Raw genomic sequence first — 112,500 nt, forward strand, 5'->3', positions numbered from 1 at the left:
TCGCCGCCCGGCGGAGCACTTTGGCCGGAAGAAGCTCCGGCCGCGGCGGGCTGCCTCTGCTGGCCGTCCGCTCGGCTCTCGGCTCCCCGCTTGGCCGCGGAAAAGTCGGCGGCTTTCCCGGGCGGCTCCGGGGCCACTTCCGGCTCCGACTCCCCGCCGGTGTCTTCGCTGGAGGACGGGTCCAGCATGGTCGACGTTCGGGGGAACTCACCGCGGAAATTGTGCTCGCTCGCCGGGGAAGTTTGGGTCGACGTGGCGTTAATGACGGGACTCCCGGTGCCTTTTTGGACGCGACCCCGGGAGGGGACGTGTGACTGCCGGGCAGAAGGTGGACTTAGTTCCCGGTCTCGTTTGGAGGTTCGGTCGGTGTGTGCGCGCTCCTCTCGAGCTGTGTTGGAATGGGGGGGCGCGTGCACGAGGAGTAGACGCGCCGACACACAGGTGAGCAACCTGTTACAGATGAGGCGTTCGAGAACGAGTCGCGTCTTTTGAACTAGAGATGTGACGTTCACGAACGAGGCGAATATTTTGAACGGAGAGTCGATTCCATCTATCCATCCATTTCCTACCGCTTGTCCCTTTCGCCCTTGCAAAAGCCGTAAGCACGGGAGCCGTTTTTATGACAGATACCCGACTGGCAACTGGACCAAACATGTCTTTATTTAAAATTATGTGTATTTAGTATTTATATAAACATTTTATTCTTACTTTGTGTATTTTTATCTGAATTATTAAAATGCCACAAAGTTATTTAGGCTAGGGAGAATTCAAAATGGAGGTTCGGTCGGTGTGCGCGCGCTCCTCAAGCTGTGTTGGAATGGGGGGGGGGGGGCGCGTGCACGAGGAGTAGACGCGCCGACAGACAGATGGGCAACCTGTTACAGATGTGGCGTTCGCGAACGAGTCGCGTCTTTTGAACTTGAAATGTGACGTTCACGAACGAACAAAATCTTATGAACTGTTCCTGTCACGGGAGCCGTTTTAATGACAGATACCCGACTGGCAACTAGACTAAAAATTAGGGATGTCCGATAATGGCTTTTTTGCCAATATCCGATATTCTGATATTGTCCAACTCTTTAATTACCGATACCGATATCAACCGATACCGCTATATATACAGTCGTGGAATTAACACATTATTATGCCTAATTTGGACAACCAGGTATGGTGAAGATAAGGTCCTTTTTTTTTAAATAAAATAAAATAAGATAAATAAATTAAACATTTTCTTGAATAAAAAAGAAAGTAAAACAATATAAAAACAGTTACATAGAAACTAGTAATTAATGAAAATGAGTCAAATTAACTGTTAAAGGTTAGTACTATTAGTGGAGCAGCAACACGCACAATCATGTGTGCTTACGGACTGTATCCCTTGCAGACTGTATTGATATATATTGATATATAATGTAGGAACCAGAATATTAATAACAGAAAGAAACAACCCTTTTGTGTGAATGAGTGTAAATGGGGGAGGGAGGTGTTTTGGGTTGGTGCACTAATTGTAAGTGTATCTTGTGTTTTTTATGTTGATTTAATAAAAAATTAAAATAAATAAACGATACAGATAATAAAAAGGCCAAATAAAATTATGTGGCCTGCCAGTTTAGTTATTTTGGCCCGCCACATAATTTTATGTTGCCCGTCAGTTAATTTTAATGTTGCCTGCCACATCACTTACGTGGCCCGCCACACTCTCACATCATTTTAATATGGCCCACCACAACAATTGCCTTGGCATACTCTGTCATCAAAAGTGGCCCGCTAGATCATTTAAGGTGGCCCGCCACGCTCTAACATATTTTTAACACAGCCTGCCACATCATTAATGTTGCCCGCGAAAGGCTGGAAATTCTAAAGCACTTTTCCGGCTAAATGAATTTGACACGCTTGCTCTACAACTTTTCTGTAGCTCTTGTCCTTGGGAGGGTCATGGGGGAGCTGGAGTCTATCCCAGTTGACTTTTGCTCAGAGGGAGGCCAATCACAGCACACGTATAAAAAAAAAATACTACCAAAAAAAAAAAACATTAAAAAGTGGAATAAAAGAACAAACAGGAAATGGAAGGAGAAAAAGTTGCAATGTTGACTCTAATAACACAAAGCTGCCATGCAGGCTGTTTTTTTTTTAACTTTAGAACTGTCATATAATAATATAAAATAATAATGAATCAAGTATCAAACATTCCACTTATAACATTTTTGGGAGAAGAATATTGAATATGTTGTGTGTTTGCCTTAAAAAACTAAGTTTTCTTTGACTAAAAGGGCATAAAACAAACAAAAAATAAAAAATACTTATAATCCATGGCTAGATCTTTAAAAAATATATAAAAATAAATAAATAAATAATTATTGACCTATTTAAGCCTCCAATTACTTCACATCAAATATTTCACTTTGATATTTCATATTTTCTGTGTTTGCCATAAAAAAAACTAAGTTTTCTTTAACAAAAGGACATAAAAAACAAACAAAAAAATTCTAAATAACAAAAACTTAAAATCAACGGATAGATCTGAAGTTGATCTAAAAAAATATATATTTATGACTTCTTTTTAACACTTTGAGTGGGACCCTCCTAATAATTTTAGTGCGATTAATTTTTAAAATGTCATTGCTCAAAGAATAATAATGAATTCCAATCAATGTTGTTATGAATTGTTCACCTATTTAAGGCTCCAATTACTTTACATAAATATTCCACTTTGACAGGGGGGAAAATATTTCATATTTGCCATAAAAAACAACGTTTTTTTTAAATAAAAGGGCACAAAAAAACAAAAACAAAAAACACCAAAAAAATAATAAAAACTTATAATCGACGGATAGATCTGAAGTTAACCTAAAGATTTAAGTGTTAAAAGTAAAAAAATATATATTTATGACTTATTTTTAACACTTTGAGTGGGACCCTATTTGGTCCCTAATAATTTTAGTGTGATTAATTTTTTTAATGTCATTGCTCAAAGAATAATAATGAATTAATATCAATGTTGTTATGAATTTTTGACCTATTTAAGGTTCCATTTACTGCACATTGAATATTCCACTTTGACAGGGGAAAATATTTCATATTTTGTGTGTCTGCCATAAAAAACAAAGGGTTTCTTTACCAAAAGGCATTAAAAAAAATTAAAAATTAACTTATAATGGACAGATAGATCTGAAGTTGATTTTGAGATTCAAGCAAAAGTAAAAAATATATATATTTATATATGCATGACTAATTTTAACACTTTGGATAATTTTAGTGGGATATTTTTTTTACTGTCATTGCTCAAAAAGTAATAATTAATCAAAGGCAATGTGGAGCAAAAAATGCACATTAAAAAAGAGGGTTGTTTTTGTTGTTGTTGTTTTTTTTTACAAAAAATGGCATAAAACATCAAACAATATATATATATATATATATATATATTGACAGACCTTAAGTTGATCAATTCCAGAGATTTAAGCGTTAAAGAACAATTTAAAAGAAAATACTGTAGGATTTATTTTTGTATTTCTTATGACTGAGACCCTACTGGGAGCCTAAGGCCAAACTTGAAGGTTAAAATATGAATATGTTGTTGTATTGTTTTGAAAACGAAATATATCAAAATGACCACCACATGAATTGATTTTTTCAGTGGAAAAAAGTCAGGACACCCCTGGTGGGGTGCAGGTGGTGTGTGTGAGCGCTCCTCACGGTGCCGTGGCGTTGCGAGGCGGCGCCCAGTCGGGGTAGGTGTCCAGGGAGAAGAGAGGGACGCCCCACGTGGTCACAGCCAATAGGACGGCGAGGAGGCCGATCACGTTGGTGCCGAGCCCCGCCTTCACCTGGAGCCGCAGGCCGGCGTGGAGGTGAGGATGAAAAGTGACATCATTCATGCGTGTCGCACCCACCATGTCCATCACGTCCAGGTGTCCGTAGGCGAAGACCACGGCGTTGGGCGGATTGGACACGGGCAGCAGGAAGGAGAAAGACGTGCACAGCGTGGCCGGGATGAGCACGTACAGAGGGTTGACCTGGATGGCTTCAGCCTGACCAACATTCAACAACGATATGATCAACTTATACTAGATCACAAGTATGATCAACTTATACTAGATCACATACTGATAGATCACTTATATGATCAACCTACAGGTATACCAGATCACATACTGATAGATTACTTATATGATAAACTTATACTAGATCACATACTGTATCACATCTAGGATCAACTTATACTAGATTGCATACTGTATCACATATATGATCAACTTATACTAGATCACATGCTGATAGATCACTTATATGGTCAACTTATACTAGATCACATACTGATAGATTACTTATATGATAAACTTATACTAGATCACATACTGCATCACATCTATGATCAACTTATACTAGATCGCATACTGTATCACATGTATGATCAACTTATACTAGATCACATGCTGATAGATCACTTATATTGTCAACTTATACTAGATCACATACTGATAGATCACTTATGATCAACCTATAGTAGATCACATACTGATAGATCACTTATATGATTAACTTATGCCAGATCACATACTGATAGATTACTTATATGATAAACTTATACTACTTCACATACTGTATCACATGTATGATCAACATATACTAGATCACATGTTGACAGATCACATGTATGATCAACTTATACTAGATCACATGCTGATAGATCACTTATATGATCAACCTATACAAAATCCTATATTGTATCACACATATGATCAATGTATACAATATCCTATAATGTATCACATGTATGATCAACTAATACTAGATCACATACTGTATCACATATACAGTTTGATCAACTTGTACTAGATCACATACTGTATCACATGTATGATCAACTTAAAATAAATTACATGCTGATGTATCACATGTATGATCAACCTATACTACATCACATGCATGATCAACTTATACTAGATCACATACTGATATACTGTATCACATACTGTATCACATGTATGATCAACTTACACTATATCACATAATGATATACTGTATCACATGTATGATCAACCTATACTAGATCACATACTGATCTATCACATGTATGATCAACGTATACTACATCACAAACTGTATAAAATGCATGAACAACTTCTACTAGATCACATACTGATAGATCGCTTATATGATTAACTTATACTAGATCACATGCTGTGTCACATGTATGATCAACTTATACTAGATCACAAGCTGATAGATTACATGTATGATCAATTTATACTAGATTCCATGCTGATAGATCACTTATATGATCAACTTATACTAAATCACATAGTGATATATAACTTATATGATCAATTTATACTAGATTACATACTGTATCACATCTATGATCAACTTATACTAGATCACATACTGATACATCACATGTATGATCACTTTAAACTAGATCACATACTGATAGATCACTTATATGATAAACTTATACCAGATCACATACTGATAGATTACGTATATGATAAACTTATACTAGACCACATACTGTATCACATGTATAATCCACTTATACTAGATCACGTGCTGATAGATCACATGTATGATCAACTTATACGGGATCACATGCTGATAGATCACATCTATGATCAACTTATACTAGAACACATGCTGCTAGATCACATGTATGATCACCTTATACTAGATCACATACTGATAGATCACATCTATGATCAACTTATACTAGAACACATGCTGCTAGATCACATGTATGATCACCTTATACTAGATCACATACTGATAGATCACTTATATGATCAACTTATACTAGATCACATATGTGATCAACTTGTACTAGATCACATACTGATAGATCACTTACATGATCAATTTATACTATATCACATACTGTATCATATGTATGATCAACTTATACTAGATCACATACTGATATGATCAACTTATACTAGATCACATACTGATATGATCAATTTATACTAGATCACATACTGATATGATCAACTTATACTAGATCAAATACTATATCACATGTATGATCAACTTATACTAGATCACATACTGATAGATCACTTATATGATCAAGTTATACCAGATCACATACTGATTGATCACTTATATGATCAACTTTTGGTAGATCACATACTGATAGATCTCATATATAGTAAACCTATACTAGATCACATACTGATAGATCACTTACTGTATATGATCAATTTGTACTAGATCACATACTGTATCACATGTATGATCAACTTATACTAGGTCACATACTGTATCACATGGAAATAGCAACAGTCTGTTCCAGGGTCAAACTGTGGCCACCATGAGACATTGTTGTAAGGCGTGTGTGTGTGTGTGTGTGTGTGTGTGTGTGTGTGTGTGTGTGTGTGTGTGTGTGTGTGTGTGTGTGTGTGTGTGTGTGTGTGTGTGTGTGTGTGTGTGTGTGTGTGTGTGTGTGTGTGTGTGTGTGTGTGTTTCAGAGCAGAGTACATCTCATGCATTACATTGTTGCCATTAAAGATAACAAATATCCTCAGGCTTGACTCAGTAATGTCATTTCTGTTGCCTGGTGACTGGAGGTCTTCAAAAGTGAGCAGCAGACAACACTATTAACGTGTGTGTGTGTGTGTGTGTGTGTGTGTGTGTGTGTGTGTGTGTGTGTGTGTGTGTGTGTGTGTGTGTGTGTGTGTGTGTGTGTGTGTGTGTGTGTGTGTGTGTGTGTGTGTGTGTGTGTGTGTGTGGCCCACCAGAGGCGAGAGGATGGGGAGGAAGATGGTGATAGTGGTGGCGTTGCTGGCCAGCTCCGTTACTGTGGTGACGATGATGCAAGCCACGGCGACGGTTGCCAACACGGGGAGGCTGCCCAGCGGCGAGAGCAGCTCGGCGACCCATCGAGACAATCCTGACTCCTGCACGCACGAGCACATCGAGCACGCCGTTGAAGCACACACTTCTACTGGACACTTCATTAGGTACACCATAATGTCCTTCTACTGGACACTTCATTAGGTACACCATAATGAACTTCTACTGGACACTTCATTAGGTACACCATAATGCCCTTCTACTGGACACTTCATTTGGTACACCATAATGCACTTCTACTGGACACTTTATTAGGTACACCATAATGCACTTTAACTTCTACTGGCTTGTACAGCCCTTTGAGACACTTGTGATTTAGGGCTATATAAATAAACATTGATTGATTGATTGATTGATTCATTAGGTACACCATAATGCACTTCTACTGGACACTTCATTAGGTACACCATAATGCCCCTCTAATGGACACTTCATTAGGTACACCATAACACACTTCTACTGGACACTTCATTAGGTACACCATAATGCACATCTACTGGACACTTCATTAGGTACACTGTAATGCACTGCTACTGGACACTTCATTAGGTACACCATAATGCACTCCTACTGGACACTTCATTAGGTACACCATCATGCACTTCTACTGGACACTTCATTAGGTACACCATAATGCACTACTGCTGGACACTTCATTAGGTACACCATAATGCACTTCTACTGGACACTTCATTAGGTACACCATAATGCACTTCTACTGGACACTTCATTAGGTACACCATAATGCCCCTCTAATGGACACTTCATTGGGTACACCATAACACACTTCTACTGGAAACTTCATTAGGTACACCATAATGCACATCTACTGGACACTTCATTAGGTACACCGTAATGCACTTCTACTGGACACTTCATTAGGTACACCATAATGCACTTCTACTGGACACTTCATTAGGTACACCATAATGCACTTCAACTGGACACTTCATTAGGTACACCATAATGCACTACTGCTGGACACTTCATTAGGTACACCATAATGCACTTCTACTGGACACTTCATTAGGTACACCATAATGCACTGCTACTGCACTCTTCATTAGGTACACCATAATGCCCTTCTACTGGACACTTCATTAGGTACACCATAATGCCCTTCTAATGGACACTTCATTAGGTACACCATACTGGACTTCTACTGGACACTTCATTAGGTACACCATAATGGCCCTCTAATGGACACTTCATTAGGTACACCATAATGCACTACTACTGGACACTTCATTAGGTACACCATAATGCACATCTACTGGACACTTCATTAGGTACACTGTAATGCACTCCTACTGGACACTTCATTAGGCTCACCATAATGCACTTCTACTGGACACTTCATTAGGTACACCATAATGCACTTCTACTGGACACTTCATTAGGTACACCATAATGCACTTCTACTGGACACTTCATTAGGCTCACCATAATGCACTTCTACTGGACACTTCATTAGGTACACCATAATGCACTTCTACTGGACACTTCATTAGGTACACCATAATGCACTTCTACTGGACACTTCATTAGGTACACTGTAATGCACTGCTACTGGACACTTCATTAGGCTCACCATAATGCACTTCTACTGGACACTTCATTAGGTACACCATAATGCACTTCTACTGGACACTTCATTAGGTACACCATAATGCACTGCTACTGGACACTTCATTAGGTACACCATAATGCCCTTCTAATGGACACTTCATTAGGTACACCATACTGGACTTCTACTGGACACTTCATTAGGTACACCATAATGGCCCTCTACTGGACACTTCATTAGGTACACTATAATGTACTTCTACTGGACTCTTCATCATCCATCCATCCATCTTATCCATCCGTCCTATCTCGGCTGCATTCAAGCGGTAGGCAGGGTACGCCCTGGACAAGTCGCCACCTCATCACAGGGCTAAGGTACACCATAATGCACTTCTACTGGACACTTCATTAGGTACACCATAATGCCCCGCTTATGGACACTTCATTAGGTACACCATAATGCACTTCTACTGGACACTTCATTAGGTACACCATAATGCACTTCTACTGGACACTTCATTATGTACACCAAATTACACTTCTACTGGACACTTCATTAGGTACACCAAATTACACTTCTACTGGACACTTCATTAGGTACACCATAAGGCACTTCTACTGGATACTTCATTAGGTACACCATAATGCACTTCTACTGGACGCTTCATTAGGTACACCATAATGCACTACTGCTGGACACTTCATTAGGTACACCATAATGCACTTCTACTGGACACTTCATTAGGTACACTGTAATGCACTCCTACTGGACACTTCATTAGGTACACCATAATGCACTTCTACTGGACACTTCATTAGGTACACTGTAATGCACTCCTACTGGACACTTCATTAGGTACACCATAATGCACTTTTACTGGACACTTCATTAGGTACACCATACTGCACTACTGCTGGACACTTCATTAGGTACACCATAATGCACTTCTACTGGACACTTCATTAGGTACACTGTAATGCACTCCTACTGGACACTTCATTAGGTACACCATAATGCACTCCTACTGGACACTTGAAGCCTGATTAAAAAATGCATTTTAAAAATAGTATGAGACATAAACATATATGTTTCATACTATTTATATATATATATATATATATATATATATATATATATATATATATATATATATATATATATATATATATATATATATATATATATATATATATATATATATATATATATATATATATATGTATATATATATATATATATGTATATATATATATATGTATGTTTATGTTTCATACTATCTTTAAAATGCATTTTCTAATCAGGCTTTTTACTGATCCTGTTAAACACTTCTTATGTTATTAATTTATTTTATTTTTTTTATTATGTTATTTTTGTTGGCCCTGCGATGAGGTGGCGACTTGTCCAGGATGTACCCCGCCTTCCGCCCGAATGCAGCTGAGATAGGCTCCAGCACCCCCCGCGACCCCGAAAGGGACAAACGGTAGAAAATGGATGGATGGATGTTATTTTAAATTTTATTTATACCAATTATTACTACTATTATTCTCTCAATGTTATGTTTTGATTAATGTATTATTTATATTCTTTATTTCTCTCACGTTTATTAAAAATCATGTCAAACTCTTCTTAGGTCTTCTCACCAGCCTTAATATTGCTACAGTTTGTATTTACTCTTTTGCATAAAATAAATTTTTATTGGATTGATTTTAAGCATCTTTAATGTCCAAAGTGTATCCAAGTAGCCTCCATCTTTTTTCACGTGGACGTCCCGAGCATTGCAGGGCATTAGTAGTTGTGCCTCATGGAGGCAAACATGCCTGCTTGACTGTTCCTTTCATGAATATTCAAATGAGGCTTAAGACGCTAAAACACGTCCAACAGGTTCTGGTGGACCGGGCAGGTTTGACGTGAATAAACGTCCTGCTCAGACGTGTGTGAGAACTTTGTCTCCCTCTAGTGCAGGAGTGTCAAACTGTTTTTTATTTGTTTTAACACTGCAGCCAATAATTGATGAAATTGCCCAATTCTTTTACTATTAGTCATATTTTTCAAGTAGACTGCAAAAAGAATAACTTTATTAAAATTTTAATTTAATTTAATTTAATTTAATTTAATTTAATTTATCCATCCATCCATCCATCCATCCATCCATCCATTTTCTACCACTTATTCCCTTCGGGGTCGCGGGGGTGCTGGAGCCCATCTCAGCTACAATCGGGCGGAAGGCGGTGTACACCCTTTAATTTAATTTAAATTTAATTTAATTGTATTTTAATTGTATTTTAATTGTATTTTAATTGTATTTTAATTTAATTGTAATTTAATTTAATAAATTAATTGGGGCGGTATAGCTTGGTTGGTAGAGCGGCCGTGCCAGCAACTTGAGGGTTGCAGGTTCGATCCCCGCTTCCGCCATCCTAGTCACTGCCGTTGTGTCCTTGGGCAAGACACTTTACCCACCTGCTCCCAGTGCCACCCACACTGGTTTGAATGTAACTTAGATATTGGGTTTCACTATGTAAAGCACTTTGAGTCACTTGAGAAAAAGCGCTATATAAATGTAATTCACTTCACTTCACTAATTCTAATTTTCTTTAATTTTAACTTCAACTTTAATTTTAATTGGATTTTAATGTTAAATTTAATTTTAATTAAAATGTAATTAAAATTTAATTTAATTTTAATTTTAATTTTAATTTTAATTTTAATTTTAATTTTAATTTTAATTTTAATTTTAATTTTAATTTTAATTTTAATTTAATTTCAATTTAATTTCAATTTATAATAAAACAACTGGCAAGTCCACTTTTTTTTTTATTCTGGCAACAAAGCTGCCAGTTTTTTGGTTGTTTTTTTTTTACCATAAAAAAGTGGTACCGATTTTCCATTTATACTAATACATCGTAACAACAACACCTTAGATTTTACTCCTAAAAAAAATGTTGCCGTAAAAAAAAGTGGTACAGTTTTTATTTTATTTACAGTGATATGGTGTAAAAAAAAACAACAATAATGTTTTACTGAATTGTACAATTTGATGGATAAGTTGCTTTGAATACATAAGTCAAGCAGATATTTACTTGTTTATTTTTATTTTAACAAACAAAAGTGTTTGGAAAGTATGATAATATATTATTTGCTGAAATATTGGATCACATTAAAGCTGTCATTTATCTATATTTATTATTATTATTTATTCATCCATTTTATTTTTGTATATTTGTTTTTTATTATCAAGGTATATTATTTCCAGGCCTTCGAGGGCCATGTAAAATAATGTGGCGGGCCAGATCTGGCCTCTGGGCCCTAAATTTGACACCTGTGATCTGGACCAGTGGCACCAAGTAGCACCTCAGAAAGCACCTGGCTCTCCAAGCACCATCATAAAGGCCGACATTAAAACACAGTAGCGTAGTAGGTCTAAGTATTCATTAAAAACAAGGCAGAGGTTTTATTTCACAAGTATATTTAATAATTTTGGCCACTGTAACATGACACACAGTGTCAGAAAAATTGTATGTAAATTATCAAAAAACTTTCCCTTCTCTGAGTTCCCAGTGAACAGACAAGAGGCTGTCTTTGTTGCACCAAGCCAAAGGCTTGGAAAATTCCGCTATGTACGATGGGAGGAGACGGGTGGGGTTATCTATTTTGATCCAAGACCTGCCCAAGCTCGATCCAGGACCAGTCCAGGCCCGAGGCATCTTTTTCTTTTGTGTTAATGTGACCGAAAACAATGGCTGTTTACATACCCCCCATTCCTTTAGAAACAGCTCTCGTTATGTAAACAGGGAAAGTCCAAATAAAAAGAGGTGGCGTACAATCTTTCGCCAGAGCGTGCTGGAGACTGTACAAGAGTACAGCCCAGACATTTCTCCTCAAATTGAGCCAAATTTAATTATTGCTTCTTGTCTCATTTAATATATGTCATCAGTGTTTGAACCTGACACACAGTTTGTACAGTAACACTGTGTTTGAATGTAAGGAAATAAAACACTGTACTTTAATCAAGTGATTATTCGGCATACCACTAGATGGAGCCTATGTACCAATATTTGTATTTTAATAGTATGTGAAAGTTCTACATTGTTTACTTTCGTGACGACCTACTTAAAGTTTTGTAATCAATCAAAAATTCTAAAATGCACCAAACATGGGTAAATGTGGAGAGAGTTTTGCATTTTCCCATCATGCATTGTAATGGATTTAAATGGGTGTTGTTGTTTTTTTTTTTTTTATAGTGTTTGGATGTGTTTTTTAATAATATCCTCAAAGTTAGTTGCATTTTTTTTTTGCACCATGACTAGGGAGGGTTGTTTGAAATTGTGTAATATAAGTAAATGTTGTGCTTTACTTTCAAAGCACCTTCATTGAGCTGATTTACTCACGTTGTCCACAAGATGGCAGCAAATATGTAGCATTCAGAGACCACCCGGCATTTAACACTATTTTGAATTAAATTAAATTGCAGTTTGGAGACCCGTGCTCTAGTAGAAGTACTAGACTTGTACACACCAAAGTGAACAAAAGGTAAACAAAGCATCTCACCTTCGTACCCTCAGCCAGAGCGAAGCCTCCACCCACCAGCAGGGCCACTTTCCAAGGCATGGAGGCCTGGAAGTCCTCCCAGGAGATCATGGTCTCTGCACGGAGACCAACATCGTTTCATGTCCTTCCTAAAAGAGCCGTGTCGTGCGTCACCATAGCTGCGCGAGGGTCCGTAGGCCGGCACCAGGAAGAAGACGAGTCCCAGGAGAAGCGCCACGGTGGCGTCGGTGATGTAGTCGGAATGACTTAATTGACGACAAAACGATAGAGTCCGTCAAGTGAAAGACGGAGATGTGATGCGCGCTAACTCACTGAGAGAAGAAAGAAGACCAGCCTGGAATGAAGCCTGGGGATCTGGTCAACCACAGCAGGACCATCAGCACAAAGACCACCACAGTGAACGCCTCCTGGTAGCTGCCAATCAACACCCGAACGATCACATGATGCATGCGAAGAAGAGATGCATGATTACATGAATGTACCAATCAGAACATGACCACATGAATGGATGAAAGTAAAGTGCCAAGTTTTGTGACCTACAAAATCAGCGAAAAAAGTTAGCATAATAAAGTTAGCATGCTAACAGTTAGCATGCGTCCAGTTGCAATTTATATGACTCTGGGGCAAAAGGCCACAGAATTAGCCCGAAAAAGTTAGCATTCTAACAGTTAGCACGTGTCCAGTAGCAATTAATTAAACTCTGAAAGGAACAGCCACATGATTAGCCCAAAAAGTTAGCATGCTAACAGTGAACATGTGTCCAGTAGCAATTTGTTGGCCACAAAATTTGACAAAAAAGTTGGCAATGCCAACAGTTAGCGTGTGTCCAGTAGCTTTTTATTTCACTCTGAGGTGAATGGCCACAAAAATAGCCAAACAAGTTTGCATGCTAACAGTTAGCATGTGTCCAGTAGCAATTCAGTCGACTCTAAGGTGAACGGCCACAAAATCAGTCAAAAAAGTTAGCATGCCAACAGTTAGCATGTGTCCAGTAGCATTATATTTGACTCTGAGATGAACGACCCAAAAATTTGCCGAAAAAGTTGGCATGCTAACAGTTAGCATGTGTCCAGTAGCAATTTAGTTCACTCTGAGGTGAACGGCCACAAAATTAGCTAATAAAGTTGGCATGCTAACAGTTAGCCTGTGTCCAGTAGCAATTTGTTTGACTCTGAGGGAGACGGCCACAAAATTAGCCAAAAAAGTTAGCATGCCTACAGTTAGCATGTGTCCAGTACTAATGTATATGACTCTGAGGTGAACTGCTACAAAATTAGCAAAAAAAGTTAGCATGTTCAAGTTAGGATCAAAACTGTTAGCATGTGTCCAGTAGCAATTTGTTTGACTCTAAGGTGGACGACCACAAAATTTGCTAAAAAAAAAAAAGTTAGAATGCTAACAGTTAGCATGTGTCCAGTAGCAATTAATTAAACTCTGAAAGGAACAACCACATGATTAGCCCAAAAAGTTAACATGCTAACAGTGAACATGTGTCCAGTAGCAATTTGTTGGCCACAAAATTTGACCAAAAAGTTGGCAATGCCAACAGTTAGCGTGTGTCCAGTAGCTTTTTATTTCACTCTGAGGTGAACGGCCACAAAAATAGCCAAACAAGTTTGCATGCTAACAGTTAGCATGTGTCCAGTAGCAATTCAGTCGACTCTAAGGTGAACGGCCACAAAATCAGTCAAAAAAGTTAGCATGCCAACAGTTAGCATGTGTCCAGTAGCATTATATTTGACTCTGAGATGAACGACCCAAAAATTTGCCGAAAAAGTTGGCATGCTAACAGTTAGCATGTGTCCAGTAGCAATTTAGTTCACTCTGAGGTGAACGGCCACAAAATTAGCTAATAAAGTTGGCATGCTAACAGTTAGCCTGTGTCCAGTAGCAATTTGTTTGACTCTGAGGGAAACGGCCACAAAATTAGCCAAAAAAGTTAGCATGCCTACAGTTAGCATGTGTCCAGTACTAATGTATATGACTCTGAGGTGAACTGCTACAAAATTAGCAAAAAAAGTTAGCATGTTCAAGTTAGGATCAAAACTGTTAGCATGTGTCCAGTAGCAATTTGTTTGACTCTAAGGTGGACGACCACAAAATTTGCTAAAAAAAAAAAAGTTAGAATGCTAACAGTTAGCATGTGTCCAGTAGCAATTAATTAAACTCTGAAAGGAACAACCACATGATTAGCCCAAAAAGTTAACATGCTAACAGTGAACATGTGTCCAGTAGCAATTTGTTGGCCACAAAATTTGACAAAAAAGTTGGCAATGCCAACAGTTAGCGTGTGTCCAGTAGCTTTTTATTTCACTCTGAGGTGAACGGCCACAAAAATAGCCAAACAAGTTTGCATGCTAACAGTTAGCATGTGTCCAGTAGCAATTCAGTCGACTTTAAGGTGAACGGCCACAAAATCAGTCAAAAAAGTAAGCATGCCAACAGTTAGCATGTGTCCAGTAGCATTATATTTGACTCTGAGATGAACGACCCAAAAATTTGCCGAAAAAGTTGGCATGCTAACAGTTAGCATGTGTCCAGTAGCAATTTAGTTCACTCTGAGGTGAACGGCCACAAAATTAGCTAATAAAGTTGGCATGCTAACAGTTAGCCTGTGTCCAGTAGCAATTTGTTTGACTCTGAGGGAAACGGCCACAAAATTAGCCAAAAAAGTAGCATGCCTACAGTTAGCATGTGTCCAGTACTAATGTATATGACTCTGAGGTGAACTGCTACAAAATTAGCAAAAAAAGTTAGCATGTTCAAGTTAGGATCAAAACTGTTAGCATGTGTCCAGTAGCAATTTGTTTGACTCTAAGGTGGACGACCACAAAATTTGCTAAAAAAAAAAAAAAAGTTAGCATGCTAACAGTTAGCATGTGTCCAGTAACAAGTTATATGACTCTGAATTGCACAGCTACAACATTTGCTAAAAAAAAGAAAGAAAAGAAGCTAGCATGCTAACATTAACGTGCTAACACTTAGCATGCGCCAACTACCAAGTTTTATGAATGTATGAATAATAACAAGAATGGATAAACAGTAACGATCACTACTATGAATAGAAAATACTCCTGGCATGAATGAATGAATGAATGAATGACTGACTGATTAAAGACACGCACAAACGTTTGCTTGATATATGAATGAAAAACTGATTAGATGAATGAATGAATGAACGATTGATATACTATATGTGTGAAAATATGACTGAATGTTCAAATGAATTGTTTAAAGTCGGTGATTTCTGATTGATGACATGAAGTGATGAATGTTTGATTGTCTTATAGATGGATGAATGATCAAACGAATATTAGGTGACGATGAATGAATGTATGAGGACATGAACAGATTTGTTTGATGATATGAATTGATAAATGAATAATTCATGGAATGAATGAATGAATGAATGACTGACTGATTAAAGACGCGCACAAACGTTTGCTTGATATATGAATGAAAAACTGATTAGATGAATGAATGAATGAACGATTGATATACTATATGTGCGAAAATATGACTGAATGTTCAAATGAATTGCTTAAAGTCGGTGATTTCTGATTGATGACATGAGCTGATGAATGTTTGATTGACTTATAGATGGATGAATGATCAAACGATTCATAGGTGACGATGGATGAATGTATGAGGACATGAAAAGATTTGTTTGATGATATGAATTGATAAATGAATAATTCATAGTGTGAATGTATGAACAATATATCGTACTGTATATGCGACTAGATGAATGAATGACTGATGACATGAACAGAATAACAGTCATTCAATCTTATAAAAATCATACAGAATATATATTTTAATGAATTAATTAATTATTGATTGATATGCTATATGTATGAATGAATAAATGAATGATTGACTAATTGCATAAAGGAATGAATAATCAATTGAATGGATTAATGATTGGTTGATGACGAATGAATAAATGTTTGACAACATGAACAGACAAATGATTTGTTGGTGTATGAATGAATGAATCCATCAATCACTCAAAGAGTACTTATTACTTACTGCAATGAAAAAATGATAACATGAATGGTTAAATGAATACATGAATAATGAATCAAGGAATGATCATATAAATTAACCATATTAGTGAATGAATGAATGAATGTTTTATTGATGGTATGAATGAATGAATGAATCAATCAATCAATCAATGATTGCTTATTACTTACTGCAATTTAAAAAATGATAACATGAATGGTTAAATGAATACATGAATAATTAATCAAGGACTGATCAAATAAATTAACCATATTAGTGATTGATTGAATGAATGAATGAATGTTTTACTGATGGTATGAATGAATGAATGAATGAATGAATCAAAGATTACTTATTACTTACTGCAATTAAAAAAATGATAACATGAATGGTTGAATGAATACATGAATAATAAATCAAGGAATGATTCCATAAATCAACCATATTAGTGAATGAATGTTTTATTGATATGATATATGTATGAATGAATAAATTAATGAATGACTAATTGCATTAAGGAATGACTGATCAATTGCATGGATTAATGATTGGTTGATGATGAATGAATAAATGTTTGACAACATGAACAGACAAATGATTTGTTGGTGCATGAATGAATGAATCCATCAATCACTCAAAGAGTACTTATTACTTACTGTAATGAAAAAAATGATAACATGGATGGTTAAATGAATACATGAATAATAAATCAAGGAATGATCAAATACATTAACCATATTAGTGATTGAATGAATGAATGTTTTACTGATGATATGAATGAATGAATCAATCAATCAAAGATTACTTATTACTTACTGCAATTAAAAAAATGATAACATGAATGGTTGAATGAATACATGAATAATAAATCAAGGAATGATTCCATAAATTAACCATATTAGTGAATGAATGTTTTGTTGATATGATATATGTATGAATGAATAAATTAATGAATGACTAATTGCATTAAGGAATGACTGATTAATTGAATGGATTAATGATTGGTTGATGATGAATGAATAAATGTTTGACAACATGAACAGACAAATGATTTGTTGGTGCATGAATGAATGAATCCATCAATCACTCAAAGAGTACTTATTACTTACTGTAATGAAAAAAATGATAACATGGATGGTTAAATGAATACATGAATAATAAATCAAGGAATGATCAAATACATTAACCATATTAGTGATTGAATGAATGAATGTTTTACTGATGATATGAAGAATGAATCAATCAATCAAAGATTACTTATTACTTACTGCAATTAAAAAAATGATAACATGAATGGTTGAATGAATACATGAATAATAAATCAAGGAATGATTCCATAAATTAACCATATTAGTGAATGAATGTTTTGTTGATATGCTATATGTATGAATGAATAAATTAATGAATGACTAATTGCATTAAGGAATGACTGATTAATTGAATGGATTAATGATTGGTTGATGATGAATGAATAAATGTTTGACAACATGAACAGACAAATGATTTGTTGGTGCATGAATGAATGAATCCATCAATCACTCAAAGAGTACTTATTACTTACTGTAATGAAAAAATGATAACATGAATGGTTAAATGAATACATGAATAATGAATCAAGGAATGATCATATAAATTAACCATATTAGTGAATGAATGAATGAATGTTTTATTGATGGTATGCATGAATGAATCAATCAATCAATCAATCAATCAATCAAAGATTGCTTATTACTTACTGCAATTAAAACAATGATAACATGAATGGTTAAATGAATACATGAATAATAAATCAAGCACTGATCAAATAAATTAACCATATTCGTGATTGAATGAATGAATGAATGTTTTACTGATGGTATGAATGAATGAATGAATCAATCAAAGATTACTTATTACTTACTGCAATTAAAAAAATGATAACATGAATGGTTAAATGAATACATGAATAATAAATCAAGGAATGATTCCATAAATTAACCATATTAGTGAATGAATGTTTTATTGATATGATATATGTATGAATGAATAAATTAATGAATGACTAATTGCATTAAGGAATGACTGATTAATTGAATGGATTAATGATTGGTTGATGATGAATGAATAAATGTTTGACAACATGAACAGACAAATTATTTGTTGGTGTATGAATGAATGAATCCATCAATCACTCAAAGAGTACTTATCACTTACTGTAATGAAAAAATGATAACATGAATGGTTAAATGAATACATGAATAATGAATCAAGGAATGATCATAAAAATTAGCCATATTAGTGAATGAATTAATTAATGTTTTATTGATGGTATGAATGAATGAATCAATCAATCAATCAAAGATTACTTATTACTTACTGCAATTAAAAAAATGATAACATGAATGGTTAAATGAATACATGAATAATAAATCAAAAAAAAGTTTATTATGATAAATTAACCATATTAGTGAATGAATGTTTTATTGATGGTATGAATGAATGAATGAATGAATCACGACATTAATGGTGAAATTAATGATTACTGGACGAACGAATTAAAGAAGAGTGAAAGGATGAAGGAGTGAGTCATCACCTCATAGGTCCGAGTGCTCGGTACTCGTCTTCGATGACTTTACTCGTCGCCTTTTCTCTCTCCGAGCGCTCGCCTCCGCGTCGCCATAGCGACCTCACGCTACGACACACGGCGGCCATGTTAAAACCAGGCATGACGGACGCCGGCGGCAAAGCCGGCGCGGCGGACATGTGACTCACTCGGAGCCAATGAACAGCCAGCAGAGCCACGCCCATGTGAGCAGCATCATGAGCAGGCTGACGGGCAGACACAGCAGCAGCCAGTTCCCGAAGTGGACGCAGTTGCATTCTGGGTAAGTCCTCCGTCGGGGGGAAAAAACGCAGCAAAGACACTTTTTAAACGTTCTGGGGCGCCCAAGGTGCGATTCACCACTTCACAACTCACTGATGAAGATACTCGGAGAAGATGAGGTTGGGCGACGTTCCCGGCAAGGTGGCGATGCCGCCGATGTTGGAGGCGTAGGCCACGCCGATGCACATGGCCTTGCAAATCATGCTGTCACGTGCACTCCTGCTGGCGGGTGCTGCCACCTGGTGGTCATCCTGCACAGGATAAAACATGGCTTACCAGAGTCTTTGCCCCCTAAGTACTAAACACCCCCTCAAGTACATCATGCCCTAGGTGCCTAAGTACAAAGTGGTCCCCTACTTGATCCAGCTGGTTCGGTCGATGGCTTTTTTCTACGAATCCTGGCCGTCTGTATGAGAGGCAAGTGTGCTGACCACTGGGCTAAAAGCCAGAGCTGGCAGCTGTTAGGAACGTACACCTGTACACTGGCTGACCCCTGCTACATAAGTACTAAGTACTAAGTACCCCCCAAGTATCTAAATACCAAGTACTGTCCTAGGTACGGGCAGCGCGGTGGCCCAGGGGTTAGTGCGTGTGCCTCACAATAAGAAAGTCCTGGGTTCGAACCCCGGGCTCGGGGTCTTTCTGTGTGGAGTTTGCATGTTCTCCCCGGGACTGCGTGGGTTCCCTCCGGATACTCTGGTTTCCTCCCACCTCCAAAGACCTGCACCTGGGGATAGGTCCCTCCAACCTCCAAAGTCATGCACCTGGGGATAGGCCCCTCCAACCTCCAAAGTCATGCACCTGGGGATAGGCCCCTCCAACCCCCAAAGTCATGCACCTGGGGATAGGCCCCTCCAACCTCCAAAGTCATGCACCTGGGGATAGGCCCCTCCAACCTCCAAAGTCATGCACCTGGGGATAGGCCCCTCCAACCCCCAAAGTCATGCACCTGGGGATAGGCCCCTCCAACCCCCAAAGTCATGCACCTGGGGATAGGCCCCTCCAACCCCCAAAGTCATGCACCTGGGGATAGGCCCCTCCAACCTCCAAAGTCATGCACCTGGGGATAGGTCCCTCCAACCTCCAAAGTCATGCACCTGGGGATAGGCCCCTCCAACCCCCAAAGTCATGCACCTGGGGATAGGCCCCTCCAACCCCCAAAGTCATGCACCTGGGGATAGGCCCCTCCAACCTCCAAAGTCATGCACCTGGGGATAGGTCCCTCCAACCTCCAAAGTCATGCACCTGGGGATAGGCCCCTCCAACCTCCAAAGTCATGCACCTGGGGATAGGCCCCTCCAACCCCCAAAGTCATGCACCTGGGGATAGGCTCCTCCCACCTCCAAAGTCAGTACCCCCTCAGCCCCCCCTTAGACAGGTTAGTTTTACCCTACTGATGATGTGATTTCTTCCTTGGCTCTTGGTGAAGGCGGTCATATTCCTCTCCCCTCCCTGTTTTCTCTCCGCTTGGCCTCACCACGTCACCCCAGGTGGGGTACTTAGGTACTCCCTACCTCTACATACCTAGATACACCATAAGTACCCCTAAGTAAGTACCCTCTAAGTACCCACGGACCTTCTAAGTACCCCCCAAGTATCTAAGTACTAAGTACTGTCCTAGGTACGGGCACCAGGGGTTAGTGCGTGTGCCTCACAATAAGAAGGTCCTGGGGTTCCGTGTGGAGTTTGCATGTTTTCCCCGTGACTGCGTGGGTTCCCTCCGGTGTCTCCGGCTTCCTCCCACCTCCAAAGTCATGCGCCTGGGGGTAGGCCTAAGTAAGTACCCTTAACATACACCATAAGTACCCCTAAGTAAGTGCCCTCTGAGTACCCACCTACCTTCTAAGTACCCCCCAAGTAACTAAATACTAAGTATTGTCCTAAGTACGGGGAACACGGTTGACCAGGGGTTAGTGTGTGTGCCTCGCAATAAGAAGGTCCCTGGGATTCTGTGTGGAGTTTGCATGTTCTCCCCGTGACTGCGTGGGGTTCCCTCCAGGTACTCCGGTTTCCTCCCACCGCCAAAGTCATGCTCCTGGGGATAGGCCTCTCCCACCTCCAAAGTCCTAGGTACTTAAGTAACAAGTACCCCCTTAGACCCCCCTGTGACAGGTTAGTTTTACCCTACTAATGATGTGATGTCTTCCTTGGCTCTTGGTGAAGGCGGTCACATTCCTCTTCCCTCGCTGTTTTCTCCCCGCATCACCCCACGTGAGGTACTTAGCCACCCCCTAATTAAGTACCTTCTACATACCTAAGTACACCATAAATACCCCTAAGTAAGTACCCTCTAAGTACCTACGTACCTTCTAGGTACCCCCTGAGTACTTAAGTACTCCCCTAAGTACTCCTAAATTCATGTCACGTGATCTCTACTGACAACCTTTTAGGAATGTCATGTGGAGTGTCACACCTGCGTTACGTCTGGAGATGATGATGATGATGATGATGATGATGATGATGATGATTCTTCCTCTAAAACCTTCTGTTCATCCCTGAAAAACAGGAATATTGTGTTCAAATGTTGCAGAAATTTCAAGAAGCCAAGATTTTGACAGGAATAAATTGTTCACACACCTCACACCTCCTTTCACCTGCTCAACGCGGACCTCTGCGGACACACACACACACACACACACACACACACACACACACACACACACACACACACACACACACACACACACACACACACACACACACACACGCACAAGAAGAAGTACGTCATGCCTGCGTACAACATCACAACAAATGGCAATCATATGGTCATTGTCAGTACTATCAGAAAACAAAGACAAAAACCAACTACAACCAACTAGCAATGGTTATCCATCCATCCATCCATCTTCTTCTGCTTATCCGAGGTCGGGTCGTGGGGGCAGCAGCCTAAGCAGGGAAGCCCAGACTTCCCTCTCCCCAGCCACTTGGTCCAGCTCTTCCCGGGGGATCCCGAGGCGTTCCCAGGCCAGCCGGGAGACATAGTCTTCCCAACGTGTCCTGGGTCTTCCCCGTGGCCTCCTACCGGTCGGACGTGCCCGAAACACCTCCCTAGGGAGGCGTTCGGGTGGCATCCGGACCAGATGCCCGAACCACCTCATTTGGCTCCTCTCGGTGTGGACGAGCAGCGGCTTTACTTTGAGCTCCCCCCGGATGACAGAGCTTCTCACCCTATCTCTAAGGGAGAGCCGCTTGTACCCGTGATCTTGTTCTTTCGGTCTTAACCCAAAGCTCATGACCATAGGTGAGGATGGGAACGTAGATCCACCGGTAAATGGAGAGCTTTGCCTTCCGGCTCAGCTCCTTCTTCACCACAACGAATCGATACGGCGTCCGCATTACTGAAGACGCCGCACCGATCCGCCTGTCGATCTCACGATCCACTCTTCCCTCACTCGTGAACAAGACTCCTAGGTACTTGAACTCCTCCACTTGGGGCAGGGTCTCTCCTCCCCAACCCGGAGATGGGACTCCACCCTTTTCCGGGCGAGAACCATGGACTCGGACTTGGAGGTGCTGATTCTGATTCCAGTAGCTTCACACTCGGCTGCGAACCGATCCAGTGAGAGCTGAAGATCCTGGCCAGATGAAGCCATCAGGACCACATCATCTGCAAAAAGCAGAGACCTAATCCTGCAGCCACCAAACCGCCTTGACTGCGCCTAGAAATTCTGTCCATAAAAGTTATGAACAGAATCGGTGACAAAGGGCAGCCTTGGCGGAGTCCAACCCTCACTGGAAACGTGTCCGACTTACTGCCGGCAATGCGGACCAAGCTCTGACACTGATCATACAGGGAGCGGACCGCCACAATCAGACAGTCCGATACCCCATACTCTCTGCGCACTCCCCACAGGACTTCTCGAGGGACACGGTTGAATGCCTTCTCCAAGTCCACAAAGCACATGTAGACTGGTTGGGCAAACTCCCATGCACCCTCAAGGACCCTGCCGAGAGTATAGAGCTGGTCCACAGTTCCACGACCAGGACGAAAACCGCACTGTTCCTCCTGGATCCGAGGTTTGACTATCCAGCGTAGCCTCCTCTCCAGTACACCTGAATAGACCTTACCGGGAAGGCTGAGGAGTGTGATCCCATGATAGTTGGAACACACCCTCCGGTTCCCCTTCTTAAAGAGAGGAACCACCACCCCGGTCTGCCAAGGGGGCAGTACCTCTGGATAGCAATGGTTATGCTGGTGAGCATGTTTAGCAGCCTAATGTAATCATGTTAGCATGTAGCTCACATAGCTATGCTAGTGTTCCTTATCTAACATGATGTTAAAATGTAATCATGTTAGCATGTAGCTCACATAGCTATGCTAGTGTTCCTTATCTAACATGATGTTAAAATGTAATCATGTTAGCATGTAGCTCACATAGCTATGCTAGTGTTCCTTATCTAACATGATGTTAAAATGTAATCATGTTAGCATGTAGCTCACATAGCTATGCTAGTGTTCCTTATCTAACATGATGTTAAAATGTAATCATGTTAGCATGTAGCTCACATAGCTATGCTAGTGTTCCTTATCTAACATGATGTTAAAATGTAATCATGTTAGCATGTAGCTCACATAGCTATGCTAGTGTTCCTTATCTAACATGATGTTAAAATGTAATCATGTTAGCATGTAGCTCACATAGATAGTATGCTAATATTGCTAAAGTTTGTGTGCTACACACTTACAGTGTATATGTCAATGGAACGTAAACAAGTCAGTGTTTACCCTCCAGTTGCAGACCGCGGTCGTCGTCCCCGCCCGCGCCCTCGCCGACCCTCAGGATCTGCTGCAGGACGGCTTCCACGACGGGCATCACCATGGTAACGGCGGAGGTGTTATGGACCCACATGGAGAGGAAGCCGCAGCCGCACATGAAGCCCAGCATCAACCTGCGGCGTGGGCGGCAGTCAGCAAACACACCATAACCCTCCCATGTTGGCCGGCGCCACGCTTTGCCCACCAGGCCGGGTTGACCCCCACAGCCGTCACCAGCCTCAGGGCGATCCTCCTGTGGAGACCCCACTTCTCGATGGATGTGGCCAGGCAGATGACGCCCACCAACAGGAAGTGGAAGTCCTTGAAGTAGGCCATCGCCACCTGGAAGTATGAGGAGCGGTCAGCATCCCGCAGCTTCGAGGTAGTTAGTCGGGGTGATTAACAACATTAGCATAGCTATGTGAGCTACATGCTAACATTACTTTTTAACAACATGCTAGGTTAGCAACACTAGCCTAGCTATGTGAGCTACAAGATAACATGACATGTTTTGCATTGTGCTAGGTTAGCAACACTAGCATAGCTAGTTGAGCTATATGCTAACATTACATTTTTGCATCATGCTATCTAAGCAACACTTGCATAGCTATGTGAGCTACAGGCTAACGTGACATTTTCGCATCATACTAGCTTAGCAACTTAAGTATAGTTATGTGAGCTACATGCTAACATGACATTTTTGTATCATGCTAGGTTAGCAACACTAGCATAGCTACGTGAGCTACATGGTCACATTACATTTTAACATCATGCTAGGTTAGCAACACTTGCATAGCTATGTGAGCTACAGGCTAACATGACATTTTCGTATCATGCTAACTTAGCAACTTAAGTATAGCTATGTGAGCTACATGGTAACATTACATTTTAACATCATACTGGGTTAGCAACACTATCATAGCTACGTGAGCTATATGCTAATATTATAATTTATCATTATGCTAGGTTAGCAACACTAGCATAGATACGTGAGCTACAAGCTAACAAGACATTTTTGCATCATGCTAGGTTAGCAACACTTGCATAGCTATGTGAGCTACATGCTAACATGACATTTTCGGATCATGCTAGGTTAGCAACACGAGCATAGCTATGTGAGCTACATGCTAACATGACATTTTCGCATCATGCTAGGTTAGCAACACTAGCATAGCTACATGAGCTACAAGCTAACATGACATTTTCGCATCATGCTAGGTTAGCAACACGACCATAGCTATGTGAGCTACATGCTAACATGACATTTTCGCATCATGCTAGGTTAGCAACCCTAGCATAGCTACGTGAGCTAAAAGCTAACATGACATTTTCGCATCATGCTAGGTTAGCAACACTTGCATTTCTATGTGCAATATATGCTAACATTACATTTTTGCATCATGTTAGGTTAGCAACACTAGCGTAGCTACGTGCGCTACATGCTAACAAGACATTTTCGCATCATGCTAGGTTAGCAACACTTGCATAGCTATGTGCAATACATGCTAACATTACATTTTCGCGTCACGTTAGGTTAGTAACACTAGCATGGCTAGGTGCAATACATGCTAACATGACATTTTCGCATCATGCTAGGTTAGCAACACTAGCGTAGCTACGTGAGCTACAAGCTAACATGACATTTTTGCATCATGCTAGGTTAGCAACACTTGCAAAGCTATGTGCAATACATGCTAACATTACATTTTCGCATCATGTTAGGTTAGCAACACTAGCGTAGCTACGTGAGCTACAAGCTAACATGACATTTTCGCATCATGTTAGGTTAGCAACACTTGCAAAGCTATGTGCAATATATGCTAACATTACATTTTCGCATCATGTTAGGTTAGCAACACTGGCGTAGCTACGTGCGCTACATGCTAACATTACATTTTCGCGTCACGTTAGGTTAGTAACACTAGCATAGCTAGGTGCAATACATGCTAACATGACATTTTCGCGTCATGCTAGGTTAGCAACACTAGCGTAGCTAGTTGAGCTACATGCTAACTTGAGAGACTCACGGTGGAGGAGTCCATGATGCCAAAGGCGGGGAAGAAGATGGCGGGCAACATGGCGGTGATGGCGAGGGGGACACACTCAGTCATCCAGAAGATGGTCATCAGCAGAAGCACGAAGGCACATTGGGCCTCCTGCAGGATGTGATGTCACAGGTGGTCGCCATGGAAACGGGGGCCCAAGACAAGAAGGTCAGAAAGAGGGTGGTGATGATGATGATGATGATGAGGTGGCACTCGCCTTGGTGCCGAGCAGCAGAGGAAGAGGAAGCAGCAGCGGCGGCGTGAGGAGGACGAGGATGAGGCGGCGATAGTTCCACACCGCACTCCTCAACTTCCTGCTCATGGCTTCCTCCGGGGGTCAGAGGTCATGCGTGTCTTCATCTGTGGTGTGAGGTCAGAAAGACAACACACCGGGAGAGAAGAAGACAACATAACTGCTTTACCTTCCTGCTTACCCTCCTCTTTACCTTCTTGCTTACCCTCCTCTTTACCTTCCTGTTTGCCTTCTTGTTTAACTCCTGTTTAACTTCTTGTTTAACTTCCTGTTTACCTTCTTGTTTAACTTCCTGTTTACCTTTCTTGCTTACCCTACTGTTTACCTTCTTGTTTTATGTTAAAGAGGTTCATTTAGCCTACTAATGTGTATTTATAAATAGTTGATTTATATAGGCTAGTAAGGTAAAGTTTTGTACCGGACAAGTTTCGGCTATCTTGCTTCTGCAGCCTTCCTCAGAGGTGTCACGTGATGTTAGTGTGACGTCATCTGTGTTTACCTTCTTGTTTGACTTCCTGTTTACCTTCTTGTTTAACTTCCTGTTGAACTTCTTGTTTACCTTCTTGCTTACCCTACTCTTTACCTTCTTGTTTAACTTCCTGTTTAACTTCTTGTTTAGGTGTTTACCTTCTTGTTTACCCTACTGTTCACCTTCTTGTTTAACTCCCTGTTTACCTTCTTGTTTACCTGTTTACCTTCTTGTTTACCTTCTTGTTTACATTACTCTTTACTCTCCTGTTTACCTTCTTGTTTACCTTCCTGTTTAACTTCTTGTTTACTTTTCTGTTTACCTTCTTGCTTACCTTCCTGTTTTGCCTCTTGTTTAATTTCTTAATTACATTATTTGCTTGCCTTATTCTTGGTTACTTTCATGCTTAACTTTCTGTTTAACTTCTTGTTTACCTTTTTTGATTACCTTCATGCTTAATTTCTTGTTCACCTTCTTGTTTGAATTCCAGTTTACTTCCATGCTGACCTTCTTTCTTACCTACTCGTTTACCTTCTTGGTTACTTCCATGCTTAACTTCCTGTTTAACTTCTATACCTCCAGACTTAACTTCTTGTTTACCTTCCCAAATACCTTATTTTATTACCTCCATGCTTAACTTCTTGTTTACCTTCTTGGTTACTTTCATGCTTAACTTCCTGTTTGACTTCTTTACCTCCATACTTAACTTCCTGTTTACCTTCTTGCTTACCTTCCCGTTTACTTTATTTTATTACCTTCATCCTTAACTTCTTGTTTACCTTCTTGGTTACTTTCGTGCTTAACTTCCTGTTTAACTTCCGGTTTACTTCCATGCTTACCTTCTTTCTTACCTACTTGCTTACCTTCCTGTTTAACTACTTGTTTACCTTCTTTTGATTACCTTCATGTTTAACTTCTTGTGTACCTGCTTGTTTAACTTCCGGTTTACGTCCAGGCTTACCTTCTTTCTTACCTACTTGCCTACCTTCCAGTTTACTTTCATGTTTACCTTCTTTATTACCTTCTGTTTTACTTTCTTTCTTACCTTGTTTCTTTCCTACTTGCTTACCTTCTTACCTAACTTCTTTTTTATCATCTTAATGGCCATTTTGCTTACCTACTTGCTTACCTTTTGGTTTTCCTTCTTGCTTACCCTTATTGTTTACCTTCTCTCCTACGTTCCTGCTTAGTGTCTTGCTTTTCTTCTTGACTACCATCTTAATGATCTTTTTTCTTACCTACTTAATTTACCTTCTGGTTTAACTTCTTGCTTACCCTATTGTTTTCCTTCTGTGACTTGTTTTGAGTTTTTTTGCTGTCTTCCTGTGTGCAGTGTTTTAGTTCTTGTCTTGCGCTCCTATTTTGGTGGCTTTTTCTCTCTTTTTTTGGTATTTTCCTGTAGCAGTTTCATGTCTTCCTTTAAGTGATATTCCCCACACCTGTTTAATTTTAGCAATCAAGACTATTTCAGTTGTTTTTAATCCTTCTTTGTGGGGACATTGTTGATTGTCATGTCATGTCATCATGTACATTGTGGACGCCATCTTTGCTCCACAGTAAGTCTTTGCTGTCGTCCAGCATTCTGTGTTTGTTTACTTTGTAGCCAGTTCAGTTTTAGTTTGGTTCTGCATAGCCTTCCCTAAGCTTCAATGCCTTTTCTTAGGGACACTCACCTTTTGTTTATTTTTGGTTAAAGCATTATACACCTTTTTACCTGCACCCTGCCTCCCGCTGTTTCCGACATCTACAAAGCAATTAGTTACCGGCTGCCTCCTACTGATATGGAAGAGTATTACATATATAGACAGCTCCGACACTCAACAACAACACATATTCTGCAGTCATAAAAAAAGTGTTTTTAAAAAGAGATAGTAGTGTGCGTCTTACCTGCGGTGCTGTGTCCGCCACATGCTGCAACGACACTGCAGGTGTCTTCTTATCTTGCAGTTAAACAGTGCCAGTTCTCCTCCTGACCTTTGACCTTTGAACTCCTGCCTCAATGTGGAACGACAAGACGGCACCTGAGGACGCGATGCACTTCCTGTCATGTTCCTTTAGGTTCTTACCCGTTGTTGGCAGCTTCTGTGGATTTAGGATCTGCACAAGTCCTGCAAATGTGAAATCAAACATGGAGGAGATATTTATAAAATAATCTTGCCCTCCTTCATACTTCCTCTGAACCTTGGAACTTGCTGGTTTTTTTTTTACACAACACCATAGTTGTTAGAAATACTCTAACAATTATTTGAGTCTTACATATATTGGTCTTACATGCATTAATCTTATATTCATTAGTCTTATATTCATAAGTCTTAGATACATTGATCTTAAATTCATTTATCTTACATACATTAGTCTAACATTCATTAGTCTTACATTCATTCATCTTACATTCATTCGTCTTACATACATTAGTATTACATTCATTTATCTTACATACATTAGTCTTACATTGAATAGTCTTATATTCATTAGTCTAACATTCATCAGTCTTACATACATTAATCTTACATTAATTAGTCTAATATTCATTGGTCTTACATACATTAGTCTTACATACATTAATCTAACATTCATTAGTCTTACATAGATTATACTTACATTCATTAGTCTTACATTCATTAGTCTTACATACATTAGCCTTACATACATTATACTTACATGAATTAGTCTTACATTCATTAGTCTTACATACATTAGTCTTACATACATTATACTTACATACATTAGTCTAACATTCATTAGCCTTACATACATTAGTTACATTCATTAGTCTTACAAACATGAGTCTTACATATATTAGTCTTACATTCATTAGTCCTACATACATTAGTCTTACATACATTATTCTTACATATTTTAGCCTTACATTCATTAGTCTAACATTCATTAGCCTTACATACATAAGTTACATTCATTAGTCTTACATACATGAGTCCTACATACATTAGTCTTACATTCATTAGTCCTACATACATTAATCTTACATACATTAGTCTTACATTCATTAGTCTTACATTCATTAGTCTTGCATACATTAGTCTTACATAATTATACTTATATTAATTAGTCTTACATTAATTAGTCTTACATACATTATATTTACATTCATTAGTCTTACATACATTAGTCTTACATACATTTGTCTAACATTCATTAGTCTTACATACATTAGTCTAACATTCATTAGTCTTACATACATTAGTCTAATATTCATTAGTCTTACATTCATTAATCTTACACACATTAGTCTTACAGTCATCAGTCTTACATACGTTAATCTTACATACATTAGTCCTACATTCATTAGTCTATATATTAATTACATTCATTAGTCTTACATACATTAGTCTTACATACATTAATCTTACATTTATTAGTCTAACATTCATTAGTCTTACATACATTAATCTTAAATTCATTAGTCTAACATTCATTAGTCTTACATACATTAATCTTACATTCATTAGTCTTATATTCATTAGTCTTACATACATTAGTCTTACATACATTAATCTTACATACATTAGTCTAACATTCATTAGTCTTACATACATTAGTCTTACATACATTAATCTTACATTCATTAGTCTAACATTCATTAGTCTTACATACATTAATCTTAGATTCATTAGTCTAATATTCATTAGTCTTACATACATTAGCCTTACATTCATTAGTCTTACATACATTAGTCTAATATTCATTAGTCTTACATTGATTAATCTTACATACATTAGTCTTACATACATTAATCTTACATACATTAGTCTAACATTCATTAGGCTTACATACATTAGTCTAACATTCATTAGACTTACATACATTAGTCTTACATTCATTAGTCTTATATACATTAGTCTTACATTCATTATTATTACATACATTAGTCTTACATTCATTAGTCTTACATACATTAGTCTAATATTCATTAGTCTTATATTCATTAATCTTACATACATTAGTCTACAATACATTAGTCTAACATACATTAGTCTAACATTCATTAGTCTTACATTCATTAATCTTACATACATTAGTCTTACATACATTAATCTTACATACACTAGTCCAGGGGTCACCAACGCGGTGCCCGCGGGCACCAGGTTGCCCGTAAGGACCAGATGAGTCGCCCGCGGGCCTGTTCTAAAAAAAGAAGAAAAAAAAAAAATTTAAATTTTTTTTTTTTTTTTTAAATTAAATCTACATAGAAAAAAAACACAAGATACACTTTCAATCAGTGCATCAACCCAAACAACCTCCCCCATGCACACTCATCCACACCCACTCACACAAAAGGGGTTATTTCTTTCTGCTACCAATATTCTGGTTCCCACAACATAGACAACACATCTGCAAGGGACACAGTCCCTGAAGCACACATGATTGTATAGGCTGCTGGTCCACTAACATTTTCCTTAATTACTATTTTTTATGTAATTATTTTTATATTGTTTTACTTTCTTTTTTATCCAAGAAAATGTTTTTTATTTATTTACCTTATTTTATTTTATTTTTTAAAAAAGGGCCTTATCTTCAACAGACCAGGTTGTCAATGAAATTAGATTTGTTTAAAGGGTTTTTTAAACCAGGCCCAGTCCAGATAATGTCCAAGTCGGACTCAGCAACACACACCTTCATTCATGTACACAGAAAAAAATTAGGGAACACAACAGATTGCATATAATTTATAAACAAAATTACATTTTCAAAATAAGCATTTATGTACAGTCCAGATTATGTCCAGGTCACTCAAATTAGGGAACACAACAACAGATATCATATAATCTATAAACATAATTATACTTTCAAAATAAGCCTTTGAGGACTTCTCATCTTTTTTTTAATGTTTTTTGGCATCATTATCGTTTTCAACCATGTAACTTTCTAAAATTAGAAAATACTGAATAAATGTTTTAAAGAAAGTAATACTAAGTGAATATCTGTTTTTGGCCTTAAAAATAAACATTTTACCGAGTACTATAATTAAATTGACTAAATCATGATTGTCAATGAACTCTCCTAAAATAACAGAAACCACATTAAGCTTCATAAACAAACCAATCCTTAAACACATGTTTTCAACTTCCACCCAAAACAAAGACACAATATGACAATACCAAAACAAATGCAGGGTGGATTCAGGCTCCTGACAACAAAATCGGCAATCATCTGACTCTGTCATATTCCATAATTTTAACATTTTCCCTGTGGGTAAGAAGTTATAAATAATTTTAATTTGAAAATAACGATTTTGCACATCGATAGTGGTTTTATAGATTAGTTTGAATATGGCATCCCATGGCAACGGGCAGTCAAAAAAGTCCTCCCATTTTCCATTTGTGTTGTATGAGGCAGCCTTCAAAGATTTCTTTATTAAATAAAAATTATATATTTTTCTATTTATTTTAGTTCCTTTTTGCCAACTAGAATTTCTTATTAGAGGTTTACAAACTAATAATTTAGTAGTTCCATAATTAATTATTTGTTTCCATCTTTTCCCAATTACTCCAGTTAGTTGATAAAATGAAAAGCTTGAGCAAGCATCACCATACATAGCTCTAAATTCCTCATACTTCATAATTTTACCATTCTCATTGATAATATCATTGACAAAAATGATTCCTCTTTCAAACATATTTTTCCAAAAGAAAGGCTTTACAATATTAGAGTTCATCCATATTAACTGCTGCAAAATATCGTCTCTTTTTTCTGGCACATAAAATTGAAAACACCACTATGAGTGGATTGTTTCCTTTATGAACCCCGCCATGTTTCCCAGCAGACTCTCTGGGAGGGGATCACTTGTAAAAAAGGATACAATTTATTTTGATACAGTACATGTTCTTTGTCCAACAGGACATTTGTGTACCACTCAATGTTTAAATACATCTTTGGAACAATTGATGCTTTTAAAGACAGACACATAGCTTCAAGGTTGAGAAGTTTCAGGCCCCCATATTCATACTCTTTGTACAAAACCTTTCTTTTAATCTTTTCTGGTTTGCCGTTCCAGACAAAATCGAAGACCCTCCGCTCATAAATCTTAAAAAAGTTTTGTGATGGAGCTGGTAATGACAAAAACAAATAAATAAATTGAGGAATAATTAACGAGTTGGCAATAGACATTTTACCATACAAGGTTAGGGATTTCCCTTTCCATAATTGCATAATTTTGTCCAGCTTTCTTAGTCGATTATCATAATTTACTGAGCCTAGATCTTCCAGATTTTCTGGGACAACAACACCAAGTATGTTAACTGGTCCATCTGTCCACAAAACAGGCACTTTGCATTCAATTCGAAAGGACGTTCCCTTTAGATTTCCGATCCTTAACATTTTACATTTATCATAATTAAGCTTAAGGCCAGATTGCTGTGAAAATATGTCCAAAAGATTAAGAAGGTTCCGCAAACAATGAGGAAAAATCTTATCTTTGTGAATCAGCCTTTTCTGACATGAACTTCATCAAGAACAAACACAGAACACGCCTCACTGATGCACATCTGCAAGACTCACTCAGAGTTGCAGTGTCAAGTTACACACCAGAGTACAACACACTAGTTAACAGCATGCAATGCCAGGCTTCCCACTAACTGACAAAGAAACAGATAACAGATTTGGTGTCCAGTTCAAAGTGTGACATGATTTAAAAATTTGAGAGTTTACTTTTGTATTTTACATGAGTTATTATTTGTACAAACATGGTGCAAAGTAATTCATGATTTGTTCAAAAATGTTAGTGGCTAGCTAGTTAAAATGGGATATTGTGATTTCACAAGACTGTCTTAGAAGTGATCATTTGAAAATGTTCAATTTGAAAAATGTGCACTTAGAGAAAATATAAAAATAAAGTGTTGCATATTGATATTTATCTGTTTCTATATATATTTATTGTGAGAAATCATTAAGATGATCAGTGTTTCCACAAAGATAAATATCATTAATTATTAATAATAACAGAGTTAAAGGTAAATTGCGCAAATGGGCTACTTCTGGCAATTTATTTAAGTGTGTATCTAACTGGTAGCCCTTCGCAGTAATCAGTACCCAAGAAGTAGCCCTTGGTTTCAAAAAGGTTGGTGACCCCTGCACTAGTCTAACATTTATTAGTCTTACATACATTAGTCTAACATTCATTAGTCTTACATTCATTAGTCTTACATACATTAGTCTTACATACATTAGTCTTACATTCATCAGTCTTACATACATTAGTCTTACATACATTAGTCTAACATTCATTAGTCTTACATACATTAGTCTAACATTCATTAGTCTTACATTCATTAATCTTACATACATTAATCTTACATACATTAGTCTAACATTCATTAGTCTTACATACATTAGTCTTACATACATTTGTCTTACATTCATCAGTCTTACATACATTAGTCTTACATACATTAGTCTAACGTTCATTAGTCTTACATACATTAGTCTAACATTCATTAGTCTTACATTCATTAATCTTACATACATTAATCTTACATACATTAGTCTTACATTCATCAGTCTTACATACATTAGTCTAACATTCATTAGCCTTACATTCATTAGTCTTACATTCCTTAATCTTACATACATTAATCTTACATACATTAGTCTAACATTCATTAGTCTTACATACATTAGTCTTACATACATCAGTCTTACATTCATCAGTCTTACATACATTAAGCTTACATACATTAGTCTAACATTCATTAGTCTTACATACATTAGTCTTACATACATTAGTCTTACATTCATCAGTCTTACATACATTAAGCTTACATACATTAGTCTAACATTCCTTAGTCTTACATTCATTAGTCTTATATACATTAGTCTTACATTCATTAGTCTTACATACATTAATCTTACATAGACTCTGGCCAGTTGGGTGTTTGGGAGTTATCCTGACCAGATGCCTGATCTGGCCTCTTCATTGTAGAGAAGCAGCGACTCCATTCAGAGTTCTTCCTAGAAGAGGATCTTGTCACCTTGTCTTCAAGCGAGAGTCCACAACCCTGAGGAGGAAACTGGTTTCCTTACTACCCAGAGTTCACCACGACGGACTGATGCAGAGCCAGATGGTGCACTGATCCGCTTGTCCATCTCACCATTCATTCTTCTCTCACTTGTGCCCAAGACCACAAGGTACTTGAACTCCATCACTTGGGGCCGGACCTAACCCTGGATCTGGAAATGGCACTCCACCCTCTTTCAAGCGAAAACCACCAACTTGGACTTGCATGTATCGATTCTCATCCGATCCAGTCGAATGGACTCGAAGGACTTAATCTTGCGGCCACCAAACCAAAAGCCTTCACCGCCCTGACTCTGCTCAGGAGTTCTCTCAAAAACAAACCCTGACCAGAATCAGCAAAGTCCAGGCTGGGACAAGTTCAACCTTCACGGCAAACAAGTCCTACTCACTGTCGGCAATACAGACCAAGAGTAAACCGCCCGAATCTGGTGGTCTGATACCCCGTACTCCCCGAGTACCCGCACAGGACCACTGGAGGGACACGGTTGAAAGACTTCTCCAAGTCCACGGATGCAGACTGCTTGGACAAACTGACTGGTCAGAACTGTTTGATGACATTGAAGCTTATTTTGCTGGTAGGAAACCCGTTGAGATCACAGCTGCTATTTCAGGCAGTCACAAGTCCATGACGGGATGACAGCTCGGCTCTACCGGCTGATGGACGGCTCAGCCCCCAACACGGCAGTCAGGTAGCATTCCGTCACGTCTGTCCATTGTCAAATGACACACCATAACCATTACCCAAGTTGCTACAGTTTTCATCCGGTGGGAACTGTTCCAGTATCAAAACGTTCCGGTCCAAAAAAATTAAAAATATCCTAGATAATGGATTGGTGGATGGATGACTGGTTGGGTGGATGATGGATTGATGGCTGGTTGGATGCATTCATGTGTGCATTAATGCATAGATAATTGTAAGTGTGAAATGATAATGGATGGATGAATAGATGATGGATGGATGGATGGATGGATGGCTGGTTGGATGCATTTATGTGTGCATTAATGGATAGCTAATTGTAAGTGTGAAAGGATAATTTGGATGATGGATGAACAGATGGATGGATGAATGATGGATGGATGACTGGTTGGGTGGATGATGGATTGGATGGATGGATTGATGGCTGGTTGGATGCATTCATGTGTGCATTAATGCATAGATAATTGTAAGTGTGAAATGATAATGGATGGATGAATAGATGATGGATGGATGGATGAATGGATGTGTGATGAATGGATGGATGGCTAGTTGGATGCATGTATGAGTGCATTAATGGATAGCTAATTGTAAGTGTGAAAGGATAATGTTGGATGGATGGATGAACAGATGGATGGATGAATGATGGATGGATGACTGGTTGGGTGGATGATGGATTGGATGGATGGATTGATGGCTGGTTGGATGCATTCATGTGTGCATTAATGCATAGATAATTGTAAGTGTGAAATGATAATGGATGGATGAATAGATGATGGATGGATGGATGGATGAATGGATGGCTGGTTGGATGCATTTATGTGTGCATTAATGGATAGCTAATTGTAAGTGTGAAAGGATAATTTGGATGATGGATGAACAGATGGATGGATGAATGATGGATGGATGACTGGTTGGGTGGATGATGGATTGGATGGATGGATTGATGGCTGGTTGGATGCATTCATGTGTGCATTAATGCATAGATAATTGTAAGTGTGAAATGATAATGGATGGATGAATAGATGATGGATGGATGGATGAATGGATGTGTGATGAATGGATGGATGGCTAGTTGGATGCATGTATGAGTGCATTAATGGATAGCTAATTGTAAGTGTGAAAGGATAATGTTGGATGGATGGATGAACAGATGGATGGATGAATGATGGATGGATGACTGGTTGGGTGGATGATGGATTGGATGGATGGATTGATGGCTGGTTGGATGCATTCATGTGTGCATTAATGCATAGATAATTGTAAGTGTGAAATGATAATGGATGGATGAATAGATGATGGATGGATGGATGTGTGATGAATGGATGGATGGCTAGTTGGATGCATGTATGTGTGCATTAATGGACAGCTAATTGTAAGTGTGAAAGGATAATGTTGGATGGATGGATGAACAGATGGATGGATGAATGATGGATGGATGACTGGTTGGGTGGATGATGGATTGATGGCTGGTTGGATGCATTCATGTGTGCATTAATGCATAGATAATTGTAAGTGTGAAATGATAATGGATGGATGAATAGATGATGGATGGATGGATGAATGGATGTGTGATGAATGGATGGATGGCTGGTTGGGTGCATGTATGTGTGCATTAATGGATAGCTAATTGTAAGTGTGAAAGGATAATGTTGGATGGATGGATGAACAGATGGATGGATGAATGATGGATGGATGGCTGGTTGGTTGGATGTATTTATGTGTGCATTAATGGATAGATAAATGTAAGTGTGAATTGATAATGGTTTGATGGATGGATGAACAAATGGATGGATGAATAGATGGATGGATGATGAATGGATGGCTGGTTGGATGCATTTATGTGTGCATTAATGGAAATATATTTGTAAGTGTGAAATGATAATGGTTGGATGACTGGTCGGATGCATTTCAGTGTGTATTGATGGATAGCTAATTGTACGTGTGAAAGGATAATGTTGGATGGATGGATGAACAGATGGATGGATGAATGATGGATGGATGACTGGTTGGGTGGATGATGGATTGATGGCTGGTTGGATGCATTCATGTGTGCATTAATGCATAGATAATTGTAGGTGTGAAATGATAATAGATGGATGAATAGATGATGGATGGATGGATGAATGGATGTGTGATGAATGGATGGATGGCTAGTTGGATGCATGTATGTGTGAATTAATGGATAGCTAATTGTAAGTGTGAAAGGATAATGTTGGATGGATGGATGAACAGATGGATGGATGAATGATGGATGGATGGCTGGTTGGTTGGATGTATTTATGTGTGCATTAATGGATAGATAAATGTAAGTGTGAATTGATAATGGTTTGATGGATGGATGAACAAATGGATGGATGAATAGATGGATGGATGATGAATGGATGGCTGGTTGGATGCATTTATGTGTGCATTAATGGAAATATATTTGTAAGTGTGAAATGATAATGGTTGGATGACTGGTCGGATGCATTTCAGTGTGTATTGATGGATAGCTAATTGTACGTGTGAAAGGATAATGTTGGATGGATGGATGAACAGATGGATGGATGAATGATGGATGGATGACTGGTTGGGTGGATGATGGATTGATGGCTGGTTGGATGCATTCATGTGTGCATTAATGCATAGATAATTGTAAGTGTGAAATGATAATGGATGGATGAATAGATGATGGATAGATGGATGAATGGATGTGTGATGAATGGATGGATGGCTAGTTGGATGCATGTATGTGTGCATTAATGGATAGCTAATTGTAAGTGTGAAAGGATAATGTTGGATGGATGGATGAACAGATGGATGGATGAATGATGGATGGATGGCTGGTTGGTTGGATGTATTTATGTGTGCATTAATGGATAGATAAATGTAAGTGTGAATTGATAATGGTTTGATGGATGGATGAACAAATGGATGGATGAATAGATGGATGGATGGCTGGTTGGATGCATTTATGTGTGCATTAATGGAAATATATTTGTAAGTGTGAAATGATAATGGTTGGATGACTGGTCGGATGCATTTCAGTGTGTATTGATGGATAGCTAATTGTACGTGTGAAAGGATAATGTTGGATGGATGGATGAACAGATGGATGGATGAATGATGGATGGATGACTGGTTGGGTGGATGATGGATTGATGGCTGGTTGGATGCATTCATGTGTGCATTAATGCATAGATAATTGTAGGTGTGAAATGATAATAGATGGATGAATAGATGATGGATGGATGGATGAATGGATGTGTGATGAATGGATGGATGGCTGGTTGGATGCATTTATGTGTGCATTAATGGATAGCTAATTGTAAGTGTGAAAGGATAATGTTGGATGGATGGATGAACAGATGGATGGATGAATGATGGATGGATGGCTGGTTGGTTGGATGTATTTATGTGTGCATTAATGGATAGATAAATTTGCCAGAATTCCGGCCAATTTTTCCCATTGAAAATGAATGGGCCATTTTTCGAACTTGCACAACTCTCACATTTATCACTCGATTGGAACCGTTCCACCGTCCACACACTCCACTCACCTTGGACAATTAAACTGCCGTTTTCTAAGTTCCCAAAAAATTCCAGGAATTCCCAGATTTCCCGCTGTTCCAACAACCTATTTACATACCACCAGACCTTTGTAACTTAGATTCAATATCCGTCTTCAAATGAAGACTCAAAGCACACCTATTCCTGACTGCGTATTCATTGTAATCACCTTTTCTTCTCTATCTTTGTTGTTGTTGTTGTTTTTTATCCAATTTGATTGTATTGTTTTGATTTTGTACGGTGTCCTTGAGTGCCCAGAAAGGCGCCTTATAAATAAAATGTATTCTTTATTATTACATCTCTTACTGGAACGTTTTCTCAGATTGCATTTTTTAACCATTTTTGACCATTCTACCTTCAAAACATTCCTTTTAGTTGGAACAACAACATCACCATTTTTTCCCCCCGTAAAAATTCACAGTTTTCCCGAAATTCCAGGGATTCCGAAATACCCATTCTAAAATCAAACTGTCACTGGGTCAACATTTTGCAATTGACTCCAAAAATTCCAAGACTAACCCATTCATATCTTCTGGGACAATTTTGCTAGTATCATTGTTTTCAAAAAGTCCCGATTTTCCCCAAATTTCCAGAAAATTCCCATTCAAATGGGCAGACGTATTCATAGTTCTACAATTCCCTAAATTCGGAAAATATTTTGCATTTTTTAAACCTGATTCCGACCTTTCAATCATCCACCTACTCCACTCACCCTGGGCAATCAAACTGCCATTTTCCAATTTCAAAAGAATTCCGGGAATTTCTACAATTTTTGATTTTCCAAAGCCCTATTTTCACCTCTTCCTGGAAAGTTTTCACAGTCTACTTTTTTCAACCCTTTTTGACCTTTTTTTGTACAAATTCACGGTTTTTCCGAAATTCCAGGAATTCTGAAATACCCATTCTCAATTCAAACTGTTACTATGCCCAACACTTTTCAACCGATTCCAAAAAATTCCAACACCAATTCATTCATATATTTTAGGACAATTGTGCTCTTATCAATATTTTCAAAGATGACCGTTTTTTGTAAATTTCCAGGAAATTCCCATTCAAATTCTAAATACTTTGCGCCATTTTTAAACCCTATTTCGACCTTTCAACCATCCACCCACACCACTCTTTCCACATATCAAACGCAAAACACGTTTTCTCTTTCCAAAAATTCCCGGTTTCCCCAAAATTTACAGTAATTTATACAATATACAATCGACTGCATATCCAACATTTTGCATCCTTTGTTGTTACTGTAAAATTCTAAGGTACCAATTTTTGGTTTGTTTCTTTGTTGTATTTTTTTAATTAAATTTTTACAGTTATTGTACTATGAAGCCCCTAAAGGGACATGGGGGATTTTTTTAAAAATACATTTTAATTTAAATTTTTTTTAGACATGTATCTCGTGCACACGAGAAAGTTTTTATTAAAAAAAAATTAAAAAATTAGAAATGTTTTTTTTATTTATTTATTTATTTATTTTTTTAATCTTATTTTTTTAAATAAAAAGTTTCTCGTGCGCACGAGATACATGTCTAAAAAAAATTTTTTAAAAAATCATTAGAATTATTCCCCCCCCCCCCCCCCCCCCCCCCCCCCCCATGTCCCTTTGGGGCTCTGTAAATTACTGACTAACCAGTTTGGTGTTTTTTTTTTACATTTTTAAAAATTATTTTTTACAGTGCATTACTGTAAGTTAAAAAAATTGTAACAGTTTTTTAATGGTCAAAATCTGGCAACTAAACTGGCACGTTGTTGTTTTGGGGGGGGGGGGGGGGTTACTGTAAAATCTGCTGCCATTTTTTTTTATAGTATATTACTGTAAATGGAAAAAAGTACCACTTTTATTTTTTGCTGTGAAAATAATTGTAGATATTGCGGTAAGAAAATTCTGAGGTACCAGTTTTTCTGTTTGTTTTCTTTTTTTAATCATGTTTACAGTGCATTACTGTAAATTGAAAAATGGTTATTTTTATGGTCAAAATCTAGCGTGTTTTTTTTTTTTTTTAACTGTAAAATCTCCTGCCATTTTTTTTTTTTTACAGCATATTACTGTAAATGGGGAAAAAAATACCACTTTTATTTTTTTGCTGTGAAAATAACTTTGTTTTAAAATGTTCCCATCAAATTCTTAGGTACCAGTTCTTTGTTTGTTTTGTTTTTGAAATTATTTTTACAGTGCATTACTGTAAATTAAAACATGGTTTTTTTAACGGTCAAAATCTGCCGACTGATTTTTTTTTTACCGTAAAATGTGCGTAGAGGTTGCCCTCTAGTGGGTTCTTCAGACCACCACACACTGCCAGGAGAGCCCGGAATTCTGGTTATAAAACTGTTTTATTTTCCTCAAATGATGCAAAGTCTTTTGCTTTTCAGCAAAGTGTCTTTCTCTCTCCATCTGTGTCCTTCAGCAGCAACTCCAACTCCGACTACTCGTCTCATCACGGCTGCTGCTAATAAAGGCGACAGGTGATTAGATAACAAGGCCCTACTGGGCCATCTACGCACCTGTCGCTGTCTTCGAGGCCGGTTCTGGCACACCCCGTTCCGCTGCAGGCCCGCAGGCCACACCCCCCTCCACAATGTGCTGCCTTTTTTTTTTTTTTACAGTGTATTACTGTAAATGGAAAAACGGTACCACTTTCATTTTTTTGGTGTGAAAATATACTTTAACATTTTACTGTAAAATTCTGAGGTACCAGTTTTTTTGTTTGTTTTCTTTTAGAAATCATTTTTACAGTGCATTACAGTAATATAAAAAATGGTAACACTGTTATTTTTATGGTCAAAATCTGGCGACTAAACTGGCACGTTTTGGGTTTTTTTTTACTGTAAAATCTGCTGCCATTTTTTTTAATGCCATATTACTGTAAATGTAAAAAAAAAGTACCACTTTTATTTTTTTAGCTGTAAAAACAACCGTTGATTTTGCGGTGAGAAAAATCTCCAGAATTTGACGGTAAAATCTTACCGTCAAATTCTGAAGTACCAGTTTTTTTGTTTTGATTTTTAAATTATTTTTACAGTGCATTACTGTAAATTAAAACATGTTTTTTTAATGGTCAAAATCTGGCGATTGGATTGGCACTTTTTTTTCTTACCGTAAAATGTGTTTCCATTTTTTTTACAGTGTATTACTGTAAATGGAAAAACGGTACCACTTTTATTTTTTCGGTGTGAAAATATACTTTAACATTTTACTGTAAAATTCTGAGGTACCAGTTTTTTTTGTTTGTTTTCTTTTTGAAATCATTTTTACAGTGCATTACTGTAAATTAAAAAATGGTAACACTGTTATTTTTATGGTCAAAATCTGGCGACTAAACTGGCACGTTTTGGGTTGTTTTTTTTACTGTAAAATCTGCTGCCATTTTTAAAAATACTATATTACTGTAAATGGTAAAAAAAAAGTACCACTTTTATTTTTTGCTGTGAAAATAACTGTTGATTTTGCGATGAGAATCAGCATTTTTTCCAACTTATTTTCACAGTGCATTACTGTAAATTGAAAAATGGTAACTGTTATTTTTATGGTCAAAATCCGGCGACTGAGCTGGCAGTTTTTCTTACCGTAATGACTACAGTTGTAATTTGTACAGTGTATTACTGTAAAATAAAAAAAAATGGTACCACTTTTATTTTTACAGCAAAATTCTGCTCTCTCAGTTACATTTATTTATTTATTTTTTTACCATAAAATCTTATATTTTTCTGGTGAAAGAAAGGACAGCAGCAGAAGTCAACGTGTGAGAGGAGAAACCAGCGAAGAGCAACTTTCCGTCATGTCAGCAACAATTTACAAGGCGTCCATCATAACTGCCGGCGTCAAAAATAGACGGGAGCGGTTTTGGCGAGGCTGAAACAAAAGCCGGGGGGGGTCTTTGAGGTGGGATTGTGGCGCGACCCCGCCAAAGACCGGGCTTATCTCGCACAATAGCACGTATGCAACGCGGCCATATTTCACATGGCGGTTGGCGGCAACAACAGCCCCCCCACCCCCACTCTCCCCCAGGCCGAAATATAAAACAGTGGTGTGGACTCTGGCGAGCGTGTCGTCGAGCGTGAGCTGCCGCCGATGCTCTCAGGTGAGAAACTCGACTTTTCATTTGAGTTCCGCGGAGGAAAACACAGCTGCTGTCGCCGCGGCAACCGGGGTGGTGGTCGTCATGGCGTCGTGCGGGATGTTTGACATTCTTCACCGTTGGCTTTTCTGCTCCTCGACTTTTCTGCCGCGTCGTTTGTGATCGTATGACTGACTCTTTTTACATTTGAGCTCTCGTTGGCACTTCCAAGACATTATAGATGACAAAGTGCTAACTCAAAAGTAGCTTTTTCCAGGACGCTGAATGTGTTCTGTTGCGCCCCACAAAGTCGTTGCACGTATTACACACCAGATGTGTGGTTGTAACGTGCATCTTGGTTGTGGTTTGCATTACCAAATTTGGAAGTGTTGAAATCGCCATGTAAAATCGCTAATGGCAAATCCATCCATCCATTTTCTACCGCTTGTCCTTTTTTGGGGGAAATCCATAATTAGCAAAATTAGCATCAAGCTAGCCACATTTTGGAAGAGTGGAGCCCTACTTGACGTTGGAGCGTTTTCTACCAAGATGACTTGCTTTGTTGGTGTGGAAAAGGTCTGTATGTATGTATGTACTTATGTATGAATGAATGTACATATGTATGTATGTATATACTTATGTATGAATGAATGTACGTATGTATGGATGTATGTACTTATGTATGAATGAATGTACGTATGTATGTATGTATGTACTTATGTATGAATGAATGTACGTATGTATGTATGTATATACTTATGTATGAATGAATGTACGTATGTATGGATGTATGTACTTATGTATGAATGAATGTACGTATGTATGTATGTATGTACTTATGTATGAATTAATGTACGTATGTATGTATGTATGTACTTATGTATGAATGAATGTACGTATGTATGGATGTATGTACTTATGTATGAATGAATGTACGTATGTATGGATGCACTTATGTATGAGTGAATGTACGTATGTATGTATGTATGTACTTGTGTATGAATGTATGTATGTATGTACTTATGTATGAATGAATGTACGTATGTATGTATGTACTTATGTATGAATGAATGTATGTATGTATGTACTTATGTATGAATGAATGTACGTATGTATGGATGTATGTACTTATGTATGAATGAATGTACGTATGTACGTATGTATGTACTTATGTATGAATGAATGTACGTATGTATGTACTTATGTATGAATGAATGTACGTATGTATGGATGTATGTACTTATGTATGATTGAATGTACGTATGTATGTATGTACTTATGTATGAATTAATGTACGTATGTATGTATGTATGTACTTATGTATGAATGAATGTACGTATGTATGGATGTATGTACTTATGTATGAATGAATGTACGTATGTATGTATGTATATACTTATGTATGAATGAATGTACGTATGTATGGATGTATGTACTTATGTATGAATGAATGTACGTATGTATGTATGTATGAATGAATGTACGTATGTATGTTTGTATATACATATGTATGAATGAATGTACGTATGTATGGATGTATGTACTTATGTATGAATGAATGTACGTATGTATGTATGTACTTATGTATGAATTAATGTACGTATGTATGTATGTATGTACTTATGTATGAATGAATGTACGTATGTATGGATGTATGTACTTATGTATGAATGAATGTACGTATGTATGGATGCACTTATGTATGAGTGAATGTACGTATGTATGTATGTATGTACTTATGTATGAATTTATGTATGTATGTATGTATGTACTTATGTATGAATGAATGTACGTATGTATGTATGTATGTATGTATGTACTTATGTATGAATGAATGTATGTATGTATGTACTTATGTATGAATGAATGCACGTATGTATGTATGTATGTACTTATGTATGAATGAATGTACGTATGTACGTATGTATGTACTTATGTATGAATGAATGTACGTATGTATGTATGTACTTATGTATGAATGAATGTACGTATGTATGTATGAATGAATGAATGTATGTGTGTACATATGTATGTATGTATGAATGAATGTATGTGTGTATATACTGTATGTATGTACTGTAGGTATGTATGTATGAATGAATGCATGTGTGTATATATGTACGTATGTATGAATGAATGTGGGTATGTATGCATGTACGTACGCATGTCTGTATGTATGAATGAATATATGTGTGTATATATGTACGTATGTATGAATGAATGTACGTACGTATGACTGTTTGTATAAATGAATGTAAGTGTGTATGAATGTATGAATGAATGTATGTGTGTATTTATGTACGTATGTATGAATGAATGTGCGTATGTATGCATGTACGTACGCATGTCTGTATGTATGAATGAATATGTGTGTATATATGTACGTATGTATGAATGAATGTGTGTATGTATGTATATGTATGCATGTACGTATGTATGAATGCATGTGTATATATTTGTATGTATGTATGAATATATCAATGTATGTATGCATGTGTATATACTGTATGTATGTATGTATGCATGTATGTATGTATGAATTAATGTATGTGTGTATATTTGTATGTATGTATGAATATATTAATGTATGTATGCATGTGTATATACTGTATGTATGTACTGTACGTATGTATGTATGAATGTGTGTGTATATACTGTATGTATGTATGTATGAATGTATGTGTGTATATATGTACGTATGTATGAATGAATGTGCGTATGTATGCATGTACGTACGCATGTCTGTATGTATGAATGAATATATGTGTGTATATATGTACGTATGTATGAATGAATGTGTGTATATATGTATATGTATGCATGTACGTATGTATGAATGCATGTGTATATATTTGTATGTATGTATGAATATATTAATGTATGTATGCATGTGTATATACTGTATGTATGCATGTATGTATGTATGAATTAATGTATGTGTGTATATTTGTATGTATGTATTTATGAATGAATGAACATATGTATGTATTTAGGTATGTATGTATGAATGTATACATGTATATATTTATGAATGTATGTATGTATGTATGTATTTATAAATGTATGTATGAATAAATGTACCTATGTATGTATGTATGTTCGTACGAACAAACGGACGAACCTATATACGTATGTGCAATATATTTGTCTCCCAGTATGTGCGGGAGCCAAAGTAGAAAGCTCAGAAAGCCCAACCCAAAACAAAAGGTGTGGTACCGAGGGAACACGGGACCATTGACACCACGCAGGCAACCTGACAGGTGACAGGGTTCCCAGAAGCGGGGCCAGCGGCAGGCTGTATACAGATGCGTCCAGCACAGGACAAGGCACGGGAGTAGCAGGAGACAACCAGCCCCCGAGCCAGTGAGAGACCACACCCCACATGAGAAGAAAACAGGAGGAGCCCAGAGACTCTCCGCAGTCCTCACCCCCGGGGGAGCACTAATTGTAGACACTTCCTGTCCCCCACCTTTAATGGACCGTGTGGAAACGTGCATCCGTTCCAAACCCAAGCATCCGGCGGCGACTAATGTTTGCGTAACGCCATGTTCCTCCTGCGCGCAGACATGAACTCTCACGAGGACGACGGAGAGGATGAGACGGAGGATTACGTCATCCAGCGCAGCATCCACGAGGCCTGCAAGGAAGCCTTCCTCAAATCACCTGCCAGGTACGCCGCCATGTAGCCACCTTGTGCCACACCTGACCGCTCCTCTTCCACCGGCAGCTTGGCCCCGCCCACCGCTGAGAACCTGAGAGTGCTGGCGGCCATCGAGCAAGGTAGGAGACGGCCGCTCCCCGAGCGTTGTTTACCTCATGCTGCCTGTTCCCATGGCGACCAGGCGAGGCGTCCGCGCTGAGGGACATGCTGAGACACGCGCACGCCTTGGCGGAGGCGGACAGTCGCGGCTGGCTGCCCCTCCATCGAGCCGCTTCCCAGCCCAATCTGGACGTCCTGGAGGCCGTCTTGACACGTGCGTCAATCAAACTCACGTTCAAATTTCTAATTGGCTACTGTAGCTTTTGACATGGCGGCCATCTTGGAAAGGTCTCAATCCAACTTCCTGTGGCATTCCACAACATTCATGGTGGGGGAAAAAAAAGATTTTACAGTAAACAAACTGACAGCTCAGTTGCCTGAATTTGAGTGTAAAAAAACGTTTTTATAATTGCATCATTCCGTGAAAAAAACACCTGGAATTTAAGGTTAAATTCTGCCTTTTTTTGCAGTAAAATCTACAGATTTGTTTTCCTACGCTGCTGAAAAATTGTTTGATGTATTTGACATGGGAATGACTTTTAATGACCAGCTTTGACCGGATGGATGACTGGTTGGATGTGTGATGAATTAATGGATGGATGACTGGTTGGATGCATTCATGTATGCATTAATCATAAATAATTGTAAGTGTGAAAGGATGATGATGGATGGATGGATGGATGGATGGATGGATGGATGGACAGATGCATTTATGTGTGCATTAATCTAAATAATTGTAAGTGTGAAAGGATGATGATGGATGGATGGATGGATGGATGGACAGATGCAATTATGTGTGCATTAATCTAAATAATTGTAAGTGTGAAAGGATGATGATGGATGGATGGATGGATGGATGGATGTATGACAGATGCATTTATGTGTGCATTAATCTAAATAATTGTAAGTGTGAAAGGATGATGATGGATGGATGGATGGATGGATGGACAGATGCATTTATGTGTGCATTAATCTAAATAATTGTACGTGTGAAAGGGTGATGATGGATGGATGATGACTGGTTGGATGCATTTATGTAAGCAATAATCATAAATAATTGTAAGTGTGAAAGGATGATGATGGATGGATGGATGGATGGATGGATGGACAGATGCATTTATGTGTGCATTAATATAAATAATTGTAAGTGTGAAAGGATGATGATGGATGGGTGGATGGATGGATGGACAGATGCATTTATGTGTGCATTAATCTAAATAATTGTACGTGTGAAAGGATGATGATGGATGGATGGATGGATGGATGGACAGATGCATTTATGTGTGCATTAATCTAAATAATTGTACGTGTGAAAGGATGATGATGGATGGATGGATGGCTGGATGGACAGATGCATTTATGTGTGCATTAATCTAAATAATTGTACGTGTGAAAGGATGATGATGGATGGATGGACAGATGCATTTATGTGTGCATTAATCTAAATAATTGTAAGTGTGAAAGGGTGATGATGGATGGATGATGACTGGTTGGATGCATTTATGTAAGCAATAAACATAAATAATTGTAAGTGTCAAAGGATGATGATTGATGGATGATGATGAATGGATGGACGGATGACTGATTGGATACATGGATGACTGGTTGGACAGATGAATGGATGCTAGATGGACGGATGGGTGGTTGGATGTGTGATGAATGGATGGATGGCTGGTTGGATGCATTTATGTGTGCATTAATGGATGAATAATTGTAAGTGCGAAATGATAATGATTGATGGATGATGGATGGATGAATGGTTGGATACATTTATGTGTGCATTAATGGATGAATAATTGTAAGTGCGAAATGATAATGATTGATGGATGATGGATGGATGGATGGACAGATGCATTTATGTGTGCATTAATCTAAATAATTGTACGTGTGAAAGGATGATGATGGATGGATGGATGGATGGATGACAGATGCATTTATGTGTGCATTAATCTAAATAATTGTAAGTGTGAAAGGGTGATGATGGATGGATGATGACTGGTTGGATGCATTTATGTAAGCAATAATCATAAATAATTGTAAGTGTCAAAGGATGATGATTGATGGATGATGATGAATGGATGGACGGATGACTGGTTGGATACATGGATGACTGGTTGGACAGATGAATGGATGCTAGATGGATGGATGGGTGGTTGGATGTGTGATGAATGGATGGATGGCTGGTTGGATGCATTTATGTGTGCATTAATGGATGAATAATTGTAAGTGCGAAATGATAATGATTGATGGATGGATGAATGGATGGATGAATGGTTGGATACATTTATGTGTGCATTAATGGATGAATAATTGTAAGTGCGAAATGATAATGATTGATGGATGATGGATGAATGGATGAAAGGATGGATGGATGGATGGACAGATGCATTTATGTGTGCATTAATCTAAATAATTGTAAGTGTGAAAGGATGATGATGGATGGATGGATGGATGGATGACAGATGCATTTATGTGTGCATTAATCTAAATAATTGTAAGTGTGAAAGGATGATGATGGATGGATGGATGGATGGATGACAGATGCATTTATGTGTGCATTAATCTAAATAATTGTAAGTGTGAAAGGGTGATGATGGATGGATGATGACTGGTTGGATGCATTTATGTAAGCAATAATCATAAATAATTGTAAGTGTCAAAGGATGATGATTGATGGATGATGATGAATGGATGGATGGATGACTGGTTGGATACATGGATGACTGGTTGGACAGATGAATGGATGCTAGATGGACGGATGTGTGGTTGGATGTGTGATGCATGGATGGATGGCTGGTTGGATGCATTTATGTGTGCATTAATGGATGAATAATTGTAAGTGCAAAATGATAATGATTGATGGATGGATGGATGATGGATGAATTAATGGATGGATGAATGGTTGGATACATTTATGTGTGTATTCATGGATGAATAATTGTAAGTGTGAAAGGATGATGATGGATGGATGGACGGATGCATTTATGTGTGCATTAATCTAAATAATTGTAAGTGTGAAAGGATGATGATGGATGGATGATGAATGGATGGACGATGACTGGTTGGATGCATTTATGTAAGCATTAATCATAAATAAATGTAAGTGTCAAAGGATGATGATGAATGGATGGATGGATGACTGGTTGGATACATGGATGACTGGTTGGACAGATGAATGGATGCTAGATGGACGAACGGGTGGATGGGTGGTTGGATGTGTGATGAATGGATGGATGGCTGGTTGGATGCATTTATGTGTGCATTAATGGATGAATGATTGTAAGTGCGAAATGATAATGATTGATGGATGATGGATGGATGAATGAATGGATGGATACATTTATGTGTGTATTCATGGATGAATAATTGTAAGTGTGAAAGGATAATAGATTGGTGGATGGATGACTGGTTTGGTGGATGATGGATGGATGGTTATGCATTCATGTGTGCATTGATGGATAGATATTTATAAGTGTGAAATGATAATGGTTTGATGGATGGATGAATAGATGATGGATGGATGGATGTGTGATGAATGGATGGATGGATGGTTGGATGCATTTATATGTGCATTAATGGATAGATAATTGTAAGTGTGAAATGATAATGGATTGGTAGATGGATGACTGTTTGGGTGGATGATGGATTGGATGGATGAATTGATGGCTGGTTGGATGCATTCATGTGTGCATTAATGCATAGATAATTGTAAGTGTGAAATGATAATGGATGGATGAATAGATGATGGATGGATGGATGGATGAATGGATGGTTGGATGCATTTATGTGTGCATTAATGGATAGCTAATTGTAAGTGTGAAAGGATCATTTGGATGGATGAACAGATGGATGGATGAATGATGGATGGATGACTGGTTGGGTGGATGATGGATTGGATGGATGGATTGATGGCTGGTTGGATGCATTCATGTGTGCATTAATGCATAGATAATTGTAAGTGTGAAATGATAATGGATGGATGAATAGATGATGGATGGATGGATGGATGAATGGATGTGTGATGAATGGATGGATGGCTGGTTGGATGCATGTATGTGTGCATTAATGGATAGCTAATTGTAAGTGTGAAAGGATAATGTTGGATGGATGGATGAATGATGGATGGATGGCTGGTTGGTTGGATGTATTTATGTGTGCATTAATGGATAGATAAATGTAAGTGTGAATGGATAATGGTTTGATGAACAAATGGATGGATGAATAGATGGATAAATGATGAATGGATGGCTGGTTGGATGCATTTATGTGTGCATTAATGGCAATATATTTGTAAGTGTGAAATGATAATGGTTGGATGACTGGTCGGATGCATTTAAGTGTGTATTGATGGAAAATTACTTGTGTAAGTGTGAATGGATAATGGTTTGACAGATGGATGAATGGTTGGATGGATGAATAGATGATGAATGGATGGATGAATGAATGGATGTATGACTGGTTGGATGCATTTATGTGTGTGTCAATGGATAGATCATTGTAAGTGTGAAAGGATATTGGAAGATGAATGGATGATGGATGGGTGGGTGGATGACAAGTTGGATGCATTAGTGCATGCATGGATAAATATTGCAAGTATGGATGGAAGGTAGATTGGATGAATGGATGGATGCATGACTATAAGTCTGGAAGGATGGATGGCCGGATGAGTGCATTACTGCATGAAAAAATGAATGAATACTGCATGAATTGGACTGTAAAAACAACAATAGCACGTTATTTAATTTGCATAATTTGATGTAAAAACATTTAAAATGTCAGATTAAAATCTGACAAATGTTTTTTTTTTACTTGTTACATTTTAATTTTTTTTAGTTCTGATAAACTTGCTGAGATTGTGCGAGAGAAAAAGTCTTGATGCGTCGGCCGTGTTCGCACTGCACATTCCCAGCTCCCTTGAACGCAGCATCTGTCCATGACGTTATGAGTCATGCGTGTAACACGCTAAATATTCCCTGCGGGATTCCACACGTGCATCTTTTTGTTCCTGCAGGACAGCTGACTCAGCAAAAATAACTCATGATTCATATCTAACAACACACACACACACACACACACACACACACACACACACACACACACACACACACACACACACACACACACACACACACACACACACACACACACACACACCTCACCTTTGACCCTCTATGTGTGTGTCAGGCGGGGGGCTGAACCTGGAGGAGAGGACGGGGGTGGGCGGAGAGACGGCGCTCACCTTGGCGGTCAAAGGCGGCCTGGCGAGCAACGTGAGCGCCCTGCTGGTGGGCGGGGCGTCGCCGAACACCGCCAACGCCACGAACGAGTCTCCCCTGTTGCTAGGTAACCAACTCGCTCCGCCCCCTGTCGCTAACCAAACCGCGAGCACAAGTCAGCGTGTCTCTTCCACGAGGTCAGCGGTGAGGGCGGGGTCGTACGCGATGGCGTCGGCGCTGGTGTCGCACGGCGCCTGGGTGGAGCAGGTGTGCCGGAAGAATTGGAGCACCGTGCACGAGGCGGCCAAGGCGGGTCACGTGGACGTCCTGATGCTCCTGCTGAGGAACGGCGGACGCGTCAACCAGAAGGACGTCGCCGGGGTGACGCCGCTGGCCGTGGCCGCCGAGCACGGACACTTCGCCGTCACGGAAATTCTGCTCAACTGTGGTGAGTTTGGAGGCGTTTCCGCCGAGACGGTGGTCATGTGTGTCAGGTTCAAACACTGATGACATCTATTAAACAAGACAAGAAGCAAGGAATTAAACAGAGACAGAATTCAATTTAGCTCATTGAGGAGAAACGTCGGGGCTGTCCTCTTTGTACTGTCTCACCACGCTACATGGTGTTTCTAAAGGAAGGGGGTCATAAACAGCCGTTGCCCTCGGTCATGGTCCACATTTGGAGCAGAGCGATAACGTTTTCTACAACATTCCAGCTGCGTTCAAGATGGCAGAAACGGCGCCACCCGCAGGACCGGGGAGGAACTGCAAGTTGATTCTTCTTCTGTGGTGTTCAGGCAGCAGAGTCAACGCTCAGGCTTGCAACGGCGAGAGTGTCCTGCTGGATGCCGCCGGCACAGGAAACACTTCCTGCATCCAACTGCTGCTGGACAACGGAGCCGACCCCAACCTGGCCAGCGCCCACGGACACCTGCCCCTCCACAAGGCCGCCTACGCCGGACACTACGAGTGAGACTCAGGCCTTTGCATGTTGGATGTGTGCTTGGATGGATGGAAGGGTGGACGCATTGGCGAATACAGCTGGATGGATGGGTGGATGAAGGGACTAGTGGATGGATGGATGGAAGAATTGACTTGTTGGCAAATACAGCTGGATGGATGATTGATGGATGGATAAGTAACTGCTGGATGGATGAATGAATGGAAGAATGGACGTATTGGCGAATACAGCTGGATGAAGGGACTGATGGATGGAAGGATGGATGCATTGGCGAATACAGCTGGATTAATGGATGGATGAAGGGACTGATGGATGGATGAATGGAAGAATGGACGCATTGGCGAATACAGCTGGATGGATGGATGGATGAAGGGACTGATGGATGGATGGATGGAAGAATGGACGTATTGGCGAATACAGCTGGATGAAGGGACTGATGGATGGAAGAATGGATGCATTGGCGAATACAGCTGGATTAATGGTTGGATGAAGGGACTGATGGATGGATGGAAAAATGGACTTGTTGGCAAATACAGCTGGATGGATGATAGATGGATGGATGAAGGGACTGATGGATGGATGAATGGACATATTAGCGAATACAGCTGGATGAAGGGACTGATGGATGGAAGGATGGACGCATTGGCGAATACAGCTAGATGGATGGACTTGTTGGCAAATACAGCTGGATGGATGATAGATGGATGGATAAGGGACTGCTGGATGGATGAATGGACGTATTGGCGAATACAGCTGGATGAAGGGACTGATGGATGCATTGGCGAATACAGCTGGATTAATGGATGGATGAAGGGACTGATGGATGGATAAATGGAAGAATGGACACATTGGCGAATACAGCTGGATGGATGGATGGATGAAGGGACTGATGGATGGATGGATGGATGGAAGAATGGACTTGTTGGCAAATACAGCTGGATGGATGACAGATGGATGTATGAAGGAACTGATGGATGGATGAATGGAAGAAATGGCGAATACAGCTGGATGAAGGGACTGATGGATGGAAGGATGGACGCATTGGCGAATACAGCTAGATGGATGGACTTGTTGACAAAATACAGCTGGATGGATGATAGATGGATGGATGGATGGATGCATTGGCGAATACAGCAGGATTAATGGATGGATGAAGGGACTGGTGGATGGATGAATGGAAGAATGGACGCATTGGCGAATACAGCTGGATGGATGGATGGATGAAGGGACTGATGGATGGATGGATGGAAGAATGGACTTGTTGGCAAATACAGCTGGATGGATGATAGATGGATGGATGAAGGGACTGATGGATGGATGAATGGAAGAATGAACATATTGGCGAATACAGCTGGATGAAGGGACTGATGGATGGATGAATGGACGCATTGGCGAATACAGCTGGATGAAGGGGCTGATGGATGGAAGAATGGACGCATTGGCGAATACAGCTGGATTAATGATTGGATGAAGGGACTGATGGATGGATGGATGTAAAAATGGACTTGTTGGCAAATACAGCTGGATGGATGATAGATGGATGGATGAAGGGACTGATGGATGGATGAATGGACATATTGGCGAATACAGCTGGATGAAGGGACTGATGGATGGAAGGATGGACGCATTGGTGAATACAGCTAGATGGATGGACTTGTTGGCAAATACAACTGGATGGATGATAGATGGATGGATAAGGGACTGCTGGATGGATGGATGAATGGACGTATTGGCGAATACAGCTGGATGAAGGGACTGATGGATGGAAGGATGGATGCATTGGCGAATACAGGTGGATTAATGGATGGATGAAGGGACTGATGGATGGATGGATGGAAAAATTGACTTGTTGGCAAATACAGCTGGATGGATGATAGATGGATGGATGAAGGGACTGATGGATGGATGAATGGAAGAATGAACATATTGGCGAATACAGCTGGATGAAGGGACTGATGGATGGAAGGATGGATGCATTGGCGAATACAGCTGGATTAATGGATGGATGAAGGGACTGATGGATGGATGGATGGAAAAATTGACTTGTTGGCAAATACAGCTGGATGGATGATAGATGGATGGATGAAGGGACTGATGGATGGATGAATGGAAGAATGAACATATTGGCGAATACAGCTGGATGAAGGGACTGATGGATGGAAGGATGGATGCATTGGCGAATACAGCTGGATTAATGGATGGATGAAGGGACTGATGGATGGAAGAATGGACGCATTGGCGAATACAGCTGGATGGATGGATGGATGAAGGGACTGATGGATGGATGGATGGAAGAATGGACTTGTTGGCAAATACAGCTGGATGGATGATAGATGGATGGATGAAGGGACTGATGGATGGATGAATGGAAGAATGGACGTAATGGCGAATACAGCTGGATGAAGGGACTGATGGATGGAAGGATGATGCATTGGCGAATACAGCTGGATGGATGATAGATGGATGGATGAAGGGACTGATGGATGGATGAATGGAAGAATGGACGTAATGGCGAATACAGCTGGATGAAGGGACTGATGGATGGAAGGATGGATGCATTGGCGAATACAGCTGGATTAATGGATGGATAAGGGACTGATGGATGGATGAATGGAAAAATGGACGTATTGGCGAATACAGCTGGATGAAGGGACTGATGGATGAAAGGATGGACGCATTGGCGAATACAGCTAGATGGATGGACTTGTTGGCAAATACAGCTGGATGGATGATAGATGGATGGATAAGGGACTGCTGGATGGATGGATGAATGGACGTATTGGCGAATATAGCTGGATGAAGGGACTGATGGATGGAATGATGGACGCATTGGCGAATACAGCTAGATGGATGGATGGATGAAGGGACTGATTGATGGATGGAAGAATGGACTTGTTGGCAAATACAGCTGGATGGATGATAGATGGATGGATGGATGAATGGACGTATTGGCGAATACAGCTGGATGAAGGGACTGATGGATGGAAGGATGGATGCATTGGAGAATACAACTGGATTAATGGATGGATGAAGGGACTGATGGATGGATGAATGGAAGAATGGACATAATCCCTTTATACAGGTGTATAAAGGGATTGATGGATGCAAGGATGGCCGCATTGGCGAATACAGCTAGATGGATGAATGGATGGATGGATGTATGGATGTATGGACGAATGGATGTATGGACATATGGCAAATATAGCAGGATAGCTGAATGGATGGATGGATGTATTGGCAAATACAGCTAGATGGATGAATGGATGGATGGATGGACGAATGGATGTATGGACATATGGCAAATATAGCAGGATAGCTGAATGGATGGATGGATGTATTGGCAAATACAGATGAATGGATGGATGGATGGATGAATGTATTGGCGAATACAGGTAGATGGATGATTGATGAAGGGATGGGTGGATGTATACAACAGGATGGATGATGGATGGATGATGGTTGGTTGGGTACATTGGCAAATACAGCTGGGATGAATGGTTGGGTGGGTGGGTGGATGGATAGATGGATGGATGGATGTTAGGTGGGTGGGTGGATGGATGAAGGGATGGATAGTTGGGTGGGCGGGTGGATGGATGAATGGATAAATTAATGACGGATGGATGGATGAATGGATATATGGTTGGGTGGGTGGATGGATAGATGGATGGATGTTAGGTGGGTGGATGGATGAAGGGATGGATGGATGAATGGATACATGAATGGATGGATGGATGGATGGGTCGATGGATGAATGGATAGATGAACGATGGATGTATTGGCAAATACAGGTGGCTGGATGGACGCATGGATGGAAGGACGTATTGGCGAATACAGCTGGATGGATGATGGATGAATAGTTGGGTGGGTGGACGGATGAATGAAGGGATGGACGTATTGGTGAATACAGCTGGATGGATGGATGGTTGGTTGGATGGATGGACGCATTGCGAATACAGCTGGATGGATGATGGGTGGTTGCATGGATGGTTAATTGGATGGACGTATTGCCAAAACAGCGCTGGATGGATGACGGATGAATAGTTGGGTGGGTGGATGAATGAATGAAGGGATGGACGTATTGGGGAATACAGCTGGATGGATGGATGGTTGGTTGGATGGATGGACGCATTGCGAATACAGCTGGATTGATGATGGGTGGTTGGATGGATGTAATGCCAAAACAGCGCTGGATGGATGACGGATGGTTGGATGGACATATTGGCAAATACATCTGGTTGGATGGATGATGGATGGAAGGCTATTGTAGGTTTAAGCCCTCCTAAATGAAATGGTGTTGGTTCCTCAGAGCGTTGAAGCTGCTCATCCCGCTGACCAGCAAGGCGGCCATCAAGGAGGCGGGGCTAAGTCCTCTCCACACGGCGTCAGAGGGCGGCCAGAGTGGATGTTTGCAGCTTTTGTTGTCGCGAGGCTTCGACGTCAACTTCCGCTTGAGCAGCAGGAAGTCAGAGAACTACCGCGACATGAGGAGGAGCGCTTTGTACTTTGCCGTTTCCAACGGAGACGCCGAGTGCGCCAGAGTCCTGCTGGCGGCGGGGGCCAGGACCGACCTGGACCCTCTCTGCTGCCTCCTGGTGGCCGTGCGCTCGGGACGCTACGACATGGTGAGGCTGCTGCTGGACGCCAACGCCGACGTCAACTGTCACTTTGGCGCGGTGAGCGACACTTCCTTCCCCACCGCGCTGCAGTACTGCCTGAAGGACCAGGTGATGATGAGGATGCTCCTCAACCACGGCTACCAGGCGGAGAGATGCTTCCGCTGTCACCATGACAACGCCTGCCAGGGAACGGAGGAGGCGGAGGACAAAATTCCTGTGAGTGGCTTTTATTGTTGTAACAGGAGGACTGTGACGGCCAATCACACGCATGCACACGGTGGCAGTCATGTGTCAGCCAAGTGTCAGTCATGTGTCAGTCACGTGTCAGTCATGTATCAGCAAAGTATCAGTCATGTGACAGTCATGTGTCAGTAAAATATCAGCCATGTGTCAGTCAAGTGTCAGTAAAATATGTGTCAGCCAAGTGTCAGTCATGTGACAGTCACGTGTCAGTCATTTGTCAGTAAAATATCAGTCATGTTTCTGTCTTGTGTCAGTCATGTGTCAGCCTTGTGAGTCATGTGTCAGTCATGTGACAGTCACGTGTCAGCCATGTGACAGTCACGTGTCGGCCATGTGACAATCATGTGACACTCATGTGATAGTCATGTGACAGTCACATGTCAGTCACGTGACAGTCATGTGTCAGTAAAACATCTGTCTTGTGTCAGTCATTTGATAGTCATTTGTCAGTAAAATATCAGTCATGTGTCAGCCATGTTTCAGTAATATATCAGTCTTGTGTCAGTCATGTGTCAGTCACGTGTCAGTTAAATATCAGTCTTGTGTCAGCCATGTGACAGTCATGTGTCAGTTATGTGACAGTCATTTGTCAGTAAAATATCAGTCATGTTTCTGTCATGTGACAGTCATGTGTCAGCCATGTGAGTCATGTGTCAATCATGTGTCAGTCATGTGACAGTCATGTGTCAGCCATGTGTCAGCCTTGTGAGTCATGAGTCAGTCATGTGACAGTCAAGTGTCAGCCATGTGAGTCATGTGACAATCATGTGACAGTCATGTAACAGTCACATGTCAGTAAAATATCTGTCTTGTCAGTCATTTAACAGTCATGTGTCAGTAAAATATCAGTCATGTGTCAGTAAAATACCTGTCTTGTGTCAGTCATATGACAGTCATGTGTCAGTAAAACATCAGTCATGTGTCAGCCATGTGTCAGTCATGTCAGTCTTGTGTCAGCCATGTGTCAGTCATGTGTTAGTCACGTGACAGTCACGTGTCAGTAAAATATCAGTCTTGTGTTATCCATGTGACAGTCATGTGTCAGTTATGTGACAGTCATTTGTCAGTAAAATATCAGTCATGTTTCTGTCATGTGTCAGCCTTGTGAGTCATGTGTCAATCATGTATCAGTCATGTGACAGTCATGTGTCAGTCATGTGACAGTCATTTGTCAGTAAAATATCAGTCATGTTTCTGTCATGTGTCAGCCTTGTGAGTCATGTGACAGTCATGTGTCAGTCATGTATCAGTCATGTGACAGTAAAATATCAATCTTGTGTCAGCTATGTGACAGTCATGTGTCAGTCACGTGACAGTCATTTGTCAGTAAAATATCAGTCATGTTTCTGTCATGTGACAGTCATGTGTCAGCCATGTGACAGTCATGTATCAGTAATGTGTCAGTCATGTGTCAGTAATATATCAGCCATGTGTCAGTCATGTGACAGGATGTTTGACCTCCACAGTTTTGTGACTTCATGAGCTTGTGCTGCCTGGTCCACCTGGCTGGAGGTGTGGTCAGGACTCTGCTGGACTACTTGGACCAGGTCCACATCTGCTCCAAGCTCAGACACGTCTTGGAGAAACAACCTGAGTGGACGCAAATATTGGACATTCTGTGTGAGTCACTTGGTCTTTCTTGTGGGACTCGGCAGCAGTGAGGTGGACACGCCCTCGTATGTTTGACACGTGTCTTTAGTCCTTCATGTCTCCCTAGTCCTCGTCATAGTAAACATGTTTGTTTTATCCCATTTACACGCCGTAGGAGTTCCTCTAATGTTATTTAATCAAAAAGAGAGACTATTGGAGGGCAATATCCGTGGTATATACAGTCGTATCTGTCTTAATAAAGCCCAGTTGTAGCGTTGTCTTTCATCTCCTTTCTAATGACTTCAATTTTCTTATTAAAGAAATTCATAAAGTCATCTGCCGAGTGGGTGGAGCTACTGGGAGGAGTCCCTTGTTGGGTTAGCGATGCTACTGTACTGAACAAATAATTAGGAATGTGATGATAAATCAAAGAAATAAACATATATTGACGTGTGTCCACTTTGCTCTCCAGGCAGTCCTCGCTCCCTGGGACACCTGTGCAGGTTGTCCATCAGAAGACGTTTGACCCTCAAGAGGCTCAACAACACAGAGGTCATGAACTCTGACCTGTTCCCTCCCGGCCTAAGAAGTTTCATCCTGTACCGCGACCTTGACCTCTACAAGGACAAACATTGAATGGTTATGATCTTTTTCTACGTATGTCAAGTATTTATGCTAGTCCATGGCGTTAGTGCAAGTGTTAGCGGGGGCGGGGCTTATAGTCGAGTAAAAAAAAAAAAGGGTCTCTCACTTTTTTAAAGTTTGCCTAAAAAGCCTGATGAAGTCTCAAGGAGGTCAAAGGTGAAAGTGCTAACATCGTCCCAATGTGTGATGAATGCTAATGAGGTCATGAATATTCATAGCCTTTTTATTGTTTGTTGTGGAAAATGTGACATCATCAGCAGGTGAGGGCTACTAATAGTACCTGTGTGTGCGTGTCTGTGTGTACTTGCGTATGTTTGTATGTGTGTGTGTGTCTGTGTGTACTTGCGTATGTTTGTATGTGTGTGTGTCTGTGTGTACTTGCGTATGTTTGTATGTGTGTGTGTCTGTGTGTACTTGCGTATGTTTGTATGTGTGTGTGTGTCTGTGTGTACTTGCATATGTTTGTATGTGTGTGTGTGTGTCTGTACTTGCGTATGTTTGTATGTGTGTGTCTGTGTCTGTACTTGCGTATGTTTGTATGTGTGTCTGTGTGCGTGTGCTTGTGTGTGTTTATGTGAGTGTGTGTACGTGTGTGTATGTAGTGTATGTATGTATGGGTGTGTGTGGGATTGTGTGTGTGTACTGTATGTGCGTTTACGTGTGCGTGCGTGTATGAATGTATGGGTTTCTGTGTGTGTGTGTGTGTGTATGTGTACATGTATGTATGTATGGGTTAGTGTGTGCATGTGTGTGTACATGTATGTATGTTTGTGTACGTGCGTGTGTGGTTTTGGGTGTTGCACACACGCAGTCCAATATACATATACTGTATGTTGTACACACACAGTGCAATACGCATATACAGTATGTTGTACACACGCAGTCCAATATACAAATACTGTATTTTGTACACACGCAATGCAATATACATATACTGTATGTTGTACACACGAAGTGCAATACGCATATACTGTATGTTGTACACACGCAGTCCAATATACAATACTGTATGTTGTACACACGCAGGCCAATATACATATACTGTATGTTGTACACACGCAGTGCAATATACATATGCTGTATGTTGTGCACACGCAATGCAATATATATATACTGTATGTTGTACACATGTAGGGCAATATACATATACTGTATGTTATACACACGAAGTGCAATATACATATACTGTATGTTGTACACATGTAGTGTAATATCCATATACTGTATGTTGTACACACGCAGTGCAATATACATATACTGTATGTTGTACACACGCAATGCAATATACGTATACTGTATGTTGTACACATGTAGGGCAATATACATATACTGTACGTTATACACACGAAGTGCAATATACATAAACTGTATGTTGTACACATGTAGTGCAATATACATATACTGTATGTTATACACACGAAGTGCAATATACATATAATGTATGTTGTACACATGTAGTGCAATATACATATACTGTATGTTGTACACATGTAGTGCAATATACATATACTGTTTGTTGTACACATGTAGTGCAATATATGTACATATACTGTATGTTGTACACATGTAGTGCAATATATATATATACTGTATGTTGTACACAGGCAGTCCAATATACAAATACTGTATGTTGTATGCACGCAGTCCAAAATACAGATACTGTATGTTGTACACACGCAGTGCAATATACAGATACTTTGTTGTACACTCGCAGTGCAATATACAGATACTGTATGTTGTACACACGCAGTGCAATACACATATACTGTATGTCGTACACACGCAGTGCAATACGCATATAGGGTGTTGCACACATGCAGTGCAATATACAGATACTGTATGTCGTACATACGCAGTGCAATATACAGATACTGTATGTCGTACATACGCAGTGCAATATACAGATACTGTATGTCGTACATACGCAGTGCAATATACAGATACTGTATGTTGTACACACAGTTTACTATACATATATAATACACCAAAATGTGTAATTATATATATACTGTATATTAAATATATTTTTTTATATAATAAATGTGTTTTGCTCACGGTCCAGACTTGATGACAGCGTGTACAATTAAGGTAAAGTACAAATACTCACCTGATGAAGACGGAGATCATGGAACAGGAAGTGGTTTCCAGAGCGATACTGTCCCCTGGTGGTCTTTTATCCACACGGCAGGAAGTAGCCCCAAGAGAACAAGCCAGACTGTCCTGTTCTATGGTTATCATCACACGTTCCCTCGTCGCCCCCCTCTTGTGACGGCATCATAAAAAAGCCAAAGAAAAAGCCCAACACACCTGGCGTAGCAGTAGTTTAATTGGAGTTGTGTTCGCCCATTTGCTGCCCCCTGCTGGTCACTACTTCACTTTCCTTCTTCGCGTTGAACTTGACTGAATGACTTTCAGGTGGCGGACATGAAGATGAATTCACAGATTACAACATTTTGGCAAAGTATTTCCATTGTTTGTTGTATCAAAATGAACTTTTCTTACCGTTTTGCTGTGAAATAAAGTTATTCTTGACCAATTCTGGGATTATGTGGAACAAAATCCGCATGAATATTTATATTAAAGAGGCACTGGGCATGATTTGACCTGTTATCGTACATTAACAGTTGACCATATTGATTGTCATTCCAGCAATGACCACTAGATGGCGCCAAAGCAAAGGCGCAGCTCACAGCATTGCGTGTACACACCAGTTGACGAAACATCTCCTCTGAAAAGGAGCAGGAAGAAGCAGAGCATATTTCATAATAATAATATTTATAATAATAATTCATCTCTGACATTTTGTCATTGAAAATGTTTAAATGTTACCATTTTCTGATTGGGAGAGAAGAGAAGAAACAATGTTGCAGACTTTTAAGAAAACATAATAATTATAGTAATAATGATGATAAAATAGACGAATAAATAATGATGAATAGTTAGAAGTGACAGAAGTATTTTGTCTGTGTTGACTTTTACACTTCAATGATTTCCTAGACAACTATTGGTTAGTTGTCTCTTTTAATTCTAGTATTTGGTTAGTTGTCTCTTTTAATTCTTGTATTTGGTTAGTTGTCTCCTTTAATTCTAGTATTTGGTTAGTTGTATCTTTCTTTAATTTCAGTATTTGGTTTGTTGTCTCCTTTAATTCTAGTATTTGGTTAGTTGTCTTCTTTTTTACTTCTAGTATTTGGTTAGTTGTCTTCTTTAATTCTAGTATTTAGTTAGTTGTCTCCTTTAATTATTGTATTTGGTTAGTTGTCTCCTTCTTTAATTCTAGTATTTGGTTAGTTGTCTCCTTCTTTATGTCTAGTATTTGGTTAGTTGTCTTCTTTAATTCTAGTATTTAGTTAGTTGTCTCCTTTAATTATTGTATTTGGTTAGTTGTCTCCTTTAATTCTAGTATTTAGTTAGTTGTCTCCTTTAATTATTGTATTTGGTTAGTTATCTCCTTCTTTATGTCTAGTATTTGGTTGGTTGTCTCCTTCTTTATGTCTAGTATTTGGTTAGTTGTCTCCTCCTTTAATTCTAGTATTTGGTTAGTTGTCTCCTCCTTTAATTCTAGTATTTGGTTAGTTGTCTTCTTTAATTCTAGTATTTAGTTAGTTGTCTCCTTTAATTATTGTATTTGTTTAGTTGTCTCCTTTAATTCTAGTATTTAGTTAGTTGTCTCCTTTAATTATTGTATTTGGTTAGTTATCTCCTTCTTTAATTCTAGTATTTGGTTAGTTGTCTCCTCCTTTAATTCTAGTATTTGGTTAGTTGTCTTCTTTAATTCTAGTATTTAGTTAGTTGTCTCCTTTAATTATTGTATTTGGTTAGTTGTCTCCTTTAATTCTAGTATTTAGTTAGTTGTCTCCTTTAATTATTGTATTTGGTTAGTTATCTCCTTCTTTATGTCTAGTATTTGGTTAGTTGTCTCCTTCTTTATGTCTAGTATTTGGTTAGTTGTCTCCTCCTTTAATTGTAGTATTTGGTTAGTTGTCTTCTTCTTTATGTCTAGTATTTGGTTAGTTGTCTCCTCCTTTAATTCTAGTATTTGGTTAGATGTCTTCTTTAATTCTAGTATTTAGCTAGTTGTCTCCTTTAATTATTGTATTTGGTTAGTTGTCTCCTTTAATTATTGTATTTAGTTAGTTGTCTCCTTTAATTATTGTATTTGGTTAGTTGTCTCCTTTAATTCTAGTATTTAGTTAGTTGTCTCCTTTGATTATTGTATTTGGTTAGTTGTCTCCTTTAATTCTAGTTATTGGTTAGTTGTCTCCTCCTTTAATTCTAGTATTTGGTTAGTTGTCTCCTTCTTTAATTGTAGTATTTGGTTAGTTGTCTTCTTTAATTCTTGTATTTGGTTAGTTGTCTCCTTTAATTCTAGTATGTGGTTAGTTGTCTCTTTCTTTAATTCCAGTATGTGGTTAGTTGTCTCCTCCTTTAATTCTAGTATTTGGTTAGTTGTCTCATTCTTTAATTCTAGAATTTGTTAGTTGTCTCCTTTAATTTTAATTATTGGTTATTCGTCTCCTTTAATTCTAGATATTGGTTAGTTGTCTCCTTCAATTATAGTATTTGGTTAGTTGTCTCCTTCTTTAATTGTAGTTATTGGTTAGTTGTCTCTTTTAATTCTAGTATTTGGTTGGTTGTCTCCTTTAATTCTAGTATTTGGTTAGTTGTCTCCTCCTTTAATTATAGTATTTGGTTGTCTCCTTTAATTCTTGTATTTGGTTAGTTGTCTCCTTTATTGTAGTTATTGGTTAGTTGTCTCCTTGAATTCTAGTATTTGGCTAGTCGTCTCCTACTTTACTTCTAGTGTTTGGTTAGTTGTCTCCTTTACTTCTAGTATTTGGTTAGTTGTCTCCATCTTTAATTCTAATATTTGGTTAATTGTGTCCTTTACTTCTAGTATTTGGTTAGTTGTCTCCATCTTTAATTCTAGTATTTGGGTAGTTGTCTCCATCTTTAATTCTAGTATTTGGGTAGTTGGCTCCATCTTTACTTCTAGTATTTGGTTAGTTGTCTCCATCTTTACTTCTAGTATTTGGTTAGTTGTCTCCATCTTTAATTCTAGTATTTGTTTAGTTGTCTCCATCTTTACTTCTAGTATTTGGTTAGTTGTCTCCATCTTTACTTCTAGTATTTGGTTAGTTGTCTCCATCTTTAATTCTAGTATTTGGTTAGTTGTCTCCATCTTTACTTCTAGTATTTGCTTAGTTGTCTCCTTTAATTCTAGTATTTGGTTAGTTGTCTCCTTTAATTCTAGTATTTGGTTAGTTGTCTCCATCATTAATTCTAGTACTTGGTTAGTTGTCTCCTCCTTTAATTCTAGTATTTGGTTAGTTGTCTTCTTTAATTCTAGTATTTAGTTAGTTGTCTCCTTTAATTATTGTATTTGGTTAGTTGTCTCCTTTAATTCTAGTATTTAGTTAGTTGTCTCCTTTAATTATTGTATTTGGTTAGTTATCTCCTTCTTTATGTCTAGTATTTGGTTAGTTGTCTCCTTCTTTATGTCTAGTATTTGGTTAGTTGTCTCCTCCTTTAATTGTAGTATTTGGTTAGTTGTCTTCTTCTTTATGTCTAGTATTTGGTTAGTTGTCTCCTCCTTTAATTCTAGTATTTGGTTAGATGTCTTCTTTAATTCTAGTATTTAGCTAGTTGTCTCCTTTAATTATTGTATTTGGTTAGTTGTCTCCTTTAATTATTGTATTTAGTTAGTTGTCTCCTTTAATTATTGTATTTGGTTAGTTGTCTCCTTTAATTCTAGTATTTAGTTAGTTGTCTCCTTTGATTATTGTATTTGGTTAGTTGTCTCCTTTAATTCTAGTTATTGGTTAGTTGTCTCCTCCTTTAATTCTAGTATTTGGTTAGTTGTCTCCTTCTTTAATTGTAGTATTTGGTTAGTTGTCTTCTTTAATTCTTGTATTTGGTTAGTTGTCTCCTTTAATTCTAGTATGTGGTTAGTTGTCTCTTTCTTTAATTCCAGTATGTGGTTAGTTGTCTCCTCCTTTAATTCTAGTATTTGGTTAGTTGTCTCATTCTTTAATTCTAGAATTTGTTAGTTGTCTCCTTTAATTTTAATTATTGGTTATTCGTCTCCTTTAATTCTAGATATTGGTTAGTTGTCTCCTTCAATTATAGTATTTGGTTAGTTGTCTCCTTCTTTAATTGTAGTTATTGGTTAGTTGTCTCTTTTAATTCTAGTATTTGGTTGGTTGTCTCCTTTAATTCTAGTATTTGGTTGGTTGTCTCCTTTAATTCTAGTATTTGGTTAGTTGTCTCCTCCTTTAATTATAGTATTTGGTTGTCTCCTTTAATTCTTGTATTTGGTTAGTTGTCTCCTTTATTGTAGTTATTGGTTAGTTGTCTCCTTGAATTCTAGTATTTGGCTAGTCGTCTCCTACTTTACTTCTAGTGTTTGGTTAGTTGTCTCCTTTACTTCTAGTATTTGGTTAGTTGTCTCCATCTTTAATTCTAATATTTGGTTAATTGTGTCCTTTACTTCTAGTATTTGGTTAGTTGTCTCCATCTTTAATTCTAGTATTTGGGTAGTTGTCTCCATCTTTAATTCTAGTATTTGGGTAGTTGGCTCCATCTTTACTTCTAGTATTTGGTTAGTTGTCTCCATCTTTACTTCTAGTATTTGGTTAGTTGTCTCCATCTTTAATTCTAGTATTTGTTTAGTTGTCTCCATCTTTACTTCTAGTATTTGGTTAGTTGTCTCCATCTTTACTTCTAGTATTTGGTTAGTTGTCTCCATCTTTAATTCTAGTATTTGGTTAGTTGTCTCCATCTTTACTTCTAGTATTTGGTTAGTTGTCTCATTTAATTCTAGTATTTGGTTAGTTGTCTCCATCATTAATTCTAGTACTTGGTTAGTTGTCTCCATCTTTAATTCTAGTATTTGGTTAGTTGTCTCCATCTTTACTTCTAGTATTTGCTTAGTTGTCTCCTTTAATTCTAGTATTTGGTTAGTTGTCTCCTTTAATTCTAGTATTTGGTTAGTTGTCTCCATCATTAATTCTAGTACTTGGTTAGTTGTCTCCTCCTTTAATTCCCATGGTCAGTGGGACTGCTGCAATTAGCATTAGTGGTGAGTGTGTACTCCATAGAGAAAAGCATAGTCAGCAGTACTTGACTGTAAATAGGAACATTTATTAAGTATACACTTTAGTGCCCCCCACTGGTTAAAGCAAACAGTTTCAAGTGTCATTATTTCTTTGCACTGTTCACAGCCTCGCTCGCAACGTCCACATTTGGTCGGCTATTATTATTTTCTATTATTACTATTATTAGCGTTGCAGCCGCTTTGCATAAGAGCATGATGTCACAACCTGAGCAACCAATCAGACGCAAGAACAAAAAAAGGACGCGGCAAAGTGCGTTAACGAGACCGTCGGGTGCTTTGATCAAATAAGCACTTTGCTTGAAATGAACAGAAAACGGCGGTGTGCAAAAGAGCGCCTCAGTCACGTGATAAAAACAACGCAGCGTTTTGGTCTTCGACGGGAAAATGAAAGGAGGGGAAAAATGAAGGTTCAGACTCTCCGTGGAGGCGTGCACTGAAATGTCTCAAAGATGGCCGCCTAACTACCAAGACTACGTCAAAAAACAAACCAAAAAAAAAAAAAAAAGGCGGGAAGTAAAAAATAAATAGACGGAAAAGTCAAACATTTACAAAACCAGTCTTTAGTGTGGTCAGTCGTCCCACTCGTCATCCTCCTCAAAGTCTTCATCTTCATCGTCATCCTCGTCGTCGTCTGCGAGGAGAAAATTGTTCGTAAAACATGACGACGTCCAACATACCTTTCATAACGATGTATAATCACTGTTTTTAGCATATAAATAATTAAATAAACATTATTTGGCATATAAATGATCATAGAAACATTATTTGGCATGTAAGTAATAATAGAAACATTTGGCATATAAATAATTATATAAACATAATTTGGTATGTAAGTGATAATAACTGTTAATAACTGTTACTTTCTGTGGTAACATGGTTCTATCTATAATAATACTTGTAAGAAACTACTGGTTAGCGGCTCGTTCGTTAGCGGCTATCTCGCCACCACATTACTAGCTCGCCAGCATGTGTTTAGCTCGGTAGCAGCTAGCTCGCCAGCACATGATTAGCTCGCCAGCATATGATTAGCTTGGTAGTAGCTAGCTCGCCAGCTACTGACTAGCTCGCCAGCATATAATTAGCTCGGTAGCATATAATTAGCTCGGTAGTAGCTAGCTCGCCAGCGGCTAGCTCGCCAGCACATGATTAGCTCGTTAGCAACTGGCTATCTCGCCAGCACATGAATAGCTCGTTAACAACTGACTAGCATATGATTAGATCGGTAGTGGCTAGCTCGCCAGCTACTGACTAGCTCGCCAGCATATGATTAGCTCGTTAGTAGCTAGCTCGCCAGCTACTGACTAGCTCGCCAGCATATACCGTAATTTCCGGACTATAAGCCGCTAATCTTTCCCCTCGTTCTGGTCCCTGCGGCTTATACAAGGGTGCGGCTTATTTACGGCCTGTTCTTCTCCGACACCGACAAAGAGGATTTTGGTGGTTTTAGTACGCAGGAGGAAGACGATGACACAATGATTAAAGACTGACTTTTCATATACCGGTAGGCTGGTTATTTTGATAACGTACAGGCGAGCGAATGCTGTTCGCCATGTCAAAGATGTGAAAGTTTGATTGAATGATTGAAAGATTTATTGTTAATAAATGGGACGCTTTGCGTTCCCAAACAGTCATCTCTGTCCCGACAATCCCCTCCGTGGTAGCAGGAACCCCTATATACTACGGTAATTACACATCAAAACGCCTGCGGCTTATAGTCGGGTGCGGCTTATATATGGAGCAATCTGTATTTTCCCCTAAATTTTGCTGGTGTGGCTTATAGTCAGGTGCGGCTTATAGTCCGGAAATTACGGTAATTAGCTCGGTAGTAGCTAGCTCGCCAGCGGCTAGCTCGCAGCACATGATTAGCACGTTAGCGACTGGCTAGCTCGCCAGCATATGATTAGCTCGGTAGTGGCTAGCTCGCCAGTACTGACTAGCTCGCCAGCACATGATTAGCTCGCTAGCGACTGACCAGCTTGCCAGCATATGATTAGCTCGGTAGTGGCTAGCTCGCCAGCATATGATTAGCTCGGTAGTGGCTAGCTCGCCAGCTACTTACTAGCTCGCCAGCATATGATTAGCTCGGTAGTGGCTAGCTCGCCAGCATATGATTACCTCGGTAGTGGCTAGCTCGCTAGCTACTGACTAGCTCGCCAGCACATAATTAGCTCGCCAGCATATGATTAGCTTGGTAGTGGCTAGCTCGCCAGCTACAGACTAGCTCGCTAGCGACTGACTAGCTCACCAGCATATAATTAGCTCTGTAGTAGCTAGCTCTCCAGCACATGATTAACTCGTTAGCGACTGGCTAGCTCCCCAGCACATAATTAGCTTGTTAGCGATTGAGTAGCTCGCCAGCATATAATTAGCTCGGTAGTAGCTAGCTCGCCAGCACATGATTAGCTCGTTTGCGACTGGTTAGCTCGCCAGCACATAATTAGCTCGTTAGCGACTGACTAGCTCGCCAGCATATGATTAGCTCGGTAGTGGCTAGCTCGCCAGCACATGATTAGCTCGTTAGCGACTGACTAGCTCGCCAGCATATGATTAGCTCGGTAGTGGCTAGCTCGCCAGCATATAATTAGCTCGTTAGCGACTGACTAGCTCGCCAGCATATCATTAGCTCGGTAGTGGCTAGCTCGCCAGCCACTGACTAACTCAAATTAGTGAGACCCGGCGAGAATATGTTAACATGCGTTATGACGATAGCATTAAAAAGTGTATCATCTGAATGATATCAGATTGATATCATTTCTATTGTGCAACATTGGTACCTGAAGAATGGATGGCTTTGCTCCTCTTCTGCATCACTTCCATGAGGGCGCCCACGATGCCGGCGGTGGGGGCTGGCGTGGGCGAGCCCGACTCCGGGCTGTCCGACACCTGCAGACACAAACACTGTTTAGGGCGCCACGAGACAAAGACCCTCTACGCCAGGAGGGCATCGTACCGTCTTCAGCTGGATGCCCTGGCGGATCTGGTCCAGCAGCGCATCCCGCCCGCTGCTGGGCGGCGACTCTCGGTGGTTCTGCTCCACCTTCTTCAGCTGGGCCCCCCCTCGAATCTGCTCCAGCAGCGCCGACTTCCCGCCGGCGACCGGCGAATGAGGCGAGTCGCCGCTCCCGCGCACGCTGTCCGGCTCCACGGCCGGCGGGGGGCCTGGCGGTGGGGGCGGAGGAGGAGGGGGAGCAGGCGCCGCCGGAGCGGAGCCGCCGCCCCCGCCAGAAGCTGGGGACTGATAGGTCGGCGGGGGAGGCGGAGGGGGCGGGGCTTGCGGGGAAGAGTTCGAGGAGGGAGGCGGGGGAGGTTTGGGTTGGTGGTGAGGAGGGGGCTGCTGACCTCCCCTGGTGGGGGGCGGCGGCGGGGGCGGGGCACCGAGAGTTCCCGGCCTGGACGGCGGAGGGAGAGGAGGAGCCGAGGAAGGGGCGCGGGACGGAGGAGGCGGAGGGGGAGGCGGAGCTCCACGGCCTGCCCTGAACGGGGGCGGAGGTGGGGGAGGGGCTGAGTTGTGCGGGGGCGGGGGAGGAGGCGGGGGCCCACCACGGGAGGGAGGCGGCGGGGGCGCTGCAGGTGGAGACCAAAGTCATGTGACCAGGAGGCGCCAACACACAATACCCTTCCATCGACATGCAGTACCGCCGTGGTCCGCCAGAGGGCCAACATGGCGGCAGATGGAAGACTCACCCTGCCTCCTCAGCTCGTTCTTGACCGCCTCCACGCCGCCCTTCTTCTCGATGAAGTCGTAGATCACCTTGGACGTCTCGCGGTCCTTCAGCTGGGCCTCCGAGATGCCGCACATGTCGAACAGGTTCTTCAGCTCGGGGTCCAGATTGTTCAGCTGCACGCGCACAACAAAAGTACCCGTTTGAACGCAACGCAGCAAACATTTCGGGTCAAAAAGTAATCATGTGACTTTAGTCGTCACAACAACCACGTGTGTGTGTGTGTGTGTGTGTGTGTGTGTGTGTGTGTGTAGGCGACAAGTAACTATTGTTGTGTGATGTCATCCTGCAGTCGCCACACTGCTACCTATTGTGTTCATGCCTGTGTGTGTGTGTTTAATGTGTGTGTGTGTTCTGGCAATGCTTACTTAATGGGGACATCGCTCTGTTTACACAGTCACCTTTAGGGGACCTCTGATGGTATGGGGACAAAAAAACAGGTCCCCTAAAGTGAAACCTTTTTAAAATGATAGGCATCTTCAGAATGGATCTGACTAAGTGATTTTTTTCCCCCTTAAGATGACATTTTCATACAGCATGATTATAAACATTATTACCTTAAAGTATAATTCACATTCAGAATTGTCCATCCTTCTATATATGGTAGTTGGAGTTGCAGACAACTTCATTACTGCTAAATAGCAGTTTTCTACGGAGCCCCTAAAGCAGGGGTCGCCAACCCGCGGCTCCGGAGCCGCATGCGGCTCCTTGACCACTCTGATGCGGCTCAGCTACATATATGCCGACCCCCCCCGATTTTCCCAGGAGATTTATGGATCTCAGTGTCTCTCATAGAATACTCCCAGGGAAAAAATAATCCTATTTACACTCTAATTACTAAATAAAGGGCTTGCCCTAATTGCAATGCAGTAATTGTCCTCTATAGCATTTACATACAGTGTACCAGTCCAGCCACATGTTGCATGTTATCACTTGCACACACAGGAGACAGCAAAGCATACTTACTCATCAGCCACACAGCTTACACTGACGGTAGCCGTATCAAACTACTTTAACATTGTTACGTTACAAAAATGCGCCACACTGTGAACCCACACCAAAAAAGAATGAAAAACACATTTCTGGAGAACATCCCACAGTAACACAACATAAACACAACACAACCATTACCCAGAATCCCATGCAGCCCTAACTCTTCCGGTCTACATTATACACCCCCGCTACCACCAAATCCCCCCCCCCCCCCCATCAACCCCCCCCCCCCCCTCTCCGTGCGTTGGTTGAGCGGAAGAGTTAGGGCTGCATGGGATTCTGGGTATTGGTACCGTCAGTGTAAGATGTGTGGCTGCTGAGTTAGTACGCCTTGCTGTCACTTACGTGAGCAAGCTGAAATAGCATTCTACGTGTGGTCGAGCAGGTACACTGTTAGGGCAGACTGTAGAGGGCGCCAAATGCAGTGTCATCACGCTCTGATATTCGGGAGTCTCCCGGGAAAAATGAGAAGGTTGGCAAGTATGATGCTATCAAGCGCCATTCATTCAAAACTCGCGGGCTGCACTAACATCAAATTTCCACATTAAAGTGCGTGCCGGTGCGTGTGTCGGAGACCCCTGGTTAACATAGCACAAAGCATTTAAGCTTTGTATGCGGTGTTTTTCATTTTAAATTTTAAAATTTTTTTTGTGGCTCCCATTACTTTCTTTAATTTGTGAAACTTGCCAAAATGGCTCTTTGAGTGGTAAAGGTTGCCGACCCCTGCCCTAAAGGGACATGTATTTTATTCATTTATTTATAGACATGTACAGTATCTCGTGCGCACGATAAACTTTTTATAAAGTTATAAAAAATACAATTTGTATAATTTTTTTTTTTTTTTTAGACATGCAAGTTTATTGTGCGCACAAGATACATGTAAAAAAAAAAAAAAAAAATACATTTTTTAATTAATTTTTTTATAACTTTATAAAAAGTTTCTTGTGCGCACGAGAAAGTTTATAACTTTTTATAAAGTTATAAAAAAACAAATCATTTTTATAATTTGTATTATTTAAAAATTTTTTTAGACATGTATCTCACGCCCAGGAGAAAGTTTCTTGTGCGCACGAGATACATGTCTGAAAAAAAAAAAAAAACTATTTAAAAAATATATATATATATTTTTAGGAACCTTCTCTTGCACATGAGAAACTATCTTGTGCGCAAAAGAAAGTTTCTAAAAAAAAAAATATATATATATTTTTTTTAAACATGTATCTCGTGCGCACAAGATACATGTCTAAAAAAAATTTCAAAATTTAAAATTATTACATTTATTTACCTTTTTTTTTTATAACTTTAGAAAAAGTTTCTCGTGCGCACGAGTAAAGATACATGTCTAAAAAAATATTATTATTAAAAAAAATTAGTAAAAATTGTTTTCCCCCCATGTCTCTTTAGGCCAGGGATCCCCAAACATTTTCACTAGGGGGCCACATTGGGTTAAAACAATTTGGCCGGGGGACGGGCTGTATATTTATATATATATATATATATATATATATATATATATATAAGATATATATAGCGTACTTTCCGCGCGCGTGATGATGTCACGTTATCGATGAGAAAATGCATTTTTAGACAATATGATTTGCCTGAGCGGCTAGGAGACACTGTGAGTAGCAAGTGGTAAAAAGTGGATAAGAAAAGACAGGGAAAAAAAAAAGTATATATTTTTTATTATACTTGGAACTTCCCGCGGGAATCCGGCCCACGGGCCGTAGTTTGGGGATCCCTGCTTTAGGGGCTCTGTAGTTTTCAGTGAAGTCACAGAAGATGCAGGATTTGCTTTAACATTGAAGTGGTGAAACTTCCTATAAGAGGACAGCTGTAGTGCTGTATTCTGAGGATCATGTCATATTTAATTTGAACTTTTTTATAATTTTTTTTTTAATAAATGGTCCTCAGTAGTCACGTACTGTACAAATTTGTGTGAATTATGCAAAATGATTTAAATTTGGTCCCCCATGAACCATATTAACTCTTTTACCCCAGGGTCCCCAGTAAGAATGATCAGCACATTACTTCATCAATCCAGAGATTTAAAGACGTGTATGAGCTAACTGGGCAGTGGACATTTTACACCATTTTTGTTATGCCTCCACAACCTGTAGAAAGGGTGATCCCCACAAGTGATAACAAAAAATGTGGTCCCCGTTCAAAATGACAACCAGTATGTGTGTGTGTGTTTAATGTGTGTGTACTCACATCGAAGCCCGTATTTGGGTCCCAGCCCACGTGACCAATGTGCCTGGAGAGGAGACAGCATGGATGCAGTGAAACAAAGAGAGCACACGTTTACTCACATGCTAAAAAGCTGCACGTGAGCAAGCTACACGCTAACATACCCAACGCTAACACGATACACGCTAACAAGAAACATGCTAACAAGCTCCATGCAAAGAAGCTACATGCTAACAAGCAACATGCTATTAAATGCTCCACGCTAACAAGCTTTACACTAACAAGCTCCATGCTAACAAGCTACACGCTTACAAACAGCACGCTAACAAGCTCCATGAAAAGAAGCTACATGCTAACTAGCAACATGCTATTAAATCCTCCATACTAACAAGCGCCACACTAACAAGCTACATGCTAACAAGCTACACGCCAACAAGCTACATGCTAACAAGCTACACGCCAACAAGCTCCATGCTAACAAGCGCCACGCATACAAACAGCCCGCTAACGAGATACACGCTAACAGGCTACCTGGTAACAAGCCCCATGCTAACAAGCTACACGCTTACAAACTACATGCTAACAAGCTCCAAGATAACATGCTAAGCCCCAAGGTAACAAGTTAAACATTAACAAGCACCATGCTAACAATCTACCTGCCATTAAATACTCCATGCTAGCAAGCTACACGTTAACGAAGAATCAACATGCTATTAAATGTGCCATGCTAACAAACTACACGTTAACAAACTCCACACTAACAAGCTGCTTGCTAACAAGCTACACACCAACAAGCTCAATGCTAACAAGTGCCACGCTTACAAACGACACGATAACAATATACATGCGAACATGCTACCTGGTAACAAGCCCCATGCTAACAAGCTCTATGCCTACAAGCGACACACTAACGAGCTACAAGCTAAGCTCCATGCTAACAAGCCACACGCTAATAAGCGCCATGCTATCAAGCTACACACTAATAAGTTACACTTAAACTACACACTTACAAGCTACATGCTAAGAAGCTACACGCTAATAAGTTACACTTTAAACTACACGCTAAAAAGCTACAAGCTAAGCTCCATGCTAACAAGCTACACGCTAATAAGTTCCATGCTAACAAACTACACGCTAATAAGTTACACTTAAACGACACACTAACAAGCTACATGCTAAGAAGCTACACGCTAACAAGTTACACTTAAACTACACATTAACAAGCTACAAGATAAGCTCCATGCTAACAAGTCACAAGCTAATAAGTTCCATGATAACAAACTACACGTTAAACTACACACTGACAAGCTACATGCTAAGAAGTTACATGCTATTAAATGCTCCAAGCCAACAAGCTACACGATAACGAGCTCTATGCTAAGAATCAACATGCTATTAATTGTTCCATGCTAACAAAAAACACGTTAACAAGCTCCACACTAACAAGCTACTTGCTAACAAGCTCGATGCTAACAAGCTCCACGCTTACAAACAACACGACAACAATATACACGCAAACGAGCTACCTGGTAAGAAACCCCATGCTAACAAGCTCTATGCCTACAAGCAACACACTAACAAGCTACAAGCTAAGCTACATGCCAACAAGCCACATGCTAAAAAGCTCCATGCTAACAAGCTACACTAAAACTACATGTTAAACTACACACTAACAAGCTACATGCTAAGAAGCTACATGTTAACAAGATACACGCTAACAAACTGTAATGCTAACAGGCGACATGCTTACAATCAACACGCTAACAAGCTACATGCTAACTACAGCATAGCCCTTCAAATTCCAGCAAGCGTTTTATTCTGTCATTAAGTGACAAAAGTAGAGTTTGAGCATACTTTAGAGTAGTCAGTGTACAACATGTGTAGGTGGAGTATTGACTGATAAATGAGGCAACACATCCATAGTTCGACACAAGCGATACACTGACCAAGACACATACTGTGTCTTGATAAAATACTTTCTGAAGACGAGTATACTGAGGATGAAAAGACTGAAGTTACTGGAAGTTGCTCGGCGTGCCGATGTCCGCCTTGGTCAGCTTCTTCTTCTTGACTTTGATCTTCTTGTCCTTGCGCGTCAGAGCGCCGTGACTCAGCATGTTGTTGACGTGGTACGGCGGCTGGTGGCCGTGAGAGTTGAGGAGGCGCACGTTGTTGATCTCCGGGTTCTTGATGTCCACCGTGGCCATGGGCAACGCGGGACCTGCACGCCATTGAAGACCAGTTAGGGACTTGACTACACTGCCCCCTAGTGGACGCCACACTTTTAACGACGCTAACGTCTCTACGGCGAGACAGACTGACACCCGCCTACATTCCCACCACCTGATGATGTCATCACATTCTAACAAATGCGAGCACACGTCTCAAACTCAAGGACGGGGGTCAAATCATTTCAAGTGGCCTGCTGCATTATTTTATGTGTTATGTCGTATTCATTTATCTGGCCCACTACATCATTTTATGTGATATGCCGATTTAAATTGGCCCGCCACATCATTTTACTTGGCCTGTTGCATCATTTTATGTGTTATGCCACATTAATTGTGTGGCTTGCTACGTCATTTTATGTGATATGTTGCATTATTTTACGTGACCTGTCACTTCATTTTATGTTGCCCACCGTATCATTTTATGCAAAATGGCGCATTATTTTACATGGCCCCCCGCATCATTTTAAGTAACCTGCCACATTTATTTTATGTGTTATGCCGTGTTAATTATTTGGCCTGCTACGTCATTTTATATGATATGTTGCATCATTTTACAGGACCTGCCACTTCATTTTGTGTTAATTATGTGGCCTGCTACGTCATTTTAATGTGATGTTTAAATATTTTATGTGGCCTACCACGTCACTTCATGTGATATGTTGTATTATTTTACGTGACCTGTCACTTAATTTTATGTGTTATGCCGTATTAATTTATGTTGCCCGCCGTGTAATTTTCTGCAAAATGGCGCATTATTTTACGTGGCCTGCCACATCATTTTATGTGGCCCCTCGCATCATTTTAAGTAACCTGCCACTTCATTTTATGTGTTATGCTGTTTTAATTATTTGGCGTGCTACGTCATTTTATGTGATATGTTGCATTATTGTACGTGACCTGCCACTTCATTTTGTGTTAGTTATGTGGCCTGCTATGTCATTTTATGTGATGTTAAATTATTTTATGTGGCCTACCACTTCACTTTATGTGATATGTTGCATTATTTTACGTGACCTGCCATTTCATTTTGTGTTAATTATGTGGCCTGCTACGTCATTTTAATGTGATGTTTAAATATTTTATGTGGCCTACCACTTCACTTCATGTGATATGTTGTATTATTTTACGTGACCTGTCACTTAATTTTGTGTGATATGCCGTATTAATTTATGTTGCCCGCCGTATCATTTTCTGCAAAATGGCGCATTATTTTACGTGGCCTGCCACATCATTTTAAGTGGCCCCTCGCATCATTTTAAGTAACCTGCCACTTCATTTTATGTGTTATGCCGTTTTAATTATTTGGCGTGCTACGTCATTTTATGTGATATGTTGCATTATTGTACGTGACGTGCCACTTCATTTTGTGTTAATTATGTGGCCTGCTAGGTCATTTTATGTGATGTTAAATTATTTTGTGGCCTACCACTTCACTTTATGTGATATGTTGCATTATTTTACGTGACCTGCCACTTCATTTTGTGTTAATTATGTGGCCTGCTACGTCATTTTAATGTGATGTTTAAATATTTTATGTGGCCTACCACTTCACTTCATGTGATATGTTGCATTATTTTACGTGACCTGTCACTTCATTTTATGTGTTATGCCGTATTAATTTATGTTGCCCGCCGTATCATTTTCTGCAAAATGGCGCATTATTTTACGTGGCCTGCCACATCATTTTAAGTGGCCCCTCGCATCATTTTAAGTAACCTGCCACTCTCATTTTATGTGTTATGCCGTTTTAATCATTTGGCGTGCTACGTCATTTTATGTGATATGTTGCATTATTGTACGTGACCTGCCACTTCATTTTGTGTTAATTATGTGGCCTGCTATGTCATTTTATGTGATGTTAAATTATTTTATGTGGCCTACCACTTCACTTTATGTGATATGTTGCATTATTTTACGTGACCTGCCACTTCATTTTGTGTTAATTATGTGGCCTGCTACGTCATTTTAATGTGATGTTTAAATATTTTATGTGGCCTACCACTTCACTTCATGTGATATATTGCATTATTTTACGTGACCTGTCACTTAATTTTATGTGTTATGCCGTATTAATTTATGTTGCCCGCCGTATAATTTTCTGCAAAATGGCGCATTATTTTACGTGGCCTGCCACATCATTTTAAGTGGCCCCTCGCATCATTTTAAGTAACCTGCCACTCTCATTTTATGTGTTATGCCGTTTTAATCATTTGGCGTGCTACGTCATTTTATGTGATATGTTGCATTATTGTACGTGACCTGCCACTTCATTTTGTGTTAATTATGTGGCCTGCTATGTCATTTTATGTGATGTTAAATTATCTTATGTGGCCTACCACTTCACTTTATGTGATATGTTGCATTATTTTACGTGACCTGCCACTTCATTTTATGCCGTGTTAATTTATGTTGCCCGCCGTTTAATTTTATGTGATATGCCACAACATTTTATGTGGCCTGTCGCATCATTTTATGGGTCATGCCAGGGTTAATTATGTGGCCTGCTTCCTCATAAATTGCCCATTGTGTCATTTCATCCGATATGTTGCATTATTTTACGTGACCCGTCACTTCATTTTATGTGTTATGCCGTGTTAATTTGTTGCCCGCCGTATCATTTTATGCAAAATGGCGCATTTTTTTACATGGCCTGCAACATAATTTTATGTGGCCCCTCACATCATTTTAAGTAACCTGCCACATTCATTTGATGTGTTATGTCGTATTAATTATTTGGCCTGCTACGTCATTTTATGTGATATGTTGCATTATTTTATGTGACCTGCCACTTCATTTTGTGTTATGCCGTCTTAATTATGTGGCCTTTTATGTCATTTTATGTGATGTTAAATTATTTTACGTGGCCCACCATTTAACTTTATGTGATATATTGCATTATTTTATGTGACCTGCCACTTCATTTTATGGCGAGGGACTATTACAACAACTGTACCGCATCAAGTTGCACATACCGGTTGCTTGTGAATTTATTTTGCTTCCTGGAGAAGGTTGGACATCTGTAAGTAATCACAACCAGTTGGGGTCGCATTGTACCAAAAAAAGAGATCAGCATTGTCATGTGAAAAAGGTAAACAAACAACTGTTTAAACCAGGGGTGTCAAACGTACGAAAAGGTTTTATCCGGCCCGCGGGATGAGTTTGCCAAGTACAAAAATGAGCCAACATTTTTGAATGAAAGAAACTGCTGTTCTAAATGTGTTCACTAGATTTCGCAATAGCACATGTTTGTATCTTTGTAGATTATGCTACATATGTAGAACAAATAAACCACATGATATTAGTGCACCAGTCGAGGAAAATGAGCAAACTACATAAATAACATCCTGTAATTTGATTTTGATATTATTTTTTCGTCTTGATAGATTGAAAATTCACCCCAATGAGTTCACTGATGAACATTATCACGTAATTTATTCAGAAAGTATTAATAACGACAAATAAAGATAGAATACTTTTAAACTGCAACGTGTACGTGTAAAAAAAAAACAGAAAACAACAACATTATGATTTGTACATTTTCAGAATGTGCTTGTTCTATTTTTAATCAAAGAAAACAATCTGAAGTTGTCTTTATTTTTTAAGTTATCATGCCGTGATTTTACCAGTTCGGCCCACTTGGGAGTAGATTTTTCTCAATGTGGCCCCCCATCTAAAATGAGTTTGACACCCCTGGTTGAAACTAAAGAAGAGTAAATGGTGCACTATGTTTATGTGTGTTTACGACATTATCCTGTATTAACTACGCCTTGTTTGCAAGATTATTGCAAAGACCTTCAAAATTAATTCTTATTATATTTACTGTCAACAAATTTTGAGTAAATCAATGAATTGCAGTTCTGTAAAACATTTAAAAAATGTTCCTGACGGACAAATTGCATTTGTATCCAAATATTGGTGTATTGTCTTCAGCAAATGTTATTTATGCAAGCAAATAATAACCCGTGATTAATCACAGTTCTAGAGTGTGATTCATTTGATTAAAAACATGAATCACTCCTTAACTGCGATGTGGCCCTCGATAAAAACTAGTCTGACACGCACGCTCCAGAGACTAGACCGTCGAAGCAACCTGATTTTGTTCACTCCTCGAAATGATAATCTCCACAAACTGCAGCAGCGTTTGATTAACTCTAATCCACAGTTAATCCCAATCCAAATCCCTGGACCGCCCCCTCCCCCCACCCAGTTCTGCACGTCTTGGCCTGGAGATGGTCAAATCTGCCATCTGAGGTCGTTTGCCTCCGTAGAGCAGAGAGAACCCTCAAAGATCTTCACCGGTACTGCAGGAATATCGAGGGATAACTGAGCCGAGTGAGACGTCTTACGCTCTAAAAATGATTAGCTGCCTTCAAATAGTCCGCTTGGTACTGACTGCCGATCAAATGGAAACCAAAACATGGCACACATTTTAATGCAGAACAATATGTATTCATGTGGATATAGCGCGATAGAGCTTTTAACACCAATGTCATATCGTGATAACTAGGGCTGCAACAACTAATCGATTAAATCCGATTATAAAAATAGTTGGCGATTAATTTAGTCATCGATTCGTTGGATCTATGCTATGTGCATGCGCAGAGGCAATTTTATTTTTTTTATTTTTTTTTATAAACCTTTATTTATAAACTGCAACACGTACAAACAGCTGAGAAACAATAATCAAAATAAGTATGGTGCCAGTATGCTGTTTTTTTTCCAATAAAATACTGGAAATGTAGTTTGTCTCCTTTATCCGATTATTAATCGATTAATCGAAGTAATAATCGACAGATTAATCGATTATCAATTTAATCGTTAGTTGCAGCCCTAGTTAAAACGCTTGTTGATGACACATTTTAGCCGTGCCCTCAACGCAATGTAGCATTCTTGCTAGCGGCTAACGTCCCTCCACAGTGCAAAGCCACTTCTAAATCGGTCATCCTTGCCTCCGCGGCGGCAAATACAAGTATTGTTTTGACCGAATAACAGCTAAACATGCTACACGACACACCATAGGAGGACAAGCTGACTGCGAACTAGAGCTGCAAGGTGGGCGGATCGATACGAATATCGATAGGAATGATACCTCATACAGTATATTTTTTTGTTGATACAGGAGTTAAATCGTTTCTGTTACGGTTTACAAACTCGGGAAATAAGTCCCTGGACACAGGGAACCAAATGATCAAGTATCAGTGATACTTTGCCTGTAGCTACTTGGTATCCATACTCACATTTGTAGTATCGTCCAAAACTAATGCCAAGTATCCAACAACAGAAAAATGAGTGATTATTATATTTGAACAGACGTGTAGATGGAAACATTTTACAACAGAAAGTAAACACATTTTATCAGTAAATTAAATAAATTAGGCTTAAATTAAGTACATTAAGGATAGTTTTGATGAAAAACGATGCAATGTTTCTATAATAATTTATATGCCAAATAATATATTGTGATATCTATCGTTATCGCAGGAGGCTGCAAAATACACTGTGATACGGTTTTTAGGTCACACTCACATGGTATGACATCTCTTCCTGTTTCTTTATGCGCAGCATTGCCGTGCGGCACAGGGAAACAAGGCAGCATTGAGAGAAGCCTGGCAGATTACTGCCAACACGCGTGCTTCACATACGGCGCAGATGGACGCCCTGCTGGCACCATTCACCTGCACGCCAGCCAGCCAGGCGCCACCACGTCTGACTGAGGGAGTGACCCAGCGAGTCGCCACTCTCTCGGGGACTGAGTGAGTGACTGTGAGCAGCCACTCTGTCAGTGACTGAGTGAGTGACTGAGTGAGTGACTGTGAGCAGCCACTCTGTCAGTGACTGAGTGAGTGACTGAATGAGTCGCCACTCTCTTGGTGACTGAATGACTGACTGAGTGAGTCGCCACCCAGTCAGTGGCTGAGGGAGTGACCGAGCGAGTTGCCATTCTGTCAGTGACTGAGTAAGTGACAGAGAGTCATTACTCTGTCAGGGACTGAGGGAGTGACTGAGTGAGTCGCTGCTGTCTTGGTGACTGGGCGAGTCGCCACTGTCTCGGTGACTGGGCGAGTCGCCACTCTCTCGGTGACTGGGCGAGTCGCCAATGACTTGGTGACTGGGCGAGTCGCCACTGTCTCGGTGACTGGGCGAGCCGCCACTGTCTCGGTGACTGGGCGAGCCGCCACTCTCTCTGTGACTGGGCGAGTCGCCACTCTCTCGGTGAATGAGAGTGACTGAGCGAGTGGCCACTCTGTCAGTGACTGAGCGAGTCCCCACTCTGTCGGTGACTGAGAGTGACTGAGTGAGTTTCCATTCTGTCTGCGACTGAGCGAGTGGCCACTCTGTCGGCGACTGAGAGAGTGGCCACTTTGTCGGCGACTGAGAAAGTGGCCACTCTGTCGGCGACTGAGAGAGTGGCCACTCTGTCGATGACTGAGCGAGTGGCCACTCTGTCGGCGACTGAGAGTGACTGAGTGAGTGGCCACTCTGTCGGCGACTGAGAGTGACTGAGTGAGTGGCCACTCTGTCGGCGACTGAGAGTGACTGAGTGAGTGGCCACTCTGTCGGTGACTGAGCGAGTGGCCACTCTGTCGGTGACTGAGCGAGTGGCCACTCTGTCGGTGACTGAGCGAGTCCCCACTCTGTCGGTGACTGAGCGAGTCCCCACTCTGTCGGCGACTGAGCGAGTCCCCACTCTGTCGGCGACTGAGCGAGTCCCCACTCTGTCGGCGACTGAGCGAGTCGCCACTCTGTCGGTGACTGAGAGTGACTGAGCGAGTTGCCACTCTGTCGGTGACTGAGCGAGTCCCCACTCTGTCGGTGACTGAGCGAGTACCCACTCTGTCGGTGACTGAGCGAGTACCCACTCTGTCGGCGACTGAGCGAGTCGCCACTCTGTCGGTGACTGAGAGTGACTGAGCGAGTTGCCACTCTGTCGGTGACTGTGCAGGTGGCCACTCTGTCGGCGACTGTGCAGGTGGCCACTCTGTCGGCGACTGTGCAGGTGGCCACTCTGTCGGCGACTGAGCGAGTGGCCACTCTGTCGGCGACTGAGCGAGTGGCCACTCTGTCGGCGACTGAGCGAGTGGCCACTCTGTCGGCGACTGAGCGAGTGGCCACTCTGTCAGTGACAGAGTGACTGAGAGAGTTGCCATTCTGTCGGCGACTGAGCGGGTGGCCACTCTGTCGGCAACTGAGAGTGACTGAGTAAGTTGCCATTCTGTCGGCGACTGAGCGAGTGGCCATTCTGTCGGCGACTGAGCGAGTGGCCACTCTGTCGGCAACTGAGAGTGACTGAGTAAGTTGCCATTCTGTCGGCGACTGAGCGAGTGGCCATTCTGTCGGCGACTGAGCGAGTGGCCACTCTGTCGGCAACTGAGAGTGACTGAGTAAGTTGCCATTCTGTCGGCGACTGAGCGAGTGGCCATTCTGTCGGCGACTGAGCGAGTGGCCATTCTGTCGGCGACTGAGCGAGTGGCCATTCTGTCGGCGACTGAGCGAGTGGCCAGTCTGTCGGCGACTGAGCGAGTGGCCAGTCTGTCGGCGACTGAGCGAGTCCCCACTCTGTCGGCGACTGAGCGAGTGGCCACTCTGTCGGCGACTGAGCGAGTGGCCACTCTGTCAGTGACAGAGTGACTGAGCGAGTGGCCAGTCTGTCGGCGACTGAGCGAGTCCCCACTCTGTCGGCGACTGAGCGAGTCGCCACTCTGTCGGTGACTGAGAGTGACTGAGCGAGTTGCCACTCTGTCGGTGACTGAGCGAGTCCCCACTCTGTCGGTGACTGAGCGAGTCCCCACTCTGTCGGTGACTGAGCGAGTCCCCACTCTGTCGGCGACTGAGCGAGTGGCCACTCTGTCGGCGACTGAGCGAGTTGCCACTCTGTCGGCGACTGTGCAGGTGGCCACTCTGTCGGCGACTGTGCAGGTGGCCACTCTGTCGGCGACTGTGCAGGTGGCCACTCTGTCGGCGACTGTGCAGGTGGCCACTCTGTCGGCGACTGAGCGAGTGGCCACTCTGTCGGCGACTGAGCGAGTGGCCACTCTGTCGGCGACTGAGCGAGTGGCCACTCTGTCGGCGACTGAGCGAGTGGCCACTCTGTCAGTGACAGAGTGACTGAGAGAGTTGCCATTCTGTCGGCGACTGAGCGGGTGGCCACTCTGTCGGCAACTGAGAGTGACTGAGTAAGTTGCCATTCTGTCGGCGACTGAGCGAGTGGCCATTCTGTCGGCGACTGAGCGAGTGGCCATTCTGTCGGCGACTGAGCGAGTGGCCAGTCTGTCGGCGACTGAGCGAGTCCCCACTCTGTCGGCGACTGAGCGAGTGGCCACTCTGTCGGCGACTGAGCGAGTGGCCACTCTGTCAGTGACAGAGTGACTGAGTGAGTTGCCACTCTGTCGGCGACTGAGCGGGTGGCCACTTTGTCGGCGACTGAGAAAGTGGCCACTCTGTCGGCGACTGAGAGAGTGGCCACTCTGTCGGCGACTGAGAGAGTGGCCACTCTGTCGGCGACTGAGAGTCCCCACCCTGTCGATGACTGAGCGAGTGGCCACTCTGTCGGCGACTGAGAGTGACTGAGTGAGTGGCCACTCTGTCGGCGACTGAGAGTGACTGAGTGAGTGGCCACTCTGTCGGCGACTGAGAGTGACTGAGTGAGTGGCCACTCTGTCGGTGACTGAGCGAGTGGCCACTCTGTCGGTGACTGAGCGAGTGGCCACTCTGTCGGTGACTGAGCGAGTCCCCACTCTGTCGGTGACTGAGCGAGTCCCCACTCTGTCGGCGACTGAGCGAGTCCCCACTCTGTCGGCGACTGAGCGAGTCCCCACTCTGTCGGCGACTGAGCGAGTCCCCACTCTGTCGGCGACTGAGCGAGTCGCCACTCTGTCGGTGACTGAGAGTGACTGAGCGAGTTGCCACTCTGTCGGTGACTGAGCGAGTCCCCACTCTGTCGGTGACTGAGCGAGTACCCACTCTGTCGGCGACTGAGCGAGTCGCCACTCTGTCGGTGACTGAGAGTGACTGAGCGAGTTGCCACTCTGTCGGTGACTGTGCAGGTGGCCACTCTGTCGGCGACTGTGCAGGTGGCCACTCTGTCGGCGACTGTGCAGGTGGCCACTCTGTCGGCGACTGAGCGAGTGGCCACTCTGTCGGCGACTGAGCGAGTGGCCACTCTGTCGGCGACTGAGCGAGTGGCCACTCTGTCAGTGACAGAGTGACTGAGAGAGTTGCCATTCTGTCGGCGACTGAGCGGGTGGCCACTCTGTCGGCAACTGAGAGTGACTGAGTAAGTTGCCATTCTGTCGGCGACTGAGCGAGTGGCCATTCTGTCGGCGACTGAGCGAGTGGCCACTCTGTCGGCAACTGAGAGTGACTGAGTAAGTTGCCATTCTGTCGGCGACTGAGCGAGTGGCCATTCTGTCGGCGACTGAGCGAGTGGCCACTCTGTCGGCAACTGAGAGTGACTGAGTAAGTTGCCATTCTGTCGGCGACTGAGCGAGTGGCCACTCTGTCGGCAACTGAGAGTGACTGAGTAAGTTGCCATTCTGTCGGCGACTGAGCGAGTGGCCATTCTGTCGGCGACTGAGCGAGTGGCCACTCTGTCGGCAACTGAGAGTGACTGAGTAAGTTGCCATTCTGTCGGCGACTGAGCGAGTGGCCATTCTGTCGGCGACTGAGCGAGTGGCCATTCTGTCGGCGACTGAGCGAGTGGCCAGTCTGTCGGCAACTGAGCGAGTGGCCAGTCTGTCGGCGACTGAGCGAGTCCCCACTCTGTCGGCGACTGAGCGAGTGGCCACTCTGTCGGCGACTGAGCGAGTGGCCACTCTGTCAGTGACAGAGTGACTGAGCGAGTGGCCAGTCTGTCGGCGACTGAGCGAGTCCCCACTCTGTCGGCGACTGAGCGAGTCGCCACTCTGTCGGTGACTGAGAGTGACTGAGCGAGTTGCCACTCTGTCGGTGACTGAGCGAGTCCCCACTCTGTCGGTGACTGAGCGAGTCCCCACTCTGTCGGTGACTGAGCGAGTCCCCACTCTGTCGGCGACTGAGCGAGTGGCCACTCTGTCGGCGACTGAGCGAGTTGCCACTCTGTCGGCGACTGTGCAGGTGGCCACTCTGTCGGCGACTGTGCAGGTGGCCACTCTGTCGGCGACTGTGCAGGTGGCCACTCTGTCGGCGACTGTGCAGGTGGCCACTCTGTCGGCGACTGTGCAGGTGGCCACTCTGTCGGCGACTGTGCAGGTGGCCACTCTGTCGGCGACTGAGCGAGTGGCCACTCTGTCGGCGACTGAGCGAGTGGCCACTCTGTCGGCGACTGAGCGAGTGGCCACTCTGTCGGCGACTGAGCGAGTGGCCACTCTGTCGGCGACTGAGCGAGTGGCCACTCTGTCGGCGACTGAGCGAGTGGCCACTCTGTCGGCGACTGAGCGAGTGGCCACTCTGTCAGTGACAGAGTGACTGAGAGAGTTGCCATTCTGTCGGCGACTGAGCGGGTGGCCACTCTGTCGGCAACTGAGAGTGACTGAGTAAGTTGCCATTCTGTCGGCGACTGAGCGAGTGGCCATTCTGTCGGCGACTGAGCGAGTGGCCATTCTGTCGGCGACTGAGCGAGTGGCCAGTCTGTCGGCGACTGAGCGAGTGGCCAGTCTGTCGGCGACTGAGCGAGTGGCCACTCTGTCGGCGACTGAGCGAGTGGCCACTCTGTCAGTGACAGAGTGACTGAGTGAGTTGCCATTCTGTCGGCGACTGAGCGGGTGGCCACTCTGTCGGCGACTGAGAGTGACTGAGTAAGTTGCCATTCTGTCAGCGACTGAGCGAGTGGCCATTCTGTCGGCGACTGAGCGAGTGGCCACTCTGTCAGTGACAGAGTGACTGAGTGAGTTGCCATTCTGTCGGCGACTGAGCGAGTGGCCATTCTGTCGGCGACTGAGCGAGTGGCCATTCTGTCGGCGACTGAGCGAGTGGCCAGTCTGTCGGCGACTGAGCGAGTCCCCACTCTGTCGGCGACTGAGCGAGTGGCCACTCTGTCGGCGACTGAGCGAGTGGCCACTCTGTCGGCGACTGAGCGAGTGGCCACTCTGTCAGTGACAGAGTGACTGAGTGAGTTGCCATTCTGTCGGCGACTGAGCGAGTGGCCACTCTGTCAGTGACAGAGTGACTGAGTGAGTTGCCATTCTGTCGGCGACTGAGCGAGTGGCCATTCTGTCGGCGACTGAGCGAGTGGCCATTCTGTCGGCGACTGAGCGAGTGGCCAGTCTGTCGGCGACTGAGCGAGTCCCCACTCTGTCGGCGACTGAGCGAGTGGCCACTCTGTCGGCGACTGAGCGAGTGGCCACTCTGTCGGCGACTGAGCGAGTGGCCACTCTGTCAGTGACAGAGTGACTGAGTGAGTTGCCATTCTGTCGGCGACTGAGCGGGTGGCCACTCTGTCGGCGACTGAGAGTGACTGAGTAAGTTGCCATTCTGTCAGCGACTGAGCGAGTGGCCATTCTGTCGGCGACTGAGCGAGTGGCCACTCTGTCAGTGACAGAGTGACTGAGTGAGTTGCCATTCTGTCGGGGACTGAGCGGGTGGCCACTCTGTCGGCGACTGAGAATGACTGAGTAAGTTGCCATTCTGTCGGCGACTGAGCGAGTGGCCATTCTGTCGGCGACTGAGCGAGTGGCCACTCTGTCGGCGACTGAGCGAGTGGCCACTCTGTCCGCGACTGAGCGAGTGGCCACTCTGTCAGGGACTGAGCGAGTCGCTACTCTGTAGGTGAAAAGCAAGTTTCCACCCTATTGGTGACTGAGTGAGTGACTGAGTAAGTTGCCACTATGTCGGTGATTAAATGACTGAGCGAGTCGCTACTTTCTCGGTGGCTGAGAGAGTGACTGTGTGAGTCGCCACTCTGTTGGTCACTGAGTAAGTGACTGAGTGATTTGCCACTCTGTTTGTAAGTGAGTGAGTGACTGAGGGATTTACCACTCTGTCAGTGACTGAGCCAGTCGCCACCCTATTGGTGACTGAGTGAGTGACTTAGTAAGTCGCCACTATATCGGTGGCTGAGTGAGTGACTGAGCGAGTGGCCACTCTGATGGTGAGTAAGTGAGTCACCACTATGTCAGTGACTATGTCACTGAACGAGTCACCATTGTGTCTGTGACTGAGTGAGTCGCCACTCTGTCCATGAGTGAGTGAGTGAGTGAGTCACCACTATGTCACTGAATGAGTCGCCACTGTGTCGGTGACTTAGTGAGTGTGACTGAAAGAGTCGCCACTCTGTCGGTGAGTGAGTGGGTGGGTGACTAAGCGAGTCGCCACTCTTGGTGACTGAGTGAGTGACAGAGTGAGTGGCCACTTTGTCGGTGAGTGAGTGAGGGACTGAGCGAGTCCCCACTTTCTTGGTGACTGAGAGAGTGGCCACTTTGTCGGTGAGAGAGTGAGGGACAGAGCGAGTCCCCACTCTCTTGGTGACTGAGTGAGTGACTAAGAGAGTCCCCACTCTGTCCCTGAGTGAGTGGGCACAAAGTTGCTGAGTCGGCACGCCCTCCCGTGATGTGCAACTGTCACCATAACATTTTTGTAGTGTTTTCACAACATCTTTTTTGTCTTTTTAATTAGAAGCATTTGCTTGAAAAACAACCATGTGGCAAAAGGGCAAAAGGTCAACATACCATTTTTAGCCACACCGTTTTTGTCTGCAAAAGAAAAAAAAAGAAAGATGACTTTTACTTTTGCAAGGTTGTTGTGACAAAGAAAGCCATGAGAGGAAAAGAGCGTGTTGAGAAGAAAGATGGCTGCCACACAAACAAACTTCGTCCAAGCAGGACAAAGCAAAGACAGGCGAGCAGGACAGGAAGTGTCAAGCAGTCAAAATGTTGTGTTGCTGTTGTTCGTGACACTTTAGCCTTCACAATAAAACCGTTGCGCGTCACATCCTGTCTGACTGTGCGTACATATTATTAATTCAAATATATAATAATATAACTTGCAGTAATTGAATGTTGCAAAACAATTTCACTTGCAATTCCTGACTTATTAATAACAATTACACTTTTGAAAAACTGTCTAAAAAAATGTTATGGTAAAGAGAAACTTAGTACATTTGTATTTTGTAACAGATTTGCTACATTTTCCACTTGAATCAATTTGAGAACTTTATGAATTGATTTGTTAAAGAGGCCATGATACCCAGCCCTCGTGATAGCATACTATTTATAACTCATTATTAACAATAATGAACACATTATCATTGCTTTTAACTGCCATAAAGACCAAAAAAACATAGCTGATGTCCCAAAACTATTCAACAATCAGAACTTATTGATTGTGGAGTTCCAAATGTGAAAAAAAAAAATCAGTATGTGACTATTAATTTGAAGGTTTAATGTGAAAATGATTCTGCATCGAATTGCTACCCCAAGAATTGAATCGAATCAAATAGCATGGTGCCAAGAGATTCACAGCAATATATATATATATATATATATAATATATATTTAATAAAACTATATTTATATAACTACATATACACATATATATATAGTTCATATAATTAAATATACATATATAGTTATGTGCACGCTACACAAATTAATTAATCATACGCCCTCTACTCACTATAAATCAATCAATCACCTGCTCCTAACGATTAATTGATCACACACCTGCTCCTAACTATTAATCAATCATACACCTGCTCCTAACTATTAATCAATCACACCTGCTCCTAACTATTAATCAATTATATCCCTGCTCCTAACTATTAATCAATCAATCATACACCTGCTCCCAACTTTTAATCAATCAATCATACACCTGCTCCCAACTTTTAATCAATCAATCATACACCTGCTCCCAACTTTTAATCAATGAATCATACACCTGATCCCAAGCATTAATCAATCACACACCTGCTCCTAACTATTAATCAATTACTGTATATCCCTGCTCCTAACTATTAATCAATCAATCATACACCTGCTCCTAACTATTAATCAATGATACACCTGCTCCCAACTATTAATCAATCACACACCTGCTCCTAACTATTAATCAATTACTGTATATCCCTGCTCCTAACTATTAATCAATCATACACCTGCTCCTAACTATTAATCAATCACACCTGCTCCTAACTATTAATCAATTATATCCCTGCTCCTAACTATTAATCAATCAATCATACACCTGCTCCCAACTTTTAATCAATCAATCATACACCTGCTCCCAACTTTTAATCAATGAATCATACACCTGCTCCCAAGAATTAATCAATCACACACCTGCTCCTAACTATTAATCAATTACTGTATATCCCTGCTCCTAACTATTAATCGATCAATCATACACCTGCTCCTAACTATTAATCAATGATACACCTGCTCCCAACTATTAATCAATCACACACCTGCTCCTAACTATTAATCAATTACTGTATATCCCTGCTCCTAACTATTAATCAATCAATCATACACCTGCTCCTAACTATTAATCAATCAATCATACACCTGCGCCCAACTATTAATCAATCAATCATACACCTGCGCATAACTATTAATCAATCATACACCTGCTCCTAACTATTAATCAATTATACACCTGCTCCAAACTATTATTCAAACAATCATAAACCTGCCCCTAACTATAAATCAATCATACACCTGCCCCTAACTATAAATCAATCATAAACCTGCCCCTAATTATAAATCAATCATTCACCTGCTCCTAACTATTAATCAATTATACACCTGCTCCAAACTATAAATCAATCATACACCTGCCCCTAACTATAAATCAATCATAAACCTGCCCCTAACTATAAATCAGTCATAAACCTGCCCCTAACTATAAATAATTAATACACCAACCCTAATTATAAATCAATCATAAACCTGCCCCTAACTATAACTCAATCATTCACCTGCTCCTAACTATTAATCAATTATACACCTGCTCCTAACTATAAATCAATCATACACCTGCCCCTAACTATAAATCAATCATAAACCTGCCCCTAACTATAAATCAATCATACACCTGCCCCTAACTATAAATAAATCATAAACCTGCCCCTAACTATAAATCAATCATAAACCTGCCCCTAACTATAAATCAATCATTCACCTGCTCCTAACTATTAATCAATTATACACCTGCTCCTAACCATAAATCAATCATAAACCTGCCCCTAACTATAAATCAACCATACACCTGCCCCTAACTATAAATCAATCATAAACCTGGCCCTAACTGTAAATCAATCATTCACCTGCCCCTAACTATAAATCAATCATACACTTGCTCCTAACTATTAATCAATCATACACCTGCTCCTAACTATTAATCAATTATACACCTGCTCCAAACTATTATTCAATCAATCATAAACCTGCCCCTAACTATAAATCAATCATAAACCTGCCCCAAACTATTATTCAATCAATCATAAACCTGCCCCTAACTATAAATCAATCATAAACCTGCCCCTAACTATAAATCAATCATAAACCTGCCCCCAACTGTAATCAATCATACACCTGCCCCTAACTATAAATCAATCATAAACCTGGCCCTAACTGTAAATCAATCATACACCTGCTCCTAACTATAAATCAATCATAAACCTGCCCCTAACTATAAATCAATCATTCACCTGCTCCTAACTATTAATCAATTATACACCTGCTCCTAACTATAAATCAATCATACACCTGCCCCTAACTATAAATCAATCATACACCTGCCCCTAACTATAAATCAATCATAAACCTGGCCCTAACTGTAAATCAATCATTCACCTGCCCCTAACTATAAATCAATCATACACTTGCTCCTAACTATTAATCAATCATACACCTGCTCCTAACTATTGATCAATTATACACCTGCTCCTAACTATTAATCAATTATACACCTGCTCCAAACTATTATTCAATCAATCATAAACCTGCCCCTAACTATAAATCAATCATAAACCTGCCCCTAACTATAAATCAATCATACACCTGCCCCTAACTATAAATCAATCATACACCTGCCCCTAACTATAAATCAATCATAAACCTGCCCCTAACTATAAATCAATCATAAACCTGCCCCTAACTATAAATCAATCATTCACCTGCTCCTAACTATTAATCAATTATACACCTGCTCCTAACTATAAATTAATCATAAACCTGCCCCTAACTATAAATCAATCATACACCTGCCCCTAACTATAAATCAATCATAAACCTGGCCCTAACTGTAAATAAATCATTCACCTGCCCCTAACTATAAATCAATCATACACTTGCTCCTAACTATTAATCAATCATACACCTGCTCCTAACTATTAATCAATTATACACCTGCTCCAAACTATTATTCAATCAATCATAAACCTGCCCCTAACTATAAATCAATCATAAACCTGCCCCTAACTGTAAATCAATCATACACCTGCTCCTAACTATAAATCAATCATAAACCTGCCCCTAACTATAAATCAATCATACACCTGCTCCTAACTATAAATCAATCATAAACCTGCCCCTAACTATAAATCAATCATAAACCTGCCCCTAACTATAAATCAATCATAAACCTGCCCCTAACTATAAATCCATCATACACCTGCCCCTAACTATAAATCAATCATAAACCTGGCCCTAACTGTAAATAAATCATTCACCTGCCCCTAACTATAAATCAATCATACACTTGCTCCTAACTATTAATCAATCATACACCTGCTCCTAACTATTAATCAATTATACACCTGCTCCAAACTATTATTCAATCAATCATAAACCTGCCCCTAACTATAAATCAATCATAAACCTGCCCCTAACTATAAATCAATCATACACCTGCTCCTAACTATAAATCAATCATAAACCTGCCCCTAACTATAAATCAATCATACACCTGCTCCTAACTATAAATCAATCATAAACCTGCCCCTAACTATAAATCAATCATAAACCTGCCCCTAACTATAAATCAATCATAAACCTGCCCCTAACTATTAAACAATCATAAACCTGCCCCCAACTGTAAATCAATCATACACCTGCCCCTAATGTGCCGTTGCTAATCCAAGGTGAACTTTATAGGATGAAGTGAGGTGTTCCTCAGAGGAGGAATGTGTTCTCCAATATCAAAGTGGTGGAGAGTCAACATCCATGCTGTGTTGCATCAACATTTGCAGCAGTTAAAGGGCGTCCTCGAGGAAGCGTGTCGCATGTTAAAAGCGAGATGATTGGTCGGAGAAGAAAAGCGGTGCTCAGGTGTGACGGGGTGAAAGGTCACAGCAGTCAGAGACGAGAAAAAACCCCAAAACTTGCCAGTTTTGCGTTGTCGTCGGCTGAGCAGGTCGTTGATGGCGACTCTGAATCTTTTAGCCTCTTCTTCACTGGCGAAGTTCAAACCCATCTGGCTGGTCTAAAGGAGACAACATGAAATCATCTTATTATATCAATACATCATAAGATCATGCTTTTATTTTCCTAATCAATCAGTAAAGATCCACTGCTTGATCGCTATCAAAGGCTGGGCGATACGGCTGAAAATTGTACCACGATATCAGTGGTTTGTATTGGTTGATATTGATAATTGATATTTTTATGACCTATGGAAAATAAGGAGCGGGATAAACACATACATTTATACATTAATACATTTTATTTGAAATGTAACCTTCCTCTGATTATAATGTCCTCAGCTATCAAGGCAGAAAGGAAATGTCAACAAAAAGGGCATAACAAAAATAAATAAATAAAATAAACCTTTCATATCAACAGATTTGAAGTTGCACGAGATGTAAGCATTAACAGTAAAAAAAAAGAAAAAGGTATGACTTATTTTTAACAGTTTTTTTGGATCCCCAAGAATTTTAGTGGGATTGTGTTCTTTAAAACTGTCATTACTCAAAAAGGAATAAAGAATCAAAAGCAGTGTTATGTATTATTCATCTATTACTTCTCATCAAATATTCCCCTTTGAAATATTTTTTTTAGAACACTATTATTGTTCAAAAAAATAATAATGTATTAAAATCAAAGTTGTTATGAATTACTGTCATATTTAAGGTTCCAATTAGTTCACATCAAATATTCCACTTTTAGATATTTTTTTGGGGAAAACATTGCTTGTGTTGTGTGTTCGCCATAAAAAACAGGGTTTTGACAAAAAAAAGGCATAACGCATAAAAAAGACAAAATAAACTTTATATCGACAGATCTGAAGTTGATCTAGAGATTTAAGTGGTGAATAATTTTTTTTTTTTTTTAAACAATAGGACTTATTTTTGTCATAAAAAACTAAGTTTTCTCGAACAAAAATCCCATTAAATGAAAAAACAAAACACCTTTATATCGACAGATATACATATATATTTATATATATATATATATATATGTGTGTGTGTGTGTGTGTGTGTATATATATATATATATTTTTTTTTTTAAATTTTATTTTATTTTATTTATTTTTTTTAACTCTCAAGGGAACTTCAGATCTATCTGTCGATATAAAGGTGTTTTTTTGTAATTTAATGGCATTTTTGTTCAAGAAAACTTTGTTTTTTATGACAAAAATAAGTCATATATTGTTAAAAAAAATAAAAATAATAATTCCACACTTAAATCTCTAGATCAACTTCAGATCTGTTTATTTTGTCTTTTTTAGGCGTTATGCCTTTTTTGTCAAAACCCTGACATGATTTGATTTAAACACTTATATGAGTGGGACCCATTTAGGTCCCCAATAATTTTAGTGTTTTTTTTTTTTTTTTAAACTATCAATGCTCAAAAAATAATAATTATTATAAATCAATGATGTATAACTAATTTTTTTCATAAAAAAACAGTTTTCGCGAACCAAAATGCCATTTAAAAAAAAGCAAAAAACCTTTATATCGACAGATCTGAAGTTGATTTAGAGATTTAAGTGTTGAATAATAGTTTGTTTTTTTAAACAATATATAACTTATTTTTGTTATATAAAAACAGTTTTCTCGAACAAAAATGCCATTAAAAAAAAGCAAAAAACCTTTATATCGACAGATAGATCTGAAGTTGCCTTGAGTAAAAAATGTCATATATATATATATATGATTTAATTTAAACACTTTTATGAGTGGGACCCATTTAGGTCCCCAATCATTTTAGTGTTTTTTTTGGGGTTTTTTTAAACTATCAATGCTAAAAAAAAAAATGTATTCAAAATCAATGATGTTGTGAATTATTGACCTATTTAAGGTCCCAATTACTTAACATCAAGTATTACACTTTGAATTTTGGGGGGAAAATATTGCATATTGTGTGTATGTCCGCTGTACAAAACAGGGTTTTGACAAAAAGGGCATAACACATAAGTGAAGTGAAGTGAAGTGAATTACATTTATATAGCGCTTTTTCTCAAGTGACTCAAAGCGCTTTACATTGTGAAACCCAATATCTAAGTTACATTTAAACCAGTGTGGGTGGCACTGGGAGCAGGTGGGTAAAGTGTCTTGCCCAAGGACACAACGGCAGTGACTAGGATGGCGGAAGCGGGGATCGAACCTGCAACCCTCAAGTTGCTGGCACGGCCGCTCTACCAACCGAGCTATACAAAAAAAAATTTAAGAACTATCGACTGATCTGAAGTTGATCTAAAGATAGCGGACCAAACTTGAGGAGAGCCCTAAAGGTTAGAAAAATCTATATATAGTATTTGTTTTGAAAACGAAAAATATCAAAATGGCCGCTGCAATGTTTTGATTTTCCAGTCAGTGGGCCTCAGGGGAAAAAGTTTGGACACCCCTTCCCTAGACTGTATGGGAAAAGTTCATGTGTTCACTGGAGATATGAATGAACTCTTCAACTACGTCTTTATTTGTGTCGCTGAATGATGACATGTCTTTTTGTCAAACAACAACAACGAAGACAAAAATACTCACGTCCCCCACGAAGGAGATAAAGTAGGACCTGGAGCAGCTGATGGAGAAGTTGTGGTAGAGCTCCTGCTCAAACATGGTTTTACCCTCCTGCAACACGCACACACACACACAGACGTCACTGCCCTGGTTCCAGAAGCTTCCCTGTGTGTTTGCAGACGCAGCAGAGTGACGCGGCTCACCTTGATGTCAAACACTCGGATGAAATAGGACCTCTGCGGGTTGTCCTTGACCAAACACGCCACCCCGCAGCACTTCTTCAGCCAGCCGCAGCTCCGGTCGGCGGCGTAGACCTGCACCACCGCCGAACACAGCGTCTGCGCGCCACAGCGGAGACACGGCGGTCAGTGGCGCACGTCTGTGACATGCTAGCTTAGCTGCTAGCAAAACAACCAGCCAGTCAGCGCAGATTTACACCTGAAGATACAAGCTCGACGGGAAATAAAGTCACGTTTCCACCGCCAAATGTTGTGCTCAATCATGTCTGTGATATTTGAACGTTCAGGCTGCACGATTTTCAGAAAAAAAACCTAGCGTACATTTCAGATTATAACCCGCTACGCTTTGCACCCTGCGGCTTATGGTTGGCGCTGCAGTGTCCTTCCATTTAGTCCTTTCAGCCGGAAGTACAAATGCCGTTTCGTCTTCTCGCCGCTCATAGCGTTCCTCAATGATGGACGCTTTCGACCTCCCTTCCTCCTCAACGACACCTGGAGTCGTACTTTTGCTTGCATGCAGAACGGCCCCAGGCCTATGGACACTACATCAACACACCCAAGACAATGGGCATATACACCCCCCCTGCCCCCCTCCCCCACCGCTTGATTCCCCTTCGGGGTGATGGACGGCTGGCAGCACTTCATAGCAGCAGTCAACCTCCAGGGCCCCAACTCCCCTCTGTTGCGAGTTGTCGTGATTATATGTAACATGTTTGTGTGCATGGCATGGAGGTTTTTCCCACTCCAGACTTGGCCCCCTTAGGAGCCCAGTCTAAATTGTAGTTTTTTTACTCATCTTCTTCCCTAGCGTTTTACCTTTTTCCCACCTTTTACGGGGCGCCTTGTGGCGACCCATCAGCGTTCCTGTTCTGTAACCTTGTGCACTGTTTGTTTGTCTAATCTTGAACGGGTTTGTGCTGAAAACATAGTTTTGTTGTACTTGTTGCAATAACAATAAAGACCAATCATATCCTGCTCGTATGGATTCTTTGTTCACCACTCCAAGCAACGTTTATAAGTTTTACAATATAACTAAAACAATTCTTACTAAAACGTCCCATGTGTGATGTCTGTAGGAGTGTTTAAATGCACATTTGTACATGCTATCGTAATGTAATGCTAGCGTCGTGAGCATTAGCTAATATGCTGGCACGTTTACGAGTGTCTGTGTTAGTATTATTAAATTACAAGGGCATTCTTTTTGTATTGTTTCAGTTTCACAAATTCCTCAGTAAATTCACCAAAGCGTGACCGTGGAGTTATTGAGTCGGTTTAGCTGATTGGAGAGCTAGCTTGCACAGCTAGTGGGCCCATGACTATGAATTTTGTTTTGTTTGATCAGCCGTTTTACTGCCGTGTTACAGTCATATCTGCAACTTATACTTTTTTCTCTGCAGACATGAAAAGCAACAAAAAAATTGCATATTTTAGCATATATTTGCATATCAGCATGTTTATGCATTCAATTTTTAGGATATATTTTTAAAAATGATATTTCACATTGTGCACTAAAATGTGAAATATAATTTAAATAAACTTAAATATATACTTGGACATTTATCTTTTATGTATTTTTTTTATGATGGAAAAATCTGAGTTTTATTTCCAACTTTGGAGATAAAATGCTGGTGATATGCAAACATTTGCTAAAATTGCTATTTTGTTGGTGCTTATTATAACTGCAGAGATAAAAGTAAGTGTTGCAGATATGATTGGCACGTCACAGGAAATTATGTCTTTCACATTTTAAAACATATTTTTAAAATTATATTTCACATTTTAGTACATATTTTATTAAAGTATATTTCACATTTTGGACAAAATGTGAAATTTACTTTTAAATATGTACTAAAAATGTTTTAAGTATATTTCACATTTTTGACTAAAATGTGAAATAAACTAACTATACTTAAAATGTGTACTAACATTTTTGGTACAGATTTTTTAGATATGCATATTTTATTCCAAAATTTTCCAAGTATACTTCACATTTTATTACATAATTTTTAAAGTACATTTCAAATTTTTGACTAAAACGTGATATATACTTTAAATATACTTAAAATTTGTACTAACATGATTAGTACATTTATTTTTCCACATATTGCACATTTTATAACATTTTTTTAAACTCATTTCACATTTTAGTACATATTTTTCAAAACTACATTTCACAATTTAGTACATATTTTTAAAGAGTATATTTCACATTTTAGTCAGAAAATGTGAAATATACTTTAACTATACCTAAAATATGTACTCAAATTTATTTAAAATTTTAAAAGTATATTTAAAATTTTAGGACATATTTTTAAAAGTATATTTCACATTTTAGTCTAAAATGTGAAATGCACTTTAAATAAACCTAAAATATGTATCAACTTTTTTGTACATATTGTTTAAGTATATTTCACATTTTAGTACATATTTTTTAAAAGTATATTTCACATTTTTGACTAAAATGTGAAATATACTTCAAATGAAGTATATTTAAAGTATAGTTCACATTTTAGTACATATTTTTTCAAGTATATTTCACATTTTAGACAAAAATGTGAAATACACTTTAAAATTTGTACTGAAATTATTAGTACAATTTTTTCAAGTATATTTCACATTTTTGACTAAAATGTGTAATATACTTTAAATATACTTCAAATGTGTAAGAAAATTTTTAGTACATATTTTTAAGTATATTTCAAATTTTAGTAGATTTTTTTTTAAAGTATACTTTACATTTCAGTACATATTTTTAACATTCACATTTAAAACTAAATGTAAATAAAAATCGTATTTAAATTAACTTAAAATATGTACTTAAAATGTGAGTACATATTTTCTTTAGTACATTTCACATTTGGGTAATATTCTAATCCCTGCGTTGCATCATCCTGTCAGGCTCAAATGCGCTCTTTCACGATGTACAACTTGTTAAAAACTGCCGTTTCTGCTTCAGGACTTAAGTCTCATACTCAAAAAATGCAGTTTGACCCAAGTCATTAACCAATTAAATGAGTCAAAGCAACAGGCCATCATTAAATCTTCTCTGGATGAGGATTAGAATGTTGAGGTTTTTCCCGGGGGGGGGGGGGGGTTTAAATCCACGTGAGGACATGATGGGGGGCGTACTGCAATACTACATTATATACTGTATACTAACTATACCAGAGGTGTCCAAAGTGCTAAAATGACACTACTACTGTGGCCCTTAGTAGAACTACACTAATACTAACAAGTTGACTTGACAAAGTAATTCACTGAACAATATTTATTTATACATGTGGCCTAAATTCAGTGTTAAATTAAGTCTTAATTGTCTTATTTTCTATTATTGAGTTGTGGCGATCCATAAATATATTGACTTATGTTTCCATTTAAGGGTGAAAAATGCTAACAACACGGCGGCTAATCTTCACTGCAACAATGAAGTGGACCAACTTTTTGCATGCAGTACATCTTCATCTCCTGCCTCATCAATAACACGCCACCACACTGGTGAGACTTTGACGTGAGCGATGCGGAAAGACGACGTGGGACCCGCTGGGCGAACGCGCAACGCTAACAACACAACTGAATGGCCGTGGCTGCGACTATCAACTTGACCACGTTTTGACGGAACAATTTGCGTCCGTGGTTTCAGCACATGGAGAAACTACCCAGGATGTGATGAAGTATTTCCAGGTAGTGGATGTGTTGTAGTGACCGGGTGATGCTTGGAGAATCCTCCGGACAGACCGCTTATTGGATGTTTTTTACAGGGCTTTATGGACATAATAGTGGGCTGCGTTGTTAGCCACCTCGTACTTTCCTTATTTTACAATAACATTCTTTTTGTATTGATTCAGTTTCACAAATTCCTCAGTAAATTCACCAAAACGTCACCGTGGAATTATTGAGTCTGTTTAGCTGATTGGAGAGGTATCTTGTGCAGCTAGTGGGTCCATGACCATGACTTTTGTTTTGTTTGGTCAGCCGTTTTACTGCCATGTTAGTCATATCTGCAACTTGTACTTTTTTTCTCTGCAGACGTGAAAAGCAACACCAAATAGCACATTTTAGCATATATTTGCATATCAGCATGTTTATGCATATTATTTCAAGTATTTCCAGGTAGTGGATATGTTGTAGTGACCGGGTGATGCTTTGAGAGTCCTCCCGGATACCAGTGAGTACTGCAATCTATAGAAAAACAGCTTGGTTGGCGCTTATTGGACGTTTTTTTAAAGGGCTTTATGGACATAATAGTGGGCTGCGTTGTTAGCCACCTCGTACTTTCCTTATTTTACAAGAACATTCTTTTTGTATTGATTCAGTTTCACAAATTCCTCAGTAAATTCACCAAAACGTCACTGTGGAATTATTGAGTCTGTTTAGCTGATTGGAGAGCTAGCTTGCGCAGCTACTGGGTCCATGACCATGAGTTTTGTTTTGTTTGGTCAGCCGTTTTACTGCCATGTTAGTCATATCTGCAACTTGTACTTTTTTTCTCTGCAGACGTGAAAAGCAACAAAAATAGCACATTTTAGCATATATTTGCATATCAGCATGTTTATGCATATTATTTCAAGTATTTCCAGGTAATGGATGTGTTGTAGTGGCCGGGTGACGCTTTGAGAGTCCTCCCGGATACCAGTGAGTACTGCAATCTACAGTAAAACAGCTTGGTTGGCGCTTATTGGACGTTTTTTTAGATGGCTTTTATGGACATAATAGTGGGCTGCGTTGTTAGCCACCTCGTACTCTCCGTATTTTACAATAACATTCTTTTTGTATTGATTCAGTCTCACAAATTCCTCAGTGAATTCAGCAACACGTCACCGTGGAATTATTGAGTCTCTTCAGCTGATTGGAGAGTTAGCTCGCGCAGCATGTTTATGCATATTATTTCAAGTATTTCCAGGTAGTGGATATGTTGTAGTGACCGGGTGATGCTCTGAGAGTCCTCCCGGCTACCAATGAGTACTGCAATCTACAATCTACAGTAAAACAGCTTTGTTGGCGCTTATTGGATGTTTTTTTAGAGGGCTTTATGGACATAATAGTGGGCTGCGTTGTTAGCCACCTCGTACTTTCCGTATTTTACAAGAACATTCTTTTTATATTGATTCAGTTTCACAAATTCCTCAGTAAATTCACCAAAACGTCACCGTGGAATTATTGAGTCTGTTTAGCTGATTGGAGAGCTAGCTTGCGCAGCTAGTGGGTCGATGACCATGACTTTTGTTTTGTTTGATCAGCCGTTTTACTGCCGGTAAAATAGTATATTTTAGCATAAATTTGCATATCAGCATGTTCATGCATATTCTTTCAAGTATTTCCAGGTAGTGGATGTGATGTAGTGACCGGGTGATCCTTTGAGAGTCCTCCCGGCTACCAGTGAGTACTGCAATCTACAGTAAAACAGCTTTTATGGCGCTTATTGGACGTTTTTTTAGATGGCTTTTATGGACATAATAGTGGGCTGCGTTGTTAGCCACCTCGTACTTTCCGTATTTTACAATAACATTCTTTTTGTATTGATTCAGTCTCACAAATTCCTCAGTGAATTCACCAACACGTCACCTTGGAATTATTGAGTCTCTTCAGCTGATTTGGAGAGTTAGCTCGCGCAGCATGTTTATGCATATTATTTCAAGTATTTCCAGGTAGTGGATGTGTTGTAGTGACCGGGTGATGCTCTGAGAGTCCTCCCGGCTACCAGTGAGTACTGCAATCTACAATCTACAGTAAAACAGCTTTGTTGGCGCTTATTGGATGTTTTTTTAGAGGGCTTTATGGACATAATAGTGGGCTGCGTTGTTAGCCACCTCATACTTTCCGTATTTTACAATAACATTCTTTTTATATTGATTCAGTTTCACAAATTCCTCAGTAAATTCACCAAAACGTCACCGTGGAATTATTGAGTCTGTTTAGCTGATTGGAGAGCTAGCTTGCGCAGCTTGTGGGTCGATGACCATGACTTTTGTTTTGTTTGATCAGCCGTTTTACTGCCGGTAAAATAGTATATTTTAGCATAAATTTGCATATGAGCATGTTTATGCATATTCTTTCAGGTATTTCCAGGTAGTGGATGTGATGTAGTGACCGGGTGATCCTTTGAGAGTCCTCCCGGCTACCAGTGAGTACTGCAATCTACAGTAAAACAGCTTTTATGGCGCTTATTGGACGTTTTTTTAGATGGCTTTTATGGACATAATAGTGGGCTGCGTTGTTAGCCACCTCGTACTTTCCGTATTTTACAATAACATTCTTTTTATATTGATTCAGTTTCACAAATGTCTCAGTAAATTCACCAAAACGTCACCGTGGAATTATTGAGTCTGTTTAGCTGATTGGAGAGCTAGCTTGCGCAGCTAGTGGGTCGATGACCATGACTTTTGTTTTGTTTGATCAGCCGTTTTACTGCCGGCAAAATAGTATATTTTAGCATAAATTTGCATATCATCATGTTTACGCATATTCTTTCAAGTATTTCCAGGTAGTGGATGTGTTGTAGTGACCGGGTGATGCTTTGAGAGTCCTCCCGGCTACCAGTGAGTACTGCAATCTACAGTAAAACAGCTTTGTTGGCGCTTATTGGATGTTTTTAGAGGGCTTTATGGACATAATAGTGGGCTGCGCTGTTAGCCACCTCGCACTTTCTGTATTTTACGACTTAGAATACATGATAGGCAACATTCCAGTCGTTTACCACGGTCAGGGCTGCAGCCAATTAGAGGGGCGACTTGAACTGCATATTGATGACCTCCCGGTTGATCGATTGAGCCGGAAGTGGATGACGAGAGAGTAAAATGGCTTAGTGCGGAGGTCGTGCAGGTGCGTGACGATGACTTACCGCACATTTCCTGCCCAGGTAGCCGAACAGGCAGTCGTTCTCCTGCGGGGTCAGCAGCATGGAGCCCGCGTTAGCGGCCCTGCGGGGCAGCGGGTGGCTGTTCATGGCTCCGGGTTGCCACACGACGACGAGCAAACACTGCTAACGGTGTTTATTTACGCCACATCCAAGCGGGCGGCGGACGCGGTGGCCTCCAGCCCGATCATCTCCGCCGACTGCAGGGGCTGGAGGGCGGCCAAGGACCGGGCGTGCCCCGGGACTGCACCTGCTTCGAAAACAAACTTAAATTCCTCTCTTCGGCGTCAAACCACGCAAAAAATCCCCCCCAAGTACGCGTCTTGAGCGGAACAAACGCACAAGTTCGATCGTAAAAAGTCGAGCGGCCGCTGCAGCGATGCGTCCATCCAACATGGCAACTACATGGACGATACCACCGAGCCGACAACACGGGGGGGTGTTCAACTAGGAACTAACACGTCCACTTCCGCTGCGGCGACCAATAACAACTCGGCGAACCCCCAAACCCTTACGAATAAATGTGAGGAATTATATTGTCGTCAATAAAAAAGCGCCATTATTAAAAGTGCAGTTTTAAACTTCGAAAGTGGTTTGGTCCGAAGAACGCAGAGCTGCGGAGGCAAAGGGAGGGGCGGGGCCAGCGTGACGTCACAAGCCGAGACCAGATGGCGGACGCGGAGACGTAAACAAGAACCCCAAGAAGTCCTGAAATATTAATAACGTTTTGTCCGCCGCGTGTTGACACAATTGACCGAAAGCTTTTATTGGCCACAACTGTGGCTGGAAATACGGAGGGAAAAAGACCAGTCAGGAAATGTCCATATTTGGATATAAATAGTAAGCATGCACCCAAAACATACTGAACATAATGAACCTATTTATGTTTTTACACTCATAATACTTTTAAAACATATTTATCATTCATATTCGTCACTACACTCAATCCATTCACTCCTACTTTTCGTTAGCGGCGGCGTGTATCAGAGGAGGGGGGAGGGGCTTGCTCCCTCGTTGCCATGGCGACGTGTAAACTGAAGCCCTCCGTGTTGCTAACGAACGTCGCGTCTCGGCTCGTCGGTCAGAAAGTTGCAGTGAGGAAAGAATCATGTCGGAGGAAGAGCAGGAGGGAAACACCTCACAGGTGGAGAGAGCGGGTCTGGACGAGGAGCGGCAGGTGGGCAGGTCTAGTCCAGGTGAGATGTGTGGCCGGAAATGGAGCAGTTAACACGAGTCATGTTAACTGCTCCAGGGATGTCCCGATATCAGCGAAGACAAGTATCGAACTATGCATCTAAAATGTTAGATATGCGCTACGTCCTGCAGCGTGTTGACTTGTGTGTGTGTGAGATCATGTGCGATACAAGCAGTCCTGCAGAATGTTTTCCTGTGTGTGTGATATCATGTGCGATACAAGCAGCCCTGCGGCGTGTTTACTTGTGTGTGATATCATGTGCGATACAAGCAGTCCTGCAGAATGTTTTCCTGTGTGTGTGATATCATGTGCGATACAAGCAGCCCTGCGGCGTGTTTACTTGTGTGTGATATCATGTGCGATACAAGCAGTCCTGCAGAATGTTTTCCTGTGTGTGTGATATCATGTGCGATACAAGCAGCCCTGCGGCGTGTTTACTTGTGTGTGATATCATGTGCGATACAAGCAGTCCTGCAGAGTGTTTACCAGTGTGATATCATGCGCAATACAAGCAGCCCTGCAGAGTGTTTACTTGTGTGTGATATCATGTGCGATACTACGAGTCCTGCAGAATGTTTACGTGTGTGATGTCATGTGCGATACAAGCAGTCCTGCAAAGTGTTTACTTGTGTATGATATCATGTGCGATACAAGCAGTCCTGCAGAGTATTTACCTGGGTGTGTTATCATGTGTGATACAAGCAGTCCCTGCAAAGTGTTTACTTGTGTGTGATATCATGTCTGATACAAGTAATCCTGCAGTATGTTTACTTGTGTGTGTGATATCATGTGCGATACAAGCAGCCCTGCAGTATGTTTACTTGTGTGTGATATCATGTGCGATACAAGCAGCCCTGCGGTATGTTTACTTGTGTGTGATATCATGTGCAATACAAGCAGTCCTGCACAGTATTTACTTGTGTGTGTGATATAATGTGCAATACAAGCAGCCTTGCGGTGTGTTTACTTGTGTGTGATATCATGTGCAATACAAGCATTCCTGCGGTGTGTTTACTTGTGTGTGATATCATGTGCGATACAAGCAGTCCTGCAGCATGTTTACTTGTGTGATATCATGTGCAATACAAGCAGTCATGCAGCGTTTACTTGTGTGTGATATCATGTGCAATACAAGGAGTCCTGCAACGTGTTTACTTGTGTATGATATCATGTGCGATACAAGCAGCCCTGCATCGTGATTACTTGTGTCCGATATCACGTGCGATAAAAAACAGCCCTGCAGCTTTTTTATTTCTGTGGGATATCATGTGTTACAAGCAGTCCTGCAGCGTGTTTACGTGTGTGATATCATGTGCGATACGAACAGTCCTGCAGCGTGTTTACTTGTGTGTGATATCATGTGCGATACAAGCAGTCCTGCAGCGTGTTTACTTGTGTGTGATATCATGTGCGATACAAGCAGCCCTGCAGCGTGTTTACTTGTGTGATATCATGTTCGACAAAGTGTTTACTTGTGTGTGATATCATGTGCGATACAAGCAGCCCTGCGGCGTGATTACTTGTGTCCGATATCATGTGTGATTAAAAACAGCCCTCAGCTTTTTTACTTGTGTGTGATATCATGTGTGTTACAAGCAGCCCTGCAGCGTGTTTACTTGTGTGTGATATCATGTGCGATACGAACAGTCCTGCAGAGTGTTTACTTGTGTGTGTGTGTGTGTGTGTGTGTGATATATAATGTGCGATACAAGCAGTCCGGCGGTGTGTTTAGTTGTGTTTGATATCATGTGCGATACAAGCAGCCCTGCAGAGTGTTTACTTATGTGTGATATCATGTAAGAGACAAGCGGTAGAAAATGGATGGATGGACATCTACAAAAGGTAAACATGCAAGGCTACTAAGTACATGTCAATATAAACAAGTGTCAAGTAATTATAGTTGAATATTACTTACACATACAAAGTCTCCAAGGCAGAAGCGTATTAGAAAGTATCCAGTAACAAACGTGTCCGCAACATTCAATGTACTGTGTCATGAACTCCATGAATTTGTGGCCAAAAAAACAATTACCACTACACTTTAACTTCAAGACAGCAAAAAGTCATTCCAGACGGTTAATAATAAATAGGTTAGTGTTTTCCATAGCTGCCATTAGTCTGTGTTGGACCCTTTTCTAACATTCCACACTACTAAGTAACACAAGTATGTTTGATTCCTGCTGATTAGGTGTCAGGTCGATATCAGAAGTGGAAAAGTTGTACCGGTACACCCGTATAACATTATGATGATGCAATAAACATGTTTAGTGTTGACAAAACACTCTGTTAGCTTAGCTCGCTAGTGCTAATTGCTTGACTATGAAATCATGTTTTAGTGTTTGTGTCACGGACGCTGGCTTCTTCGTGTGTGCAGGCGAGCAGCAGACTGAGGCCACGACTGAACAATCTGACAACGATGAAGGAAATGTGCAAAATGCATCAGCTGTAGGTGAGTGCGCTTATTACTCACTAGAGCACGCCTGTCAAACGCAAGGCCTGGGGGCCAGAAATTGCCCGCCACATCATTTAACGTTGTCTACCACATCATTTAACGTTGTCTACCACATCATTTAACGTTGTCTACCACGTCATTTTTTGTGGTCCGCCATATCATTTATGTGCCACATCATTTTATATGGCTCACCACCTCATTTTAATTTGGCCCGCCACATTTATGTGGTCCGCCATGTTATTCAGGTGGTTCGCCACGTCATTTTATAGGCTCCCCACCTCATTTTAATGTGGCCCACCACATCATTTAATGTGGTCTACCACGTCATTTTTTGTGGCCCGCCATATAATTTACGTGGCCCACCACATCATTTATTTTGCCCGCCACATAATTTTATATTGCTGACCACCACATTTTAACTTGGCCCGCCATATCATTTCATATGGCTCACCACATCATCTGCTTTGTCATTTTATATAGTTCACCACCTCATTTTAATTTTGGCTTGCCACATCATTTAGGTAGTCCGCCATCTCATTTTATATGGCTAACCACCTCATTTTCAAGTGGTCCGCCACATCATTTCATGTGGCCTGTCACATGATTTATCGTGGTCCGAACACATAATTTATCGTAGTCTGCCACATAATTTATGTGGGCTGCAACATAATTGACTGTAGCCTGCCACATCATTTTATAAGCATTGCCGCATCAGTCTAAAGTGGCCTGCTACATAATATATTGTGGTCTGCCACATCAGTTTAACATGGTCTGCCGCATAATTTTTAGTGGTCTGCCATGTAATTTAACATGGTCGGCCATGAAATTAAAATGGCCTGCCACATCATTTTGTAAGCCTTGCCACATAATTTCATGTGGTCCGCCATATAATTTATGTGGCCCACCACATCATTTTATATGGCTCACCACCACATTTTAACTTGGCCCGCCACATCATGTATGTGGCCCGCCATATCATTTCATATGGCTCACCACATCAATTTATTGTGGCCTGCTTTGTCATTTTAAATAGGTCAGCACCTCATTTTAATTTGGCTTGCCACGTCATTTAGGTAGCCCGCCATGTCATTTTATATGACTAACCACCTCATTTTCAAGTGGTCCGCCACATAATTTCAGGTGGCCTGCCACATCATTTAATTTGGCCTGTAACATGATTTATTGTGGTCCGAATACATAATTTATCGTATGTGGCCTGCTTTGTCATTTTATATAGTTCACCACCTCATTTTAATTTGGCTTGCCACATCATTTAGGTAGCCCGCCATATCATTTTATATGGCTAACCACATCATTTTCAAGTGGCCTGCCACATTATTTAATTTGGCTTGTCACATGATTTATTGTGGTCAGAATACATAATTTATCGTAGTCTGCCACATAATTTATGTGGGCTGCAACATAATTGACTGTAGCCTGCAACATCAGTTTAAAGTGGCCTGCTACATAATATATTGTGGTCTGCCACATAGTTTAACATGGTCTGCCGCATAATTCATAGTGGTCTGGCATGTAATTTAACATGGTCGGCCATGAAATTAAAATGGCCTGCCACATCATTTTGTAAGCCTTGCCACATAATTTCATGTGGTCCGCCATATAATTTATGTGGCCCACCACATCATTTTATATGGCTCACCACCACATTTTAACTTGGCCCGCCACATCATGTATGTGGCCCGCCATATCATTTCATATGGCTCACCACATCAATTTATTGTGGCCTGCTTTGTCATTTTAAATAGGTCAGCACCTCATTTTAATTTGGCTTGCCACGTCATTTAGGTAGCCCGCCATGTCATTTTATATGACTAACCACCTAATTTTCAAGTGGTCCCCCACATAATTTCACGTGGCCTGCCACATCATTTAATTTGGCCTGTCACATGATTTATTGTGGTCCGAATACATAATTTATCGTATGTGGCCTGCTTTGTCATTTTATATAGTTCACCACCTCATTTTAATTTGGCTTGCCATATCATTTAGGTAGCCCGCCATATCATTTTACATGGCTAACCACATCATTTTCAAGTGGCCTGCCACATTATTTAATTTGGCTTGTCACATGATTTATCGTGGTCCGAACACATAATTTACCGCAGTCTGCCACATAATTTATGTGGGCTGCAACATAATTGACTGTAGCCTGCAACATCAGTTTAAAGTGGCCTGCTACATAATATATTGTGGTCTGCCACATAGTTTAACATGGACTGCCGCATAATTCATAGTGGTCTGGCATGTAATTTAACATGGTCTGCCATGAAATTAAAATGGCCTGCCACGTCATTTTGTAAGCCTTGCCACATAATTTCACGTGGTCCGCCATATAATTTATGTGGACCACCACGTCATTTATGTGGCCCACCACGTCATTTTATATGGCTCACCACCACATTTTAACTTGGCCCGCCACATCATGTATGTGGCCCGCCATATCATTTAAATGGCTCACCACATCAATTTATTGTGGCCTGCTTTGTCATTTTAAATAGGTCAGCACCTCATTTTAATTTGGCTTGCCACGTCATTTAGGTAGCCCGCCATGTCATTTTATATGACTAACCACCTCATTTTCAAGTGGTCCGCCACATAATTTCAGTTGGCCTGCCACATCATTTAATTTGGCCTGTCACATGATTTATTGTGGTCTGAACACAAAATTTATTGTATGTGGCCTGCTTTGTCATTTTATATAGTTCACCACCTCATTTTAATTTGGCTTGCCACATCATTTAGGTAGCCCGCCATATCATTTTATATGGCTAACCACATCATTTTCAAGTGGCCTGCCACATCATTTAATGTGGCATGACTTATTGTGGTCTGAATACATAATTTATCGTAGTCTGCCACATAATTTATGTGGGCTGCAACATAATTGACTGTAGCCTGCAACATCAGTTTAAAGTGGCCTGCTACATAATATATTGTGGTCTGCCACATAGTTTAACATGGTCTGCCGCATAATTCATAGTGGTCTGCCATGTAATTTAACATGGTCTGCCATGAAATTAAAATGGCCTGCCACATCATTTTGTAAGCCTTGCCACATCATTTCATGTGGTCCGCCATATAATTTATGTGGCCCACCACATCATTTTATATGGCTCACCACCACATTTTAACTTGGCCCGCCACATCATGTATGTGGCCCGCCATATCATTTCATATGGCTCACCACATCAATTTATTGTGGCCTGCTTTGTCATTTTAAATAGGTCAGCATCTCATTTTAATTTGGCTTGCCACGTCATTTAGGTAGCCCGCCATGTCATTTTATATGACTAACCACCTCATTTTCAAGTGGTCCGCCACATAATTTCAGGTGGCCTGCCACATCATTTCATTTGGCCTGTCACATGATTTATTGTGGTCTGAACACAAAATTTATTGTATGTGGCCTGCTTTGTCATTTTATATAGTTCACCACCTCATTTTAATTTGGCTTGCCACATCATTTAGGTAGCCCGCCATGTCATTTTATATGGCTAACCACATCATTTTCAAGTGGCCTGCCACATCATTTAATTTGGCCTGTCACATGACTTATTGTGGTCTGAATACATAATTTATCGTAGTCTGCCACATAATTTATGTGGGCTGCAACATAATTGACTGTAGCCTGCAACATCAGTTTAAAGTGGCCTGCTACATAATATATTGTGGTCTGCCACATAGTTTAACATGGACTGCCGCATAATTCATAGTGGTCTGCCATGTAATTTAACATGGTCTGCCATGAAATTAAAATGGCCTGCCACATCATTTTGTAAGCCTTGCCACATCATTTCACGTGGTCCGCCATATAATTTATGTGGCCCACCACATCATTTTATATGCATCATTTAGGTAGCCTGCCATGTCATTTTATATGACTAACCACCTCATTTTCAAGTGGTCCGCCACATAATTTCACGTGGCCTGCCACATAATTTCATGTGGCCTGCCACATCATTTAATTTGGCCTGTCACATGATTTATTGTGGTCCGAACACATAATTTATCGCATGTGGCCTGCTTTGTCATTTTATATAGTTCACCACCTCATTTTAATTTGGCTTGCCACATCATTTAGGTAGCCCGCCATGTCATTTTATATGACTAACCACCTCATTTTCAAGTGGTCCGCCACATAATTTCAGGTGGCCTGCCACATCATTTAATTTGGCCTGTCACATGATTTATTGTGGTCTGAACACAACATTTATTGTATGTGGCCTGCTTTGTCATTTTATATAGTTCACCACCTCATTTTAATTTGGCTTGCCACATCATTTAGGTAGCCCACCATATCATTTTATATGGCTAACCACATAATTTTCAAGTGGCCTGCCACATCATTTAATTTGGCCTGTCACATGACTTATTGTGGTCTGAATACATAATTTATCGTAGTCTGCCACATAATTTATGTGGGCTGCAACATAATTGACTGTAGCCTGCAACATCAGTTTAAAGTGGCCTGCTACATAATATATTGTGGTCTGCCACATAGTTTAACATGGACTGCCGCATAATTCATAGTGGTCTGCCATGTAATTTAACATGGTCTGCCATGAAATTAAAATGGCCTGCCACATCGTTTTGTAAGCCTTGCCACATCATTTCATGTGGCATACCACATCAGTTTAATGTGGCTTGCTACATAATATATTGTGGTACGCCACATGGTTTAACATGGTCTGCCACATAATATAATGTAGTCTGTCATTTCATTTCATGTGGTCTGCTACACCAGTTACATGGCCCACCACGTAATTAATGTGGTTCCCCACAACATCCAAGTGGCCCGCCACATCATCGTATACGCCTTGCCACAACATTTTACTGTGACCTACCATGCCATTTCATGGGGTCTGCCACATAATATTAAATGCTCT

At 40.6% G+C, this 112,500-nt stretch overlaps 5 protein-coding genes across 14 annotated transcripts in view; 2 read left to right on the plus strand and 3 right to left on the minus strand.

The window, feature by feature from the left end:
• Window positions 1–438, minus strand: part of LOC133646972 (calcium-dependent secretion activator 2-like) — a 269,411-nt gene extending 268,973 nt beyond the window's left edge. For all 5 annotated transcript variants that reach the window (XM_062042966.1, XM_062042965.1, XM_062042963.1 and 2 more), the window contains exon 1: window positions 1–438. This exon is cut by the window's left edge and continues 148 nt beyond it. In XM_062042966.1, the coding sequence (XP_061898950.1) occupies window positions 1–188 (188 nt within the window). In that variant the 5' untranslated portion in view covers window positions 189–438.
• A 3,251-nt stretch (window positions 439–3,689) lies between these two features.
• slc13a1 (solute carrier family 13 member 1) lies at window positions 3,690–26,958 on the minus strand. Its single transcript, XM_062040892.1, has 15 exons — window positions 26,854–26,958; window positions 26,619–26,747; window positions 24,797–24,933; window positions 24,562–24,725; window positions 22,413–22,446; window positions 22,249–22,330; window positions 19,929–20,086; window positions 19,724–19,843; window positions 19,545–19,643; window positions 13,277–13,378; window positions 13,118–13,209; window positions 12,965–13,059; window positions 6,732–6,893; window positions 3,891–4,028; window positions 3,690–3,824 (listed from the first exon to the last, which is right to left on the minus strand). The coding sequence occupies exons 1-15, from the start codon at window positions 26,956–26,958 to the stop codon at window positions 3,690–3,692; spliced, it is 1,752 nt and encodes a 583-aa protein (XP_061896876.1).
• A 16,743-nt stretch (window positions 26,959–43,701) lies between these two features.
• asb15a (ankyrin repeat and SOCS box containing 15a) lies at window positions 43,702–63,234 on the plus strand. Of its 3 annotated transcripts, XM_062042970.1 has the most exons (10): window positions 47,264–47,367; window positions 47,425–47,477; window positions 47,540–47,671; window positions 52,642–52,800; window positions 52,876–53,121; window positions 53,471–53,642; window positions 57,941–58,466; window positions 59,960–60,113; window positions 60,556–60,722; window positions 62,791–63,234. In XM_062042970.1, the coding sequence occupies exons 1-9, from the start codon at window positions 47,264–47,266 to the stop codon at window positions 60,717–60,719; spliced, it is 1,710 nt and encodes a 569-aa protein (XP_061898954.1). In that variant the 3' UTR covers window positions 60,720–60,722; window positions 62,791–63,234. The 3 variants fall into 3 exon arrangements, 2 of the variants coding, with proteins under 2 accessions (XP_061898956.1, XP_061898954.1); XR_009825398.1 differs by having other exon boundaries at window positions 47,289–47,367; window positions 52,642–53,121; window positions 60,560–60,722; XM_062042972.1 differs by lacking the exons at window positions 47,264–47,367; window positions 47,425–47,477; window positions 47,540–47,671 and adding an exon at window positions 43,702–43,721 and having other exon boundaries at window positions 52,642–53,121.
• A 4,540-nt stretch (window positions 63,235–67,774) lies between these two features.
• Window positions 67,775–104,446, minus strand: wasla (WASP like actin nucleation promoting factor a). Of its 2 annotated transcripts, XM_062042973.1 has the most exons (11): window positions 103,932–104,446; window positions 97,058–97,192; window positions 96,879–96,965; window positions 94,282–94,378; window positions 89,623–89,646; window positions 76,770–76,971; window positions 74,775–74,817; window positions 71,530–71,683; window positions 70,796–71,409; window positions 70,620–70,728; window positions 67,775–68,476 (listed from the first exon to the last, which is right to left on the minus strand). In XM_062042973.1, exons 1-11 carry the CDS (start codon window positions 104,034–104,036, stop codon window positions 68,415–68,417), a joined length of 1,632 nt encoding a protein of 543 aa, XP_061898957.1. In that variant the 5' UTR covers window positions 104,037–104,446; the 3' UTR covers window positions 67,775–68,414. The 2 variants fall into 2 exon arrangements, with proteins under 2 accessions (XP_061898957.1, XP_061898958.1); XM_062042974.1 differs by lacking the exon at window positions 89,623–89,646 and having other exon boundaries at window positions 67,776–68,476; window positions 103,932–104,444.
• The window catches only part of iqub (IQ motif and ubiquitin domain containing), a 41,164-nt gene continuing 32,539 nt past the window's right edge, over window positions 103,876–112,500 (plus strand). For 2 of the 3 annotated variants that reach the window (XM_062042969.1, XM_062042968.1), the window contains exons 1-2: window positions 103,876–105,142; window positions 107,516–107,590. In XM_062042969.1, coding sequence (XP_061898953.1) covers window positions 105,055–105,142; window positions 107,516–107,590 — 163 coding nt within the window. In that variant the 5' untranslated portion in view covers window positions 103,876–105,054. The remainder of the gene's footprint in view (window positions 105,143–107,515; window positions 107,591–112,500) is intronic. The other variant, XM_062042967.1, reaches the window with a different exon arrangement.

This window comes from Entelurus aequoreus, linkage group LG03 (assembly GCF_033978785.1).
Source record: "Entelurus aequoreus isolate RoL-2023_Sb linkage group LG03, RoL_Eaeq_v1.1, whole genome shotgun sequence".
NCBI lineage: Eukaryota > Metazoa > Chordata > Actinopteri > Syngnathiformes > Syngnathidae > Entelurus > Entelurus aequoreus.

Bases quoted from the DNA above. Each gene is read 5' to 3' on its own strand.
- slc13a1 (XM_062040892.1), bottom strand. From the start codon at position 26,958: ATGAGCAGGAAGTTGAGGAGTGCGGTGTGGAACTATCGCCGCCTCATC. The intron at 26,748-26,853 runs GCGAGTGCCACC...CACATCCTGCAG, and splicing joins CTCTGCTGCTCGGCACCAAG to GAGGCCCAATGTGCCTTCGT. The intron at 3,825-3,890 runs GTGGGTGCGACA...CTGCGGCTCCAG, and splicing joins ACCTGGACGTGATGGACATG to GTGAAGGCGGGGCTCGGCAC.
- asb15a (XM_062042970.1), top strand. From the start codon at position 47,264: ATGAACTCTCACGAGGACGACGGAGAGGATGAGACGGAGGATTACGTC. The intron at 47,478-47,539 runs GTAGGAGACGGC...CATGGCGACCAG, and splicing joins GCTGGCGGCCATCGAGCAAG to GCGAGGCGTCCGCGCTGAGG. The intron at 52,801-52,875 runs GTAACCAACTCG...CCACGAGGTCAG, and splicing joins CGAGTCTCCCCTGTTGCTAG to CGGTGAGGGCGGGGTCGTAC.
- wasla (XM_062042973.1), bottom strand. From the start codon at position 104,036: ATGAACAGCCACCCGCTGCCCCGCAGGGCCGCTAACGCGGGCTCCATG. The intron at 97,193-103,931 runs GTAAGTCATCGT...TGTGGCGCGCAG, and splicing joins ACCTGGGCAGGAAATGTGCG to ACGCTGTGTTCGGCGGTGGT. The intron at 71,684-74,774 runs GTGAGTACACAC...GTGCGCGTGCAG, and splicing joins ACCCAAATACGGGCTTCGAT to CTGAACAATCTGGACCCCGA.